The sequence below is a fragment of the Leucopleurus acutus genome, assembly GCF_964270905.1.
Source record: "Leucopleurus acutus genome assembly, chromosome: 6".
Lineage (NCBI taxonomy): Eukaryota > Metazoa > Chordata > Mammalia > Artiodactyla > Delphinidae > Leucopleurus > Leucopleurus acutus.
The window spans coordinates 44997596-45121004 of NC_139149.1; the positions used below are offsets into that span (position 1 = coordinate 44997596).

The 123409-nt window shown below is 38.7% G+C and overlaps 2 protein-coding genes across 3 annotated transcripts; one reads left to right on the forward strand and one right to left on the reverse strand.

Annotated features, from left to right (window-relative positions):
- Positions 1 to 19545: 19545 nt before the first annotated feature.
- Positions 19546 to 56014, forward strand: GALNT5 (polypeptide N-acetylgalactosaminyltransferase 5; the record flags this gene model as incomplete). The annotated part of the gene is made up of 10 exons (XM_082840848.1): positions 19546 to 20996; positions 33611 to 33777; positions 35363 to 35482; positions 40610 to 40745; positions 41353 to 41472; positions 42912 to 43029; positions 44033 to 44356; positions 49291 to 49371; positions 52158 to 52319; positions 55874 to 56014. 10 exons carry the CDS (start codon positions 19546 to 19548, stop codon positions 56012 to 56014), a joined length of 2820 nt encoding a protein of 939 aa, XP_082696974.1.
- Positions 56015 to 64626: 8612 nt separating this feature from the next.
- ERMN (ermin) lies at positions 64627 to 69032 on the reverse strand (the record flags this gene model as incomplete). Of its 2 annotated transcripts, none has more annotated exons than XM_082841093.1 (3): positions 64627 to 65150; positions 68023 to 68115; positions 68768 to 69032. In XM_082841093.1, 3 exons carry the CDS (start codon positions 69006 to 69008, stop codon positions 64627 to 64629), a joined length of 858 nt encoding a protein of 285 aa, XP_082697219.1. The 2 variants fall into 2 exon arrangements, with proteins under 2 accessions (XP_082697219.1, XP_082697218.1); XM_082841092.1 differs by having other exon boundaries at positions 68023 to 68055; positions 68768 to 69008.
- Positions 69033 to 123409: the final 54377 nt, after the last annotated feature.

The following is a 123409-nucleotide window of genomic DNA, read 5'->3' on the forward strand; positions in this document are numbered from 1 at the left end:
AGTATTTTTGCAAGCATTTACTTATTCATTTTCTATTCTTCATTTTGATTTTTTCTTTGACCCATAGGCTACTTGGAAGTATGCTCTTTAAATTCCAAATCTGTGAGGATTTTACGGTTATCATTCTGGCTAATTTCCTAATTAAGAATGTTAAGGGAAAAACACATTAAGATGGGTAGGAGGGGCAGAGATGCAGCCTAGTCAGTATTCACACCCCACACAGGAGACCCACAGGTGGAAGGGATATCACAAACTCAGAGCACTTCTGAAGCAGCAAGGAGTTCTAGTCCCATACTGGACACCCCAGCCCTGGGGTCTGGCACCAGGAAGACGAGGCCTCATAACTGGCTTTGAGAAGCAACAGAGTTTACAACCCAGAGAGCCAGAGGGTTATAGGAAACCAAGACTCCCATCCTAAAGGGCTCACGCAAAAAATCAGTGACTGAGTAGTGGCACAGAGGTAGCAGAATGAAAAAGCACCTGATGCTCTAGCTGACCTCCCGAGACCACCCCAACACGACCCCAGCCTTTACCCAGCTCCAGCCTCAGCCCTCCCAGCAAGACTGCAGTCCTCAGAACACCCCCAAAAAAGGTCCCAGCCCATGATGGGATCAGGCTCTAGCACTCCCACCGAGGCGGTGGCCCCTGGAACACCGCAGGAAAAGCCTTGGTCTGTGCCCACACCAGTTCCAGCCATACCACCAAACCCACCAGGCACGTACAGGCACATAGAGATGCTCCTGCACAAGGCCATGCCTCCAAGACCGGCAGAGGTAACTCTTTTGCCTTGTTCATATACACTAACACAGAAAGTCAAGCAAAATGAGATGACAAAGGAATCGATTCCAAATGAAAGAACAAGATAAAACTCCAGAGAAAAACCCTAATGAAGTGAACATAAGGAATTTACCCAGAAAAGAGTTTAAAACAATAGTCATAAGGATGCTTACCAAACTCAGCAGAACACCAGAGAAACACAAGAACTTCAACTATAAAAAAGAATGAATCCGAGCTGCAGAATACAATAACTGAAATGAAAAATACGCTAGAGGGAATCAACAGCAAATTAGATGATTCAGAAGAACACATAAGTAACCTGGAAGATAGACTAGTGGATATTACCCCTCTATTAGAGAACTTCTGGATAGCTGAATATTTTGCTCTATTAGAGAACTTCTGGATAGCTGAATATATTGGATAGCTTCAATTTTGATATCCCAAGCATTTAGCACCATACCAGGCAGATGGATATTGTGGATGAATAAATGGAAAAAGAGGAAAAGGAAGGAAGTTTCTCCAGATACCTGAGGATCATAAAACATTCTCCTGCTGTAAAATTCTTCTCTTTTTGAGTGGTGGACTAGAGGCTTAAAACTCCGTGCAGTACAACCTCTGGAATATTCTGATAGTAAATAAAGTAGCTAGTTCTATAGTAAAATGAAATAAGAAGCTCTTTTTAAAAAGAAAAGAGAGGGAAAAATGCATATTTCTGCCAGTTATAAACAGATCTCTAAATTAAATTTCCAATAGCAACTAGTTATTATGTCACTGTTTTTTACTTTAAAAAGTTATCATTTTTGAAAGAGGTGGAAGAAGGTAGAGGGAGTTTTTTTGGAAAAAATGAAGTCTGTTATTTAACACAGCTCATTGGATAGCTGGTCATTCATAGTTTCTCACAAGGAGTCCCCAAGACAACACTCTATACTCTTAAACTTTGTGTTCTCAGCCTGAACCATGAAAATGATTTCTGTTAGCCTGACCAAACGTTCCCACTGTAAGCAGTGTAGGCTGAACTCCTCTACAAATACACACACATTCCTGACTATTTGAACAGCATGTCCTCCCTTGAGAAAACAGTCACCTCTATATGGATAAATTGATTAGTCAAGTCCATACTACGCCAACTTTAAAATAGCATGAATATTTTCAACATCCAAAGATAAGGAGTTTTTAATTTAAGTGTTGAGAGGCTCTTCAAAGTGTTGACAACAGCAGAATATGACAAATTATTCTGTATGACCAAGAAGCTCCTCCAGCTAATGATTGACAGGAAATCAAAATGGTGACCCAATATTTCAGGGACCCCAAAGAGGACAAGGGGAGACCAATTTTCTCAGTTTGGAGGGCTTATGATCTTTGGCTGTTATGCTGATAAACTGTCTGTATAAATGTCTGTGTATAACTTGTCTGACTGCAAGGAGGGTCACTGTCTTCAAAAGACTAAAAGTAATCCAGGTAACTTTTAATCAACATGTAAAATTTACTTTTACTAAAAGTGAAAGCATGTAATCAGACAAAATTATCAAAGCACAGATAGTCACAGCACTCTCCCCCCACCCAACTCAACCCCCTGGAACTCAGTGCTGAGACTGGCCTTAAGTCAAGAACAAGAAGATCTCGTTTTATTCTAGTTAATATGGAGAAGGTTATTGTGGTTTGTCAGAGAGAACATTGAGCTGAATAGGGTGTATAAGGAAACAGTGAAAAGCACAGGTTAAGGAAGATAGAGTTAGAGTCAAGCCAAAGGCTTGATAAATATTGTACTTAGACACTGTGCAAAGCTGGAGTATCACACGCCTTCAAGGGCACCATTCTCAAAAAATGAATTAGCGGTGCCTGACAACATCATGCTATGTGTTGCCCCTAACTTTGCCTGGTGAGGATATATGTAATCATGGTCAAGATAGTAAATGCTACATCCGACAGGAAAAAGAGTATGAACAGTGACAAAGTCAAGAGTTCAGTAATTATAGTTGCTGCTGTAGACATATTGGAACATTGGCAGACTGCAGTAAGGATTGCTGATTTGTCCAGTGCAATTGTGACTCATAATTCTTTTAAGTAGAGCACTAAAATTTATAGCAAGCTCTGAAGCTGAAGAGTCAGACCATTAAATTTTAGTAAGGAAATTCCTTGATGTAGCAAAATCTGTGACCTCCTTGGGCTGAGTGATTTAAGAAGAGGCCAAAGACCTTCTTCTCGAAATGTCACTGAGGTCAGCCTGCTATACGCCATTCCACTCATGGAGGCCTAAGTTAGGTTTTAACATTAAAGGATCCTTTGAAAGTAAAGGTATTGTTTTTTCCCCCATTCTTTATTTATTTCAATGGTCTTGTTTCAAAAAAATAAGCAAAAATTTGAAAATGATTTACATCCACAGGAAAACCTTCACACCGGTGATTAGAGCAGCTGTATTTATAATTGCCAAAACTTGGAAGCGACCAAGATGTACTTCAGTAGGTGAGTAGAAAAATCAACTGTTGTACATTCAGACAATGGAATATTTTTCAGCACTAAAAAAAAAAATGAGCTATCAGTCCATGAAAAGAGATGGAAGAACTTTAAATGCTTATTACTAAGTGAAAGAAGCCAATCTGAAAGGATACGTAGTGTACTATTCCAGTTATATGACAGTCTGGAAAAGGCAAAACTATGGAGACACGAAAAAGATCAGTGGTTGCCAGCGGTTGGATGGGAAAAAGGATGAAAAATCAGAGCACAGAAGATTTTTAGGGCAGTGAATATACCCTATATGGTACCACAGTGGTGGATACATATCTTTATACATCTGTCCAAACTCATGAGATATACAACACTAACAGTGAACTGTAATGTAAACTATGGGCTTTGAGCGGTTATGATGTGCCAATGTAGGTTCATCATTTGTAGTAAACATACCACTTGGATGGGAGGTGTTGATAATGGGGGAGGTCATGAATGTGTGGGGGAAGAGCCTATATAGGAAATCTTTGTACCTTCCTCTCAATTTTGCTGTGAACCTAAAACCGCTAAAAATAAGTTTTATTAAAAATGATTTACAAATATACGTAAAATATTGCCAAAGTACATAAATTGGATGTAGGGAAGAGAGGTGAGGCTGTGGCAGTATAAAGGTGAAGACATTAAACACGATAACACTCTTCTTGGGGAAGGCCAAACTATTGAGCCACGATAAGCCATTAATTGGTCAGATGATCGAATTAGGCACTAAGGTATTACAGGACAATTTTGGTTGGGAGTTGTCAGAGGTTGACAGCTGGGAGAAATCCAGCATGTGGGACCCAATCCCTCAAGAACTGTTTTAAATGAGAAATCATAGGGGGAAAGTCTTAAGACATAGGAAGACATCATTAAGGGCTCTTAATTCTGAAATGAATGAAGCAGATGGGAAAAGCAAGCTAGCTAGCAAAGCAGGAACACAGTTCAGCAGGTGGGGAGGCACCAGAATGATTTTGCAGAAAAGGCTGTGGTTCTTGTAACAGATTCCTTTTTTTTTTTTTACCACGTTACATGATTTTATTACAATCTCCTCTTTCCTTCTACCAAAAACATCACTTCTAAGAAGTTTGTGCTCCACATGAGGCCCAAAAATGCTCTGTAGCATCAGTGTGACCACCGTGTGCGGGGTTCCCTGGGGAAGCAGAGCCAGGACAGGGAAAAAAGAACCTGCAAAAGAGAACTTGTGGTAAAAACCCAAGTGGTGCAGGGCCCTCAAGAGTTCAGCTCACTAAGCTACAGGGGCAACTGAGAAATTTCTCCCTGCTACTGCTGGTTGTTCGGTCTTTTCTTACACTTTTTGGTATTCATAAACAATGTCATGATCTGGTCCCTGCTTACCTCTCTAGGCTTATTTCCTGAATTTTTCCTAACCTACTACATATGCCACATGCTCTCAAGTCTCTGTGCCTTTGTACACACTGTTCCTTCAGACTGGAATTACCTAATCCCCTTGACATTCTTGATAGATTACTTATCCTTAAAGTTATTTCTGCTGATATTTCCAAACTAACCAGATTCTTCTGTGGATATCTATTAGCTGCAGCATTTATCATTTATCTGTGTTAAAAATGCTGGGGTTTTGGCCTAAGAAACTTGATTTTAAGGACAGTGTCTTAGAAGTTTCCCAATCCTCACTCCTAGCACATAACACACTACCTATAACATAACATTTGTAGAATGAATAGTTGATAAATTCATCATGTCCTGTTTTATCATTTATTTTTGTTACAGTTTCATCTGGCTTCTACTGATTATACATTAAGATGCATGTATATATACACATATGCACACACCTAAAGCTCATTGGTTGCCCATATCCAAATTACAGTCTAATATGGATTACCTCTTAGAAACTTTAAAGTACATGCTAATTTCATGCACACTAAGGAGTTTTGGGTACATTTCAGTCATGTGGGATAGTATTCTTGTATCTTGTCCTTAATGTCTGTGGCCAACATTGTCTGGGGACTATAGGCTACTGCCTACTTACTATATAGCAAATTATTGGGCCTACTCTCCAATCATTTTTGTTGCTGTTGTTGTTACTGCTGCAGGCACTACTTTATAGTGTCATGATTGAAAACAAATGACAATACTTTAGCAAGACTTATTTATTAAAAATTTCAACAAAAAACATTAACTGCCATTACTTGCTACCTTAGCATTTAATAAGTAACTACTACGTGCCAGACACAGAGCTAGGTATTTTTTACCCTCCTCGTATCCAGTTCTCACAACAGCACTAACAAATGAGCATTAAAACCCACAGCTTGCACATGAGGAAACTGAAGTTCACTGAGGATACTGGGGTGCCTCAGTCACATCACAAGGAATGGTGGAGCTGAGACTCTGTCTGCTCTTTACTATGCCAGCCCGTCTCCCTATAAAGAACTTCTTTTTGTACTCATGGTTCTCTATTCAATGATTTTCTTTACTAAAAAATGAATGATGGGTGAGTATGCATATTTTAATGTAATTAAACCTTTGATACACAAAAGCACAAGCAAACAGAACAGTAAAGACAAAAGAAAGTAGTGCAGATGATACCCAGATTATGGCCGTATAAACCAGTGAACCAGAAGCACTTCAGACAAACCAGCAATACCCCGAGTATCCCAGTCATCCAGCTGTGAATTCGACTGCTCGTTGGCTTTTCTTTCCAGGCTGTGCTTCCTCAGAGGCAGAAAGATACAATTCAGTGAATGAAATTCCTCATAAAATCAAATTCTAGTAACTACCCCTACCCCCAGTGGAGTTGGGGGTTGAGGTATACACGAGAGAAAAGAAATAATTTTAAATTTTGGTTTTATGGACCCTGAATTACTCAAACATTATTATTATTATTTTAGATCCCAATCTTAATCCCAATAGTATTTCTTAAGCACTTAACAGATTTTCCTTTTTTTTTTTTTTTTTTGCGGTACGGTAGGCGGGGCTTTCACTGTTGTGGCCTCTCCCGTTGTGGAGCACAGGCTTCGGACGCGCAGGCTCAGCGGCCATGGCTCACGTGCCCAGCCGCTCTGCGGCATGTGGGATCTTCCCGGACCGGGGCACGAACCCGCGTCCCCTGCATTGGCAGGCGGACTCTCAACCACTGCGCCACCAGGGAAGCCCTAGACTTTACTTTTTAGGGCAGTTTCATTTCTACCAAAAAAAAAAAAAAAAAGAAAAGAAAAAGAAAGAAAAATGAGGGGAAGTACAGAGAGTTCCCATATACTCTCTGCCGCACACGTGCACAGCCTCCTGCACTATCAAGATCTTGCACCAGAGTGGTATGTGATGTTCTCCTATTTTAATAAATTATATCTCCGTCTCCATGGAATTTATTGAGTATGGATTCATCATGTACTAATTCCCTAAAAACTGGTTAAATCATACCGAAATTCTCATATACTCAACATCTAAGGTGAATCCAAATAGCTCATTCCCAGCCTTTTCAGAAAAATCGAAATCGTAGCTGACACTAGCTGAAGGCGTTTTATTTGTGCTTTTCTGAGCACTTGACTTGTATGAAGTTATTTAATCCTTCTAACAAATAGTGAAAAATGGGTGAGTATACATGTTTTAGCAAACTATAAAGTGTCTTCATCTTCTCCATGGAATTTGTGGCACCCAGCACATGCGGTTTCCATGTGTCAGAGGTTGATCAACAAATGCATCCATGAAAGGCAGGAAAAGGTTGAACACTTCTCAATATATATTCATTGAAAAATACACTAGTCATATCATGGGGGAATCATATTGTTCGGTCCATATACTGTCATACATACTTGTGTTTCCTTGCAAATGAGCCAAAGTGGGAAAGGGATGGGACAAAATCATTGTAAACAGACGGGACAAACTAAATTGAAAATATTGTTCATCGTACCAAAGGACACACTACTATAAAGACTCTGACTCTGTCTTCATAATATAAATTAAAAATGAAAATTAATCAAATTAACCTCTGGGACTTATTTCTAAAACAATTTTTATGGCATTACAATGTTTTAACAGATTCCGCTTAATCAAATGGAACTTCTAAAACTGGCTTTTCACAGAATTATCATTAAAGTCCATGATTATAACCTTGGGATTAGTCAAATCTTGAAACACCTTCTGAGTCAGTCTTTCAAAATATAAAATAACTTTCAGGGGCTTCCCTGGTGGTGCAGTGGTTGAGAGTCCGCCTTCCAATGCAGGGGACACGGGTTCGTGCCCTGGTCCGGGAAGATCCCACATGCCGCTGAGTGGCTGGGCCCATGAGCCATGGTCGCTGAGCCTGTGTGTCTGGAGCCTGTGCTTCACAACGGGAGAGGCCACGGCAGTGAGAGGCCCGTGTACTGCAAAAAAATAAATAAATAAATTAAAAAAATAAATAAATAACCTTCAGTATTGGTGCAAGATTAAGAATGGTCTGTTGTATGAATCACAACCTTTTCAAGCATAGGAATTAAAGAAAAAAAATTTCCAAAATTCCATAGTCCCTGCATACTGTAAATGTATTTTTTGTATCCACTTATTGAGCAAATACATAGGGACAAGACCCCTAGAACTTTTCTTTGTGTGTGTGTGTGTTTTCCTTTGCTGTGCAGAAGCTTTTAGGTTTCATTAGGTCCCATTTGTTTATTTTTGTTTTTATTTCCACTTCTCTAGGAGGTGGGTCAAAAAGGATCTGTGATTTATGTCAGAGAGTGTTCTGCCTATGTTTTCCTCTAAGAGCTTTATAGTGTCTGGCCTTACATTTAGGTCTTTAATCCATTTTTAGTTTATTTTTGTATACGGTGTTAGGGATTGTTCTAATTTCATTCTTTTACATGTAGCTGTCCAGTTTTCCCAGCACTACTTATTGAAGAGGCTCTTTTCTCCACTGTATATTCTTGCCTCCTTTATCAAAGATAAGGTGACCATATGTGCGTGGGTTTATCTCTGGGCTTTCTATCCTGTACGATTGATCTATATTTCTATTTTTGTGCCAGTACCATTCTGTCTTGATTACTGTAGCTTTGTAGTACAGTCTGAAGTCAGGGAGCCTGATTCCTCCAGCTCCGTTTTTCTTTCTCAAGATTGCTTTGGCTATTCGGAGTCTTTTGCGTTTCCATACAAATTGTGAAATTTTTTGTTCTAGTTCTCTGAAAAATGCCATTGGTAGCTCGATAGGGATTGCATTCAATCTGTAGATCGCTTTGGGTAGTATAGTCATTTTCACAATGCTGATTCTTCCATTCCAAGAACGTGGTATATCTCTCCATCTGTTTGTGTCATCTTTAATTTCTTTCATCAGTGTCTTATAGTTTTCTGCATACAGGTCTTTTGTCTTCTTAGGTAGAGGAGACAAAAGACCTAGGTATTTGTTCCTCGGTATTTTATTCTTTTTGTTGCAGTAGTAAATGGGAGTGTTTCCTTAATTTCTCTTTCAGATTTCTCATCATTAGTGTATAGGAGTGCAAGAGATTTCTGTACGTTAATTTTGTACCCTGCTACTTTACCAAATTCATTGATTAGCTCTAGTGGTTTTCTGGTAGCATCTTTAGGATTCTCTATGTATAGTATCATGTCATCTGCAAACAGTGACAGTTTTACTTCTTCTTTTCTCATTTGGATTCCTTTTATTTCTTTTTCTTCTCAGATTGCTGTGGCTAAAACTTCCAAAACTATATTGAATAATAGCGGTGAGAGTGGGCAACCTTGTCTTGTTCCTGATCTTAGAGGAAATGGTTTCAGTTTTTCACCATTGCGAATGATGTTGGCTGTGGGTTTGTCATACATGGCCTTTATTATGTTGAAGTAGGTTCCCTCTATGCCTACTTTCTGGAGAGTTTTTATCATAAATGGGTGTTGAATTTTGTCAAAGACTCCTAGAACTTTAAATGAATTTTTATATTTTATTAAATATAACGCTGTATGTGTGTATTAGGGAAATGGTTGGGGACATATTTGCATATGTGCAAGGCGGAGAAAGAAAAGCAGACTGATGTTATCTTGTCAAGGCTCACTTCACATATGTCCATGATGATGTCACAGCAGCTTCACAACTTCAAAGGGTCCATAGGTCACACTTTTGTAAGTATTGGTTCATTATGTTTTAGTTCCCTAAAGCCTGGTGAAAGCATATAGAAACTCTCATACACTCAACATGTACGATGAATCCAAATAGCCGATTCCTACCCATTTCAGAAAAATCAAAATCATAGCTGACACTTGTTGAGTGTGTTTTAGCGTCTGTTCTCTGTTCTTGACTTGTTAATTCATTTGATCTTCACAACAACACTGTGAGGTGGTACTCTTATTACCCCCCATACTGCAGATGAGGAAACAAAAATCCGGAGAGATTAAAGTACCTGTCCAGGATCACAGAGCTAAAGAGGGCAACCTAGGTAGTCTGTCTCCAAAGCCTTCACTTCGTATACCTCAATGGGGCTCTATTGTCATCTGGGATGGCATAATTCTTGATTGGATGGGAGTGTCCCACACAGTGTAGGATATTCTGCATTCTTTCCCTCCTCCCATTCAGTGTCAGTAACAGCCCCCAGGTATTGTGACAATCAAAAGTTGTTCCCAATCCCCAGCTCTTCCAAACATCCACTTGGGAGAGGAATCCTCTATGTTAAAAATACTATAAGCCTTTTCTCCAGGCAATACCACATTTCACTGAAGGTCTACACACACACAGACACACACAGACACTCTAGTATACATACACATATTCACGTAATCACACAGCCAGGATTTTCCCTTCAGAGAAAAAAAAACGTTAACCGAGTTAAACACTTTCTTCTTCATATTACTGTCTCAATGAACATTGCCTTCCCTCCATCTCTTACATCTAGAGGGCGCAGGCAGGATGAAGAAAAGACAAGGAAAAGAGAATAGAAAATGCAAAAATTAAAGGTGAGGAAAAGAAGTAGGGGAAAACAGAAATCAAACAGAAGACAGAAGAAATTGTTATGTCTAGTACTTATTGAGATAGGAGTTAGCTGCTCATAAGTCACTGAATAAAATAAAAGCAGTCAGAAAACCAAAACCGTATATGACTTGACTTCCCTTAAAATGTCTTTATGCATTTTAGAACCACTGAATTTCAGAATGGAGATGGCCCAGCACATAACGATAGTGCAAACCCTCACCATAATGGAAGAATGCCCCCTACAACTTCTGTGACAGATGGCCACGCAGCCTCTGCCACATGTCATTTCCAAGAGTAGGCAGATCATTATCTACTTTTAGAAGGAAGACATGTCTCTTTTGTGTAGTACTAATTGTTAGAAAGTCGTTCTCATTTAAAACAGAAATCTGCTACGCCTCGGCCTCATTTCTACCCTCTGGAACCATATGGAATGGTTAAATCCTTCTTCCACATGACATCTCTCCAAAATTATGAAGCAGTTATTATGTTGTCCTGAGTCTCCTCTAACCCAAAATAAACATATGCAAAACATAGACTATGCCCTCCAAATATCAGTACACCTGGTAGGATGACCAATGTCCTCAAAAGCCCTGTTTCATTTGCTTCTCCATAGTAATCTTTTCCTTGGAGAGCTCAGAATCAGCACATCTGGTGTGTATTTGTTTGGGAGTGCTCTGTGAACTCTGTACATACATATGTGTATAAATATGAATATGTACACACAAGCATAAACCGCACATGGAGTTTGTGTGTTTGCATATAAATATGTAGACACATATGTGTACACACATGTAAAATATACACATTGCTCATCTTTCCTTTTCTCTCAAGTGTTTCTTTTCGCATGGCTCCCATCCAGTCCAAGTTCATGAGGAGAGTTCATCTTATTTCCCGGCTTATTTCATCCCTCTGGAAATAAGGTGGGGACTTTGGGGTTATATTTACTTTCCTTAGTTCAATCATGAGTGGATGCCTGCATGCTCCTGTCTCCTACGTGCCCAGGCTTGAATAGTTAGTTAACCCTCAGCTTCTAAGGGTAAGGAAACCACTTAGAATTGTACATCAGAGGAGCTGAGTAGCTCTGAAGATATTTGATCATGTAAACAAAATTCATATCCTGTGATAACTGTAAGCATGACATTAATCTAAACCCATTTGTCTTTTCCTCTCTTAATTTCATTTCCAATTAAGTATTTCTTCCACCGTTTCTGATTAGTTCATCACTTGTCCATTTTCTACCTTATCTTCAGAAAGCAGGAAAAAAATCCTTCTTTGATATCCAGGAAAATGTCCAAAGGGCCCTGAGTTCAAATCGCTTTCATATGTCACATTGTGATTTGAGTTTCACGGTTCAGTACTTTAGCAGACCTCAAATGCAAGGGTTGTTTCCAGGTTATGATAACGTAATTGGATCTAAAGTCATTGTCATCCTTTCATCCCACAGAAGGTTATTTTGATCTTGCTCCTGGGGGCAGTAATTGAGTTGGAGGTGGTGGTGGAGGGGGGAGATATGAAGCAGCATTTAGCCCTTCTTCAAGGCTTTCATTTCATCCTACTTCTTCACAGCACATGAAAATGCCCTCAAGGGCCCTCCATTGTGCCTACCGTCTGCCCCTCCCACGACTCTTCTTTCTCTACCCCTTCTCTCCTCGCCCTTCTCTCCTCTTTGTTAAAATGGAGGTCACAGAGAAAGCAGAATGGTTCCAGGGTGGGACAGATAAGAAGAAGACGAAGAGGCAGGACATGTTCCGAGGGCATCACTGGTGTGGCACCAGGAATGTGGCAGAGGTGGCCTCAGCGGAGTACGTAGGGCTCCTGGGGGCTCAGGGCTCAAAGCTCTCTGACAATTCCTTGCTCCTGTTCTGAGTTGGCAGCTCTTCCTTCTCTTCGTAGCAACTGATTCCAACCTTTAGCACGTGCCTCGACCGCCTACCCACCCACTCCCAACTCTTCACTGTCTGCCTCGTGCTTATGGAAAATAATCAGAAGCCATCGAGCACAAACTCCCTGAACTTTCTTTCCTTCCATCTCCACTCATCCTTACCTGCCCTGGAACAGGTACAATTTCAAAATGAAACATGCCCCTAGTTGTTTCTAAAATGAATTAAATAATCCACCTGTGTTCTTAAGCTTATTTCCTGTCTCCTCTGGGACGTCACTTTAATCTGATAAGGCTTTATCCACTCTTTATCTTCAATCTTACCTTCCCTATGCCTGAGTCTTCTAAACCCTTCAGGTCTAATCCATCTGCAAGTAACAGGCCGTCTCATCAAGCTACCGAATTATCCCTTTTATTTCCCTGTTTGTAAGAAACTTATACAATAAAAGCAGTTATTTATAAGAGAGATATAATTTATTTATTAAAATATTCATTTATTTATAAGAAAATTTTATTACAAAATTATGTTTTTATGAGAGATATTATAGTATGGTATATGCATTTTTCTCAATGAAGTGATGTCACCCTCAAGGGGGCAAAAATGGATTCTTAGGGGGCAAAAACATTCTAAAATATTGCAATGGTTTCTGGCCCTCCAAAGCTTAACTCTACTTGACAAAGTATTATTTCTCAGTATTTAAATTCTCTCACTTTAGGGAGAGTTTTAATTTAATTTTTCTCTCAGGGAGTAAGATCTGATAATGAGAAAGAGATTGAGAAACACTGATGTATAGGATCCAGCCGGCCTGGGTTTATATCCTGAACCCACCACTGCTTGGCTGGCTGTGTGACCTTTGACAGGCTACTTAACTTCACTGTGCCTCGGTTTTCTTACCTGTAGAATGGAGATCTTAGCACCTAATTCACGAAGTTGATTTTAAGTAAAGATTACTTGAGTTAATATAGGTAATGCTATGAGTGTTAGCCCACTCTTTCAACTAATTGAATCATATATACAATAAATGAGCTACGAAATCTGGAGCCTGCCTACCTCTTCATCTCTTCCCACTCTCCTTCTCACTCATTCTACTCCAGCTACACTCACATTCTTACCCAGCTCCAAAATGCCAGGCTTGTTTCCAATGTCACATCTTGATTTTTCTGTTCTTACCATCTGGAATCTCTTCCCCCAGATTTTCTCATGGCTTACTCCCTTACTCTATTCAAGTTTCTTCTCAGATGTTACCTCTTTAAAGAGGTTTCCCTGATTTATATTCCCACTTTTCTTTCCCTATTTCCTTTCATTCTCTTTCTAGCACACATGACTACCTAAAGTTACACATTTTTGTCTCTTTATTTCGTTATGTATGAACTACAAGACGATGGAACTTCTCTGGTTTAGTCACTGTTGTATTCTTGGTGCCCAGAACATTGGGAAAAGTAGTATTGATTGAGTACTAGGCTCTAAGGATATAGTGGTGAATAAAAGAAATGCAGGGCTTCCCTGGTGGCGCAGTGGTTGAGAGTCCGCCTGCGGATGCAGGGGACATGGGTTCGTGCCCCGGTCCGGGAAGATCCCACGTGCCGTGGAGCAGCTGGGCCCATGAGCCATGGCTGTTGAGCCTGCGCGTCCGGAGCCTGTGCCCCGCAACGGGAGAGGCCACAACCTGCGTACTGCAAAAAAAAAAAAAAAAAAAAAAAAACGAAATGCAGTCTTTGCTTTCCTGGAACCTAAAATCTAGTGACAGTCAGAATTTAAACAAGAAAACGTGCAATTAATGTATAAGTGGTAATCAAAATTACAAAAGTCTGCTCTCCCAGACAGCCTGAAGCAACACAACACAAATCATAAATTCCACATTGCCCTGCTGAGACCCACTGACAGGACTGCAGGTCCTTCTTAGGACCAGAGAGCTAGGGACCTGATTTCTTAGAAAATTGCAGGCTATACTAATGGCTACTCTCATCCTTCTCCAACCTGGAATGGTAAGAGACTGAAACACTAAACTTGTCTTCTTGTCAGGACTTATTTTTCTTCCTTCTTAGGTTAGTTGCTTGTTTCACTCACTTTTCCCATTTTTATATTAATATTTTGCCTCTGCCACTGAACCAATGAACCTCAAAGTGTGGGTCTTGGTCCACCTATATCAGAATCATCTGATATTCTAGTTAAAAATCTAGATTCCCAGATCCTGTATCCAACCTCAGAATTACTGAGGGAAGAACATGAGAATCTATATTTTAACAGTCCCTCCCCTTAAGATTTTTGATGCACAAAAAGTTGAAAACAACTACATTAAACTGTGAGCTTCAGCTTCTTTGTTTTCCCAGAGGCTAGTACACGGTTGGTACTCAAATATTTGCTCAATATGTACATGTTTATGTATTCCACATATATTTCAAACACAACATGTTTAAATCTGAACTTCTCTTTTCTTCCAAACTGTCATTGTTCTTCCTACCTTTTCTTTCTGAATTAGTAAAGCCTTAATCAGAGTCACCCTGAGCTATTTTACCTTTTTCTCCAAATTTATAATTAACCAATACCAATGGCTCTGTTAATTTAGTATTTGAGTTAAAAGTCTCGGGCTCATTGACAACCTGTCCCTTAAGGCATTTTTTTCCTTCTGATAACTAGCTCAGTTCTTTTCCCAAGGTGGATGCTTAGTTAATGTTTTATTTTATTTTTAATTTTCAAATAATTTAAAAATATTTATTTATTTATTTACTTATTTATTTGGCTGTGTCGGTTCTTAGTTGTGGCACGTGGGATCTTCGTTGCAGTGCGTTGGTTTCTCTCTAGTTGCAGTGCGTTGAGTATGAAGGCTCTCCAGTTGTGGTGCATGGGCTCTAGAGTGTGCAGGCTCAGTAGTTGTGGCACACGGGCTTAGTTGCCCTGTGGCATGTGGGATCTTAGTTCCCCAACCAGAGATCGAACCCACATCCCCTACATTGGAAGGCAGATGCTTAACCACTGGACCACCAGGGAAGTCCCTGTTTTATTTTAAATTTATTAAATTTTTCTTAATCAAAATAAAATATTAAAACAATTAAATTGTCCAGGGACCTAAAAAGCACAGATGCTGGCTTGGCTCCACTCTTCACAAAACAGAAATAGAGACACAAATGTAGAGAACAAATGTATGGACACCGAAGGGGGGAGAATTGGGGGTGGGGTGAAATTGGGAGATTGGGATTCACATATACACACTACTGATATTATGTATAAGATAGATAACTAATGAGAACCTACTGCATAGCTCAGGGAAATCTACTCAGTGCTCTGTGGTGACCTAAATGGGAAGGAAATCCAAAAAAGAGGGGGTATATCTATACGTATAGCTGATTCACTTTGCTGCACAGTAGAAATGAAGACAATGTTGTAAAGCAACTATACTCCAGTAAAAATTAATTTTTAAAAAATCAGTGAAACCTGAGGTCTAAGCACAGTGTATTATCTTTCAACGGTAGAGGTCTTGCTTTCTTCAAACTCAGGCTTAATGGATTATGACTTACCACCACTAATATGGGAAAAATTTTCAAGGACAAATGTCGGAGGGAAGATCACAGCAGTCCTCATTCTCTGGGCGTTAGTAAGGCTGTTTCTTAACCAGCTTCTAAATCTTATAAAAAAGGATACATACACCAAAACTGCCAGAAATTGTATTCATCCATCTTCACTGGAAGAACCAGTTAAACTGGAGTAAAATTATCATTTTTATATTTATGGTACCTATGGACTTTATAAAAACTCCAGTCTTTAAATTATGATTTTCAACTTTCTCTCTTTTTGTGTGAATTGTGTTCACAGGACAGTGTTATCTTCTTGCATACGATTTCTCTTTTTCTCAAAAACAAACAAAAAAAGAATTTTGAAGGAAAAAATGATCATATTAAAATACAAAAGCAAAATGATATTTAATATTTACTTGATTTTCCCATTCAAATTTCCTAAGTGAATAATATCCTCATCCCATATTGTCTTTAATTGGAATCTCCAAATTTAAATCTACATTCAAATTCAGTGATGCATCTGTAGATCCTCATTATTCTCTAAAGAATATATGTTTAAATATATTTTCCTTTTATATCTTTTATAATTAAGGGTAAGCAACTGAGTACATATTATAAAAGAAAATAGGTATTAGTTACTCAGAATATACTTACATAGTCAAAAAAAAAAAACAGTCAAATATTCTGCGAGAGTTACTTTAGACACAAAGCCAGGGAACTGGAACCAGTACTTCTAATATTCTGCATTCTGGCTGGGGAAATTGGAGAATAGAAATTTTAAAAAATGTTTATTGAATTTCTACTGATTATCAATGAGCATGATTCAGAGATAGTCACCTTGGAAGCAGAACAAAGGAACACAGATTTCACTCTAACTATATACAAAGCTGTCCTGCTAAACAGTTCATGATTTAATCTAGGAGAATCCAGTGTGAGGCACTCAGTAAATTCTCAATAAATGGTAGCTATTAACATGATAATCCTGACATCAACCATGTAGAGTTTAAGGACAGGTCCTCCTACTAATATACCTCTTTTACAGAAGAAGAAACTAAAAATATATTTTTAATTTTTTACTACACAAGTGTCAAAATGAATTAGAAAAACCCCTCCAAAAGCCTCCCAAGGACCACTTCATAGCCCTAGTTCTTTAGAATGATACCCACTCCAACTAAGTATGTGCAGATTCTTGAGGAATTTGACCAGCTAAGTCTACCATGTGGGATGACAGCCAGAAGTACCTTAAACAGCCAACCCACCTATATATTTAGTTTTCTGCTAGTAATATGGAAACTAAACCAAAAAGCAGCATCGTGTATCTATACGAAAGGTCATCTGTTGAATAATGTGTGTATTGACTGCTATTAAAGGTAAAATTTCTTAATTTCTTTGTTTTCTATTCTTTTTTATCCATACTTTTTCATTGCTCTGAACATCATGGAAACCCAGCTAAGAGGGAAAAAAAGAGGAGAAATACAGAGCTGGTGGGGATCACCAGTAGAGATTGTTACTGATTTTCTGAAGATCCATAGTATTGAGTCTGTAGAGCTGCTTATAACCAACTTTTGTCATCCTTACAGATTCTCATAGACTAACCAGGGAAAAGATGTGGAAAAGGCTGGGAAGAGGCCTTTACAGGTGCTTTTTCACCATGCGTTTGTCACCATTGGATTGTTGTCAAGATCGAATGAGATACTCAATGGAAAGAGCTTAGCAAAGAGTTTGGGGCATATGGGGTACACACAGGCACACACACACATGCCTGAGTTTCCAATCATGCTGGTTCTCAAAAATGTGTGCTTCCCGTAGTACTATACTCTCTCTTCACTTCTATGTTCTTGCTAATTTATCTGCCTTTCACCATCCAACTAATACTTCCCTTCTCTGACCACAGTATGAGCAGAGATAATTATGCTCTTGTTCATCCCTCAAGTCTAAAGATAGCTTCTCCAAAAATCATTCCCAAAGAATCTAGGATATGGTTCTCTCATATTACTTACTGTGTATTGTATATGTGCCTACCTGTCTGTGTCCACCAATAGACTGTGAGATCTCAAAGACAAGAACTATGTCCTTTTTACTCAATATCTTTCAACACCCAACACAGGGCCTGAGCAATGGAACAGACTCAGCAAATATTGGAAGGTTGGACAAATGGAGGGCAGGGGTGCATGGAGGAAACAGCTGAGCCACCAGTGCTGCCATCCATGTGGATATTCCAAACTGGAGTGAGCAGGCATGGAATAAAAAGGAGAATCAGAGATTTAAGAAACATGTTACCATAGCTGCACTTATCTGGGTTCCCTCCCATGGGGTAAAGTACAAACTTAAAGTTAAAATGTTGTGGAAGGCAATGCATAAGTATAAGCTATTCAGCATCTTCCCTTCTTCCCTTCCCAAGTCTTTGGGAGCCTAAGTTTATCTCAAAGCAGGGATGCTATACCCTTCCTAACACTGGAGAAATAAGTGGCATCACTGTCTGCAGATCACTCAGAGCTCCTCGGAGAACAGTGCTCCTGGGCTGTGCTTCTCAAACTTTAGGGACGATGTTTATAGCAGGTGAGGTTAAAATGCAGATTCTTGAAAAAGAATGGATACATGTGTGTGTATAACTGAATCACTTTGCTGTAACACCTGAAACTAACACAACATTGTAAATCAACTGTACTCCAATATAAAATAAGAATTAAATTTATAAAAATGCAGATTCTGATTCAGTTGTTCTGGGAATGTATAGTTATTAGGTTTTACTCTGTCTGGGGGAAAATTTCACAAAAATTGTGCGCAGTGGTCCAAAACCCAAAAAATAATGGGGAGGCATTTTATTCTAGACCGGTGTTTCTCAACTTTGGCTGTACATTAGAAAGACCTGGGAAGCTTCTAAAAACACAATGCAGACCAATGGTCATCTTTGCCCCTTCCCCCCTCCATCAATTAATCAGAATTTGGGAGGATTTCTTCAGTGTGGTTCTACCATCACAAAGCTGTCGGAACCAGTGTCCTACCAGTCTTCCAGTGCCACTCAGAGTCTGGTCCAAGTTCTGGTTCACTCTGCAAGTTGTTGTTACATCTGGGACAAGTATCCAAACCAAGAGTAAGCGTTTAGAAACTTTTACAGCAATATGACAAATTAAGTTTATGTCCACCGAATCTAATAATAAAAATAGAGGGACTCATTTAAAACAAAAAGTTGACTTACAAACAAAGATTTTGATACCCACCGCCCCCGCCCAAGAAGGCTTCTGAATAATCAGACACCCACCTTTGGTATTGAGGTTATGCTCAGCCCCTTCTATAAGCTGTTACCTCTCCAAGTTGAAACATTAAGTTCGCTGATGAATTGCTGGGGCACATCATTTGGAGACCTGGGTACAACAGGGTTAATAAGCAGGAATGGGGTAGGTGGGGTTACAAACCAGGAACACATGCCCTCCAAGTTAGACAGTTTTCTTTAATTGCCCTGAAAACACACACACTCTCACATAACACGGAAGGTGAGAGCTGAATGAAGTTTTCTGGGTAATGGCTTGAAATGTTTTCCTTCTGAGAAGTGGTGTTGAGTTACAGTGTGCAGACGGAGAACTGCGAGGAGAGAAGGCGCAGCCCAGACCCCACCTTTTCTTGGGTTTGTAGGAAGGTGGACATGGGCTCATGGAGATGAGACGAGTGGTCTGTTGACCTGTCTGGCGGCTGGAATCGACCACTCCCAGGGTGACCAAAGGGCAATGTTTATCAGGGCTTAGCCAGGGGCCGGCCAAGCAGGCACGGATGCTCTGCTGTGAAATGCCACGCAGGCAGAGACTGACAAGCGGTAGGAGCTGAGCTCTCCCTTTGGACTGCTGCTTCCTGCTCTGTTCAGGGGAGGGGGCCGCTTTCTGGCAACTTTGCTGCTGCTGCTGCTGCTGCTATTGCTACTACGTCAGCTCCCTCTCCCCTCAAGGTAAGCAGGCTCAGAGGGAGGGCGGGCTGCGAGGGAAGCCTTTGTACCATGAACAAGATCCGAAAGTTTTTCCGAGGAAGTGGGAGAGTCCTGGCATTTATATTTGTAGCTTCTGTCATCTGGCTGCTCTTTGACATGGCAGCTCTCCGCCTCTCATTCAGTGAGATCAACACTCGAGTCCTGAAGGAAGACATCATCCGGAGGGAGAGGATAGGGTTCAGAGTTCAGCCATACCTGGGGAAGAGCCTTGACAGCAGCGTGAAAGAGATGAAGCTCCCCTCGAAGGGACACGGGAACGGCGTATGGGGCAAAGAGAACTTTAGAAAGACGGAAAAGAGTAAGCTCAAGGTTGCGGATGATTTGGACCAAGCCCAGAAGGAAAGAAAAGTGCAGAATGCCCCCGGAAGGGGCAAGGTTGCACCTTTGTGGCGTCCTGCATATCTGTTGACCCCCCCAGTGACTTTTACCAAGCGGAAGACAGAGGGGCGAGACGTCAGACCTGAAGTTTCCTCGCACGTGACACCAAAGCAAAAGACAGCCCAGGGGGCTGAGAAAACCCCGTTCACAGCAGCAAGGGGAGCTCCACGGGACAAAATATCTGTACACACAGGACCTGTTGGTATAAACCAGGAGGGCCTGAAGAGTCTTAGTCTCAGCAGTGAAACATCAAAACAAGCAGCTGAGAGGAACCCAAACGTGACCATCCATCTTAATATTGACAGATCAAAGCAGCAATTCCAGGCAGTAGCAAATGAAAGGACCCACCCGGCCAGCCCACCAGTGCCAAAACCCAGGGAAGCCATAGCCTTAAATAAAACTGAGACTCAGAGCAAAGAACTAAATGCAAATAAACACAAAGCCAATAAGAACCTTCCCTTTTCCAAGTTCATTGCCAATTCAAGTCACTTAAAGAAGCAATCTATTAATGAGACACAGTTGGGAGGCTTGCCAAAGGTTGATGGAGCCAAAGTGGCTGATGGGAAGAAACTCAACTTGTCTGAAAGCCATGTTGTGATTATAACCAAGGAGGAGGGGCTAAAGACAGACACCAAAGAGGTCCCCAATTCCAAAACCAAAACTATATTTCCTACGGTACTGCGCAAAAGCCAAGAGGAACACGTTGCCAGGAAGAGCAGGAAGGCATCTTTCTCTTCTCTTGCTCTCCAGGGAGCAGCAGTGTCTCAAACCAATCAAGCCTTAGCTGGTGGGCTGGGGCCAGCAAGAATCAACTTAACTGCCAAAACCCAGCCTGCACAACTCAACCAAAGTCACAGAAAAGCTCGTTCGCCTGAAGATGGTGGAATGCACCGTGTGTTAAGAATTGATGTGACACTTTCTCCGAGGGACCCCAAAGCTCCAGGTCAGTTTGGACGTCCGGTAGTTGTTCCCCATGGAAAGGAGAAGGAGGTAGAAAGAAGATGGAAAGAAGGAAATTTCAATGTCTACCTCAGTGATTTGATCCCAGTGGACAGAGCCATTGAAGACACAAGACCTTCTGGGTAAGATCCATTTTTCTTCTCTTTCCTCAGCCCCAAGTATTTTGGGTCTTACATAGAGAAGACTTATTTCTAGATAATTCTGTGTGATTTTTGGTCACCTAGAGAATTAGAGCAACAATAATCATTAGGCACAGTTCAAATAGTCTACCATCCACACAGAGAAAAATTCCGATATCAGCATACCCATTGCACTCTCTTTATATATTTATTTCTCTGGGACTTTGGCCCTCATCCCTATTAGCTCATGTTCTGTTCCCTTTTCTGTACTGAAAACCTATCAAAATGATTAGGGGAGCTCAGTTCCTAATAAGGTGTATATGAATGGTAGAGCTTAAAATGTAATTCCGTTAAAACAGTGACAATGAAGTGAATTCTCAATTTCAGAATTTTTTATTATTAGCAAGTTTGTCAGGAGTATATTTGGGAAAGGAGCACAGAGAAGGAGCCTTCTAGGCCTCTCTGGAATCATGTCTTAGCCAGCAGAATTCTGCCTAATCATGAGTCATGATCACCATAAGTGAAGAAGTGACTTACTCCTCAGAATTTAATATCCTCTATAGATGAGAATGGTAGATAGTTCAGGAGTTCAGTGATACAGGAATAATAATTTTGGAAAAAGTCAATCAGCCAATAAGTAGCAAACACCCACAGGACATAGAAGAATATAATATTTTATATTTCTAGAGTTTCACCATTTATGAAGCAACTGCACACATGAATTTCACAAGAGCTCTGCAAAGGAGGCAGCAGATATTATGTGTTCAAATCAACAAGTAAGGGCACTCAGGAATTACTTCAGTCTTCCAAGACAGCACAGCTCTGAAGGTGCCCAGTGAGCCTTCATAAACCAGTTTTTAAAAAATTATATTCCTTTAACTAGAAAGTAGATCACAAATATTTAATCTGATTCAAATATATTCGGTTTCTGGCTCTTTTTGGCCCACTCATAAGTGAGGGTACCTCATAGCCATATGTTCACTACCCATTAATTGATAATGCAACTCCATGTGTGCCTTGATATGCAATTCCTGAGCCGAACAATGTTTGCCGAGAAGGTGGAATTAGGGAATATCAAGATTCAGATTTAGCACATGTGGTCTGTAAAGAATGCCCTCATTTGGCTTCTGTAAAAAAAAAAAAAAGGGAAACAACCCTTCTCTGTGATCTAGGTATTCAGTGTTACTAAGAGGAAGGAAGATATAGATGTGCCTGTATTCATATTGGTGAGAGGGGCCTCTTCATTGGGATGTTAGCCATTTTCAGCTCTTAGCCATTGGCGGATGGCTATTGGCCATGCGCTAATCACCTGCTTAGGCCAAGCACTCTGCCATTCATGTTCCTCACCCTGGTGAAACTCACAACCTTGAGGAGAATACAAATATACCCAAAGTAAAGATGAAGAAACTGAGGCCCTGGGAAGTTATATTGTCTGTGGTCACAGAGCTAGCAATTATAGAGAAATTATTAAAATCCATGCTCAAAATTATGTTGTGCTGTTGATCGCCCATATCTTACTAATTACTACCAAAATGATCCCCAAGATTATGCTGCACCAGCTCTGATCTGAAATCCTGTATATCATATATCACATACATTTATGATATATCACTATATTACTACACATATACACTATGTATGGTACATCCAAATATGCCAGTATAGGGCATATACTCTATATGCCATACTATGTACAGCATATTACTATACATATCCTATATAGTATATACTATATGGCCATATACTATACATGCCAACTTTGAACACAAAGCACCAGAGAATGAAGTAGGAGAGTAGCTTTATTTTAACATCCCTTCTGTGGCCTGGCAGACTGCTACGGAGCTTGGAGAAAAATCAGACACTGCACAGAAGCCCAGGCTGCACTTCCAAACCAGAGAAAGGACAATTGTGTGAAGGCCAAAAGCAAGTAATAATGATGTTAGCGTCCATGTGATTTATTGAAGGCTCAGTAGCTCCCAGTGCTTGTTCGTTTCTGAAATTTGGTCTGTGGAAATTAAATGTTGCTGCCCAGGGAAGTCATGGTCAGGCTTTGTCTTCTGAAGGAGGCTGTCCCAACAGTAGGAGAAAGTGAGTGACACGTGTGCTTGAGAGGATGAGTCAGACAGCATGTGGCCGGGCCCCTCCCTCTTATCACACAACCCACCTTGGCTAAATATAGGTGCTCTTGGCAAGGTGCCTACTTGATGCTCTACTCTTCCGACAGGATGGAGGTGACAGTCTTAAGCCAGCAGGGATCCTGTGTACAGAACCCCTTTTGGGCCATTCTTACAGGAAAGAGAATAAATTATTTTTCTTTTCTTTTACCCAAACACTCTAAGTATGTGCAAATTATGTATTCATATGGATAAAGTTTGGAAGAAAATACAAATGAAAAACATTTGATTCATCAGGTTGGCATGATTTAAAGTTCTCTTACTTTGATTTTATTTTTTTCAGCTTTGCTCAAAAGGTATATGAGATGCTTGTAAGAAAACACACAATAAGATTTTTTGAGATAATAAATTTTAAAAGTCAGCATGGGGGAAATTGTTATAGAATATAATAAGAATGTGTGTGTGTATTTGTGTGTGTGTGTGTGCAAGCACATGTGAGAGAGAGAGGCAAAAAGAAAAAGAGAAAGAAAGAAAGAGAAAGAAAGAAAGAAAAAAGAAAGAAAGAAAGAAAAAGAAAAAGGAAGGAAGGAAGGAAGGAAGGAAGGAAGGAAGAAAGAAAGAAAAAAGAAAGAAAGAAAGAAAGAAAGAAAGAAAGAAAGAAAGAAAGAAAGAAAAAAGAAAGAAAGAAAGAAAGAAAAAGAAAAAGAAAGGAAGGAAGGAAGGAAGGAAGGAAGGAAGAAAGAAAGAAAGAAAGAAAGAAAGAAAGAAAGAAAGAAAGAAAGAAAGAAAGAAAGGGAGAGAGAAAGAATCTATTAGAATGCCGAAGGACTGGCCTTAAAATTAGCTATGGTAGCAACCCACTGGAACCTTTAAATTTTAAGAGTTCTGGGAAATACCTCCCTTACTGCTTCTTTCATTCCCCCAAAATCCATGTTATGGATTGATTAACACAGTATAACTGACGTATCATAACTGGCTATTGAATATACATTGAACCAAAACAAGGATAAAAACCATAGATTTGCTAGTATGTTTGTTTAAATTTAGGTCCCCTCAGTAAAGATAATAAGTAGTTAATAGTTCTTAGGGATGATGATTTAACCGATATGCTAGGATGAGGTTGACATTGAGAAGGAGAAGAGAGAAGCAGCATTCCCAGGACAACTTCACTTGCTCTTGTTCTAAAATCAGACTCTCTTTTCCAAAACTGCTCTTCTCTCCTTTTCTCCTGAGTCCCAAAGAACCATTTCTGAGATGTTGAGATATAGTCCTGGCCTTTTCCAAAAGCACAAAAACTCCTTTCTGTCATTAGTATTATTCTCACTGTCCTTTTCAGTGCCACCCTGATTTCTGACCCTTGCTGTGTGGCTATCGCTTGCTGCATGTGACATGCTCTCTAATGTGGGCCTTCAGCATAAGGATAGTCTTATTATCTTTCTCTACTCATCACGTTTGTTACCATCCACTGATATTTTTCTTAACTGGTCCCATCCCACGGCTTCCCCCCATCCTCACCTTTCACAGTCGTCACCATTTCTCCTAGAACATCTTAACCTGACATTACTCAAAATCTAATTGTATCTTACCTCCATCTAGACCACGATTTGGCTGTGACCTCTAAATTCCAATGACCATTAATGCACTCTCCTGGTTACTGAAACACTCCTTGCTGTGTGCCCTTCACTAACCGTGGCCTTGAGAATCTGTTTCAACTTCTCAGTGAAATTCTAAGCTTAGGAAGGAAACTCTGTCTTTTACTTTATTTTGTATCCATTTAGCACTGAGCACAGTGCTGTGGACTCAAAAGATACAAGTTTACACAATATGGTTTTAAAGATAAGATTCTCTGAAATGATTTTTGAAGACTGATACTATTTTTAAAAAAATAAATGATAGATTACTATTCAAATTAGGCTTGCAAGAAGTCATTTTACAAATTAATAATGACTTCCTAATTTTTCATTTTGAATATATGGAATATGTTGGTGTCTCGTTTAAGGTAAATACATCCTATTCTAACACTATTGTCTATTCATTAATTCATGTTCATTCATTAATTCATATTTTTGTTGTTGTTTGGTTTGTCATTTTAATGTTTTGACTTTCAATGGTTGAAAATCTCCTTATTTATGAGAATGTTTTATGCCAGTAAATAAAATACAATTTCATTTTGCTTAGAATTTTTGCCTATAAAATATGCTTCAGATAAAATACTGTTTTGACGGTTATTTCAAGTTTCCATATTTAACCCTTTCTTTATAAAAAGCTAATCCTTGCAGTGCTTACTATTAATTATTGAAGTTTGTTTTAGCCAGCAATAATCAATACATACACACAGGCTTTGGTAAAACATGGTCCTATCTACTGGAAATGCAGAGCAATTCTACTTAGAGAAGTCTGTCCTGTGGCCTGCAGCTAGAGTGAAGATGTAACTCCAAAAATGAACTTATTTTAAGAGTGCACTTCCTGAATCTGCATTTAGAGAAAAATGACTCAAAGACATGTTTGCTGCCAATATTTAGTTTTTTAGAGGACAGTAAGAATTACAGCATGCTCTTCTAGCACTGCTGTGTCATCACGATGTTAGCCAATTGTTTATTTTAATGCTTTGCTTTTCCTACAGTACTCTGGCAAGCCCCTCAATAAAGCAACTAGAATGGGCCTATTCTCTTAGCCCAGAGCTGGGACTGTCAACCAATGATTTGATTCCTTCCTACACAGCTAAAGAGAGTTTTCTTTTGGCACATACGAAAAGCAAAAGATAGCACCGTGCATTTGCCACAAACCAGTCCAATTTACTGAGGGGAAAGAAAAACCTTTATAGAACCTAAATTTCCACCTCTCCCCTACTCTCCCAATCCTAGTGAGGTCAAAAACCACAACTAATGAATTACTGAAAGTAAACTGACCACATAGCCTTCCAAACTTCATGCTTCTAGATGTGTGTATCAGGCTGAGAGAAAAGAGAAACTTTACTGTTATATGAAGTTCAATGTCCTTAGTTTTACATAAGATTAGTATTTTAATTGGTGAAATGAGATAGCTTTTGTGACTAATAGTGATAGAAAAACATTATCTAAAATTGACTGGAAAAGCTCTGAGACCTTCCTGAGAAACCGAACAAGGGCAGGGGAAAAAATAAATCTCACAAGATGGATTTAAAAGGGTTATTTCCTGCCTTCTCTTCCATGAGTGTACACAAAGCAATGTTGCTTTTGAATTGGGTGTGTGTATGTGTATATGCACATTAGTGTGTTTGTGTGTGTTAGAGCACAGTGTGCTGTTTCACTAAAAAGTTGTATCAGGAAGCTGGAAATATAAAGCAAACTTTGTTTAAAGGGTGCAGGCTAGACCATAACAAGACAAAGGTTAAATGTGGCCAAAAGATGACTATAGAGCTTTTGACATTTTTACTTATCACACTCTCCCCACAACTAGGGGAATGATAAGGGGAGAGATGACCAGAGGATATAAAACACACTTCTGCTACTGATTCGAAGAGAAGAAAACATTCCTAATTAATGTAAAACTGTGAAATGTTAAAGCAAATCCGTGACTTTGTCATCTAAATACCGCCAGAGACCTAGAAATATTTATGCGAGAGAGGAATTAGTGAACGTAGAAATTCGAACCTGTGTACACTTCTTTTTTACACACCTCATCCAGGGCCCAGTTTAACCATCATAAAATTATTTATCAAATTCTTATGGTGATACAGCCCCGAGTACTCTTGTCCCAGAAAATAACTTCCTGTTGGGCTGTCCTGGGTGACCCATTCAGAGAAAAACCTCTCAAGAAGGGAACATTTTTTTGCTCAAGGTTCAGAAAATGGGGGAAAAAGAGCAATGTTTGTTTAGAAGCTCTGTTTTGTTGTTTGCTTTCAGAATAAAGGGAGCTTTTTAGAGTCTCCTCCATGTTTAAAACAAATCTATATTATTCGAAACTAAAACATCTTCTAAACTGGCCCCACTTCTAAAACGTTGCTGTACGGGTATGTGTGAGAAGGGTCAGTGCCGAGAAACTTGAGTACAGTATTTTAAAAGGCCTTTATGACCTGCCTTCTCATTTGTTCCTTAAAATTATTCTTCAAGGCAGGCACTGTTGCTGTCCCAGCTTCACCTGTAGAGAAGCTGAGACTTAGAGAGGAAGCTGAGGTTTCAGATTGCGGCAGGCAATGCAGTTGGTGGCCGTTCATTTCATTCCACGCCTGTTTGCTCACTGCCTGTCACGAGCCGGGCAGCTGGGACCTTCCATTCTCCATGTACGTCATCGTGTTTGATCCTCACAACAGCCATGCCAGATTGATAAAGTGCTACAGATGAGGAAAAAAGCACAGGGAAAGGTAACTTGCCCAGGGACTCACAGCTCATGAATGGTAGGGTTGGGATCCAACCCTCAGTCTTCTGATTTTTCTTCACTCGGCAATGATTCAACTACACCAGGTTGGCTCTCTCCGCACCCCACCTGCTCTGCCCTTACAGTGACCATCCACACCTCTGCCTCTCCTGGGTTTGCCAAGCCTCTCTGAATAAAGGGGATCTGTCCCTTGCTGAGCCTCACCAAAAAGGTTCTCATTTATGTTGCAGGCAGTGATTGTGTGTGTGTGTGTAGATTTTATATGTGTGTGGAGGTTTTTTATTCTAAACAATCCTCACAACAATACTATGAAAGACATACTATCTCTCATATGATTTACAGATGAGAAAAGTGAGGCTCTAAGAGATTAACTGATAGGTCTGCTGTCCCAGCAAGAAAATTTTCTGACTTCTAATTCTAGTGCTCTTTCCATAGGATACAGCTCCTCTTTCTTTTGTTTCCTTATAATCATATGACTTTAGCAGAAAGTAAAACATCTCTCTTCCTTATACTTGGGGTGGGTTGCTGCAGGGAGAGGGATAGGGTCAGAGGTATACGAGGGGAATTAGTTTTGCACGTCAGGTACCTTGTCAGGGAGAAAATTTACAGGAAATCATTTTCTATACAGCACTAAGCAAAGGTGACTCTATAAAATTGCCCAACAACCACAGCTCAGCAGTGGACAAATATCTCTGAGTGCCTGCCTACTCTGCAATCTAACATCTGAGCGTGGGTCCTGCCTTCAAGGCAAACACATGAAAACGTTCTTCGGAAGCAGAGTAAACTACTGGGACAAGGAAGAGAAAGGCTGAGCCTGGCCTGAGAGAGGGCAGAAGTGTTTCATCTGAAACCTGAAGGGGGAGGGAATTAGAGACACGGGAAAGGGGGTAAAAAGAATAACCCATTGAGAAACTGAGGGAAATCTGACATAGGGTTGGGGAGAGCAGGGAGGGTAGAAATGAGACCATAGAAGTAAGCAGAGTCCAGATCACGCAGGACCTTGTTAAGGTGCTTCTAAGGACCAGAGAGAAAATGTCCAAAGATTTAAAGCCCAAAACAACACTTTAATTTACCTTTGCTCTGGCTCTCATGACCCAGAGGGAAGCACTTATGAGGCTAAAATTACATAGAGCCTCACCGAAAATTAATACTAGATGAAGCTTCAGGAGAACTCTAATCCTGTCCCCTGCGTTACAGAGAAGTCTGAGGAAGGAAGTGACTTGTCCAAGGTCACAGACCCCAGGAGAGAGAGAACTACCTGAAAGGTGCCCTAACCTCCACCCAGAACTATCTCTGCCACATCACACCACCTCCTGCTCTTTTTCTTAATTTCATTTATTATTTTTATTTGTTTATTTTTGGCTGCGTTGGGTCTTCATTGCTGCTCGCGGGCTTTCTCTAGTTGTGGCGAGTGGGGGCTGCTCTTCATTGCGGTGCACGGGCTTATTGCTGTGGCTTCTCTAGTTGCGGAGCACGGGCTCTAGGCACGTGGGCTCAGCAGTTGTGGCTCACGGGCTCTAGAGCACAGGCTCAGTAGTTGTGGCACACTGGCTTCGTTGCTCCACGGCATGTGGGGTTTTCCCGGACCAGGGCTCGAACCCTTGTCCCCTGCATTGGCAGGCGGATTCTTAACCACTGCACCACCAGGGAAGCCCCCACCTCCTGCTCTTCTCCCTCCCATCCCTACCTCACTCTGACATCTGCCTGCTCAAAACAGACTATTGTTGAACTGGTGAATATTGATGCTCGTGGCTTATATTTCTAAGCCCGAGTCCAGTGGCTTTGATGGGTAGGCAGTTACCTCAGGAAACACAGCTCCAGCCTTTGGAGTACGGGTGCTGAGTGTGACTGAAAACTTCTAACTTAGTAGTCAGGCAATTCTGACTAAATGTCAGGGCTAGTCTACCCTAGAAAGAACAAAACATAAAAGTAAAACTTTTATATCACTATACCCTCTTATCAGTGAGAGGAAAAGAAGCTCCAATAATTCTAAGGTCTTGCAGAAAAGAATATAATTCTGGACAGAGCTCCTCATCTAGATGCTCTATTCTGTTTCTGATCCTCCCAAAGATATCAGAGCTTGGAGACGAAAGGCCCCTGAAGGCTCACACTGAGGCAGTCGTTGAATTGCAAATAGAAGCTGAGAAAATATTCTCCTCGACCTTCTGTTCAAACCTGTGAACACTGAGACTTGACCCACATAGTCCATTTTGACTGTTTTGGAATAAAAATGAAAAATTCATAGACATGAGGGAATATTATCATTTCCTCAATCGTCTGATTTAAAACCTTCTTTATTCGATAGGCTACATACAAATCAGGTTAGTGGCTGAACCTTCAGCACATACAAGCCAGGAAGGCAAAACGCATCACTTTCTGAGTCTCTTAGTAAATGATGAGCCCTGATAGATTTGGATTAAAGGACGGCCTGGGAAAAGGGCAGTGCGTGCAGTCAAAATGGGTGCAAGTGCTTTTGCATAATCATAGGACCTTGCACGGGTTTTTTACCATGGAACTTACAGAAATATTTTTATCTCCATCATCTCATCAAATCTTTACAGACATTCGGTGATGAAGGCGTTGTAATCTTCATCCTAACAGCGAGGAAACTGAGGTTCTGAAAAGTTACGTGACTTGCCCATAGGCATGCAGCCAATAAGTATCAGAAAGGTCTCGGTATTTAGTCATCTTCCTCAAGTCCAGAGTGTTTCTCTCCCACACAGTAGTGGACCCACTTTGTGCAGGACAGTGGAGCCCCCCATGTTAGAATCCCCCTTTATTTTTAGTACCTGGACAGACTACAGTAATCTCAGTCTAGACTTCCCGCAAACATACAGGTTACAGGTTGGGTTAATTTTAAAGTATAGCACAAGGCCTGTAGACTCTAAATACCTCACTTGTGTGATGACTGGGCATATACAATACAAATATGAATTCTTAACCTCAAAAAAGATTACAAACTCAGAAATTCTTGCATTTAACTTAGACTTGACTTGAGCTGCAACTCCTCCCTCCAATATGGCAGAAAGGTTTCCAATGGGCAAACTGGAGGAAAGGAAATTTGCTTCAGTTGGGTCAATGTAGGATAACTTGAAACAGTTTCACCACCTATGGGAAGTAGATGACAGTCCGTGTGTAAGAATGATGCAAGAGTTAATAAGGCTGAAATTCTTTCCTCTCTGACCCACTGTGCCTTTGAACAAAACAAGCATGCTGGGTTTTCTATACACCTGGAAACATGTTTAACCTGTTTAGTAATGTAGGAAACCAGGTACCTATAAATGATAGAGTAGCCTGGCATCTCATCCACCCAAACCAAGACACACTACGAAACTTTGTATTTGAAACCTCTCACATATCCTTCTGTGCCCCTCTTCCCCATCTTTTAATGCCACCCCCTTTTCCAGGCACCAGTATGATCTGTATAGCATAATCTTCCACAGGGTCATCTTCAATGTGATTCCTCAAATGCATCTAAAATATATATTTGTCCATAACTGGCAGAGGTACTATTTCCTGGGATAGAAATCCACATTGGATCTAGTGGAATCCTTCCTGATCTGCCTATATAGACTCCTGATGGGGAAATTAAGGCATCACAACAGATAATGGAGAGGAAAGGAGGAAAGAAGGAGCAGGTATTTGGTGAAGGGAGGTACCTTCCCCAAACCTCTCAAATCCCTGAGCATTCTTTCAACCTCCAATTTCAGACTGGCTCACATTACCACTTAGAACTTTCTTCTAAAAGAGGCCAAAAAAATCGACTGTTTTATAAGATGAGAAGATTCATCTTCCTTGTTATATAACATGAGTTAGCCTGCTTAGTTAACTCTCCCCAATGTATTTTCATTTGTAACTAGATGTTTCTAAAGTCGACCTAATTTTAATAATAAGCAGCTCTAGGACTTCACAGCTAAGGCCTGCTGATTCAGATGGCTCAGGCAGAATTTGTGCAGCTGACCCTTCCTTTTTATTTTATTTTTTTAACATCTTTATTGGAGTATAATTGCTTTACAATGGTGTGTTAGTTTCTGCTTTATAACAAAGTGAATCAGCTATACATATATATATATATATCCCCATAGCCCCTCTTGCGTCTGCCTCCCACCCTCCCTATCCCACCCCTCTAGGTGGTCACAAAGCACCGAGCTGATCTCCCTGTGCTATGCGGCTGCTTCCCACTAGCTAGCTATTTTACATTTAGTAGAGAGAGTGGCATGGACTTATATATACTTCCTTTTTAGAATTGATTTATTTTTTTCAGGACCAAATGTTGTAAAGAATATTTATGTGTGAAATGTGCATTTCCCATTCATTTACACTATAAAATTAGAGATGAGAGAGTCACAGGAGGTCACTGATGTTTTCTATACTCTTCTTTTCACTCAGGCCAATAAACTCCTCTTAGCTTTACTTCCTCTTTCCCAACTTAGAGCCCAAGATGGAATATTTAACCCTACTTCCCCAGTACCTTCAAAATCCTCTACCACTTTCCTTTTTACCTCATTTTCTCTGATGACCTAGATCTGGATTAAATTATTTGTTCACATTCTCATATACATTCTTTCCAGTGAAGGATGTTACATTTGGTAGTCCATTTGACTTCTTAAGCTTCAGTCTGCTCTATTTGAAGAAGAGTATAATAGTATATATTTCAAGTAGTTGTTATAAAGATTGAATTTAACTATGTACATAATACTATTTTACCAACTGCAAAGTGCCATTCTAATGTGTTTTTTTCTATGGCTTTTACTCTCATCTTTTTCTTATTTTCAGACTAAGCACAGTGTAGTTATGTTGTCTGGCAGAAGTACCTGCTCCCACAAAATGCCACATCTACAGCCAGCCGCTTTTATTCTTGTGGACTTAATATTTCCTCAATAGTTATTTCTGGAGCCAAACTGGACCAGAGCTGGAGTCCCAACTCTGCCATTTACTAACAGTACAATCATGGACTAGACTCCCCATGATTTCAATTATTCTTCTATAAAAAGGGGAAGAGATGCTGTTAGTCTGAGGTTTAAAATGAAATAATGCAGAAGGCTGATAATATTTATTTATGATCATTGTAATTTAATGATCACATTACTAAGAGTGGCTGCATTAGAAATATGGCAAACACTCTTTGTGAGGTTCCCCTGGGTTCCATCCTGTGAAGAGTTACTCAGGTGGGAGATGGGAGAATGTCAGCAGTGAGGCACGATGCACTTCAGGGCATGGAGAAGTCCCAAGACCAATTACAACCCACCTGAATACCAACTCCCACTGTAGCCATTGTCTCACTTCCATGCCAGCAAAATTATTTCAACTGTGGCTACCCTGTAGCAGAGAGGGTCTCGGCAAAGACCCCTTAAATAGATAGAGAAGCTAGCTATTTAAGTGTTTAATTAGTATAGAATACATATCATCTATATCCATACATACATTCACATGCAGTGGGAAAGAATATTTTCTTTGGCATTTGGCTGAAGGCCAACTGGGAAGGCAATCATAAGCTACTTGGTAGCATTAGCTGAATTAACGTTAATTAAGTAACATTAAATAAGAGAATAGGCATGTTCTCTTGTGGTATATAACCTAATTAGGATAGCAATAGCTACCATTTGGTGAATTCCTGTGCCCAGAAACTGTGCTAGTGTGCATTCTCACTAAACTGTAAACCTCTCTTCAGTAAGAACCATTACCTCACTTTACAGATGAGGAAACTGAGGCACAGAGAGATTAAGTAAAGTATCAATAGACAAATCTCTGAGAAATATTGGCTGTGGGCTTCAAAGTAGTGTCTTAACTACCTGCAAAGCCTATATCCTTTCCACTGCAGGGTAATGCCTCCACAGGCCATTCTCATGTCTGGCATGTCTAGGCCTCTTATAACAACAATTGTCATTTGGTATCCTTCCTCTGCTCTATTATTTTGTTTATAACTCTCCCCAACAAAAGCACATGAGAAAATCATCTTATGGATAGATAGATATAAAGATAAAGATATAAATAGATGATGGAAGGATGGATGGATAGATAGATAGATAGATGGATAGATGGTGTGAGTGTGTGTGTATTTACACACAATTGCACTCTGTGACTTTTAAAACCACCTTGTGGATCTTGTTGGCACATCTTTTGTGCTCTGCTTGTGTTATGGCCCAGGTGTGCAGAGCAACTTGTACACAATAACCTCCCAACCACCAGTGTCATCATGTGCTTTGTGGATGAGGTGTGGTCCACTCTCCTGAGGTCTGTTCATAGTGTCCTCAACCGCTCTCCTCCGCACCTCATCAAGGAGATTCTACTGGTGGATGACTTCAGCACCAAAGGTAAGAAAACTACCCCCTGGAAAATCAAACTTTGATATGAGGCAATAGCAGCTTGGATGGAAATTACAAAAATTACAGGATAATTTGATAAAGCATAAACATTTTACAAATGCCAAATCATTTTCTCATGTTGTGCCTTAGAGGCCAAAGTCCAAACGTCTATGGGTAACAGAAATTCAGCTCAACTATCCAGGGCCTTGTTCAACTAGCCACCGCAGACTTCCCTTTAGCTATGAGTTCTCTGCCATGTAGAAGTGATTTTCTAACTACAGCTCCCTGAAGTTCCAGAGACCATAAGATGTTCTCTACAATTGCATAAATAACTTTTTATGGAATCTAACAAGCAAAAACTCCATAATTAACGGGATGCCTTTCCTACTGATAATAGCTAGAGTTATAGTAAACAATGAAATGGAAGGCCTATGTTCTCTTCTTCAAGAGCCAAGCCTATTATATGTTCAGCTAAGTGTTGAGAAGACAAATTGCCAAAGGGACAAGAAAAATGAGGTTCCAACAGAGTTCAAAGGCAGAATCCACCACTGTCTTTACTTTTGTGTTTATTACAGTGAAGAATCTCTCCCTTTGGACTGTCAAAAAAATTGTGTATGTAAATGGTCCCATGACTGCCAGAGGTCCTAGACCACATTACAAATTCCCAAAATGCAACCCACTTCAGAAAATTTTAGAAAGCAGCAAAGAGACAACAATCTTAATAGAGCAGCTTAGCCCTGGTCATGACCCCAAGGACAGGAGCCATTTCCCTCAGCCTCAGAGTACCTACCAGGGTCACACTGAGCTCCAGGAGCAGGGAGATACCTAAGGAAAACTGGTTGAAAATTTTAACAAGTGGCCTCGATAGCATAAACAGAAATAGCATCTAGTTACCAAGCAGGGAATAGTCCCTTTAGGAATGGCCTATTCGGATTTTGTGGGACCTAAAGCTTCTATGGGGTCCTCTTTAAGAAAAAGAATTCACAATTAGTAGAAAAGTGACCAGCAGAAGTATTCCTAGAAGCCATTCCTACCTGGGATATGTCAATAACTTAATTGCACATGGAAGTAACTGCAAGCTACATAAATATACCCCACAAAACCCCCAAAAAGAGCAAGAGAGCAGAGGTGTGATAGAGGGGTGTCATAGTAGGAAGTGACAGTGGTCTTAGCCAATTGCAGTTACAATATATTTCTTTTGCAAGATTTCCAGTTTGCATACAATGCTTAGACTCTCCCCTAGGTCTTAGAAGGGGCCTTAGCAAGGGGAAAAGTTTGTGCAGAAACCTGAGCTTTATTTATTTCAAGGTAAATTTGTACCTGTCCTGACAAGTCCTCAGAAAAGGCGAGCCCTCCTCTCAGTAACTTGGCTACACTGAAAAGACGGATTCGGGTTTTGGGAAAACGGAGAGCTTAGAGTATTGAACCCAGAGAAAAATCCATCCAAGAAAATGACATCATGGTTCAAAGAATAAAGTTTAGTGACTATAGAAAATGTCATAGTTTTGGGAATTTGATATTGAAGAGGCACTTCTGGTATTGTCCAGATCTCATTAATTAAAGTGTTTCCTTGTCTATCCTTTCCCTGATATAGACTACCTGAAAGATAACTTGGATAAATACATGTCTCAGTTTCCAAAAGTTCGGATTCTTCACCTCAAAGAGAGACATGGCTTAATAAGAGCCAGGCTGGCAGGGGCACAGAACGCAACAGGTAAGAAGCTGCTAATTTTTTGTTTTGGTTACATTTTTATTTTAGTTTTTTTCCCAAATATACAGAAAATTTGAAATAATAATACAGTGAACACTCATATATCCATCATTTCATGCCACAAAGTTTTACGTGCTTCATCACACACAGACACATACATACATACACTCTTTTTCTGAACTTTGACATCATGACACCATATCTCTAAGTACCTCAGTAGCCATCTCTGAAGAATAGAGACATTCTCTTACATTAGCACGACTTTCATCATCTAAATATCATCTAATAAATGATCTTTTCAAATTTCCTCATTGCTCCCCCATTTTTTAATAACTGCTTCTCACTTTTGAAATTAGAAATCGAATTCAGTGTCATGCACTGCATTTGGTTGCTTGGTCTTCCTAGTCTCAGTCTAAAATAGACAAGTCCACATACATTGCTTACTTACCCTTGAGTTGTTTTTTTTTTGAAGAGTACAGGCCATTTACTTCGTGCAATTGACCGTGTTCGGAAATGTTCTCACTGTTATCTCACAGGATGTTTTTCATGAATACCATATAGAATTCTATTACATAGGTGATGGGAATTGTGAACTTCTTATCACTTCAAATCAAGAGACACGATGCCAGGTCGTCCCAGTGTTGGTGATAATAATTTTAAGCACTTGGCTAAGATGTTGACAGCTAGAGTTTTCCTCAGAGTAGGAAGTAATTTGTGGGTGATACTTTGATCCATGTGAGTATTCTGTTTCCTCACAACATTTTTTTTTCACTGCTAACATTCTTTCTTATATTTTAAAATTTCTTATGGAAAGGCGTTTTATTTTAAGTTTAACAATGTGTACATGTCAATTCCAAACTCCCAGTCTATCCCTCCCCACCACCCTTCCCCCACTGGTAACTATAAGTTCATTCTCTAAGTCTGCCCTCACAACATTTTATCCAATAATCTAGCAGCCATTGATGATCATTGCTTGAATCAATTATTACACTGAGGACTGCAAAACTGTTTTTCTAAATCTCTCATTCCTTCTTCTTTTAGAGCTGGCATTCAACTTGTAAAGAAGACATCTCTCTTTTTCTTTTTCTCTTTGCCTCTCTCTCCCCTCTCTCTCTTTCTCTTCCTCCTTTCTAACCCCCTGTTATGCCCACTTCACTATGGATTTATGCCTTGAAAAAGTCAATGTGTATATTATCAGCATTAGTATTAGTATTCATATTTGTGTGTGTGTGCTCAAATCATCCCAAATTTGACCACTAGGCACCCCTTTAAGCCTGTGACTTTTTGACCTGACCCCGTCGGTTTTGAGAACTTCAGAATTAATTATCTCTCCCCTGACTTTTGTCTGCTCTTCCAATTGCCCTCTCTTCCCAAACAGTAACATGCCTTCCTTTCCTCACCTCTTTTTAGTGTGTGGGTATTAGTGGGTGAATGGGGGAGAAGGTATATCTTTTCTCTCCATAAGTATTCTAAAAATAGCATCAAACATTTTGGTTCATTTTCACATCCTCTCTGAATGCACTTGTACCCCATAATAATAGTTGACCTTATGTACTAGGTACCATTCTACACTCTTTCTATATTAATTGATTTAATCCTTACAATAACTCTATGAAGTAGATACAATCATTTCCCTCATTTTATAGATGAGAATAAGGAGGCACACTGAAGTTATGACAAGTTCTCCCAGCTAGTAAGTGGTAGAGCCAGGATTTGAACCCAGAAACCTTGGCTTTAGAACCTACACTTGTTTCTACTACATTTTGTTGCTTCTAGACATTTAGCCACCACGCTGCCCCTGTAAGCCATAGCATTGCAGACCTCCACCAGCTTGGATTCAAGCATTGTCTGAAGCCGAATTATCTGCTCACCAGAGTTTCACTGTCTTGCAACTAGACCCCAGATTTGGAACTTTTCTTATCCCATTGGTTTGCTAACAAATTTCTTCTCTCTGTAATGGAAGTTTTAAATTGACAACAAGCACGTCACACCAAAACGGGCATTGTGGTGACAGCTAAGATTCTTAATTATGGACTGCATTTGGAAAAATTTAATGAAATTCTCCATTTGATTTCCTTTGGAAAGTCATTATCCACAAATGATACAAAAATAAAATAGTCAAGAAATAGTCCAAGTGGATAACTTTTGAGCTGAGATCTGTGTGATGAACATTCCCAGGCAAAAGGAACAAGAAATGCAAATGTCTCAATGCAGAAACAAGCTCTGCATATTCAAATTAAAGAAAGAAGTTTATTATGGCCGATGGGTGCTGACCATGGAGGGAGTGGTAAGAGACGCATTGGGGGAGAAAGGCAAAGGCTGTCTTCTGTAAAGTTTTCTGAGTCACTCAAGAAATGCAGGTGATATTCTTGGTATAATGTGAAGTCAATGAAGGACATTAAAAAGGAGAATAAAATTGTCTGACTTGCATCTTAAAAGCTCATTCTGGCCATTTTGTAGAGAATAGACATTAGGGAAGTCAGAGAGGACGTAGGGAGACCAGTTAGGAGGCTACTGTAGTTGTCCAGGTACCAGAAATGTACCAGGGCAGATAGAGGAAGTGGTCAGATTTAGAATTACTGTGGACACAGAGCCTGCAGGACTTGCCATCAGGTAAGATGTGAAGAGAGTGTTAATATGAGGAGTCAAAAAAACCCCTAGGATTGGAATCTGAACAAGTTGGTGGATGGTGGGGCTATGACCAGAGGCACAGGTCTGGGATTGCAACTGAGCTCTGATTTTGTCCATCTCAGTTTGAGATGAAAATTACACATCCATATAGAGAGAGCTGATGAATACAGGACCAAAACTGTGCTGCTTATAAAAACTGTCTCTCTGCCTGCCTGGAGCACAAGGCCTGCTGGTAATGATCTCCAGAACAGCCCAAATTGTTAGACAGTATGAGAGGCCACCTTCAGAAGGGGTGCAATGAACTTGATCAAAGTTATTGCCATTGGCCTTCTCAATAACTTATAGTTACACCATAAAATGATTTCTTTGAATTTAGTAAATGCAAATGTAAAATTGTAAATTTGTTTCTCAGCCATTCATTAACACCCTTGAACACATTAGCTCAGCCTTAGTTTAGTAACTTTCAAACTCTTTGACCGTGACCCATGTTAAGAAGTGCATGACGATTCTAATATCTGCTTTTCTGTTTTATTTATTTTTTTTAGATTCTGGCCAATCTCAATAAATTGTTTTAATGACTCACTAAGGGGGCACAACTCTGAAAAACTTCAGCGAGGTGCATCTTAATTGCTTGTCACTATGCAGCAGAGAGTGACTTCCCAAACTATCACAGAAGGACTTCTCTTCATTTCCATTTTTTGTGGACACCTTTATAAATGACAATAAAAATGAATTACCTAAAAAAAGAAATGGGAAAAAAATAGCTATATACACAATTATATATACATACGCACATATAGATATATACATAATTATATATGTGTGTGTGTGTATATAACACACATGTATATGAAATAGACACTAAATTAACCAATTACTCTGGCAAACTGCTATAAAGTTTCAAAACATTTGTTCTCAATTTCTGTCCCTATCTCCCTATAGATGGCAGTGTCTATGGCCCATACTTTGAGCAGCATTAGTGGAGGGCTGATGTCTGAGTTTGGAAAGAAGCAGAAATGTCTGTTTGATGGGGTTAATAACAGCCTCATCTAAAGATAAATCCAACTGCCCTGAAATGCACCTGAACCCTGTGGAGAGTTTAAGGGAACTCAGGAGGTCCTGTACCAGATTTAGTCAAGGATGTAATTCAGGGACCATTCAAGGATGGCACTGAGTTCTGGCCAGCCTACTGAGTTCTCCCAAACTCTCCCAGGCATTCCCCTGACCTCACAAGTAGAGCATAGGCAGCAGCCTGCGGTGGATTTGAAGAGTCTCTATAATCAGAGATCAGCAAAGATACCAGTGTAGAAATCTTCTCTAGAATGCCTGACCAAACAAAGAGATCAAAGGTAAGACTCTGAATCCAGAATCTGACAGGCCTTGACAGCTACTGCTTCCTAAAGACTTTCCCTTTAGGATTCAGAGAGGAGGGAAGAGAAGCCACAGGCAAGGTTGAGATCAGCTATCCAAGGACATGCAGAAACAGAAGTCGAGTTAGCCACATTTGGTCTCAGAGTAATGTCAGGCTCTCTGAGAGTCTGAAAGAGTCTTCTACAAAATAATAAGGCAAACGTGTAACTCTCTGGCTAACTTTCAGTGTGTGGAGAACAAGTGACATCTAACTTCTGGCCAACTCTCAGGTCTCCTGAAGAGCAACAATCTTTCTGTAAATTTCTACAACTTGTTCCTGCTGCAGGGAAGACACATGATTTCCTCACCATCACTTATAAATCATTCTGTAAAATTAAATGGGCAGCAGGTCCACATTCATCAAGGAACTCTAAGCACAATCTCCATCACTAATTGGTGCTAGCAGCAGTATCCTAAGTTGGTCACCTAAGTATAAGTGGGGGTCTGTGCTCAACAAGGACAGACAATTTTTCAAATGTACAGTTCACTGTGAAGTACATTCACACTGTTGGGCACCCAATCTCCAGCACTCTTTTCATCCCATGAAACTAAAACTCTATACCCATTAAACAACTCCCCATTCCCCCCTCCGTAAGCCTTTTAAAACTACCTCCTAGTCTTACTAGTTCCCCCACTTTAATTCCTTTTCACTCCTATAATGTGGAGCAATTTGTCCTCTTCATCATTCCTAAGGCCAAACTTGGAATCTCAAACTCTTCCTTGTCTTCTGCAAAACAAAGTCCCAGTCCTCTACCCCAGAGTTAATGGGACCCACCCTTCTTAGAAGGGACAAAAACAACTAACTTTAATACTAAATATTCCCTTCAGAGCCTTGGCTCCGCATTCTAAGTGGCTGATCAATTTTTTCCAAACATAAATAATGCTTGCTCCAAGGAACTGCTAAAAACAAAATTTCTTTTATGTAATTATGGAATGAAATTAGAGAGACAGGGAAGAAATTCAGTGAGAAGAAAAGACTACTGCCTTTACAACCACATTTCTGGATCAGTCCCCAGGACCTTTGAACGTGACGTACACACATTCAGTGTATTGCATTTTCAAATAATTGTTCTTTTTCTGGCTCTGTAGGTGACGTGTTGACATTCTTAGATTCTCACGTGGAATGTAACGTTGGTTGGTTGGAACCTCTTCTGGAAAGAGTTTATTTAAGTAGAAAGAAAGTAGCCTGTCCAGTAATTGAAGTCATCAATGATAAGGATATGAGGTAATATTGTCATATTCCACAAGATACTTAAGTGAGTTTTAACCAGCAGCAGAAAGTACTGGTCATACTCCTAATATGTACATTTTTGCAAATCTACATAATACACAATTTATCTGTTTAAATAAATGGAAATACATGGTAGATATCTTGAGATGAAAGCTGATCAATCCAATTATTTGATCATCACAAATTCTTAACCCTTAATGCTAATAAATACTAATACTCATCGTCCAGGTCTTTCCTCTTTCTATTCAGCTGAACCCCCAAATATTTATTTTCCTTAAGATTAGTTTTTCTTTTTGTGGTATCTGTATGTATACATATATATGTACACATACACATATATATTCCTAAGTGGGTTTTTTTTCCTCAAAAATGGCCAGAACATTATTAAAAGAGAAGTGTAAGTTAAAAGTGAGCTATCCAGCCAGTTAGTCACTGATGCAAATTATACTCATACATTTTATTGAAACGTTAAAAAGTTTGTGATGATCTAAAATCATCTGTGTAGGCACTTGTTTCATTCACTTGCACAAGACATGATGTCGGGTTGGTTAAGTGTATGTGTATGATCTCAGGTAGCACTTTGGTTTTTTTCCTGGACTAGTTACATGACAGTGGACAACTTTCAAAGAGGCATCTTTGTGTGGCCAATGAACTTTGGTTGGAGAACAATTCCTCCAGACGTTGTTGCAAAACACAAAATTAAAGAAACTGATATAATAAGGTAAGTGTGTGAAACTTAAGATTAGGAAGGAGTCATATATCTTTTTTATAAAGGCATAGGAAGCAATTCCACAAAACAAGTATATGCTGTCAGTCTATAGAACACCAAGAATTACAGTTCTAGCCAATAAATGACCAAAAGCAAACAATGTTTTCCTGAGAAGTTAGTTTCCCACAACAAAAACTCACCTTTTCAGTGGGCTATTGCACCCTATCCAGCCCTGAACCAGGGAAATTCACAAACACTACTCTTGTTCTCTGGGATTTGCAAACTAAGAAATATAAGCCACTTAAATGTGCTGCATAAATGCTATATAAACACACATAATATTAAAGTCAACATGAGTAAAAATTAAGAGTAAATAATAGTAATAGAGATATCATTCTAGTTCTTTTTGAGTCTAATCCTGTACTTTCTATGGGAAGGGTGCAAAATTCTGTGAATAAATTGAGAAATAGACACAGAAGCTGGATGCGAATTATAATTGGGGCTTTATTGCTGGAGAAACTGGATTGAAGAACACAGCTTAGACCTGAAGCCAAAGTGGTGGGAGCTTCCTAACACTTCCCCCAAAGTCTAGACCTGCAGGATGAGCACTCAGCCAGCCTCAGGCAGAGCAGGGGGAGCCCTTGGTGACCACCATGGGAAGTGATGACTGCCTTGTCTAACTGCTGACTCAAATGTAGTTTCTGTTCCCCATGACCAATAACAGCAGTGAAGGCTCTGGAGTCAGACCCTTTGGGTTTAAATCTGAACTCTACTAGGTACTAGTGGTGACTTTTAAAAAGTTTCTTAACCTCTTTGAGTCTCTGTTTCCTCATTTTTACTTTAAGACTAACAGAAGTATCTACCTCGGATTGTTTTGAGAATTAAATCAGATAATACTATATATAAAGTGCTTTAAAAAGTGTTTGCCACATAACAAGCTGTCAGTATAGTTTGTGTACAGTTGAGGCAGTATAGCGGGGGAGAAATCATAGAGTCAAGCCAGACCACCCAAATTTGAACCCCAGATGTACAGCCTACCAGTCTGTGACCTTAGGAAACTTTGTTACCTTTTCTGGGTTGTAGTTTCTTAGTGTTACATACAGGATTTTTGTGAGGCCTGAGTTAATACATATATAACACTTACAGCAGTGCCTGCCGGGTCTTCCCTAAACAGCACTAAATAACTGTTATTAAAAATAACATCTCTGGAGAATTTGTGTCAGGGCATAAATGACAAGTAAGAATCCTAGTTCCAGGCCCCATCTTTGCTGACCCTAATCAAGTTCTGTCACATAAACCAGGGAATTTGTCACTTAGATGCTATGTGTGACTTCTTTCAAGACCTCCCCATACTTGGTAAATATTCTAAAATGCCTCCTAGTAGGGAACCCACTCTAAAAGTTGAGCTCCCATGACATGCGAGGTTAAAAAACCAACTTTTCTTTTTGTAGATGCCCCGTCATGGCAGGTGGATTATTTTCTATTGATAAAAATTACTTTTTTGAACTGGGAACATACGATCCTGGGCTCGACGTTTGGGGTGGAGAAAATATGGAGCTCTCTTTCAAGGTATCACCAAGTGTTTCTCAAATTCTCTTTACAATTAAGAGTTTATCATTTTTAAACAGTTTCATTTTACTAATACAATCAGTTATGTTACTATCTCTGGGAGGAAATTTCACAGAAATATTAAGGTCTCTGGATTAATGTCTTCATATTCCAGATTGAATTCGGAAGAATCAATAACTCTCATGAAATTTATTGGAGTTCCCTCATATTTCACCACATGGTTTCTGCATCTGAATGTGGGGGAAATAACTGTCTGCCATTCAATGTAAATGCTGTGGGATGCATACTTGACACAAAATTACTCTCATAGGTTTCTCTAATATATTAGAAATAATGGAATTATTTAGTAACGGGCCATCTTGGAGAGCACAAGTGACAGAAGGATAAAAAGAGCCACTAGGGAAGGCCACCAACAGGCGATAGTACAGCATCTTAGGACGTCTCAGATAACTCTGGATATTTATATAACCATTGATTCATACCTGAGAAAGCGGTGGCAGCAGCCACAGTGGAGAGCATCCAAAGCACCTGCTTTCCTATGGAGAGGGGTGTATATAGTAACAGGAGTATTACTTTGAGCTCTTGATCAGGAAGAATTGTCTTCAGTTGTGGCCACAAGTCATACAGATCATTCCAAGATGTGAGAAGGGGACATTGAAAAAGAAAGGAAATATATATTCCTTTCCTTGATCTGACTAAAGCAGGAACTCATGGTACATATTTCATACATTGGGATTCTGTTAGGATTTTTTTAGGAAAAAAACAAGATTTATACAGGATAGGAAAAGAGAAAATATATATTTTAATAACCCTAAAATAGTCCACAGCAATATACAAAATTAAATAAACCTGTTCAGTTTAATTTTCTGTTGAAAAGGATTTCAAAAGTGAAGAGTAGTACTTCAACAGGGGGAAAAAGTTGCAGGGTGGCTTCTTGTCATTAATTGCCCATGATTTGTGGGCAATCACTGGATAATTGGTGTGTGTCATCAAATTGTTCCAGGTGTGGATGTGTGGTGGCGAAATTGAGATCATTCCCTGTTCCCGAGTGGGCCACATATTCCGAAATGACAATCCGTATTCCTTCCCCAAAGACCGGATGAAGACAGTGGAGAGGAACTTGGTGAGGGTGGCTGAGGTCTGGCTTGATGAGTACAAGGAGCTCTTCTATGGCCATGGGGATCACCTCACAGACCAAGGGTTAGATGTCGGAAACCTCACCCAGCAACGGGAACTTCGAAAGAAACTAAAATGCAAAAGCTTCAAGTGGTACTTGGAGAATGTTTTTCCAGACTTGAAGGCTCCCATAGTGAGGGCAAGTGGTGTGGTAAGTTCAAGCAGCAATTTAAAATCTGACTTCGTCAAAAGACAATGCAAAAGCCCTTTTGAAAATGCATGGGGAAGAATGAATTATTACATTATAAGTAAACAGCAAATATGAGTGCAGAGGAGACCAAGCGTGGTTGAGGACTACATACATTGGGTAAACTTGAGGAAGGCTTCCAGGCGGCCATGCTCATTGATTAATTCAGCGAACACGTACCGAGTGTCAAGAAACCAGGCAGTATTTCAGAACTGGATTGTAGGGTGATGAATGAAGTAGACTTGATCCCTTCTCTGTGGAGCTTGAAGTTGGGTAGGATAGAAAGATAATAAATAAGCAAGTAAACTGTAAATAAAAAATATAATAGCTTTTATTTAGGGAACTGGCCACAAGTCAGGAATTATTCTTAGAGTAGTCAACTCTGTGGAGACATTGAAGGCCAGGCCTGAAAGACCAAGCGCTGGCCAAGCTGTAAAGAAGAGAGCCGTGGGCAGAGGATGCCCTTTGTGCAAAAACTCTAAGACGGGTGAAAGTTTGAGGATTTCAAGAACTGGAAAGAAGATGGATGTTGTTATCAGGGTGCGAAGGCGGGAAGGATGGCACCAGATGAAGGTGAAGAGAGAGGAAGGAGATGCATACACAGGTCCTTGTGGGCAGAGTAAGGATTCTCTCTCTCTCTCTCTCTCTCTCTCTCTCTCTCTCTCTCTTCAGAATGTAATTGGAAGTTGCTGAGTAGGGTTAAGCAATGGCATGACGTGATTTAATTAGAATTTTAGAGATTTCAAAGAGGGATTGAAAATAACAGAAATTGTCAGACAATAGCAGGGAAAATTCCAGGGCACAAGGTAACACACCAAAAGGAAAGAAGCCAAACTTGATAGGTTGGATGGAGTACAAAGCTAAGAAAAGTCAAGGAAGGAGAGAAGCTCTAAAAAAAATAAGAGAGAAAACAAACAAAAAGCCATTTCAGGGCTTCCCTGGTGGCGCAGTGGTTGAGAGTCCGCCTGCCGATGCAGGGGACGGGGGTTCGTGCCCCGGTCCGCGAACATCCCACGTGCCGCAGAGCGGCTGGGCCCGTGAGCCATGGCCGCTGAGCCTGCGCGTCCGGAGCCTGTGTTCCACAACGGGAGAGGCCACAACAGTGAGGGGCCCGCGTAATGCAAAAAAAAAAAAAAAAAAAAAAAAAAAAGCCATTTCGAAACCATTCTAGGAGCGAGGCTTAATTTGAAGAAGACAAGATATGAGAACACTTACCATAGACTGGGTTTAGAGATGGTTAGTCAAGCCTTGACCTAGAGGTCTTCTCCTGTAATGCAAATTTTTAATCTTTTTTTAGGTCATATTTTTTCAGTTTTCCCTAGAAAGTGGATTGTACAAACCCAGTTTTTCTCTGCCTAGGAAATCTCCTGATGACAAGGACACTTAGTAAAGCCATTCCCCTTGATGATATAAAGGAGATCCCAGAAAAGTGAGAAAGAGAGGAAACCAGTCTGAGAATTTGTTCTGCTTTTATAAAATTCAACTGACAAATAAGTATATGTAATCTGTTTGTGTATGACATAATTGCCACCTTTGTAGGTCAAAATGCGATAGTCACTACTTCAGATGGTTCAACCTGATATTTTATCTTAGATAACTCATTAGCAAGAATAACCTGGGTTAATACACTGTTCAAATAATATGCTTGTAAAATAAATTTACATTTTTAAGACTCTATTTCCTGAGCAGGATAAAATAAAAAGAAATTATCACCGTAGTAATTTTTTCCTGTCCTAACAACACAGAATCTCAGCAAGAGCATTACTGAACTTTAACCACCAGAGGGAACTAAAAAACTATCTTTTGCTCCTCTTTGAGGCTAGCTTGTATAATAGTTCCCATGAAATTTTTGAAGAGCTCTCCTAATGAAACAGCCTTCCGCTGATGCCTGAGCTTTAATACAACAAAATGTGGAAAATATTTTTTAAATGATTTTAACAAATTCTTTCTATTTTCCTCCCTATTTGCTGCCTTCCTTAGACAAATTTTAATAAAATGACATTTGCTCCCTTCTGAAGCAACCAGTAGGGAGTATTATTACTATTAAAACAAACAAACAAACAAACAAAAAACCTTTCTCCAGGCAATTCAGAGTAAGATTAACTAGACCATTATTTTGGATAGATAATCGTGTAAAGTTCCAAGAAAATAAAATCCACAGCTTTTTTTTACTTGCTCCATATTTTTCCCTTCTTTAAACCTACACACTGAGGAAAGTTTGACTTTTTAAAAATAAGAACAAATCTTTTCTCACTGAACCAAAAATATTTGAAAATAATAAAGTAAAAGAACCTCACCAATAATTCGTATTTATATTGGATAAAACTCAGCAAACAGCTTCTAGCCTAGTGTTTAACAACTCTGAGATAAACCATAGGGAACTCCCACCTCCTAAGTTGGAAATGAAATAATTCAAAATGGATAATTTAAAATTTGTGTACTTCCTAATTTAAAAAAAAAGATTGACATGGTTTACAATAAAAGCATGGATATAATTTTTAAAAAATCAAAAGTTAAAAACCAGTTTTCAAAACTATTCATAATGAGATAAAGAATAACCATTCCTTAGCACTTCATAGACCATTCCTATATGAAGGAAAGCAGTTTCTCCAGTAATTTCCAAAAGAAGGGAAGGGAAACAGATCTTCATATGAAGTGGGAGAGGGGAGGCAAGGGATAGAAAAGTTTTCTCTCTTTCTAAGCCTTTCAGTGCTTAGAAGAAGGGATTGTGAGAAATAAATACAAAGAAATCAATTAAACCAGGCGTTCCCAAACACTGTTCTGAGCAAAGTTATTAGTTGTGCAGTCAGAAATAGGATTCCGTGGTCAAATGTTTGGCAAACTCTCGTACCACATTGCCTTTCAGAGCCGCGAGCTAAACATTAACCTGCACTCAGCACCGAAGGTTCTGAGAAGTTCTGGAGTAAGGCAACCTGTTCAACTGTACTGAAGCCAGAGTTTTCCAAATTCATTTGAAGATAAGATATTTTCTGCATAATCTACAAGTACAGGAGTTTATATTTATTTCTGTTAAGATCCAGAGAGCAATTGGGACAGCATTTCCTTTCTCTCAACTCCAGGAGTATTCTACCTCTGTGCACTTCTATTTATTAACCCTTTCTCTGAAGTTCATGGTGGTGGATTCCTTCTGTAGGTTCTGACTGCTCCCACTTACTAATGATGGGTTGTCTCCTCCCAAACTTGTCATTGTCTAGTCACAATTTAAATTGTGAATAGAGCTTCCTTTGAGGATTTCTGATGGAGATTCTGTTCTTCTAGAAATGTTTTGCTTGCCAGTCACCCCAGAGGTAACAAAACTGGTAGATTTTTATGTTTATTTTTGTGCTTTGAGGGTTCTATCAGTGTTCCTAGCCAATGCTAGTGGTGTAAGTGGGCATCTCAAACCAAAATGAAGGTTGATGTAAGGTTTCAGATTCCCATGGGAGAACCTAGCTTCCCCTTTGTCCCCCTGTGCTAATGGGTAAATTGTTTTTTCCCAGTACACCATTCCACTGAGGGTCTAACTTTTTAGCTTCCCATCATGTGCGGACGACCTCAATTCCAGCTCTGGCTTATCCATGTTCACTATTGGTCCCCTGCTTGCCAGCATTTACAATTTTCCCTCTTGTTTTTACATTTTTTTCTGCAGTTTCTGGACCCTAAAGATGCCCCTTAACTTTCTCACAAGAAAAGTTATGCATGTAAAAGTGAGAACCAACCCACTGAGCACTGCGTTATGAAGTCTGGCAACTCTGTGAGCTACATAGCCTGCGTCCTACGGCGCTCCAGGGTTAGAGCCCTTTGTTAGGCGCCCTGGAACAGAAAGGACACAAATAGAGTCCCTGGCAACAAAGACCTCCCCACTTCCCAGCACAGGGGGCTTCCCTGTGTAGACACTTAGCTCTCCACAGCTCTTCTAGATATCTAAGTCCAAATTGTGCTTTTTTTTCTTTCTTTCTTTCTTTTTTTTTTGCGGTACGCGGGCCTCTCACTGTTGTGGCCTCTCCCGTTGCGGAGCACAGGCTCCGGACGCGCAGGCTCAGCGGCCATGGCTCACGGGCCCAGCCGCTCCACGGCATGTGGGATCTTCCCGGACCGGGGCACGAACCCGTGTCCCCTGCATCGGCAGGCGTACTCCCAACCACTGCACCACCAGGGAAGCCCCCAAATTGTGCTATTAACCCACCATCTCGTTAGACCTGCCCAGAATGTCAAAGGGAGCAAGGAAATCAATATTTTTCCACATTAAATGGTGACTTGTAGAAAGCTGCCTCCATACTGGACCTTAGAAATCCATTAAAAACCTGGGGGCCTGCCAGAAAATGCCTTTAAGCTTTGCTCTGTATTAACTTGCGTGACTTTCCTGTAATGAATTGTAGCTTGCCTGAGTCATTAGGAAGATTCCGACCAGGAGTCAGCTGGAATCTGCTGTTTTTGAAGGACTCAATTTATCTATGATTCAGTGCCTAAGCAGTCGAATAGCTTGGAGGGGTCAGCCAGGGAACAGAGCCCATAACCGCTGGTTTGATTAAATTGCAAGTATGTGCACTGACGTTTAATATATGCATCAGACAAACTTGAGACAAGAAAATAACTACTTTTCATGCCACCTTTTTCTCCTTTCCTATTCAGCATTCCAGGCAAGGGTTAATTAAGAGCCTCTGTTGGCTCTGTGGCTGAATCACAGGCCTAAATTGACAGATTGAAGCTGTACTTTAGCAAGATTACATTATGTCTCGGTTAGAGACAGCAACCAATAAAATTGTATAGTGCTAAGTAATGCTATTAACTTAACTATCTTTTAACCCTATTATAGTTTTATGTTCTGTGTTTTCTGAATGTCTTGTTGTACTTTAAAATATCTTTTCTTAACGCATGTTTTATATTTTGCTTCCTAGCTTATTAATGAGGCCTTGGGTAAATGCATTTCCATCAAAAACACCACAGCCATTCTGGAAGACTGTGATGGGAGCAGCAAGGTATGCTGAGCTGGGTTTTTTCTCTCATGGTAGGTACAGTTGATAGTAGGTGCAGGTGTAGTTGATAGGTGCAGGGTATGACATTCATCATTCACTTGAGAAATTCATTTTCGCCTACAGAAACAATAATTAGTTCCTACATTTCTGTGTAATGATAGGGTTGGTGACAACAGGGTCCACTTCTAAATGTAAAAGACAGTGACTGAGGGAATAAAGGTCAACTGTAGTTGATACTGTAGTCAACCCACCGGGGACACAGTTCTGGTTCCATCACTTGTAAAAAGCGTGTCAACTGCAAATTTCTTAACCCTTAGGTAAATGGCAGTGATAATAGTGCCTATTCCAGAGCTGGTGGGAGGATAGAATTAGAAAACACATGTGAAGCCTGTAAAAGGATATCTAACATTTGCTGCTCCACAAATTTTCACTGTTATAGTAATAAAGACAAAAATGAGAAAAGTAACTCATTACGTATAAAGACAAAATGATAAAGAAAATAAAGATGGTACATATTTTTAAATAATTAATCTAAGGGAGCAATTTTACTCTCTGATTCCACCCCCCCCCCACACACACACACGTTATCCTACATCTTAAGGGAGTAATACAAATTGCGCAATTCATGATCCATGGCGGAAAACTCTAAGCAAAATTTCAACAAACTCAGAGCACAATATTTAGGGGAAGGAGTAGGGCCAGGGAGAACAGAGCAAGGACTCTGCAGGGCTGGAGGTGAGCTCTGAGTGATAGCACCTCCCTCTCCAACATATGTTTCCTAACAACTCATTCTGTGGGGACAGTTATCAGTTTGGGTACCAAATAGGACTCACAGGAACATACATTCCGGAGTTGAACTCACCCCCTAAAATTGCAGGTAAATTCTTTGACAGAGAAATTTTTTGTGATGAGAATCTAGGCTTGCCAAGACTTACTCCTTTGCTTTGACTTAGAGGTATTGCTTGTATTTTCAAGCACATCCCATCTCTACCTCTTAATTCAAAGCTGCTATAATTCAGCTGTGGATTGTAAACTTGAAGCTAATGGAATTCGTTCTTAATTAGGAAAGAGGAGACAGAGGAAAGAGAAAAGTGTCAAAAATCAATTGAAAGAAGTAATTTTCACGTATTAACAATTCAAAGAGGAAATAAAGTAGTAAATTGTAAAACAAAACCATAAGCAGTCCAAATTATATGAGAGTAAAATATTAACTAATGCAATCCTTCAAGACTCATCATTATAGTGACTTTCTGTGTCTGATTAACCAGTATTTTATCTGAAAACCCAAGTTCTCAATAACCACTAAGTCTCTCGAAGGGATGCTAGGAGACAAAAAGTATGAATCATGGAGCCCCTGCTTTTCACAAACGCCCATCTTCCTTTTTGTCTTGTTACTCATTTTTAGCTTCTGCTTCTTTTGGTTGGTTTGAGTAATAAAAAGTAAAGGAACATGGAGGAAGTTAACTTATTTTTAGCAGAATTAATGAGGCTTAATATTAAGCCAGTGACTGTAGCATTCAACCAAAAAAGCTCAAAAGGAATAAAACCCTAGGATTGAACCATCAAGCCCTATCCGTCACCTTACTTAAAATGTCTCTTTAGTTATTAACTTTTCTACCAGTTGAAATGTCCCTTTTCAAGGTAAGAGTTAGCTTCTCCTAGTAGCCACATAAATCCTTGTATTATGACATGTTCGTGCTTCTCAAATTTAATGTGCACTCAGATCACCTGGGGAGTTTGTTACAATGCAGATTCTGATTTAATAAGTCCATAGTGGGGAGTGAGATTCAGCGTTTCTAAGTAGCTCCCAGGAGATGCTAATTTTGGTCCAGGTACTACCCTTTGAATGGAGAGTTCTAATACAATAACATACTTGATAATCTAAGTTAAATCTCAATTATATTACAAATGATTCACTAGATAAAAGTATTTAGATAGATGTTACCAGCAGTCTATTTTCTTAAAATATGTTTACATTGGTGCAAAACAACAAATTTCCCACACACCTAGACATTTAGAGTATATTGACCAGGCAGACAGTACTAGGTTGTAAGAAAACTGGAGAGAAATATTTATAAAAATTAAAAACATCCTTCCATTACCTAAAACAGTATTTATTTTAGACATACAGTTGGCAACTCCCCAAAACTGGACATCTCCAAGAACCGTTCCTGTGAACTGGGGGATGCTGACGCAGTAGCAAACTGGTGATTCCTTATGCTACCAGCAAAGAAAGATTTTTAACCTTTCCTATAATAGAACAAAGCCTCTAGGAGTCGAAATGTCTAGTCTTAAAAAAAAGAAACATAATAATTCCCATCAAAGTAATTTAGGACTGTGACTTGGATCTCCCTGTAGCCCCAATGGCCAGGGGCCTAAATTATGTGGTGGTTTGAATGTTCCAATACTTCAAGCACCAAGGTAGTCTGGCATTCAGAACACCTAAAATGACATCCATTCGCAGATACATACTAATTGTACTAAATACCTTTTATTATTGCAACTAACACTTACTGAGGCCTTACTGTGTGCTCAACACTTGAGAGTCATTACCCCAAGGTTTTGAGATGGACACTATAGCTATCCAACTTAAAAATGATAAAAATGAGATTAGACAGGGTAAATAATATGCCCACATGGTCAGAATTGAAAATGACAACACCAGGATTTGAACACAGAACATCTGACTAGAGTGCCTATATTCTTAAGCATTGCTAACAAAAACGTTTGACAAAGCTGCTACTTGTGTGTGCCATTGGAAGTCACCTTCTTATTCATTTCACCTACAGCTTCAACAATTTAATTACACCTGGTTAAGACTTATTAAACAAGGAGAATGGTGCTTAGCTCCCTTCCCTGATAACGGAGCCCTGAGGCTGCACCCTTGTGATAACAGAAACAAAGGGCTAAAATGGCTGCATAAATCAACATCCGTCTTTCATCCAGAACTGGTAAGAGAATATTTGCACCTGTTGCTTACCACAAATCCAGCTTTCAATTAAATGGGACATAAAACCCTCATTGTCAGCTTTCTCAATCAGAAGCCTTAAATGTGTTTGGGACAATAGAGACAGTGTGAAAGTTCATACAGAGAGATAAACAGATATTTTCTATAAATTGTCGAGTCTTTTTTTATTCTTTTCACAAAATTTATTTCAAATCAGTTATTTTAAATAGAACAGTCACCAGGTTCTTTTGGTTAAATTGCTATTGTCATCTTTGTTTCTAAAAGTCATTTGCTTCAGTCAACTAATAATGCCAGAATAAAGGTATATAGACTAGAATTGGTTCTCACTGGTTACCAGGAAAGTTTACAGGGACAGTATATGGGAAAAGTGAGAAGCAGTGTGCTTCCCACAAGCCCTGCACTTAGTGTGAACCTGGTTCCGCATCCTGCCTCCTTTCCGTGTAGAGAGACTTTCTCATGCCCTCTGGTTCCCAGAGGCCTAGGCTCTGAGCGGGTGCTGGAGCCAACTCCAACCAGCCTGGGGGAGCTGGCTGTGCACAGCTCTTGCCAACTTCACATTCAGCAATGTCACATGGGTAACTTGAAACCAGCCGTGATGCAAGTATTTATACCCATGCTACTGTTGACAAAAAATTAACCAGTCGATCTAAGAAAGAATTGGAAAATTTTATTTGAGCCAAATTTGAGGATTATAACCCGGAAAGAGCATCTCAGAAAGCTCTGAGAACTGTTCTGCCTGTTAGAAGTCAAGACACAGTTTATATAAATTTTTTGAGACACAGGGCTGCACATTAAATAACGAATTATTGACAATTTACACAATCCAGATTTAAGTGCCGTCGTGGTGGGTCATGTGACCCTTCACAAGATCAGGAAGGACTGTTCTCTTTTAAGGAGTTGTTGATGCTGGAAGAATGTTGTTGTTTATGGTTGAGCAGGTATTCCTGCTGATGGCAGATGGCGGAGGTTCGGTCAATGCATAATGCGGAGACACAATGCATAGATGGGGGAGAGGGGAGGCCAAAGGGCAGAGAAGAATTTTTATGTTTAAATTTTTCTTGTCTTGCCATAAATATGAATTTTATTTCACACTACAAATCGGGGATGTTTTACCAGAGGTCCAGTTGTGAATATTTACCAGAACATCTGTGCTCTATCCTATTCACTCTCAAAGTCTTCTGTTTTCCCCAATTATATTTTAATAGGACACAAAGTCATAAGCTTTGGTGTAGGATCTTGGAGTGGCAGGAATAATTTCAAGCCTGCCTTCTCAAATTTTCTGCTATCTCACTAGCAGGTAGCCACCAAATCCACTGAATGCATTGAGTATGCGAGACCATCTTTTTGCTCAGGGATGAACCCCGAAGTAAGCACACATTTTTCTTTGGAGCGCCTCCATTCTTTTTGATGTCACAGCCAGTGACTGTTCTCTTCATGACATTTTTCTTCCTGCTCAGGATCAAAATTAGGACCTAAGCAACACCTCCTCCAATCTTTCTTTCTATAGATCATCCCTGTTATATTTCAGTTCCTTCTGGACAATATTTTTTTCTTTTTAGTGATGATGGTTATTGTCGAGTTATTCAGAAAAATTAGGAATTACCAGTGTGTGAGCTGCTAATTTCACGTTGCATAGTGTTAAAAAAATCTGTAAACACATATTGAATAAATTACATTTTACCTTCTGCTTTCTTAACCCTGTGGCAAAGAGGAGCGATAGAGAGAGGGAGAGAGATAGGTAGATGGATAGATAAATAGATAGATTAGATAGATAGATAGATAGATAGATAGATACGGAGGGAGGGAGGGAGGGAGGGAGGGAGAGAGGGAGAGAGAGAGGAGGAAAGATTGAGATTGCGAATGAGAAAAAGAATACATTTCTCATCTTCAGAAGTGAATCTGTTATCAGAAAAGATATTAGGCTGGTGAGAAAATATTTAGGAGCTGACAGTCCTTAAATTACATAGGGCTTACTTATAAACTGGATTGGGCCCACTGAGAACTTAAGCCTTTATTCGCTGATTTTTGTATAGGCCCAACACTGGTCTCCTTAATGGTAAGCCAATTTGCAAATAAGGTAATTAAATTAAGCTGGCAAAAATTAGAAAGCTGTTCCCCTACCTTGTTTGTGCCTATGACTTTGTAACATGTTACATAGCTGCCTTCTGCCTTGGGTTCCCCTTTTCACGACGCTAGATGTCATGGAGATGAGTATCTTGACAATTATCTTTCTTCTTTTTTCAGTATTTTGGTAGTTTTCATACTAAACCTCCTAGGTCCCCCAAGATGTATAAGTCTTAAAAAACAAAAGAAATGGAGAATAAGACTATGAATAACAGGAACATGTCTCTTCTTTTAGAAAGCATTAGGCATTGAGAGCTTCATGGAAGGCGGAAGGGTGACAGTGAGTTTGACCCCGGACACCAGTGAGCTATTAAAATTATACATTTCTGAATCTGCATTTAAAAGGTGTCCTCTAGGTCACCCCTCCTCAAATGCTGTGAACTGTGGCCACCTAAAAGGAAAAGTCTCACAGGTGGTGTCTAGGATTTGGATATAGAATGCCCCTCCAATACCGGTTTCTACATTGTGTTTTTTGTTGGGGACAAGTTATTTAGTTACCTCTTTACCACCCACGAGCAGAACATTGTAGAAAATCCAGAATGATCTTCTCAATGTTATCTCTTTTACAAAACCTTGAGCATACTCAAGCATCATATTCCCAAAATCCTACAAGGATGACATTGTTTTTGTAAGAGCATCTCTAAAATAAATTATTATGAAGTCACCCCTGTTTGATAAATTTTTAAAGCATTTCAAAACAACATATATATATATATTATATATATATAATTAAATATATATATAATTAGAATGATCTTTGTCACAGTCATGGGTAATTGAGAGGATTGGTAAGTGAAAAAATTATAAACCCATGAGCAAGTTCTAAGTAGGTTATCGACCATTTCTAGGACATTCAATAAATATTAAGCAATAATAGAACCTCTGAAATACCTATGACTTTCTCTAATCACGTCTGGACTTTCTGGACATCAGGTATTATGTACTCTCAGAGATCATGATAGGAAACTCTTAAATAAAATACATCATTTCTAGCACTTTTTATTCCAAATTTGCATTCTAAGTCACAGACTTAAGAAATTAACCAACACACTTTTTATAATGGTGTGTATTTTTTCTTACTACCAGCAGTGAGGCAGCCAGCGATCAAATATAGTAAATGCCATCTGGAATTATTTCCTTTAAATAATATAGTTATCAGCCATATCATCAGAAAATTCATCTTTTGTCTCATGAAGAATTAAGTCTTGTAGCTAGGAGAATGTGAGAACTTAGTTTGAGATAAAGACAAACTTAATACTGCCTAAAACCTGTGTTTATGTTATTAATTTTGTTCAGGAGAATTCCTGAAAAATCAAAAATGTAATTACCTAATTTTTTATTGGTTTTCATTTTCTTACATCACGATTGTCAAGTTCAGTCTGTGGCTCATTCTCAGATCGTGTTTCTCTCCAGGTGAATCACATTGTTTTTGGAAACTATCACCAGTTGTTATGCTTAGAAGGAAATTTCTCTCAGAAGACCCTGAAAGTTGCTGCTTGTGACCCAGTGAAGCCATATCAAAAGTGGAAATTTGAAAAATATTATGAAGACTGAGGAGGAACTGATGTCTTTATCTAGTAAATCTATTAGACACTGTGACTATGACAATGAACTTGGTGACTATTTCTCCATGCTAGTTCAAAATTTTCAAAATTAATAACATTTGAACGGAAGATTTTTTAAAAATCACAATATTTGAGATACCAAAAGTTAACTCAGGGAAACAGTCCAACATTAGATTGGAGTCCTTCTTCAGCACTAGATGGGCTTTTGAATTGCCTGCTTTCCACCCTGTGCTGGAACAAAGCCTTCAAGTTTCCACATGCCATGTAACAGGTAACTGGAAAAGAAGACGGAAGTACTTGGAGAAGCACAATGATACTCATGAAGGCTGAGTTTGATCATAACCAGCTCTTTTGGTCCACAAGTAGGTATAATCAGTGAGAAGCTGATCCTTTATTTGCTATTTTTTCATCAAAAAAAAAAAAAGAAAGAAAGAAAATTACTTGAGTTCCTAGGCTAAAAGACCTCAGAAACACACAGCTTTCACCTTGGTGAAATCCCTCCCCACTACATGCATGGTTACCTAACAGTTTGAAATAGTATTGATACAATACTCCTTGATGGCAGGGTTTTGATCTAGATGATTGTATAATGTTTTTCCCAATCTGAGTCAGTGGAAAAACTTTAAGTGAGGAAGTCACATGCTTATTCGATTCTAGACATGGATGTTGTTTCCATTCATTCTGTGCTTTTAAATTGCACTTTTAAAAAATGGCCATACTAGTAACTTCTAGACTCATGTGGATATTAAAAAAGAAAGAAAAAAATGCAGAGAAATAGAGGCTGGGTCACGGCACACCGCAGTAACCAAAAATACATTTAATCATTGAACCTACTCTGATGTGGGACCAAATAAGAGGAGTTGAAATGAGTAAAGCAGAAGTAGAGCACGGAAAAATATGAAAGTTCTTTTATGTGAAAATACTACTATTCAGCAGCATTCACGGGGATGGAGAATGCTAAAAATGGGCTCTAAAAGATTTCAAGGTAGAAATAAAGTGAGGGAAACATAAAGAAAGGGGAAGAGAATGAGTTTAAAACAGTTAGGAAGAGAGTTAAGAAAAAATTGTCCAAGACTTGTCCAAAAACGGGAGGGGATCCGGCACCTCTATGGGGTGGGGGGTGGGGGGAGAAAAGAATAAAGTCCTAGATGTGGACCTCAAGATAACACTGATAAATTTGGGGAAAATTCCAATATTTCTTTGATCCAAATTGAGCACATAATCTTAGGTATGACAATACTTAGGCATACCGGAAGATATCTTAGAAATCCTAATATCCTTTGCATTCATTTTGGTAAGGAAGATGGCCTGTCCCAAAATCCCAGGCCAGTTAGTGAGAGAATCAGGATTAGAATTTGGATCTCCAGAGACAGGGCCACTAGCCTAACCAAATCTCCTCCACAACATTCTTAAGAAAGATATACATAAATTTTTTTGTTAGGGTTGGGTCTCTGGAGGTCAATCATGCTATATTCCTGTTAATATTAAAATAAACAAACAAACAAACAAACCTGTGCTGTTGAGCTGATGGTAAAACTGGGCACCTTTAGTTCTGATTTCCTGTTTAAATTTTAACTCCCAATTAATTACACAAAAGCAAAACAATAACTAAGAGTTGGAAGGGGAAATAGTTTTACATATTTGTAACATATTTAAGATGTTTTATGTAAATAATTGACATTGCAGATGAGATAAGAAAATGAGTAGAAAATGAGATAATTATTTTCAAAACAGAGCCATGTGAGGGATAAAACACAAGTCAATTGCCAAAGGACTAATTGAGTTGCTGACCAAACTAAATATGCTGGATGCCTCATGCAATGCTTTGTGTAAATGAAAAATGTTGAAAGGTTTTCTGCCAGTCTAAAGAATCTCTTTTTATTCAAAAAGAGTTTCCACCAAAAATGTCAACTCTGTTCACAAAAAGATGAATTATGTTTTCGATACACTTACCTTTGGGTATACCAGCTGAAGAAATTTGAATGTTTTTGCTCAAAAGAACCATCTGTGGTCTGTTCAGTGTATGCTCTTCCTGGCTTTACCTTGACATACTTAATATGTGAAACTATATTTGGATCCATATTGTCAATATAACAAAGAACTGTTTTCATACATCACATATTTGTTCGTGGGTAGAATTTTTTTGTTTTTGTTTTTTGAGGTACGCAGGCCTCTCACTGCTGTGGCCTCTCCCGTTGTGGAGCACAGGCTCCGGACGCGCAGGCCCAGCGGCCATGGCTCACGGGCCCAGCCGCTCCGCGGCATGTGGGATCTTCCCGGACCGGGGCACGAACCCGTGTCCCCCGCATCGGCAGGCGGACTCTCAACCACTGCGCCACCAGGGAAGCCCTGGGTAGAATTTTTAAAACAGCTTTTACCATGTTTTTGCTCAATTACTCTTAGAAGCAAGGAACTAAGCAGTAGTTAGGAATCTTATGGACCTAACTGTAAGAGTATTGACTAGTTGTGAAATCTACTACCAACATTCTTTTAAACATTGCCCTCTAATTTTTGTTTTCAGAAGACCTTCACAAAAGTATAAATGCCTCTAGGTTTTCTGGTACTTCTAAAGATAAGCCCTTGGCTGGGACACATTAGGGTCTTAATTAGCCCAAGTTCCTCAATAGGGGGCTCTGTTCTTGGGGACTTCAGAGTTTTCCCTGGATTACCTTAAGTTATTGCCTTTTCTTTAAAAAATGCCTCTGCATCTTGTTACCTTGAACACAAACATAGTTGATAATATTTTACAGGACTTATTTGATCAAAAACTAATTTACCAAACCGTCTGAGTTCTTCTGAGCCTTCCAGCTTGCACAGTTCTTTTCTCGTTTTCAACAGTTACCTAGAGATTCTACCCTACTCTCTTGAAGGATTACACAGCTGTTGTTGATACAACTGTTTTTTATCACCAGCCTCAAATTTGCTCAATTCTTCTTGCCAACATTTAATCAACTGTCATTCACAAGGGCAAAAACCACCATGTGCTATGATCACAATGTATCATTAGCTTTGAACTCTAATTTGGAAATACTTTCTTATATATTAACACCTTGCCTCTAGAATTGCCTTAGGAACTGTAGAGGAGCAAAGATACTAGTTACGGGGTATAGGAATTCAATTTTTCCAGTCAACCTTCATTTCATGAATGGCTTAGAATGATTTTCAAGGGTCTCTCATGCAAGAGAATGGAGTTGAGGTGCACCAGATAGTACCATCTTGATTTGTTGTAACATCTTTAACTTTCACATTCAAACGCAGAAAAGAAATTCTGTCTCAAAAGAAAGCCCCAAGAACTTGGATAAAAACAAGAAAATTACAAGGAGTAAAGAGAAAAGAAGTGGGACTAAGTACCTTTGAGTACCTACTATGTGCTAGGCACTGTTTGTGCCTCATCTCACTATTGTGCGCAACTCAGTGAGGGGAGTTTCATTCTCCTCATTATGCAGACGAGGATAGCTGAGAGGGATTGTCTAAAGTCGTCCCACTAGTAAGAGTTAAAACCCAGATTCCATTCTATTGGGCTCAAAAAAAAAAAAAAAGGTAAGCCTCTTTCACTAAACCATGCTGCTGTGATTCTTTGATTCTTCTCCTCTTCCTTCTCTTCTTCTTCTCCTCCCCCTCCTTCTTCTCCTCTTTCTATTTCTTCTGTAAGTAGGACAGACAACTCAGGTGGGCTCAGTTAAAATCCCTTGGTATAGAGTCACACCTCTTTGGTCTCTCTCTTGCATGTTGTACAGACAGGAAATAGAGGCTGCGCCCCTCTCTGTTAAACAACTGAAGTGTAGGCTTAAGGATAGTTATCCTCATACACTTCGCAGTGGTCTATCTCCTTGACTTCATGCAGGACATATTCCTTTCCATTTCCTAGAACAAGTATGAGAGGGAGAAGTGGACATAGAGAGATTGCTTCTCTGTGAATGATATTACCAACTCTTTGTTCCCCCAACCATTAATCAAAGCTGACAAATTGCTCAATTTGAACAGAGGTGGAAAGTGAAAAACTGGAGTCCTTTAATTTAAAACAAAAACCAAGTCGTGTAGCTTTCATTCCAATGTGTAGATTGTCACCATAATGCTTTTACAGCAACCTTTGCGTAAGTTTACTCAACAATTGCTACGAGCCAAGATGCCTTGAAATGAGAAAAGGAACACTAACCACAGTTAATGTACAAAAATATCCATTTTTGGCAAATAGCCATTCCATGGTCAGGTTTGAATAAGCCATGTAAAGTATTATCTACTCCTGATGAGGTTTAATGGGTAGAATTTCAGGTGTTGGTGGTGTCCGTGCCTAAAAGAAAGGAAAAAAATACCATCGCACTAAGATTTAATGCCTCTGTTTTCAACCTAATGGGTCAACTAATAGTTATCACTACAGTTAGAGTCTCTTTTCAAGTTTATGTGAATCTTTGCTTTGCAAAAACACAAAAATCTCATTTTCCAGCAAACAGAGCAACTTCTAATATGCTGAGTTTCTAATGACGACAGTAGCCATCAAATAAGTAACAAATAATTTCTTTGAAAACTGAGATTTTCTATTTTGTTATTGACTGATAGGTTTTCCCAGTTCAAGGATATTGGTTATAAATGTCTATACAAAGTCTTTATATTAGCTGTTGAAACTAAAACATATATATATGGCTATGGGCATGTTTCTATATTTTATGCTTTGAATTGAGAGAAAGTAAAACCAAGAGTTTTAACTAACAAAGAAAACTTAAGAACTGTTTTGGGATCTTTTTTAAGTCTCTCTTAAGTGCAGAGCTTCATCTGCATCTGGCCTTCTGGACAAAAGTATCTCACACAGACTTTCACTCTGGGTATTTTTTTTTCCAGACCTGAAAGGAGTCACCAAACTCTAAATTATCAGGATGCTTGTGATTCAGTTTAGGTTTATGCACATGCGTTAATTCTTCTCCTTCAAACGACTGCCCAAATGTTGCTAGTTTTATACGTATTAGCTATAAAAGCTGGGCATAAAAACAAGGGAAGGCAAAGGTTAAATTTGTGAATTTGTTATTGATTACCTAAAAATATTTGTTAGTGGAAAAACTAGATTGAAACTATGGAGTAGAAAGGAATTTGGAATACATTTGAACATTTTTAGGTACCCAGTTTTTCTGCCTCTGACCAACCAAGTTTACTATAAAGAATAAATCAAATATGTAATCTTAAGTTTCTAAGTAAAAATTCAATTACTTTCCAAATTCATAACCAAAACTCATTCAAGTTGGTGGTTAATTACAAAATGCTTTGATTTTGTAGTTTCCCACGTATCCGGGTGATTTCCACTGCTCATTACTACCCGTGTCATTGTGTTTATGTCAATTGTATGTTCTACTTACCTTGTGTTCTTCATGAGCTGTGTACACGTTTTGGTATTCATATTTATTATGTTACTGTCTGATATTTTAATATGGACAAATGTTTGCTGTAACTTTTGACATTACTTTTTATAGCCCTCTTGCTTTTATAGAGAAATGAAAGTTTAGGCTTTAAAAGAAATAATGCCTTTCTCATATGGCCAGACGTATTTCTTCATGATACGCTGGTGTTTCATCTTTTTCCATAATTCTCTATTATTACTTATTTTAAATGTTTTTCCTATCATTTTGAAAAACTCAAATGTCTGTTCTCCATTTGAAAGTGTGCCAAAAGTACTCCACCATGTAAATATGTAGAAACAATTACTATAAAAGTGTCAGCATAGTTCACAGCAATGTATTACCTTAATGACTACAAAGATATATATATTTTTCAAGTTGTTGGAATTAAGATGTATCTAAAACAATAGTTCAGTTCCTGTAAAAATAATAGAAATGTCTCATGAACATTACATATCTATCCATCAGAAATTCTTTTTACAATTTCATATACAAGCATTTTAAGACCTTTTTGAAATAAATAATGCAAATGAATTAAAATGAGGTGTTCTCCTGATTTCTGAAATGGTATTTATTGATGGTCTCAATAGCTGCTAATATGCAAGGGTTCTTTTAAATTTTAAAAGGCAGATTAAAAAAAATAAAATCTAGGCACCAAAAACAAGGACACAAACTTTTATTGAGAGCAAGTCAAACACAGTTCTTTATTTAAACTGTTAATAGGTAGATAGATAGAGTCTGATATATTCTGTGTCTTCAAAGGTAGCATTATATGAAGGGTTAAGTTTTATATTGACAGAGAAATAGAGCTGTTATTACTTCCTGTTCACCCAGCATGTAAGGAAAATAAAAAGTCATGTAAGAAATACCAGCATTCTCACAATAAGTCAATTCTCCCTCCTACCAGGTACCAGAGTCCTTCTTCCATTCCTGAACCTTGAAGCACAAAAGCAGTAAACCCTCATGTGTAGCTACCAATTTGTGTTCTTAATGTGTCCCATATGCTTTTCAAATATGTTAAGTATCCCCCCATGAGATTTGAACCAGACCCTTGTCTTTCTTAGGCTACAAGAATCAAACAGCCATCCATCACCATTATGTACTTACAGTCACTAAGCTCTGTGGCCTTAGTGTAAGATGGTGGAATAGGGCAATGGGCACGAATGCCAAATAGTAGTTTCAGTGCTCTTCTGCAACTACATTGCCTCATTCATGAGCATTAAGCATTTACTCATTGAACATACCCTGAAATAGTCTTGTTGATAAAATCTTTCATTGTTGGTTAATCATCTGGTAAGAGCACAAAACTAAAAGGGCCAGGGTTACTATATTTTGGAGTCCAATTAGAGCTAGTTACTTGGCCACATCAAATGACCACAGACCTCCCACCTCACTCAAGTTCCACAGGAACTGGCTGCCTCTGTTGGAATAATTCAAAATACAGGCTCTGTTGATGGTAGGTTAAGAACATGGTCCTGTTCCATGATGGATAACACAATACTGTGCTTTGAAATTAAGTAGAAAATAGTAGTGTTCACCAGTAATCCAAAAAGAAAATAGCGTGTCCAAGTGAAAAGATTTAGAGGCTCTAAGTAAACAGGTAATTGTCCTAGTGCATCAATCTTCTACCGAAATTTGTCAATAAAAAACTGATTTCCCTGTCTTTATTCTGAAAACTTGCATTGTCGAGAATGAAATGTATAGATTCTATAGATTAAGCGTGACAGACTTTTATATGGTCAGGTTGTGAAGTATCTGTTTGAAAGAATAAAAGGAAAAAATTCAAAATTGAGTCTCATAAACACTAATAGTATATGATACCATGGAAACATATTACATGATAATAAAGAATTAAAGAAAGTGCCTTTAGAATGTGTGGGATTTGTTACACAGAAATAAGCAAAAATCTGAGAAGGGCTAACCCAGGGTTTTTCACAAAATGAAAAATAAATAAACAAAGGGTTGAATAGTACAATGAAGACTGTATTACATTCAGACAATAAGGAATTGTCTTTTTATTTCTAGGGCCAAAAGAAATGTCTTTATCTGTGGTGACAGAAAGCTCAGGATAATATATATAGAAGCATGAAATGAAAAATTATGGAACTATCTAAGAATATAAATATAGACTCTCCCTTTTCATAAATATTCAATACATTATTTGACACATTGGTTTGAGTGAAGCTTCACAAGCACAATTTTAAGCATCCTGATTTGGGCTGAGGTCCAGTAAATTATATATTCCCAACAACCATCAGAGCTTTCTCACTAAAAATACATGCTCACACTCTACTTTGAAAATATTCTAAGATAATTATTTCCATTTTCATAGTAACTAGTACAGTTATGACTAGAGTTGTCTCAGGTTTCTAAGGAAAGAAAATTATTCTGAGATACTCTTAATAGGAGAAAGTGTAGTAATAGAGAGGGGTATTTTCTTAAAATTGTGCTAAAGCTGTCATTTTCATGTTTAATGACATTAACTGTGCTAGACGAGATTTTATTTTCAGTCTCAGAAATAATCTATCTGATATAACTCTAGTCAATTGCCCACCAATCTTCCAGCCCCTCCCTGTGGCAATCTCACAATGGATTTAATTCATCTTGAGAACATAAAGCCAACATTTAGTAAACAGAATTTTCCTGACTGACAATTGCTCAGCCCCTCTAGTGAGAAAATTCAGTGAATGGTAACACCTAGGAAGGCAGCCTATACAGAATTTCACTCTGTACATGCCAAGAAAAACAACTTAAAATCTGAAGATAATAGGAAAGGCAAAGTATTTTGGAAAGTTTATTGCCAGAGTCTATAAAACCACGTTTTAAAGAAAGAGAGATTTGATACCAGACTTTCTATCACCCTCAGGAAGAAAGACACCAAAAGAAATACATTTCATTTCAAATAGTCCTCTTTCATTTGATGACTACATTTCCCAGCATTGCTACTTCTAAAGTCAAACTGTTTAGTGCTTAGCACACAGGCTATATTAGTGAGGATTTAAAAAGCAAATATCCAAGAATGAATCTAAAGCTTTTTGATTTGAGGTTACCAGACTGAGTTTTGCCTAGGGTTATTTCCACATTATTCTGCAGTGAAACAGAGATTAAGCTTCCACTTCTTTATAGGGGATGACTCAAGGCATACAAAGATGCATCTCAGGAAAAGAGAATTAGCTTTTGCTTTAGTGGGCATGAGAACTTCTCAGTTCCAGTTAGTTTATAAATGCATCATAGACTCGAATTCATCAATTCTTTGCTTGGTGTTCCCCTTTCTGATTTTCCGATAGGATATCGTATTGTATCTTGAATAAGCATTTCTGGAAATATCACCCTTCTTCCCGAAGGTTGGCTGCTCATCAGGTGTGACAGGTTGGGAACTGGGGCTGTTCAGTGGGGAGTCCTCACTTGCATCGCCTTCCTCTTTTAACTGAGAACCCTCTTCATTTTTTTTCTTAAGTTCTATCACTCGAACTTCATCTTCATCATCTTTGCAATCATCATCATCATCATTATTAATTTCTTCATCCCAAACCTCTTGCTCCTCATCATGCTTAGAATGTAACACATCAGCTTGGCTTGGTTTCCGAAATCCTAGCCATTCAATTTCCATTGCCTGATGTTGAGTTTTGTTCTTCAGATCCTCATCTTCTCTCTCTCCTAAAGGTTGTTCAGCAATCCTTTCCTTTCGTCTACTTGGTTCTTGGTAACTGCTGCTCAAAGGAATCTTCTCCCACTGATGTCCTGTAGCAAAATCAATTGGCAATTGATACGTGTAGAGATTTCAAAATACCACAGATTCTCCAGATTATATTTCTGGACAATCGTTTTCCACCAAACATTTTATGGGATATTGTTTTATGGGTTATTAATATGTTTTACACAATAAAACAGGCTACACCATCAAATTAGCTTGGAAGACACTACATTAAGCACAATGAAGTAAGCCTCTTCAGAATTTATCCAAGCCTTTAAAATACTAATGGATATTAGCATCCAGCAACCCAACCTCATTTGACCATGGAACATTTTTGGTGTGGACTACTGTATCTAGTGATACTGGTATTCCCTGAGACACACTTTTAAAAATCCTGTCTAGCCTGTCACGAGTGGATATGTGAATATATTAAAAAATATTTGGACCTAGCTCCTACACACGCGCGCACACACACACACACACACACACACACACACACACACACACACACACTCCTCAAGGAAAGTTAGAAAAAAGGCTTTCTTCCAACAGTAAAAATAATGAAATAATGACTGCCAGTGACTGGTCACACTCAGAGTAGCAAATTCAGTGTTTACCACCATGCTTCTCAGAGTTCTCATGTCCTAAAGTACCAGCTATGGAGGAGGAGTACAGATGGCCAAGAGTCATGTGCTGGGCTAATGGACGCATCAAGTCCACGAAAGGACACACTCTATAGCCTAAGATCTGCCACTGATTTCTAGTGAGTCAAGATTTAAAAATCATGTTGAGGTCATATCTACAGAGTGTTAGGTTAGCCTATTATTTTCGACATGTCCTTAACCGACAACTAATTAACTTAAGTTGTTTGGTACCATGCAGTGACTTGTAAGAGGCTCATTTAATTCATTGCAAATTTCACTTTTCAAACACATCCTATCAGCATATCCTCAATAATATTTATTGAGCATGAAAAAAATGAATTAATAATAGGAGAGTAGAGGTTGTTCTCAGAGCTTTCAGCCCTGAAGGACTTCTGTGGGAAGCTTCAGCCTGCAGTGCACATGACTCAGGGTTGCGTTCACTATTCCCTTTCAATACCATAACAGTCTTTATATAAAGCGAGAGGCACTGTTCCTCTTTGCCCTTCTCCTCCACAATTTCCTATTTTCACTGAAAGATGTTGACAAGTCCATTTCCATCAGAGATTTTTCATTCTCTTTTCGTTTTGTTCTCCCAACTATAGGAATCAGATTGTAAACTTACACAAAGAGATAGAAGTGGAGGTGGTTCATCTCTCCTCATTAGCTGTGCACAACTCCTATCAGGCCACTGGCATCCAGTCAGTGTTTTTTACATCATAAATAAATATGTATTCGAATGTTTGCTATAATTTTAAGCTTTGTTTTGTTTTCTTCTTTTCCATAAGAACCAAAGAAACTGATCTTTTTACTCATATTCGTGACTTGGGCATGGAGTTGTCATGCATGAAATTACTTCTTGACTTTAAATTATAATTCTAAGTATTTTAACATCTTCTTATTTTTCAACTCAGGAGTATTCTCTTTGGGACTTTATAGCTGTTTGCCATTGTGAAAATAAAAAACACCAAAATGTGTCCTTCTAACCCTACAGGAGGAACATGTTCCACCAAACACAAAAGGATTCATGCAGGGAAAAACTCACCCTGAGATCATCCACTTTAAAAATCCAGACTGCTTTTATTCTTTATTTGAAGGAAATGAAAGATCATAGAAAACTATTGTCTCCAGTGACTTTCTGATCACAAATTTGAAAGGGGCTCTAGTTGAAAGGTTGAGATCCCTGCCTCTCAGAATTCGCTTGCTCATTGGCAGTAGAAGGGTTAGGGTGAGAGGTTATTTAGTCCATTTCATGCGGTTTAGGTCTTATAAATTATCTGTGATAATGTAAGAGCTTGACAGTGACTGTTGCTTACTACATTCTTCTTTGAGTGACTACACAGTGGACCACCGTATGTAGTCAGCAGACAGTCTGAGAGGTGTCCAGGCAAAGGGGACGAACCCAGGAAACTGCCAACAACCTTATCCTCCTAGGCATCTACTATTTTGTGTGATGTTCTAATATTTCAACCAATAATCTCTTCAATGTTTTACTTGTTAAAGTCCTAACTAAGCTAAATCACTTAGGTCTACCAAGCTGACTTCAATTTTGAGATAAGATGTGTATGGCTGCAAGAGAGGATATGAATGATTAACTGGTAGATTTTTATCTTCCACTTTATTTTGAAATTGTTTGAATGTAGGTGTCTCCTTAGAAGTCTAAAAGATTTTGTGTCTCTTAGACTCTTGAGTTTATTTGAAAAATAATACAGTCATTTAAAAATCAATGTTCTTTTTCTTCTCCCATTTTTCTGAAAGAACACAAGTAAAATTAACTTCATCACCTGGAAGAGTTCTTTGACAAGAATTAGGTAACCATTTTGTGCTTACAGCAGAGGCCTAGAATTTTCCTATAGATAAATAAATTTATAAGATTATTTTAAACAGTATGCCAATGGTAAACTTTTAAGATAAACCCATTTTTGAAATGTTTACATCTTGCAAGGCGCCTGACATAGATTTGAAGACACTTAATCAAAAGGAAAGGTTTATTTAGTAGACTAACTTATTAAGACGCAGATATCATATCATCAGGTCAAAGCGTGCCAATCAGTTTTACCGATCCATGCAGTCTCAGTCTTGAAGAGTGTGTAATGCTTTCCCAGGTGGAACCCACAGATAAATCCAGACTCCCTTATCTGCCTATAGCAGCTTTGAGTTTTTGAAAGCATTACCTGGATTGCTTTTTCAATACCACACTCACGTAACATCCCATGCAAAAACTGTCTTCCACATTCCATCAAACAATTTCTGTGTACAAAATGGAAGTTCCTCTTACCTTCTCTGAATGTCATTTCGTCAACACTCGTTTCTTGGAGAGAAAGATCTGTGATAGCCTTATGAGCAATATAGAGATTCTCTTCTGGTTTTTCTGGGAAGAAAACCCCCCACAAGATTAATATTTTAACATTTAAGTAGTCTAAGATAAATAAATTACCAATGAAGACTCTAACAAGGTCGAGGTCTTTGATTTTTGTGGTCACTAAAAATAACTATTTCATTCTTCCAACTCATTTCTTCACTGATTCCTTTTATGTATAAGCATAACGGTAACCTCTCCTTTAATGTCTATGTAAGTTTATAGTACCACGAATTCAGACACTTGCAGGTAGATTTAGAAAGAAAAGTTGAATTTATGAATTTCTTCTGAGTGAATAATAATGGTGCTGTCCATATAATAATAAATAACAGTAGTTAACATTTAACCAACAGTAATTTTCACAACAACTGTACAAATATCAGAACTATTATTCTGCCTTCTTCTAATGAGAAAACCAAGGCTTCGGGAAGCCAAGAAAGTTGTCTAGGGTCACAGAGCTATCAAATAAATGAGCCTGGATTTGACCCAGGGTAGAGGTTTAGTCCTTATACTCTGCAGCCCCTGTAGGATAAGGGACTGCATTTGGGCATGGGCAAGGGTGGGAGGATGTACAGCTTATTCCTGTCATAACAGTTCACCCAAAGATTCCTGAGTGAGTTTACAAATCAAATCAAGCAAATTATAGAAGAGGAAAATGCTTTACCTTTTAGAATCTTCTCATCCACGGACGAGTGGAGCAGTATGTTCTCTTGTAACTTTTCACTTTTCTCCTGACTTCCTTTCGTGGGTTCATCTTCAAGACTAGATTCTACCCTGCAGTATGGTGGGGTGCCATCCATATCACTTGCTTTTTCCGTGATTTTAGTGATTTTTTGTTGACCGTTTTCAGGGGGTGTATCCCCATTACACTCAACCTGACTGAATGTCACTGGAACGTCTGTCATGATGTACAGTTGAGTCCGACTTGGAGAGAGCTTTGGGGAAGATCCTTGAGAAGTTCTCTTGCCTTCAAATCCAGCTCTTACTCTAAGGACACAAATGATTCCTTAGTGCATAATAACAAGCTTCTTTTCCTGAAGGTGTGCAGATAGAGCATAGCACAAAAGTAATAGAATTTGTCAGATTTGCCACCAACCCATGAGCGAGAATCTGGCCAATCACCACCTTCTTTGTTGCTCAGCAGTCCCACTTGCAGAATTAATGGCAGCCTTTTGATTTACATAAACAAACAATCCGAGGCAATCAGCCTTTTGTGTTGGCATGTACAGGGGGACTTTCAGCTTGTCAATCCCCCTCTGGGAACAGAGATTTTTGTCCCTTTTCATAATGACCCTTTGTCATTTTCCTTGTAACAGGAGCCACAATTGTTCCACAGCTTTAATCCAGAGAGAATGACCACCTTGAGGCATATTAGTTCTGTGTAACCAGCTTAACATTTCCAAACAGATTTTGTTCAAGTACAACCTCAGCTATTTTGTAATGGACAATGGCCTCTTTTCTTATTTATTAAAGAATAAAAACAGCTTATCAAAAACCTGTAAACAGGACAACTTTATTGTAAGTGGCTCTGGCAGTGGATTCCACGGTATGCTTGCGGGAGCCCAGAGAAGTAGATCTAAGAAAATACAAGCATAAATTCTGCCATCTTGCTAATACCAAACATTTTACATTTCAGTGATTTATTTGGTCTATAGCTTCTTATCCTCTAGTTTATTCATGTCTATTGTAGCTCAACCCATCCTGTAAAACCCTAGTATAATTGCCTCCATGAAATCTTCCCTTCCCTCAATCAAAATTATTTTCAATATTCCCTACTGTTGTTTCATGGTGCTGGTAAAATTATAAGGCACCCACACTGTCTGCCTTTGGGGGAAACAGGTGATTATATAAAACATCTGCCACCTACCGTTCCTTCCTTCTTAAAGTAAGACATTAATTCTTTTCTTTGTTGAATCTCATCTAGTGCAAAATGATTCCAGAGCCTTTGCCCATGTTGCTCCCTCAGCTTGGAACGCCCTTCTCTTCCTCAAGGCCAAACCCCTGGCCTAACCAGCTCCTCTGAAATACCATTTCTTTAAAGACACTTTCCCTGACCCACAGGATTAGGATGGGACTCCTGTTACACATTATCTTTCTCCTTCAGAGTGCTCTTCACAGTTGTGATTAAATAAGTAATTACACAGTTATCTGCGTAATGTCTCTCACCAACTAGAATCTAAGCCTTTTCTGGGCAGAGACCATGGTTAACTTACTTACATGTGTCCCCAGCATGTAGCATCTGCCTTGAAATAGGTAGGTACTGAATAGAGAAAAAAAATTACTGTTGAATAAATGAATAAATGTTACTCCCTAGAGAATACATTTAAGATCTTTTCTAAAGGGAAGAAGAATAGAGGTTTGAGAGTAATTGCACATTTATCATCTTTAAACCTGTGTCTAGGGCTGAATGCATTAGGGTCTATATCAGGGACGACAAATACAAGGCACTCTGGTCCCATCCCCTTTCCCCACATACTTGGAGGATATCTCTATGATCCTAGACTTCTCTCCCTTGTCATCACTAACTCTTCTCCTCCCAACACACTGATTATTTGTTTGTTTGTTTCTGCACAGGAGGAAAATTAACTTTCCTTCTACCTTCTTCTGAGTTCTTGTCTGAGATCCCTGTAATAAAAGATAGATTAACAAGAGAAAAGGGAACAGACATTTATTAATATGTTGTTAAAAGGTAAATTGAGGTATATTAAAAATTTTAAGAGATTTTTTTGAGCAAAAATCAATTCTAACTGGGTAATGTTAAACCGGAAGTGGCTAGGAGCACTGTATGGGACAGGAAATGGGGAGACTTTTATAGAGAAAAGGCAGAAGCAAAGTAAGGAAATTATTGATTGACTACAGCTTAAAACCTAGTTGGCTGTTTGTGACTGGTTGTCCTTAGCATTTTGATCTCGGAAGCGTGAGGAATATATACGCTTTTATTTTGGTTTGCTTATGTAGGCCACCAGGCACTAGAGCCACATTAGTCCAATGGCCTCCTTGTCTAATTAATTTAACAAATATGCCTCATGTATACATGGGAGAGACCCAGGGAAACCTAGTAACTCCCTAAGATGGCCTAAGCCACTCCCGTAAATATCATCTCCAGCTAAAGACAAAAGAGAAAGGTGTGTGCTGGGGGTGGAACAGAGGAGGCCAGTTAGAGGTTTCCAGGAAAACCACAGTCAACAAGGGTATGGTGTGTTATGCAGATTTAAGTGGCTGCCTTCTCCATTGACAAGATTCTGTTATGTTTTAGAGTTATCCTTCTCTTCCTGGTACCGAGAGGGAGACACCCTTACAAAGGGAGATCTCCTTTATAAGTGCCAATTTCCCTTACAAAAGATAACTTTCTATTTTCTGAGCTTCTCCAGTGTCTGCAGTTTCTCAAAAATAATTAGCTCAAAATAATCCTTATGCCAAAGAGACATATTTTGGAGTGGCATATCCTAATGCTCTTCTTTTGTTTGTTTTTATTTTTTTTTAACAAACTTTCATATAGGATTTATTATATGTTAGGCACTGTTCAAATGCTTCACAAATAGTAACACATTTGATCTTCAAAACAGCAGTGTAAGGAAGGTGCTATTATTAGCCTCATTTTGCAGAATAGAAAAATTAAACACAGAGAGATTAAGAAACTTGCTGAAGGTCACACAGCTGGTAAACCTACTGTTGAGAGTTTGCAGCTTAGATGAAGCCAAGAGCCATCTGGTCGGGGTGCTAGTGTTTCCTTGGGCCAGAGAACCCACTGGGCTCCAGCCTGATGAATTAACCGCCTCAGCAGCAGAAGTAGCTCTAGCCAGGAAAGGGCAACAGAAGGCCTGAGGTGTCATCAAGGCCTTCCCAAGACAGACACCCCAGCTGCTGAGGACAGGGTTGGGAGGGTCAGGGAGTTTCCTTCCCATCAGAAATAACAGAGCTATTCTCTTAATTCAAAAATCAGAACCTGGAGCTTCAGGGCCAGGTCGATCCACCCCCACTAACTTAGAGTTAGAACAGCCCAGGATCTAGGGCAAGAAGAAAATATAGGGGGAATCAGATGGGAGGATGCAGAGACTAACACCAAAGCTAGGAAAGTATGGGGACATACTAGATTGTGAGATCCAGAAGGGCAGGAAATAGTACTAATTCAACCGAATGCCCAGCAATAACATAAAAATGTAGAAGTGCTCACATTAGCTTTGAAATCCTGTCTCCAACATCTGTCAGTTCCCTTGAGACTGCCAAGTACTTCAGGGACACAGCAAAGTTTTGTTTCTCTCTCATACTCTTAGATTGCTATGACCATATAGCAACTTGCAACTTGTACCTATAGCTTAGTTTTTATGGGGATTAAAATTTGGGGGTGGGGGGAGGATCATCTTTTTTCTAATGCCTTGCTTTGACATTTTTGGGGGGCATTAGAATTATTTCAGATTTAGAAATATAGAAAAATGATCCAGACTTCTATCAGCCTCGGCTAACCAGTGTGTTCACTTCTATAAAAGGCCAGGTAAAATGTTTTGTAACGTGTATAAGTTTTCCTACAAGTAGACGGCAACACAAAAACCATTTAGCGCCAAAATGAGTCTAACAACCAAATAAAACACAGGGTATTTTATCTATTAAAAGGTATGTTGTCACCCATTGACTGTAACAACCTACGATTTGTAAAGTGTGTTTGAATTTGCATTAAGGATCCTCAATTCAAAATACCATTGCATATGGGCTTCCCTGGTGGCGCAGTGGTTGAGAGTCTGCCTGCCAATGCAGGGGACACGGGTTTGTGCCCCGGTCCAGGAAGATCCCACATGCCGCAGAGCGGCTGGGCCCGTGAGCCATGGCCGCTGAGCCTGCGGGTCCAGAGCCTGCACTCCGCAACGGGAGAGGCCACAACAGTGAGAGGCCCACGTACCGCAGGAAAAAAAAAAAAAAAAAAAACATTGCATAATTTTCACTGCATGAAATATGACTTTTTTAAAAGAGAATTTACTGGAGTATTTATGTTTTTTCCCTAGTTATTATTCTAAATGGTAAAAGATATTATATAAATATAACCATTCTGAAATCTATAACAAAATATGATAATGAAAGAATTTTCACATGGGAACTTAAAAAGTATCAAAATTACATTATGCAGATACCCACATTTCACTTGTCAAATGCCAAATGATGAATCTTAAGGCTATATTAGGTCCAGCTAAGGAGCCAGGATAACCTGATTTGGTTCACTTAAGGGACTAACATTCCAAATTGACGGGACAGCCCAGCTAAAGTGAACTGTTACAGAAATACAAAATATTATAACATCATAAAATCAATCAGTAATCATATATTTCACTTCGAAAAACAATAATTGCCTACCACCTTGCATAAATTAGATTAAGTTGATTATCTTATGCCATCTTCGTACCTTGTGTTTATATTTAAGCCTAGCTTGAAGCAATAGCTGTCATTTGGGCAATATAAGGTCTTGAAGCAAAGGATGGTGTCTTCCAGGCAGCCAGTAGTGAAGTCTGTGGGTAACACTTGAGGTTTAAGAATTTAATGTAACAAAATTTAAAAATTCAACTGTTTTTTACTAAAAGCATGCTTTCCAGTCTTGGGGATGGGATTGGTTGGAAGGGGATAGTTAGTTATCTCTCTAAAGACAAAGTCTTTCTTATACCCCAGGAAAGATACATGTCTTTGCAGCCCTAGAATCTGGGGCCTAGCTTCTCAGTGAGTCACTGTTTACCATATTTTTAAAAGTACTGGAAGAAACAGGCTAGGAATTTGGTGAGGATTAGAAGAGAGTGTAGCCCTGAATAAGAAGCCACAATGTAAATCCCTGTGGCCAAGGCAGGCAGGTGGGAGTGAGAGCACGAACCAAGAATTAAGAGGCCCCCCCTCAAATAAAGGGCAAATAAGCATTATCATCAGCGACCCCTATAATGATCAAGAGGTTGGACTCGGTCATCAGATGACCTGGCATGAAATCTTGCTCTGCTGTTTGTTTTTTTGTTGGTTTTTTTTTTGCGGTACACGGGCCTCTCACAGTTGTGGCCTCTCCCGTTGTGGAGCACAGGCTCCGGACACGCAGGCCCAGCGGCCATGGCTCACGGGCCCAGCCGCTCCACAGCATGTGGGATCTTCCCGGACCGGGGCACGAACCCGTGTCCCCTGCATCGGCAGGCGGACTCCCAACCACTGCGCCACCAGGGAAGCCCTTGCTCTGCTGTTTTGTGACCCTGAGCCAGTGTACAAATCAGGCATGTTTGGGTCGCAGATTACAGAAACTCAATTCAAAAAATCTTAAACTCTGGATTTAACAGATCATTTCACTAGAAAGTCCAGAATTGGCTTTGCACTTGTTTGGATCCTAGGATTTAAACAGTGTCACAGGTAACCTTTCTCTCTCCATTCCAAGGAAGGTGACGATTAGGAGGTATTTGGGTGAAACTTTTTCCTAGGTCCCATAAGATTTCCAGCTGAGTGTGATAGGCTGGAAGATGACCACCCCGCAAAGGTGTCCAAGCCCCTAATTCCCATACCCTGTGAATCATTACCTTACAGGGTAAATGGGACTTTGCAGACATGATTAAATTAAGGATTTTGAGATAAGGAGATTATCCTGGATTATCAGATTGAATCCAATGTAATAATCACAAGGGCCCTGAAAAAAAAGAGGTAAGAAGGTGAAATGCGATGTCACAATAGATGTCACAGGAAAGCAAGAGGTTGGAGTCATACAAGGAAGGGATCGTGAGGTAAGAAACATGAATCATCTCTAAAAGCTGAAAAGGGCAAGGAAATGGAATACAAAGCCTCTGAATGGAGTACAGCCCTGCCAGCACCTTGATTTTAGACTTCCAACATCCAGAACTGAAAGAGAATAAATTTGTGCTGCTTTAAGCTATTAAATGTGTGACTATTTGTTACAGCAGTAATAAGAAACTAATACACTGAGTTTCTTGTTTCTCTGCTTTCATTTTCATTGACTGCCTTGGGGCAGAAAATTCAGCTTTTCCAACTATTTGTGGGATATATATTTTTGAATTTTAATCATCTTGGATTGCTTCCTACTGGCCAAGAAGACCTCTCATACTCTCATAATAAGGTTGTATTTTCTTCTCACTCATCTGTCCATCAGTACAGGTTTGACTGAATCTGTAGCAGTTTGCTAAAAACTATAAGAAAATTATAAACTCTCAAACATCCTGATATTTTTCTATCAAGTTTTCTAAAATTCAATCTTTAGTAGGAAATGGTCCTAATCAAGATTTGAGGGGACAGTTTAGAGCAATGATGGTCAGTTTCACAATCAGGAATGAGAGAATTCTCATTTCTTCTCATCACTCCTAGTTATCCAATCCCACATTTTAAGGTCTATAATCTACCTTTCACTCTTGGTGTCCATTTCTTTGATATATAATGTTTCACTGGTTGAAAATGAGAGTCAATTCAAAACAAATTCCACAGAAAGGAGAATTATTCTGGCTTCTGGAAAGTTTCGTTTCTCTCTCTCTCTCTCTCTCTCTCTCTCTCTCTCTCTCTCTCTCTCTCTCTCATTGTTCTACTTTGCTCTATAGTGGCTTGTTTCTCAGGTAAATTCTCCCAAGGTCATAGCAAATACTTCTCCGGCAACCCTAAGTTTACATTATCAAGATAATTATTAATATGAAACAGGGGGCTTCCCTAGTGGCGCAGTGGTTGAGAATCCGCCTGCCAATGCAGGGGACACGGGTTCATGCCCCGGTCCGGGAAGATCCCACATGCCGCGGAGCGGCTGGGCCCGTGAGCCGCAACTACTGAGCCTGCGCGTCTGGAGCCTGTGCTCCACAACAAGAGAGGCTGTGATAGTGAGAGGCCCGCGCACCGCGATGAAGAGTGGCCCCCGCTCGCCACAACTAGAGAAAGCCCTCGCACAGAAACGAAGACCCAACACAGCCAAAAATAAATAAATAAACTAATAAACTCCTAAAAAAAAAAAAAAAATATGAAACAGGAACATTTCTTTCCCATTAATTCCAGCCCAAGTCCCTGGGATGGCCTTCATTGGGCCACTTTGGGGCATGGGTTAACTCCCGAGCCAGTTGTTGTGACTTGGGGGATAGAATCCTCCAGTTGCCAGGCCTGGGACAGGTGTCCACTCCTGAGCAGAAAAATGGGCAAAGACAATGAGAGGGACTATAGGACAAACAAACAAAAACCAGACATTAGCAGATGCCTACCTTTTGAAGAGATTCAGGTCTCCCATCAGTAAAAGATAGATTCTAATATAATATTCCTCCTAGAATTGTAAAAGCTGAATGTGTTAATCCAGGGAAACTGTTTAGCACCGTGTGGCATAATAGATATTCATTCACACTTGTTTCTTTTTTGTTTATTGTTTTATCGTTACTTAGTTATATTATTATTATTATGACTGCTAGCCATGTAGCTTTGGAAAAGTCACTTAACCTACCTGAGCCCATTCCTTCATATTAATAAGAATGGTAACACAGCCCTTGTCGTGTAACAGTAAAAAGCAAGTTAATATGTACAAGGTGCCAGGCACAAGGTTGGCACATAGGAGAGAACCATGAAGAGGAGATATTATTTTTATTGTTATCTGAGAGAGAAGGAACAGGACCACACCTATCTTATCTACATATGCATAGTTTTTTTTTTTTACAAACCAAACGCTGAAATTTGACTTCTGAGATAGGTATCATTAGATCACTGAAAGCTCTTTTTCACTCAGTAGGAGGCAATGCGTGGGCTGCTCCCGAGACTGACACACATACATTGACTTTAGATCTAATGTAGCTTCAGTCCTATCCCTTCCTGTAGTCCCTGGGAAAACTTCAGTCATTGACACACTTTAGAACGATTTGTTGTAGAGGGTCATTGCAAACAATGGTGGCATCTGTTCCATCTAATAACACACACCATGGCTTCATCCTTCCTGTCTTGAATTGGGATTAGTGTGTGAGCACCAGCCTGTGGCCACTACAAATACCCCAGTGCATTGGCTTGGTGGAAACTGATCCTAAAAATGTAAAGAAACTGATCCTAAAAATGTATAAAATAACAGGTGACTATGAAAACCTTGACCCCTAGATCTCTCTTACACATCAATCCTTGCAGTTGAGAATGAATTATGTTTGAGACCCTTGCAGAGCAATCGCACAGGTAAGGAAGGGGAAGCCCCATGGAATGAAATCATTGCACTCTGTTGGCCATAATTTTAAGAGTATACTCTCCTAGATGCACGAAGGAGTGTCCCCGATGAGCTGGGCTCTCGAGAGCTTTTAGCCAGGCAATTATAATAATCCTGTCTTACTTACAGTGGGATTTTTCTTGATGCACTTTAATAGAAAGAATGGTTTCTTTATTCACGGACACTCCATATATGTTAGATAATAAAAGGAATTTGTGAAGATGTTTATAAAACCACAGAAAGAAAGTTTTTAACTGCATACACACTCTTTGGTAGTTTGAAAGCATTTTATCATCCTCCAGGGGAAGCAGAGCTGTATGAAAGTCATATCACTGCGCAGCATCCCTCCTGAACTATTCTGAATGTCACTAGGAGTTTAAGGCAACATATTGTTTTTCAGAGGAGAAAGGCAACAAAATAATTAAACACATTTTTCCTTCAGGAAAAAAAAGAAAAAACAAGTCATCTCTGCTTTTGTACAAAGGTGATGTGATGTGACCATGAACAAATATAATCTCCTCAAAGATGCCTCTGGTAACTTAGCTCAGAAGACTGTTTCAGGGTAAGCAGGAAAAATTCACACACTATCAATGAGTGAAATACATCTGCAGAGAGATTAGAATTTCTTGTAAATCCTTTGTGTTGAATCCAAATGAGGAACACTGGACAGCTGTGCAGATTCTTCTGACGTTTAGATGAGGAGAGCAATGATTTGAAAGCTCTATTTATTGATTAGCTTATTCACCCCCCTGCACCCCGAAACTTGAAGCCAAACAGGAAATGTACTTCAGAAACCATCTGGGGACTTTCCTGGTGGCACAGTGGTTAAGAATCCGCCTGCCAATGCAGGCGACACGGGTTCGAGCCCTGTTCCAGGAAGATTGCACATGCCATGGAGCAACTAAGCCCATGCGCCATAACTACTGCAGCCTGAGCTCCTAGATCCCACGAGCCACAACTACTGAGCCTGTGCTCTAGAGCCCGCGAGCCACAACTAATGAGCCCGTGTGCCACAACTACTGAAGCCCGTGTGCCACAGCTACTGAAGCCCGTGTGCCTAGAGGCCGTGCTCCGCAACAAGAGAAGCCACCGCAATGAGAAGGCCACACACCACAACGAAGAGTAGCCCCCGCTGGCCACAACTAGAGAAAGCCCACGGGCAGCAACAAAGACCAGACAACGAAGACCCAACACAGCCAAAAATAAATAAATAAATAAATTAATTAAAATAAAATAAAATAAAAAGAAGTCATCAGACTCAGAGAAATGTAGAAGAACAGCACACTCGCTCTGTGGGGTCTGCACAGCAAGGTAAATGTAGGTTCTAGGAATTGTTGATGTGGACCATAGTAATAGTCTTCTACCTGGTTGCCCACCTCCAGTCTTCAATTCTCTGTCTCCCAACTCCAAATGATAATATTGCAAATTCCAAGTACATTATGTGCTTCACAGCAAATGTTCATTCACACACAGAGAAACTCAGTTTTTGCCCATTGCTCCACTGCTTGCCATATTCAGTACCAGTTCCTTGTAACACAATACAGCTACTTTCCAGGTTGATCACCCCAAATGGCCCCATTCTTGTTTCTACCCTTGCCACAGAGAAGTATTCTGTGGTACCACACGTGACTCCCGTTTGCATGTCTTGGAGTATTCTTTCCCCCATGTCTGGAACTTTCAGAACTTCAGAACATCTGGAGAATGCCTACCTCATGGAGTTTTTGAGATTAAATTATGTGACAAAATATATGTGGATCACTCGGTACAGTGCTTGATACGTAGTGAGAGCCGAATAATAGCAACAACGCTATTTATTAATATATTGTTGGATACTTGCAGGCTTTGCGTGATTTGTTTTTGTACTTCTACAGGGGCAAGCACACCACCTAGTTCACAGTCTATGTTATATACACAAGATTTGAGTTGGCAGTAGAGGTTTCTGGTATTAGAATGTGACAATAAAATTCATTTGAATGTATCTCGGATCCCTTTCTTGTCCTTCTTTTACAAATCTGCTTTTATCTATTTAAATTAAGTATTAGGGATTCAGGATCTAAGAGTCGGGTTTTCCACGGTGTAGGATTGTGGTATGGCTTTCGAAGACGCCACCTACTGGCAAACAGGCAGAGTTTGTTAGAAAGTGAAATAAAAGCAGCTCTGTGGGGCTTCCCTGGTGGCGCAGTGGTTGGGAGTCCGCCTGTCGGTGCAGTGGACGTGGGTTCGTGCCCCGGTCCGGGAGGGTCCCGCGTGCCGCGAAGCGGCTGGGCCCGTGGGCCGTGGCCGCTGGGCCTGCGCGTCCGGAGCCTGTGCCCCGCAACGGGAGAGGCCACAGCAGTGAGAGGCCCGCGTACCGCAAAAAACAAAACAAAGCAAAACCAAAAAAAGCAGCTGTGTGGTGCCACAGAAGACTGTGCTCAGTGTTCTCAACGTCACCCTCCCGGTTGCTCACTGGACAGAACCTCTCAGTAAACTACACATTGGCTAATACAGTCTTCACGTAGAGAGTTTTAAAAGTCAGCTGACACTGATTTGGAGGTGAATATTCTGGCTCGGATTTCCCAGAGCAGAAAGCCTCCACAGAGGAGGAGCACGTGATCAGACAGAATGTGATGCGCTTGGCGTGTTTAGGAGCCCTAGATTCTGGCCGGGTAGACCCCACCCTATCCCTCAAGGTGCCCCCTCACCAGTAGCTCTTGGGCAAATCCTTTAATCAGAGGCCTCTTATGAGGGTTTAAGGAGATCCTATCCAGAGATCTCAGCGGCTGGTGTCTAATATATGCTCTAGAAACGGACCTGTTGCTGTGATTAAGCAAAAGGGGCTATGCCTGCGTTACTCAGTCATCTTCAACATTCAGTTTGCCTCAGAATATTCTGGGCACGTCCTTTAAAATCTAGGTTTCTAGACTGTACTCCCAGATATTCTAACTTGGTTGAAGTCCAGAAGATGCACTATAAACAAACACCTGGGTGATTCTGGTACACATTCTGATAAGTAATACTACACTTTCTAACCTCCAACACACACCTAAACAAGGAAAAATAAAAGGCAGTAACTCTTGGAGGACAATGTTTTTTTCATTATTCATATTACTTAAGAACTTAAAGACTGTGAATAAATAAATTTCTGGAAAAACAGTAATAATTTAAAAATAAAAGTAGTAATAATAATAACCAACACGCGCTAGCACTTACTGTGTACCAAGATTGGTCAATGAGCTCTGAAAGCAATAGCCCTTTAATCTTCGCAACAATCTTTGAGATAGGTATTCTGGTTGTCACCATTTTACAGAAGAGGAAATCTAGGCACCATCTAGTCATCTATCTAGTAAGGGACAGAGCCAGGAGCCAGCATCTAAACCAAGAAAGTCTGGGTCAGAGCCTATGTTCTTAAACACGATCCACCCTTTATAAAAATATAGCACTATTCACGACCGAACCAAATCACAGGGACTAAACAGCTATTAGTCAAATAAGGGACCAAATTTCCTGTAGAGCTTTTCTATTTAATAGAAATCCCAGGGGAACAGGTAACTAATAGTATAGTCACAGGCCACCTTTTAATGCATTCCACCTTCCCATGTTTGATTTAAAAAATTTTTTTTCTGATAGGTTGGTCTTCACTTCTTATACTTTACAATATCCCAATGTTGAATTCCCATGGTTAATAACATTCTTTAGTCTGGTGTTCATGGATAGACTTGCAACGTTATACTTGTTTGCAGTTTTAATTTTAAAAAATGAGCTGCCTAATAAAACCAATACATCCTCAATAAAAGTCAAGGTTCAGAAAGACTAAAGGGATAGAGAAGTCCTAGCAACCTCTGTGAAAGGCTGGTTTTGAGGGAAAGAGTTAAAAGCCTAAAGGTTATACTTAGTTTTTACTATCTACAGTAAGAAACATAATTTAAAGGGTAACGTCTCCCAGGCTATGTTCTCAAGAGATGCTATGGCTGACAATAAAATTCATGCCTGAGGCTCACTTTTGCAACAAATTTTAAGCAACGACTTGCCACTTCTTCCATCCAAAATCCTGAAGGAGAAGAAAAAAGTGCGTAAGAGAATGACAGGGCTCAGAACTCATAGTCATCCTTAAGGGGAAATTCGTGGAAATGAAACAGTGATTTGTTTCCTTTCTCATTTCTAATCCCTCGCACTCTGTGCACAGGCTTTTGGATAATAAGAATATGTGTATAGGTGGAGCATTCCTGTGTTCACAGTCTTTCACAGTCATTCATTTGATATGAGCGAAGCAAATCATTTCAGGCTGAGTCCAGTGAGGAGCTTTTTAAAGACAATGTTGGCAGCCCAGGATCATAGCCGTCTTGTCACTGACTTGACGTGAACTCAGAGCACCTAAGGGCAAGCCAGGACGTGTGTCTCTGCATCACAGAGAACTAGTGCAATGCCTGCCACCACGGACACACTTCATAAATGTTTAATTAAACGAATAAACAAAGTATCTTACCCAACCCACTCCATTTATAGATGAAAAACTCAAACCTCATAGGAGTGGAAAGTTTCATGAAGCAGAAGTTAAGACATAAAGAGAGGCAAAAGAGCCAGGCATAAAAAAGAGAACATCCTTCTGCCAATTACCTTCCTTTTTCCCAGCTCTACCTCTTCTCTCTGGTTCCTTGTTCACTAAATTAATTGACATTAATATGTAACTAAAATATATGGTTAATGTATTGAATTAAGAAAACTTGAAATATTTAAACAGGCTTCTTAAAAATGAGCTGACCTCAGATAGGTTTGGGTTACTGTGTACATCTCTGTGATACGTACACGCTGCATTTATTTGTCTCTCTTTGGGTTAGTAGCCCTCAGGCGTAAAGAGGTTTATCGTACCAGCAGCTTATGTTTCTAGTTAACTCATGTAGTTTCATGCTCTCATTTTATTTTCAAGGCTAAAGAGGGGAATAAACTTGACATAATGTATATAAGTAACTCACAGAAATAACAGAATTACCACTGAGACTCCTGCCTCTTGGTCATAGAATCAAAGATGCTCAGGGATGAAGGGATCTTTGAGCTGAATCTATGACTCCAACTGTTCAATAGTTGAATCTCTTCCACAACACCCATTCCAGGCACTTGACTATTCTCTTTTCGAATATCGTTAAATAATGGAGAATTCAGCCGTGCTTGAACTGCTCTGAGTTCTGAAAACTTATCCCTGTATGGAGGTGAACTTTCATGCCCTAAAGCTTTCACACATCAGTTGTGCTTGATTGAACCCTCTGGAACCACCCAGAACAAGTCTAGTTTCTCTTCTACCTGACACTCTTCAGATATTTGAAGACAGCTTTCATGCCCACCTCCACCACCCAAGTCTTCTCTTTTCTGGAATAAACTTCTCTGGTTCATCATATAACATTGTATTGAGTAGCTTTACACTATCAAACGTTCTTACCTGAACATACTGTCATATGCTGTGTACAGGGCTGACAGGGGTCAGGTATATACTAACATAGATACACTGTGTATTAAAATAGTTTCCCTATAACTGATAAAAAGTCATGGTTCTAAATCTCTCCCTGAGTGTCCACCACTGCCTTTGCCCATCACCTGGCACCCTCCTGACATCGGCATGACCAATAATCAAGGGTTGTTCCTAGACCAATGTGTTGATTAGTAAATGACTAAATCATATTAGTTGCTAGATGTTCTAAATATGACCTATTCCTAACTACCTTTTTCAAGGTAATGGCCGGAAATTTAAAAAAAAAAAAAAACTTGAAGGAAACTTTTAACATTTACTCAGAGCTTCTTATGTGCCCAGCAATATGACAAGCGTTTTCAAACATTACTCTCATCTAACTGTCATAGAAAGACTGTGAAATAATCATTATTATTCCTGTTCTAGAAAAGAGAACACTAAGATCCTTGGAGGTCACATATCTTACCCAGTGTTTCACAACTATTAAATGTCAGAGCCAGAATTCAGAAACAGATCAATGGTCAAATAAATTTGGCAAATGCTACAGGTTCTTTATCCTCATGGAAAATCCTGATGAACTTGAGCACATTAAAGATTCTAAAAAGTTCTTTAATAAAGAAAGTAGTTTAACCCAATGCATTTGAGGTTTTACTCTTATTTGATACCCATAAGCACTTAGCCGAACCAATGCTTTAATTACTTTGGAAGCTGATCCCCACTGTTGATTCATGACAGTCTAAATGATGACTGAAGCCACAGATCTTTTTCATGGATGTCATTGTTAAAGATCAGCTATCCTTTCCTATCCCTGAAAAATGTGTTTTGAACTCAAGGGCAGAAACTTAAGTCTATCTCTTTTATATTACCTTTGGTTAAATTCATGCTTTTTCCAGCTTGTCAATATCACAACTCTACCATCTTATGTAGTCACTGTTCCTTTTGTTTTCATTCATCCTCACACTGACCACATTCTCTACATCTTCACTTAGACTGGGAATTATAAATGTTAAACATGGAAGAATTGATGACTTTCAGTTTCAGATCTAACATGTAATGAGGTCGGAAGTCATCACCTCCATCCTTATAATTAAAAATCTGGATAAACTAAAAATCACTGACTTTTCTTGGACCTATCAGAGAATTGAGGTTTCAGGGCAAAACATTACCTCCAAATCTGAAGGGTTCATCCAGACAGACACGGTTGATACCTGCTTACTTAGAGCAGAAGGTACTGGAGCCATAAACTGTTAGAAACACTCACACAATAACTTTGACAATTTGCTGTAAGCTGAGGGAGGACTAGTGTGAGAGGAGAAATTCCTGGGGGCCACACTTCTCAGGGGTTCCCTCACATATTTATGGGCTTTATGTCCAGAAACCCAACCAGGTTCTCATGATGAAGATCTGAGAAAGATCTTCTACTGGCTCTGGCAGAAAAAAAGGAAGAATAATAATTGTGAAATATACCCAAGAGTCTTGTTCATAACAAAGGTATAATCTCCCTGGGGAAAGACTTTCCCTGAGCATTAGTCCAGCTGGAGGAGGGCATTCCTCCCTCTCCAGCCCCGTCTAGTCTCCCTGTCTCACCTAAGGGAGAAATTAAAAAGCTATGCTAGTGCAGAAATACTTGTGAAGGTGACAGCTCAGAGACACTGCCCCAAAAAGGACTGAGATTTAATCATAAAATTATTGAATGTTTCTGCTCCCCCTACCTTTCCACCACAGCAATGGGGCTCCAGTATAATAGTGGGTTGCCAATGAAGGAGCTTCAAGACATAGATTCTTTCTGAGGAAAAGTAAACAGGGAAGCCCAAAGGCAAGAGGAGAGACAAAATTAAGGAAGAATTTGAAATCTCTGATGCCTAACACTATAGTGAACACTAAACACAGCTCAACTACTAGCCAGATTAACATAAATCCTCACACTGAAATCCTATTACCTATTTACCTGTCTCACCTTCAACCAAGAATTACTAGGCATGCCAAAAGGAAAAACAAAAAAACACACTCTAAAGAGAAAATCAGTCATCAGAACTCAGATATGCCAGATCAGTCTGGTAATTTATAATATAATAACTATGATTAGTGTGTTAAGAGCTTTACTAAATAAAGTAGGTAACATGTAAGAACAGATAAGTGATGCAAGCAGAGAGATGAAAACTCTAAAAAAGAATCAAAAGAAAATATTCCAAATAAAAAACACTCATTTATGGAGAACTATATGGAGGTAACTTTAAAAAACTAAAAATAGAGCTACCATATGATCCTGCAATCCTATTCCTGGGCATATATCTGGAGAAAACAATAATTCAAAAATTTACATGCACCCCAATGTTCATTACAGCACTATTTACAATAGCCAAGACATGGAAGAAACCTAAATGTCCGCCGACAGATGAACAGATAAAGAAGATGTGGTATATATATACAATGGAATATTACTCAGCCATAAAAAAGAAGGAAATAATGCCATGTGCAGCAAAATGGATGGACCTACAGATTATCATAATAAGTGAAGTAAGCCAGACAGAGAAAGAAAAATGCCATATGATATCATTTATATATAGAATCTAAAAAAAAAAAAGACACAAATGAACTTATATACAAAACAAAAATAGGCCCACAGACATAGAAAACAAACTTATGGTTACCAAAAGGGAAAGAAGGGGGAGGGATAAATTAAGTGTTTGAGATTAACATTTACATACTACTATACATAAAATAGATAACCAACAGGGTCCCACTGTGTAGCATAGGGAGCTATAGTCAATATTTTGTAATGACCTAAAAGGGAAAAGGTTGTCTTTTTCAGATTGAAAAAAACACAGATAAATATATATATATATATATATATACACACACACACACACACACACACACACACATATATATATAAAACTGAATCACTTTGCTGTACACCTGAAATTAACACAAAATTGTAAATCAACTATACTTCAATTAAAAATCAATAGGTCAATAGCGACTTCCAAAAACTGAAATGCAAAGAGAAAAATAATGAGAAAAAAATAAACAGAACATCTAAGACCCATGGGGCAATTTCAAAAGATATGACATATAATTGGAATACCAGGATAAAAAAGAGAGAATGAAACAGAAGAAATATTTGAAGTATAAAGGCCAAGAACTTTACAAAATTAATGTCAGACACCAAACCACATATCCGGGAAGATCAGAGAATACCAAGCAGGTTAAGTAAGAAACACAAAACAAAAAACTAACCATATCATATTCCAACTGCAGAAAACCAAACACAAAAAAGAAAAATCATGAAAGAAGCCAGAAGGAAAAAATCATTTTACCTATAGAGGACCAAGAATAAGAATCACCACAGACTTCTCATCAGAAACCATGCAAGCAAGAAGAGAGTAGAGTGAAATAGAGTGTTAAAAGAAAAAAGTCCACTCACCTAGAATTCTATATCCTGTGAAATTATCCTTCAAAAATGAAAGAGAAATACTTTTCTCAGACAAAAACTGAGGGAATTCATCACCAACAGACCTATCCTTCAAGAAATGTTAAGCGTGGAAGAATCCTGGGAAGCAGCATTTAGAACTTCCTCTTTGGATAACATCATTCTGTTAAGCAGCCTTTGTTCAGACGCATGTGAACCATTTTCCAACAGGATATTTATAATTGCATTAAATCTATTCTTCATCCTTTCTCCAGAAACTTTATGAAGGAATTTCCAATATGCCTGTGGAAGATCAAATACACTCATGCAACAGGCAATATTTCTTGCTAAAAGATGAAATGAAGTTATTCTGTCATGAAGTGATCTTAGTGAACTCTTGCTGGATTTTCTTCTCGGTTTTTCTGAATCCTCTCTTTAATAATTCATTCTGGAACCTTGCCCAATATTAATTTAAATCTCACTAATCTGGAATGTCAGAATATACTCTTTTTTGTTCCTCTTTTTAAAATGTGAATCTAAATTTGCATTATCGTATCTTCAACTTTTCCTTCTAATTTCTTTACACGTCACTGTCCTCATTTGCACCCTGGGAAACTGTACTCCTGATTTGCCACAGCAGGAAACTTGAACACATTTTTAGTAGCAGGATTATCTCTTAGACTATTTTATTCCATCTTTATCTTCCATTCTGCCTAACCAATGTTTATTCTGTACAATTTAATATAGAAGTCAGTCTATCTCAGTATGCTAACACATATATATGGAATCTAAAAATAAATGGTTGTGATGAACCTAGGGGAAGGACAGGAATAAAGACACAGAAGTAGAGAATGGACTTGAAGACAGGGAGGGGGAAGGGTAAGCTGGGACGAAGTGAGAGAGTGGCATGGACATATATACACTACCAAATGTAAAATAGATAGCTAGTGGGAAGCAGCTGCACAGCACAGGGAGATGAGCTCGGTGCTTTGTGACCACCTAGAGGGGTGGGATAGGGAGGGTGGGAGGGAGACGCGAGAGGGAGGGGATATGGGGATATATGTATATGTATAGCTGATTCACTTTGCTATACAGCAGAAACTAACACAACATTGTAATTATACTCCAATAAAGACGTTAAAAAAAAAGAATGTGTCAGTGTAAAATATGAACTACTTGCTTTTTTCTTTAAAAAAAGAATAAAATATTAATATGTTTTTGGGGGAAAAAAAAAAAGAGTTCTACTCTCTGGTGTCAGCAAGCAACTTTATATCCTAATTGTGATATACCCCCTGTCCCTGAGCCTATTCTCTTGATGATCTTATTCTTGTCCTAAATGTAACTAAGATCATTTGATCATCCTTGACTTTCTCATAAGTTACAAACCACTTTGGATCTTAGCCTTTCTAAAGCTGATCTTCAGATCTTTGCTTCCCCCCTCTGCTGTGACTTTAAATTTTTCAGTATCAGGAGCCCTTATTTTTACTTCTCTAAACCTAAGTTCATTGAAGAGTCTAGTACATTTCCTATACTGCCACTCAGGCCAAATCTCTTCCTTCTCCATACATCTATTACACTATATATGAAAGCAGATGAATGAAATTTCCTAACCAACCTAGATCCCTCTTGAAATAAAAAACAAGCAGAGGCTGAATGTCAGTTAATAAAATGTCTACCCTCAGGGTATTGAAATAAGAAAAATCAGTTTCCTATATCTTAATAAATTTTTTTGATAATTTTTATTGTTACTTATTTGAGATATTTAATAATAAAAGAGCTTAGTGAAATAAGTCAGACAGAGACAACAAACACTGTATGACCTTTCTTATATGCAGAGTTTCAAAAAATCAAACTCAGAAACAGACTAGAACGGTGGTTACAAGGGGCTGGGGTATGGAAGAATAGAGGAGATGTTGGTCAAAGGATACAAATTCCAGTTGTAAGATGAGCAAATTCTGGAGATACAGAATAATAATGATAATCACCATACAACATGGTGATTATCATTAATAATATTGTATTATATACCTGAAAGTTGTTAAGAGACTACCTCCTAAATGCTTTTATCACAAAAACAAAATGGTAATTTATGTGATGTGATGTGATGCAGGTGTTAGCTAACACTATGGTGGTAATCATTTTGTAATATATGTGTATCAAATCAACACATTGTATACCTTAAACTTATACAGTGTTATATGTCAATTATATCTCAATAAAGCTGGGGAGAAAAAAGGAATAAAAAGAGCTTGAAATAGTCATTGTATAACGTATAACACAATAATAGTGTGAAACATAATAATATAATACAATGATTGTATAATTGGAAAGTGCTTTGTTTCTCAAAAATCTGGGCTCCTGTCTGTATCTAACACTAAACACGGGGGAGCAGTGGTCTTTTAACCTCCTTAGTCTTTGTTTCCTCATCTCTAAAATTTGGTCTAATAAATGAACAAGCTGTTAATGCCAACCTCATAAAGTTCTTGTAAGGGTAAATGAAATAAAGTATATGATCTTGACCTTGAAAGCCTCAAGGCAGTGAATTCAAAGTATGGGACATGATGTTTTGTTTTGTTTTGTCTTGTTTTGTTTTGTTTTATGGCTGTTGGACATGCATCAATACTAAGTAACATTAAATCACATAGTAAGAAAATGATTTCAATATTTTTAATTATGTAAAGAAGAAAGTCTCTTTTTGGTGCTGGTATGGTTTCACACCTTTCTAGCCCTAGTTAATCTCCTTTTTAAACAAAGAGAATGTAGGTCACAGGCCTCCCTTCAGCAAGCAACAGCATTTATCTAGAATTTAATTACATTATTTTGTTTTAATTGTACTTATTTTTTTAGAACTATACTTACTTTAATTTTTTTTTAATTTTTATTTATTTATTTATGGCTGCATGGGTCTTCGTTTCTGTGCGCAGGCTTCCTCTAGTTGCGGCGAGCGGGGGCTACTCTTCATTGCAGTGCGCAGGCTTCTCATTGCAGTGGCTTCTCTTGTTGGGGAGCACAGGCGCTAGGTGCACGGGCCTCAGCAGTTGCAGCACGCAGGCCCTAGAGCGCAAGCTCAGTAGTTGTGGCGCACGGGCTTAGTTGCTCCGTGGCATGTGGGATCTTCCCGGACCAGGGCTCAAACCTGTGTCCCCTGCATTGGCAGGCGGATTCGTAACCACTGCATCACCAGGGAAGTCCCAATTGTACTTATTTCTATAATTACTTTCTATTTAAACTATATTTGTTTCTGAATTTCCATTTCTTTTTCAAATAAGCAAATTGAAACAAAAAGAAAATTGACTTTAAAAAAAAAGAAAATTGACTTTTTAAATGAGTAAAAACTAGTACAGATGGTTTAAGGTTTGGCATAAATCATGAAGTTAATATAAAAAGGACTGAGGAAATATCCTATACTGAAATGTACTCATTTTACTGTATTATACTGGTATTATCAATGAAATTATATTCTTATTATTTGTTACTAAAAACAAATCATTATTTGAAAAATTGATGTTTGGTACAATTTCCTACACCTGATTCCCAACGCTTCTTACACAGAATTTTAAAAGAATTCATCCATAAAAAATAAAAATGCAACTTGCATTTGATGTCTGACTTTTATCTCCTTTAAGTTAGGGATAATATCCTACCTCCTTTGTTTGTCCTATGGTTAACTCTCAGAGTGCTGAGTGCATAAGTGTTGCTAAGTAAATATTCAAATGTGTTAAACTGACATTTAGGAATATCAAGAAAGTTTATGTTTAAGATATCAGTGCCTCCCCAACTCTTCTCAAAGTATCACTGGATGTTAACTAGCAGGACAATTTCCTCACCTAACTCCCATTCTCAACTATGAAGTTATAGCTAGATAACGTAGAGACCAGTCTGGCTCATAGAATCTTTAGCTGTTTAGCATAATGTCTGCCAGTACCCTTAAGCAGGCTGAGTCTAGGTCAAGGAAGTGTACTTTTCTCCATAGTTTATGTATGCTATAATTATAATTACATGTCATTAAGTGTAATTATATATGTCTTCTCTAATCCTTTCCCAATTCAGTCCCTGTTCCCCATCACCATGACAATGCATATCTTACAAAGAGAGCCTTTATCAACAGTCAAAAGGTGAGACCTTTTGACTTTTCTCTTCACGGATCTCATCCATATCTATATTCTCTGCTTGTGGGTTCCTAACATTTTAATGTCTGAAATAACTAAATCCTTTATAACCAATAGGAAAAAACAAAACGAAACAAACAAACAAAAAAACACAATGTCTCTACATTCTAATCACAAAAATGGTTGTTCAAAGTCTTAAGCCAAAAAGGAATGGAAAACATTTCCAGGAACCTCATCTTGGAAGATATTTCAATATTCATGAGAAGCATTATTTACCATTAAAATATCTGAAAAGGAAAACCAAAGCCTGCAGAGGAAAGCCAGCTAAAGGCAGATTTTAAATTCTCTGCCCTTGAAGCTGGGTTAGTAGAGCTCATACCAATTGCATTTGATTAGGTTCTGCTTTAAGCCTGTGGAATCCTCTCAACTAGTACTATGCTTTTCCTTTCTCACTGTTGTGGCCTCTCCCGTTGCGGAGCACAGGCTCCGGACGCGCAGGCTCAGCGGCCACGGCTCCCGGACCCAGCTGCTCCGCGGCACGTGGGATTCTCCCGGACCGGGTCACGAACCCCTGTCCCCTGCATCGGCAGGTGGACTCTCAACCACTGCGCCACCAGGGAAGCCCTCTGACTCTGACTCTTACTCTTAAGGTCTTTAATCAAAAAAGTGACTTGGCTGACTGCCCAAATAACACAGTTGGCTAAAATCCCAAGCTCTGACATTTGTCTGGCATGCTAGGTTGTTCATCAGAACCTAGATTTCTGAACCTTCTGAACGCTGGGCAGGCTGACTGCTGGCTGATAACAAGCGTCTGCCCAGTCTTCCGCCTGCCCTCAAGAAGGACTCTAGTGTAACTACTTTGTGAAAGACCAAGCTGTATCTTGCCCTTTATATGTGATATTTCCTGTCTTCCTCCCAACAACTCAATGAGAAAGTCTCGCTACGTGCATTATAGGGAGAAGGAAACCTGAGCTTAGAAAGTTGTTACTCAAGGTTATGGAACTTGTGAAGGGCAGGGCAAGTTAAAATCCAGGTCTGTCTGACTACAAAAGCCATTCTCTTTCTATTACACCAGCGAACTCCAAAACAGTGTTATAATGGTAATCTTAAGTGTGTTTTAGAATATTAAAAGAAGTATTTCAATTGACTTGCATCCAATATTAGCTTATCACTTGCCTTAAGAAGCAACTATTTCTCCCATCTGTTCAATCAGAAAATCAAATCTCAACAGATATTTAGTACCCTCTCTGGCAACTTGTGATGGTAAAACAGCTCCTCTGTTCAAATGCTGTTACACTTGCTTCATGTATATGTGACCATAGTCATCCTTTCTGCAGAAAATACAGAAAATAAATGGACTACCACATCTTGCTAATGCTTATAATTAGTCTGTTGTTCAAACTCCTAAGCTTCTGTTTCAATTCTGGTTTTTTATTTACATTCTTGCTTTTTTTCTCTTTTTTTTTTTTTATACCGCTAATAATTTCTACTGTTGCTGTTTTATCAAATTCAGGAAAGTCAGGCCTTCTGCACCTCATTAATAGCATTTCCTGCAGACCAACAGCACTTGTGAATCTAATAAGCCTGAGCAATCTGCAAACAATACTCCTCCCATGTATGTATAACCAAACCTTGGGGAAATAGTCTACGACCCTTTCAGCTTTCTCGAAGAAGACATGCTTTCATCTAGAGAGAAACAAAGCTCGGGACAATTGGCTGCCTGATGAATGCTTCCATATGGAAGTCTGTGATTCCCAAATTTTCTGACTAGTAAAGCATGTTGGCATCTGCTTATTGCATCTGGAGGCAGCCTGGGGCATATGAATTTTATATCCATATATATTTCTTCATGTTCCTAAACAGTGTTTTCACTATATCTTTTGGTTAAAACTCTTCCTGTTTACACTTTCCAAAATATGCCCTGCTTCTACATTTTGGCCACCCCTCCCTGAATTATTCCAATAAAACAATTTTTAGAAGAGACCCCAACAGGATTCCTACACTAAGAATGCTTCTATGAAGTTTTAGAAGCCCTTGGATCGCAGTTTTCTGAAATACAAACAAAATCATAATGAGAAGAAATCCTACTCTTATCATCTAGTGGAACAGCTTATCACCACCACTCTTCAGTTCCATAGAGAACAGACTTCCACATCTCTCTGAAGAGTAAGCAGTGAGTTCTAAGTCATAGGCAGCCCACTATGTCACTCACAGTGGTTTCTATTTTCCCAATTGAGCTCTGACTGAGACAATCACATAAATTAATAAGAAATGAGATTGAGAACATAGTCTATCTTGCTGTGAGCCCCATGCTCTTTCTACAAAGAAATAAATAGCACACTTGTGGAGGTAAGGGAATTTCTACCACCTTGGATACCTATACCACCTATGGCTAACTGAAGTTTAGCTTAGTACTGAGTGGCTTCTTAGAAGCCATCCTAGTCCAGTGCCCTCATTTTACAGAAGAGAAAACTGAAGTCCAGAATTATTGAGACTTGCCAGAATCGCCCAGATAGAATGTGGCAGAGTGATAACATGAACACAAATCTTTTGAGTCACATACAAAAAACTTTTTTTGATTAACCCATTAACTTTCACGTTACTACAAAGGAAGAAAGAATCTGGGGACTAGATACAAGAGAGGAACAAGTTTGGTCTTGCTAAGAAAGGGAGGACAAATCTGAATGATTCTGCCCTTTATGAAGGAAATTAAGAGTGGAACAGGGTGTTAAAGATTAATGCCGTGTCTTCCAAATTGTGCCAACATAATACACACACTCACACATCAGTTATTTATCAAAACCATGTCTATTTGTGGGAATGAAATTATGGGTCTAACACAGCTTCCTTCTTTAGGATTGAGGAAACAAGTCTGCTTTGAAATGGTAAAGGAAACTGTGAGGCTTGAAAAGGTGGGGATGCTGATTTCCCATCTGTGCCTGAGTAGGACCCGGATCACCTGCATCCACTACCTGGCAGGTGAAGGACTGGCAGGTGACATGCGCACATGAATTCTCCAGAGCAGTGCTATCTAGGCTGGGGACTACAGGTTCCCAAAGGAGAGGAAAGAGTGGACTCAGAGTGATTTCAAGAGTTCTGTCAATACACATAATTTCCTTTCATAGAATTTTCTGTGGACTAATATTTTTCTGCCAATATTTTCAGGGGAACCCACATCCCCTGCATCGGCAGGTGGACTCTCAACCACTGCTCCACCAGGGAAGCCCGAGATAAATATTTTTAACCTCTCTTTAACCCAGAACTTCTCAAACTTATAACGTGATGGGAAATGTGTGTGTGTACGTTTGTACTCTCTTACTACCTTTGTGAGCACATGAATGTTCTACAGGAAGTATGTTGCAAGAGACAGAAAAAAGCTATAATAGAGCTAACCAATAGGACTAAATTTAATAGAGAGCAATTTTAATCTGGCATTGGATATTTTTAAAGTCTGATTGTGCAAGAACAAATGCCAGGCCAAAAATGTCATTTAAAATGCCCAGAAGCAGAGCTACCATGAGTCAAAAGATGATGACAAAGCTAAAAGTTAATGAAATCTTAGGCTATGTTAATAGAAGTATACTGCCAATATTAAAGGAGGTTAGGGTGTATGTCTGGCCCTGGATGAAACCTTGAAATAGAATGTTTACAAATTAAAGAAGACATTGAGGGGCTTCCCTAGTAGCGCAGTGGTTGAGAGTCCACCTGCCAATGCAGGGGACGTGGGTTCGTGCTCCGGTCCGGGAAGATCCCACATGCCGCGGAGCGTCTAGGCCCGTGAGCCATGGCCGCTGAGTCTGCACATCCGGAGCCTGTGCTCCGCAACGGGAGAGGCCACAACAGTGAGAGGCCCGCGTACCACAAAAAGCAAACAAACTAAATAAATAAATAAATAAAAGAAGCCACTGACATTAAAGTTGAAAGTTCTGGGAATTATGTCACATGACATTACTGGTTAACTTGAGAATATTTTAACTGATATAGATATTTGGTTGGAGGCTTGGGGTCGCTAAGGAGAGGTAGTTATCTTGCCATAGTTAACAGATTGTCATAAGGATAATGGTGTAGACTTGGTGTTTTTCTAGAATGCTGAACTAGGACTAACAAATTATAGTTATAAGGGATTAAGTTTAGGTGTAACAAAATAAAATGATTCAATAAGGTATCTAAGAAGAAAACAGGCTGATGAAAGATTAGACTTGTTAGATAGTCTCTTAGAAGTTACCAAGGAACAGAGGCATTTTCTGGTTACTTCACTTAATAAAGTTTCACTCCGAAAATTCATTAGTGAAAATGGCAGTCTCAGAAATCTCATAGCTGTGTTTAAAGAAGAAATAGAATATTATGCACTGATGTCCAGAATTCAGACATCTCTAGTTGTCAAAGAACTGTTCTGTTGACCCAACACAGCAGCTCCAGTTATTGGCTGTGCTTGTGACTGAGCTTCTCCTCTTCGCTGCTCCAACTGCTTTGACCTGTCCCACAATTGACTAACTTCTTTCCATCTCATGGCTTCTCCTATTCATGACTTCTTATGCTTCAGGGCAGGAGAACCTGCCGCATGGTTTGTACTCACTAGTTTCTTTCTCTGTTGTTTGGCTTCTGACAGCTCTGTTATCTGATGATTTTCTCCATGACTTACTTTAAAACTTTGTAGGAGATCATCTTATTGTATTGGCCTGTCAACATCCAGTTTAGTGCATCACTATTAGATTTCTCTCATGAGGCTGTCTTTCTTACTACTTTCTCCAGATAGCTGCCTTGGGGAGAGCTATCCAGCATAATCCACTCAGCGGTGACCAGGATGTTGCTGCCACGTGATAGCAAACATTTTGCAACCTATATGAAGGAAATTCTTAAGCGGGGATATGAATGGCAGACACTTTCAATGACCTATCCAATACCACCATCTCTTAGGAATGTTTCAGAAGGAGCTTTCACTCTTTATGAAGGTTAAATAAGATCTCCTCCACAGTCTTTTCCAACAATAATATTCTATTACATTAAAGAATAACTATGAACTTATTTTATCATATTGATAAACTAGATTTTAGGTCTTCTGGAAATATTAGACTTACTGGCATCATATTTACTACAAAGCATTAATTGAACATAATATTACTTCTTCCAGCACAAGCCTCTAATCCAGACCATTAGTTAACAAGTGAGACAAGAGAGAGAAATGAGAATAAGTTATAAGTATACAGACACAGTCTATATTTTACATGTTCCATCCTGCCTTTTACTTGCTGAATTTAAGCAAATCTCTTAATCTCTCTGAGACTCTGTTTCCTCATTTGAAACATGTGGAGACTATCACCTGGCTTTCAGGATGTAGAAATCAAATGATATAATTCTTTATAAATAACAAAAATTTCTATAATACCCTTGATCAATAATCCAGAAATGATTAAAATCACAGGATTTTTGTTTCCCTCCGTATCTCCAGTTATCAAAGTACATTCTTTCAAGCAACTGTAGAGCGCCTGTTTGGCGCTCAGAAGAAAACTGAGCATTTGGAATTTCAGGCACCTTTCTAGATGACAAACTCACGGCTAGCCAATTGTTCTGCCTTGATTTTCACCATTCCCTTCTCCATATTTTTCCCATTTGATTGCCCTTAATGATTCTTATGTATACAACCACTGATTATTCTATATTTCTTATTAGCCTTTGCAAATCACAGGGAGTTACAACTTAGACAATAAATCTTAGGGGAAAAACCCAAGAGTCTGTTATGACACATTTCTTGTTCTCTGGAATAAGCAGGGATAATAATTAAGAATCACATGAAATATCGCTAAAAATAGATTTCCTCTGTTTTTTTGTCATACACACATCTAAACTTTTTTTAATGTTTATTTTAATGCAATACATATTTAGTGTCTGAGAATCATTTCACTGAGTAGCCAGGAAGCTGCAGTAAGTTCTTAGTTACTAAAACGACAAGCAGATGAATTATTTAAATACCCTTATGTGCATAACAATAGCGTGTTTGAGACCAATATTCCTGCTGTGGCTAACTCATAAAGAACTCATAATCTAAATAGGAGGTATCATGCATCTTTTTTTTTCTCAATGCATGAATCTCTTTCGATAGTCATTCCTTCAACATTTATTGAGTATCCCAAGGCTAAGGATACTGCAGTCAACAAGACAGATGAATATACTTCTCTCATAAATTCACAATTCTATTTTAGGAAGGCAGACATTGAACAATGAAATAAATAAATAAATATATAGTTCCACATGGAGATAAGTGTTATAAAAAAAGAAACTGGGTAACAGAATCAGGAAAAGCTACAGAGATGGGGACAAAGAAGAGCTTATTTCTACTATTCTTATGGAAGACCCTGAGAAGAACTGAGTGATGAGAAACCTGTCACTTGAACACTGGGAGGAAGGATGGTTAAAGTAGAGGGAACCACAATGGTAAGCATGACATAAGAGGGAAGGGAGGCCACTGTGGCAGAAGCACGGAAATCAGAATGTGTTTGGAGATGTGGTCAGTGTGACAAATGAGAGCCAGATTCTGCAAGGACGTGGGAACCTTGATGATGAGTTTATATTTAATCTAAGTTCCATGGGAAGGAGCAATTGGAGAGTTTTTAGCAACGGACCAATAGGACCTAATTTACATTTTCAAGAGCTTACTCTGGTTACTTGGCAGATAGGAATGGAAGTAGGGAAGTCATTTAGGATTTTGAAACACTCAGTAATACAGACAAAAAAAGTGATGGCTTGGACTGCCATTGAAGGTGGGTGCAGAGAAGAAATGGTGACTTTGAGAGGTAGTCAGATTCAGGATGTATTTTGGAAGTAAAGCCAATGGGTTTTATGATTGATGTGACATGTGAAATTAAAATGAGGAAATGAGGCAGCAATTTTTGTACTTTATTCTTCAGTCCATTTTATACCAACCTCTGTGTTGCATGGTAGGAGTTCATAGTTGATAATAAAAATAAAGAGTATCTACATAACAGAAGGGGTTTTTTTTGTTTGTTTTTTTGGTGGTACGTGGGCCTCTCACTGCCGTGGCCACTCCCATCACGGAGCACAGGCTCCGGACACGCAGGCCCAGCGGCCACGGCCCACTGGCCCAGCCGCTCCGCGGCACGCGGGATCCTGCCGGACCGGGGCACGAACCCACGCCCCCCGCATCGGCAGGCGGACCCCCAACCACTGCGCCACCAGGGAAGCCCCAGAAGGTTTGAGAATGAGGAAGGGTCTACTAGATATTAGAGAATTGCAGAACAATGCATTGTGAGACCCCCGTAGAAACAAAAGTAAGTAAATGCTGTCTCTAATTCTGTGATCATTGTAGGAAGACCAGGGCTTCTGGATTTGTGGAATTTTCCATGTCCTTCCTTTATTATAACACATTATTCTACTTCTGTCTTTATGTTTCACATTAGACTATAAATGTTTCTCAATGTTTAATGAAGTGCCACAACCCTATTACATAATTTCAATAAAATTTGGCCAGCATAGATATGGACAAAGAAAAGAAAAAGACAAAATGAAAGTGAAAAAAAATATGTAAAGACAAAGAGGATGAAAGAAACAGAGGGGAGGGCTTCCCTGCTGGTGCAGTGGTTAAGAGTCCGCCTGCCGATGCAGGGGACACAGGTTCGCGCCCCGGTCCGGGAAGATCCCACATGCCGCGGAGCGGCTGGGCCCGTGAGCCATGGCCGCTGAGCCTGCGCGTCCGGAGCCTGTGCTCCGCAACAGGAGAGGCCACAACAGTGAGAGGTCCGCGTACCGCAAAAAAAAAAAAAAAAAAAAAAAAAAAAAAGAAACAGAGGGGAAAAGCCTGAAACATGCCTGGAAAATACAAAGCAAATTCATTTCTAAACATCAGCTCCTGTGTGCTTTTGAACTGAGGAAGTTTTGAACTGAGTGAGTTCAAAAGGTGGCCAAGACTGATAACGTGTCTTTGTTAATAGAAAAATTTAAAACAAGTCTACTTGAGGGAGGCATACTTAGAAATCCTCTAATGAATTGCTCAGTGGGGGAAAAAAAAAATCTGAACCTAACCTTTGGTTTAGTAAGTTAGTTTTCTTAGTGAAAGAGAAGTCTAGTGAAACAAATTTGATGAAATGCTGAAAGAAAAACTCTGCAGAGAATTGGGGCTCCAAACTACTGCATTTCAGGCCTCTCTTCTCTATTTTTTTTTTCCATCCTCTTTGTTGGCTACTCTAGAAACCATGTATCAGGCTTCCAGGCAAGGCAAAAGTCTGAATGCTTTGTGACAGGCATTTGAAAAAAATCACATTATGTCTATCCAAACTTTGTATTTGTGGAGGTGAACAGTAAAAACCAAGAGAACAAGTCTGCAATCTGTATTACTATTACAAGGATAATGCCCAGAACCCTTTATACTTAGAGGAAGAATAGCATAGGATCTCAGGCTATGTCCTTGAAGTACAAATATTATTATACAAGGAAAGATCTGCCTTGAACTGCATGGCCCTTGGTATTTTGGTAAACCTAGTTTCATAACCTTACAAATGATGCAAGGAAATTTCAATAAGAATCTCATGAAAGTAGACTTGGGTTGTAGAAAACATTATAAAGCTTTACTTCTGTAAGTCTCGAGGTAATTGCAAGCATCCAGTTTTACCAGCTCATTACATAATGGTCAGCTCCTTTTAGCCAAGGATAAAGAGTAGAAGAACTTTAAAGATTCAAAGCTCTAAACTGTTTTAACTAACTTCTTTTGTGTGTGTGTGATACGCGGGCCTCTCACTGTTGTGGCCTCTCCCGTTGCGGAGCACAGGCTCCGGACGCGCAGGCTCAGTGGCCATGGCTCACGGGCCCAGCCGCTCCGCGGCATGTGGGATCTTCCCGGACCGGGGCACGAACCCGTGTCCCCGGCATTGGCAGGCGGACTCTCAACCACTGTGCCACCAGGGAAGCCCTTAACTAACTTTTATAACAGTTACAGAAGACATTTTGTCAACATGAGTAAATAAAACAAAGTGGTACTTGAGTTAAACTTGGAGTATTTCTATAGAACTTTTCATGGTAAAATGGCCAAGGTGAATTGGATAATGGGGCTGGAGGGAGGGGCACATTATTTTTATATAAAATATAAAAGTAGTGATACAAAAGTAGAGAACAAGTTTTCCTTTTTATTGGTAATCAGCAAGTACAAGTGTGCCCCTCTAGAAACAATATTTTCCATCAATGGAAAAAAAATAACTAGTATATATAGATGGTTAAGGTAAACCTGGGAAAAAATGTCAAAAGGAAGATTATGCATTACAGCTTAATTCACATGTTTAAGCTACTTTATTGGAAAGCCATGTGGTATTGCAAAAAGAGCACAAAGTATCTAGTAAGAAAGACATGTTTGCATTCATGCTCCATCACTCACCAGCCAGGTCGTCTCAGGCTAATTACTTTACCTTTCTGAGCCTCAGTGTCCTTAACTGTAAAATTTAGGTTCAAAAATTAATCTCATGGAGTTGCTCAAAGACATAAATGAGAGATTACCTTGGAAATATTTGACCCATGGTATGTAATACCTAAAACACCTTCACATCTAATTCACAGTGTTATCACTAGCATAGGTGGCAAAACTATATCAATTTGTATTTAAAGGAAAACAGCATCTATTCAAGAAATAAGAAAATTCAATGAGTTCTATAATTCCATTTTTCTTTAAAATACTGCATCCTCCTCTGTAATTACACTGAGACATTTTATTATTGGCAATGGGTTAAGCATCTCTTTACAAAAATACACTTCTTGTTAACTTAGAAGCTCAGGACAAAGGATAATGAGAAACACCTTTTTTACAGGCTTAGGGATAAAGGGAATAAGTGAAAGTAAGAGGCTAACAAGATAGGCAATTTCTTCTCTCTCAAAGGCGTTTTAAGAGAAAGGATCAGAGTATCTGGAGAAGAACACCGAGTGTGGATTTATTTAAGGTGAACTGAGTTGGAACGGAATGGTCTAAGTTATAAGAACTCAAGCAGGATTATCTATAAGTAAAGAGGAATTCTAGAACCAATGGAAGAATTTCCCAACTTTCACCCTTCTAAAAGAGTTGCAGAGATAAATGCCAAAGTGTGGCAGTTTTTAAACCTAATTAACATTTGTCGAATCTTTATTATGGACCAGGCACTGTACTGAGAGCTTACATTAACTATCTCATTTAATCACCCAACAACTTTATGAGGTATAAAATATTTTGATCTCCATTTTAAAGATTAAAAAAATAGGGCAAGATCATATAATTAGTAGACAGAAACACCAACATCTGATTCCAAAGTCCAAGCTCTCAACCCTTTCACTGTACTCTTTAACAGCACCGGTAGATCTCGTAAGCTTCTGCTCAAACATTTCCACTTACCAATAGCAGCCTCCTGGTGTTTAACCATAACTTATGGGATCAAATTCTTCAAAACAAGCAGCCTGATATCGGGCACAGTCTGACAATTTGTGGTCATTTTCTTATGGAGCCTATGAAAATCTCCATATTGGGTTTCTTTTTTTTTTCCAAGTAAACTTATTAAAAGAACTATTCCATTTTCTTTTCCTCTTGCAAGTATCACTAGGTATGAATTTCAGAAAACTCTGATTATCAGATTGATTTACAGGAATTCCCTCCTCTTCTGTAACATCTTGCTTTCAATGAAGATATGAATTATTTATTTTTTATAGCTAGCATTTATTGAGTCTTAGTATGTGCCAGGCTTGGTCCTAAGCTCTATGCATAACATATTCTATTTGATCCTCACAAATCTCTATAGGTAGATGCTGCTATTATCTCCACGTTATGTCTGAGGAAACCGAGGCTCAGAGAAGTTGTGTCTTGTCCAACATTACAAAGCTTGCAAAAAGCAGGGACAGGATTTGATTCCAGAGCTATGCGACTACAAACTCCAACTCTTAGGCATTATAAAACTGGATTAATGTCACTTTTTGTTAGCTATGGGTACCTTGGGTAAGACATAAAACCTTAATGACCCACAATCTCCTCATATGAAAAATGGGAATAATAATATAACTGGCTCTCAGATTATGATCAGTAAATATGAGATAATGTATGTGTAGAGTTTAAAGAGTGCTATAGCATACATAGTAAGCATTAAATAAATACTAACTAAAATTTCAATTCTACCCAACAGTATTTTTGAATAGAAATGATAAACTCTATGCAAATATGCTTGGGTGTATCTCAGGTCCTATGAACACCAAGTTGCAATAATAGCAGGACAGAGAAGCTTCCTGGAAAGACTTCTACCTGATTATGTGCTGTTAAAATGCTACAGTTGGTGATGGTTAATTTTGCTTGGATTTGTCCTTTGGCTCAAACCCCAGTCTCCATGTGAGCTACTGTCCAAGTTCTAAGGAGAGGAGAGGCTATAAGTTAAAGCTCCCACAGTATTTTTGTGACCCAAAATATCTGTAAGACTCCGGTGGATAGAAACAGAAATGCAAGGTGTCACTCTTTATAATCGAAGTAACATGGGGGAAAGAGAGTCTCCTAAAAATGTTTTCTGGGAAGAAGTTCATAGTGTTTAAACCTTTCTCTTGCTTTGCTGTTCGGGTTGGCCTCCTTAGATGGTATCTCATATCAAACCACATCAAAGGACCATCCTGCAGGCTTGTATTGAAAAAGAAGCAGGCCTTGCATTTAGCCCCATTCTTCTAAAATTGTTTACTTTGGAATTTCACGAAAATATGTCAAATTAAAGGTATATCTATTCTATACTTTTCCTTGAAATCTACCAAAGTACCAAAAAATTTTATATGGGGAGGAACATTACATTCATAAGTTCAGAAAAGCGCTACCATACAACCAAACAAACAAACATAATAAAAAAAAATCAAGGGGAATGATCATGCAAAATCTACTGAGTTCAGTAAAATATGGGCCAAAATGAAGGAGGCAGCTATAAACTTAAGCATCTTAAAGTAAGCCAGAGGATAACTCAAAGACTCTTCTGATGGCATTTTATATAATATAAGGAGGATTAAGGGCACGGCTTCTGCAGAAGACTCATGGTAGAGCCCTAAGAATGTCAAAGCCAACATCATGCAAATAGCACAGGAGAAATTACCACTGAGGCTGGGATATTTGACCTCAAACCACCATCTGGAGGTAACCTGAGGAGGAGGAGAATAAAAGGGAAACAAAAACCAGACTTGCAATTAAGTATGAATGTAACTGAGCAGAAGTAAATCCAGAATGATCACTTTCAAGACCATGGTAAGCCAAGATGCTCTACTGAAACCCAATATGACCTCTGACTAGTTCACCTGCTCACCCTGAAGGGAAAAGTGCTACAAGGTCAGAATACTCTGTTGAATTGATGAGGACTTGTGAGGCAACATTCCTGAACTGAAGCTGTCCATGGCTCCAGCTCAGACCAGGGGTGCTTGGTCCATACTGCTCTTAATCAAAGTGCAGGTACACATTAACTTCCTCATTCAGGAACAGGAATAATAAAAATAAAGATTCCAACATGGGAACCTCAAATGAAAGCTACAAAATTTTAAAAAATGAATAAAAGGATAAGACCAAGCAAAAAAATCTAATAGTACCCTAAGAAATAGAAGAAAATTAAGCACTACAACCCTACACTCTTGAAAGTTAAAAGGATTATGAACTCTGAAAAGGTATTCAATGAAGAGCTATAATGACCAAGAACACACCAAGGAAACAAGTCACCCTGGGTAAGAGTCACTGGAAACAATAGATTGTATCATTGAAGTCTTCACATATTGGAACTATCAGATACAGAATATAAAATAGCTATGTACTAGGTATTTTTAAAAATGAAAAATTGATTTTTTTAAATGAGCAAGGGACAAAAGAGTACTAAGTAATGATGAAAATTTGAAAAAAAACCAGGTAGAACATTTATGGAATATAAGCATTGAAATTAAACTTTCAGTGAATGAATTAAATAGGAGATTTGATGCAGATAAAAGAACAATCTGAAGAAATTATCCAGAATTAGTTAAATGTAAAGAAATCAAGAGGGAAACACAGTGAAACTAGGAGAGGCAAAATGCAAAATAGAGGTTAAAACACAGAAGCATAGAATGGAATTATCCAACATACATCTAATTAAATATAAAGAAGGAGAAAAAATAGAGAGAATGAAGGCAAGGTGATATTCAAGCGATATAGCTGAAAAATTCCCAGAACTGATAAAAAATAGGAAGTCCTAGATACGGAAAGCAAAATATATGTCAATCAAGATAAACAAAAGAAATCAACACCTATACATATTGCAGTGAAAAAGGTAGATTATTATATATAAAATGAAGATATAAAAATTATCTACTTAAAAAAACAACCTAGGAAGGACAATAAACTGATAGCAGACTTCTCAAGGGCAAAAAATTAATAAAGTCATAAAATAAAATCTCCAAGGTGTTGAGAAAAATTGTTACATGCCTATAATTAAGAATCCATAAAATATTTATTTCATAAATTATGAAATAAACTTTTTTTTGTATTCAAAAAAGAGTATTCACCACTAGATTTTCACTAAAGGATTTTCTAATGGATTAATATTTGGAAGGAAGAAAATGATCTCAGGACTGTCTGAGAAACAAGAAGGAATAGTAAGAATTAATCACGATAAGGGTCATAAATATTGTCTTTATAAAATAATATTTATTATATTTAATTTGTATAGTTAGAATTCAAATACTGGAAAATAATAGCATGCAAGTGAAAAGAAGGATGATCAGAGTTAATGAATAATATTCTTGCTTTCTTCAAAAGAGAGGTTAACTGTTTTTATTAACTTCAGGCCTTGCTAGGTTATTAAGTGCACAAGGTACAAGTTCAAGGGTGTCCATTAAGAGTATAGAAATAGGAGGTATAATCTCAAACCCAACCCAATAGAGGGAAAAACAAAAACAAAATCCACTCATTTTAAAAAAGAGCATTTTAGGAAGCACAGAAAAAGCAAATCAATAGCACAATATAAAATACTAGGACAAAAAATTCATTTATCAAAATAAATAAAATGAAACTAAATATTCCAACTAAAAATTAGACTTTTTAAGGGCAAGCTTTTAAAAATTGAGCTATATTCTGTTCAAAAGAGACATTTAAAATATAAAGATCTAAGCCCTTTGGAACTCAGGGAAGGTCTAGGAAGCTGAATGAAGCCTATTTCCTACAAATGAGAAATGAGGGACACAGGAAGGATTTGTACTTGAGAGGGCCCCACAGGGTCCTGCTAGGTTTCATGACTGCTTGAGCTAATATGACTAAGCAAAAGCAAACAAATACAAAGGTTAAAATAAAAGTAAAAGAAACTGACCCAGTATGGAGTCAGATTTGTTCTTCCCGATTACACACTGAGTTTCTGTGATGGACCAGGAATTGTAATACACACTAGAGAAACAAGGATATTCCCTGTCCAGAAGGATTTTCCCTTCCAGATTGTAAGGAAATGTATAAACTCCATGAAGCCAGACATTTTTGACTGCTTTTTACTACTGAAATCCACAGATCTGGATTAGCTCCTGGTTCATACTGTGTGGCTGACAGGGTCTTGGTGCTCCAGCTGGGTGTCAGTCCTGTGCTTCTGAGGTGGGAGAGCCTATTTCAGGACATTGGTCCACCAGAAACCTCCTAGCTCCATGTAATATCACACGGCGAAAGCTCTCCCAGAGATCTCCATCTGAACACTAAGACCCAGCTCCATGCAACAACCAGCAGGCTACAGTACTGGACACCATATACCAAACAACTAGCAAGACAGGAACACAATCCCACCCATTAGAAGAGAGGCTGCCTAAAATCATAATAAGGTCACAGGCACCTCAAAACACACCACAGGACGCAGTCCTGCCCACCAGAAAGACAAGATCCAGCCTCATCCACCAGAACACAGGCACCAGTCCCCTCCACCAGGAAGCCTACACAACCCACTGAACCAACATTAGCAACTGGGGCAAACACCAAAAACAATGGGAACTACGAACCTACAGCCTGCGAAAATGAGACCCCACACACAGTAAGTTAAGCAAAATGAGAAGAGAGAGAAACACAAAGCAGATGAAGGAGCAAAGTAAAAACCCAACAGACCAAACAAATGAAGAGGAAATAGGCAGTCTACCTGAAAAAGAATTCAGAGTAATGATAGTAAAGATGATCCAAAATCTGGGAAATAGAATGGAGAAAATACAAGAAACATTTTACAAGGACCTAGAATAATTAAACACCAAACAAACAATGATGAACAACACCAAAAAAGAAATTTAAAATTCTCTAGAAGGAATCAATAGCAGAATAACTAAGGCAGAAGAACGGATAAGTAACCTGGAAGATAAAATACTGGAAATAACTACTGTGGAGCAGAATAAAGAAAAAAGAATGAAAAGAATTGAGGACCGTCTCAGAGACCTCTGAGATAACATTAAACACACCATCATTCAAATTATAGGGGTCCCAGAAGAAGAAGAGAAAAAGAAAGGGACTGAGAAAATATTTGAGAAGATTATAGTTGAAAACTTCTGTAATATGGGAAAGGAAATAGCCAATGAAGTCCAGGAAGCGCAGAGGGTCCCATACAGGATAAATCCAAGGAGAAATATGCCAAGACACATATTAATCAAATTATCAAAAATTAAATACAAAAAATTATTAAAAGCAGCAAGGGAAAAACAACAAATAACATAAAAGGGAATCCCCAAAATGTTAATGGCTGATCTTTCAGCAGAAACTCTGCAAGCCAGAAGGGACTGGCAAGACATATTTAAAGTGATGAAAGGGAAAAACCTACAACCAATATTACTCTACCCAGCAAAGATCTCATTCAGATTCGAGGGAGAAATTAAAAATTGACAGACAAGCAAAAGCTAAGACAATACAGCACCACCAAACCAGCTTTACAACAAATGCTAAAGGAACTTCTCTAGGAAGGAAACATAAGAGAAGGAAAAGACCTACAATAACAAACCCAAAACAATTTAAAAAATGGTAACAGGAACATACATATCGATAATTACCTTAAATGTAAATGGATTAAATGCTCCAACCAAAAGACATAGATAGGCTGAATGGATACAAAAACAAGACCCATATATATGCTGTTTACAAGAGACCCACTTCAGACCTAGGGACACATACAGACTGAAAGTGAGGGGATGGAAAAAGATATTCCATGCAAATGGAAATCAAAAGAAAGCTGGAGTAGCCATTCTCATATCAGACAAAATAGACTTTAAAATAAAGATTATTACAAGAGACGAAGAAGGACACTACATAATGATCAAGGGATTGATCCAAGAAGAAGATATAACAATTGTAAATATTTATGCACCCAACATAGGAGCACCACAATACATAAGGCAAATGCTAACAGCCATAAAAGGGGAAATCGACAGTAACACATTCATAGTAGGGGACTTTAACACCCCACTTTCACCAATGGACAGATCATCCAAAATGAAAATAAATAAGGAAACACAAGCTTTAAATGATACATTAAACAAGATGGACTTAATTGATATTTGTAGGACATTCCATCCAAAAACAACAGAATACACATTTTTCTCAAGTGCCCATGGAACATTCTGCAGGATAGATCATATCTTGGGTCACAAAACAAGCCTTGGTAAATTTAAGAAAATTGAAATTGTATCAAGTATGTTTTCCGACCACAACGCTATGAGAGTAGATATCAATTACAGGAAAAGATCTGTAAAAAAATACAAACACATGGAGGCTAAACAATACACTACTTAATAACGAAGTGATCACTGAAGAAATCAAAGAGGAAATTTAAAAATACCTAGAAACAAATGACAATGGAGACATGACGACCCAAAACATATGGGATGCAGCAAAAACAGTTCTAAGAGGGAAGTTTATAGCAATACAATCCTACCTTAAGAAACAGGAAACATGAATAAACAACCTAACCTTGCACCTAAAGCAATTAGACAAATAAGAAAAAAAAACCCCCAAAGTTAGCAGAAGGAAAGAAATCATAAAAATCAGATCAGAAATAAATGAAAAAGAAATGAAGTAAACAATAGCAAAGATCAATAAAACTAAAAGCTGGTTCTTTGAGAAGATAAATAAAATTGATAAACCATTAGCCAGACTCATCAAGAAAAAAAGGGAGAAGACTCAAATCAATAGAATTAGAAATGAAAAAGAAGAAGTAACAACTGACCCTGCAGAGATAAAAAGGATCATGAGAGATTACTACCAGCAACTCAATGCCAATAAAATGGACAACCTGGAAGAAATGGACAAATTCTTAGAAAAGCACAACCTTCTGAGACTGAATCAGGAAGAAATAGAAAATATAAACAGACCAATCACAAGCACTGAAATTGAACTGTGATTAAAAATCTTCCAACAAACAAAAGTGCAGGACACAATGAGTTCACAGGTGAATTCTATCAAACATTTAGAGTACAGCTAATACCTAACCTTCTCAAACTTTTCCAAAATGTAGCAGAGGGAGGAACACAAACACATTCTATGAGGCCACCATCACCCTGTTGCCAAAACCAGACAAAGATGTAACAAAAAAAGAAAACTATAGGCTAATATCACTGATGAACATAGATGAAAAGATTCTCAACAAAATAGTAGCAAACAGAATCCAGCAACACATTAAAAGGATCACACACCATGACCAAGTGCGGTTTATCCCAGGAATGCAAAGATTCTTCAATATATGCAAATCAGGCAATTGGATAAACTATATTAACAAATTGAAGGATAAAAACCATATGATAATCTCAACAGATGCAGGAAAAGCTTTTGAAAAAATTCAACACCGATTTGTGAAAAAACTCTCCAGAAAGCAGGCATAGAGGGAACTTACTTCAACATAATAAAGGCCATATATGACAAACCCACAGCCATTCTCAATGGTGAAAAACTGAAAACACTTCCACTAAGATCAGGAACAAAACAAGGTTGCCCACTCTCACCGCTATTATTCAACATAGTCTTGGAAGTCCTAGCCACAGCATTCAGAGAAGAAAAAGAAATAAAAGGAATCCAAATCAGAAAAGAAGAAGTAAAGCTGTCACTTTGCAGATGACATGATACTATACATAGAGAATCCTAAAGATGTTACCAGAAAACTACTAGAGTTAATCAATGAATGTGGTAAAGTAGCAGGATACAAAATTAATGCACAGAAATATCTTGCATTCCTATACACTACTGATGAAAAATCTGAAAGAGAAATTAAGGAAACACTCCCATTTACTATTGCAACAAAAAGAATAAAATACCTAGGAATGAACCTACCTAAGGAGACAAAAGACCTGTATGCAGAAAACTATAAGACACTGATGAAAGAAATTAAACATGATACCAACTGATGGAGAGATATACCATGTTCTTGGATTGGAAGAGTGAACATTGTGAAAATGACTATACTACCCAAAGCAATCTACAGATTGAATGCAATCCCTATCCAACTACCACTGGCATTTTTCACAGAACTAGAACAAAAAATTTCACAATTTGTATGGAAACACATAAGACCCCGAATAGCCAAAGCAATCTTGAGAACGAAAAATGGAGCTGAAGGAATCAGTCTCCCTGACTTCAGACTCTACTATAAAGCTACAGTAATCAAGACAATATGGTACTGGCCCAAGAACAGAAATATAGATCAATGGAACAGGATAGAAAGCCCAGAGATAAACCCACACACATATGGTCACCTTATCTTTGATAAAGGAGGCAAGAATATACAGTGGAGAAAAGACAGCCTCTTCAATAAGTAGTGCTGGGAAAAGTAGACAGCTACATGTAAAAGAATGAAATTAGAACAATCCCTAACACCATACACGAAAATAAACTCAAAATGGATTAAAGACCTAAATGTAAGGCCAGACACTATAAAACTCTTAGAGGAAAACATAGGCAGAACACTCTATGACATAAATCACAGCAAGATCCTTTTTGACCCACCTCCTAGAGAAATGGAAATAAAAACAAAAATAAACAAATGGGACCTAATGAAATTTAAAAGCTTTTGCACAGGAAAGGAAACCATAAACAAGATGAAAGACAACCCTCAGAATGGGAGAAAACATTTGCAAATGAAGCAACTGACAGAGGATTAATCTCCAAAATCTATAAGCAGCTCATGCAGCTCAATATCAAAACAACAAACAACCCAATCCAAAGATGAGCAGAAGACCTAAATAGACATTTATTCAAACAAGAAATGCAGATTGCCAACAAACACCTGAAATGATGCTCAACATAACTTATCATTAGAGAAATGCAAATCAAAGCTACAATGAGGAATCACCTCACAGCAGTCAGAATGGCCATCATCAAAACATCTACAAACAATAAATGCTGGAGAGGGTGTGGAGAAAAGGGAACCCTCTTGCACTGTTGGTGGGAATATAAATTGATACAGCCACTATGGAGGATGTAAATTGTAATGTAAATTGATACAGCCATATGGAGAACCAAATGGAGGTTCCTTAGAAAACTAAAAATAGAACTACCATATGACCCAGCAATCCCACTACTGGGCATATACCCTGAGAAAACCATGATTCAAAAAGAGTCATGTACCACAGTGTTCACTGCAACACTATTTACAATAGCCAGGACATGGAAACAACCTAAGTGTCCATTGACAGATGAATGGATAAAGAAGATGTGGCACACGTATACAATGGAATACTACTCAGCCATAAAAAGAAACGGAGTTGAGTTATTTGTAGTGAGGTGGATGGACCTAGAGTCTGTTATACAGAGTGAAGTAAGTCAGAAAGAGAAAAACAAATACCATACACTAACACATATATATATGGAATCTTAAAAAAAAAAAAATGTTCTGAAGAACCTAGAGGGCAGGACAGGAATAAAGACACAGATGTAGAGAATGGACTTGAGGACATGGGGAGGGGGAAGGGTAAGCTGGGATGAAGTGAGAGAGTGGCGTGGAGATATATACACTACTAAATATAAAAGAGATAGCTAGTGGGAAGCAGCCACATAGCACAGGGAGATCAGCTAGGTGTTTTGTGACCACCTAGAGGGGTGGGATAGGGAGGGTGGCAGGGAGACACAAGAGAGAGGATATATGGGGATATATGTGTATGTATAGCTGATTCACTTTGTTATAAAGCAGAAACTAACACACCATTGTAAAGCAATTACACTCCAATAAAGATGTTTAACTAACTAAATAAAGATCCAAACACATGGAAAGCACGGAAAATGATACACCTGGCAAATCAGAACAACAATTAAAAATCCTGAAATATATATATTAATATTAGAAATATGGACTTTAATACAAAGTGTTATAGGGACAAAGACATCTCTACAAAGTGCTGAAAGTAGCCAGTCATCAGAAAGATATAACAATTCTAAATTTTTATACATCTAATAAAATAGCTTCAGAATACATAAAGCAAAATATCATTTAAACATGAGAAACTGACTAATCTAACCCGAAGTGGAAGACTTTCAAACACCTTTCTCATTGTCCATGCACAGAAAGGTGAATTATATATAATTCTACAGTCAGAAATTAGAGAATACACATCTGCTCCAATAAACGTGGAGCAAGAAAAACTTGACCATGTAAAAAGCTAAAGAAAATCTCAGCTCATGTTAAACACAATGCATGATGCAAACCATATTATTTGCATTATAATTAATTAAGAAATAAATAACGAAAAGTTAAATAAAGCATCCCATACATTTGGAAATATAAAACACAATTCTATATATCTCATTTATAAAATAAGTAAGAATGCAAACTTAAAATATTTAGCACCAAACAACAATAAAAAAATACATATATCAAATATTTGTCAAAACCTGTGGGATGCATCCAAGCTAGTCATCAGAAAGAAATCTATAGCCTTCAATTATTACTTTAGAAAATACAAATCCATCATGAGAAATTAGAAATAGAACAGCAGACTAAATTTGAAGAAAGTAGTAGGAAGGAGAAAATCTTAAAAGAGCAAAAGTTAATAAAATCAAAACCAAAAATACAATAAATTCAACAAAGGTAAAAGTTTATTTCTAAAGACTAATAAAATAGACAAGGCTCTGCCAAGATTGAAGAAGGAAAATGAAAAGAGACAAAAAATATTAGGATTTTTAAAAGGTAACATAACCAGAAAGTTAGTGGAGATTAAAAAGAAAATAAAATGATACTATGAAAAATATTATGCTAAAGTCTCTGAAAAGTTACACAAAATGAACAGAGGTCTAGAAATACATAAACTATTAAAATTGTCTCAAGAAGAACCAGAATTATCCTAAAATTAGTACAAAAATCAAATCAAAATTTTAAAGTTTTTCTGCAAAGTAAATAGTAGACCTAGGTGATTTTACAGTTGAGTTCTACCAAGCCTTCAAGAACCAGACCATGCCAACCTTTCAGAAACTCTCTGGGAGAATAGAAAAAGAGCAGACATTCCTCACTTCAACCCTAGAGCTGGTATTACCTTGATAGACCAAAAGGCTACAATGAGGAAAATGGTTCAGTTAAGAGTCAGGACCATAACCAATACTAGAAAGTTTTGGGTAATCTTAAACCTCAAATAGGATAAGGAGGATGGGGTGGGAGTGGAGTGACTGGATATCTGTAACTAACATAGACAAGGAAGAAGAAAATCAGGAAATCATTCGCATAAGCAAGGGACTCATTAAGATAGTTAAAATGCTAATTACAAGAAAACATTTCAAGGTAACATAATTAAATTTTAAAGGACTTTAGATATTAAAAAACTTGATTGTAAATTTTACAGAAATAAGAGGACTCTAATGAAATTTAAAACATCAAGTTGCTGAGCATTATATATGGTATAATTCAGTTTATATAAGTATATTAAACGTTTTTGGCTTTTTAGATATTAAAAAGTACAATTTAATATATAAATTATATATATATATATATATATACATATATTTTAAACCACAATTTAATATATCAATGCCCAGACAAATGCCTATAAGAAAACTCACCAAAGTTTTGACAAAAATACCTCTGAGGAAGTGAAGAGGAGTTAACTGAACATTTTCAATTTGATTTAATAACAGCACAAAAATTGTTTTGTCACTGCCAGGCAACTATGCTCATGAACATTCTCATTTGAGTACTGTCAGTGACCCATGCTTGATTCCTGCTAAGCACGTTCCCTGTTCTGGCACCCCGCGAGGGCATTCTGCTCTTGTAAACCTGACATTTTCAAATTCTTTTTTGTTTCCAAAATAAACCCAAAGGGCAAACATATTTCTGTTGCCTTTCTAAAATGACTGCCATCGCTTCTTGGCCTTTAGGCTGAGATCAAGTGTAGTATCTGTTCTTATCATTTTAAAATGACTGCCAAATTTTTGTCTGTTCCATGCTTAGTGACGCATACACAACATTTTTAAGTTTTTTGTTTTTAAGGCAAAAACATCAATAAATGTCTTCTGGACCATTCTGAATGTGAAATTCTTCCCCTTAAAATAGCAACAATCAAAAACCTCCAATTGCACAAAAGTAAAGCATGTGGATTTACAATCTCGAATTGTAAAATTAGCATAGATACTGCAAACATGATCATGTATTAAAATCCAAAGATTTTGCTAAAAGCAGTGAACGTCAACTCAGTATTTGCCTGGCTATATACCACTTGTAAGTTCAATATATCTTTCTACCCGGAGTTGGTTCATGTGCCAACTCTGATGACAGAAAAAGGGAAGGAACTCATTATTACTGGCCTGCAAATTCTGTGACAGATTTTAAGTCTCTTAAGTATTTAAATACAATCTTTCAAAAGAAAGAAAGAAAAGGAAGCGGAAGCGAGGGAGGGAGGAAGGAAGGAGGGAAGGAAGGAAAGAAGGAGGGATGGAAGGAAACAAAACCTGAAAAACAATTCACTGGAGCTGAGTAGCAGCTGGCTTCCTGGCCATAACCTCCTGAGTGCCCACCTTTCCCTGTTGTCCTGACACTGAGGCTGAGTGTCTGTTACAAAATGATCCGTCTTTCCCTGGCCCACACCACTCATTTATGTATTCTCTCTAATCTCTGTAGTCATAGAGACAGAAAAGTTTGTTCATTCAATACAATTAAAATACAGGATATGTAGGAGAGACAAGGAAAGATAAGGTCAGAGGGTTAGATTAACAGCAAGGAATTCTGGTCTGGGAAAATGGCTGAGGTATACAGCAGTGATATTTGAAGTTGTAACAGAAGATGAGGACCCCAAGGAAAAGAGTATAGAGAGGAGAGAACCTAAGGAATGGCTCCGTTTAAGTGGCTGAAAGAGGAATCAGAAAAGGAATAATCAAGAAGGCAGGAGCAGAGTATTTCATAAAGGAAAGAGTGTGATCACAGATATCAAATGTTACAAAGAGGTTGAGGAAAATAAAGTTTAATTTTAAAAAAAACATAACACTGTTCTTTAGAAGGCTGTCAATGACACTTTTCCAAGATTAGCTGTTAACAGAAGGAAAAAGATACAGCAACAGATGCAAGAAGAAATCAGTCAAGATGCATATATACAGATGTATACATATGCATGTGTGTATATATATATATATATACACACACATATCACATATATATACACATATATTTAAGGCATATAAAATTACGACAAATTTCTCTAAGCCTGGAAGTGGAGACTTCAAGTTATCCTGAAGAATGATTTTATTAATAAGGGAAGAATCACTAGAATGGCTCTTTAATTAGCTAGTTGTAACACAAGTAGCAACCTACCATCCCAGGTGTAAAAATAAAACAGGACCTTTCATCAGCAAACAATGGCTGTCCTTGGTATGTGAAGTTGGACACCATTGGAAGAGAATCAAGAAGCCAGAAAAGAAATACTGGTTCCTCTCTCTAGACTCTAAAATTAGCTACTTAAGACCTCTGATAAACTGAGATTGTCTTTAATGAGGTCCACTAACAGGAAAAGCTCACAAAGAGATTTCACCACAAGGGAAGGATCAGTCTCAACTGGTGGGTTTTGCTCCATATCTGAACCTTGCTAGGCATGCAAAGAGGCGTTACTCCATTTTGAAAATTAGACCACAGCTCCTTCCAATTCAGCCATCCCATTACGAAAGGGGTCTTGAAGACAAAAAATGGAGCACGTGAATGAAAGCTAAAAGAACTGCCATCTTGGGAGCTCACATTCTTTTGGCTGCATTAAATACCAGATGACCTAGACTGGCTTCTTTCCAATACCAAGCTCTTGAAGGCTCAGGAGAAGGAATGGTGTCAGTGCCTTGAACTCTACAGGGCAGGATTTCGGTAACAACATTTTGTGACAGCAGCAGAACAGTAACGGAACCTGGGCCCACTAGTGGCATTTCAAATTCTCCATTTCTCTTTTCAGGAAGTTTGGAAGCACCACCAATTAAGGACCCTCGATTCTCAGGGAATTTAGGAAAGAAGGCAGAACAGGAACCATGAATGAAAATCTCCTCCTGCAAAGCTGAGCAGATTGTGGGCTCATGAAATTAAATATTGAAGAGATGTGATCTTCTTTTTACTTCATGTTGGAAAAGCAGGTCCAACTGGTTAAATTCAGAATAAGGAAAAATAGAAAACATTTATAGGCCTAATGGAAGAAATCCGCAGGTAAGTAAAAAAGATGTGAGGGAAGGGAAAAACATGAATTCGCTTCAGTCAGTACCTTATCTCTGAAACAGGGGCAAAGGGAAAGAGAGACAGAAGTCAATGGGGGAAGGGAATTAAGGAAACTCCTTTCAGAAGACTTCCACTGCAGTGGAGTAAGGGTTAGTGTCACTCACTGAAAATGAGGGGTAATAGAGGCTGGAAAGGGTAAAGATTTCACACAGCCCTGATGGGAAATCAAACAGGAAATTCCTAGGAGGTAGCTTTTTTCTAAAGATACTTTTAATATTTTTTAGATTTCTCATAATTTTTTCTTATACTTCTCTCTTTATCGCTCAATCTAGCCCTTTAACACGACCAGAGCTGGCAGAGAAATTGTAAGCTTCTTGTGTTTCTCAAAGTGTTGTTCCTTGGCTATCTGGATGAGAATCTCTTGGGGAGCTCGTTTACAAGGAAGATTCCTGGACCCCGCCCAGACCTATAGACTCTTTGGGATCTGGTGCCTGGGAATTTGCATCCTAACAAGTTTCTCAGGTGATTCTTACACAGCAAGCCAGCACTGGTCTGAAGATGCTGTTTCAGAACCACTATCTTAGCTCATGTCTAGTCCAGCAAGTCCTACGCATAACTGTTTACCCACATCCTGTTTTTAATCAGTGGCTCCGTCTACAGTTTTAAAACTAAATAAAAGTGTCACACACTGTGGTGAGGAAATGACAACCGTGCCTTCAAGTGCAGCTAGCTAGGATCAGACTCATACCCATGATCATCTTCTATGGTTTCGTTATTATTTTATATTTAAAAATAGTTTAAAAATCCACTTAGTTATTGATGGTCAAGAATGGTAGAATAACTATATTGAAGCAATGTTATAACAGTAAACTGCATTGTTCAGTCAATTAGATTTGAAGATATATCGACCTAGTTACTTAATTCTGAGCATTTGAGGACAAGACAATTACAGAATTTCACTCACCAAACAGTGCAAACACAGTTCCTCTCTGGTTTAGCTGGTTCATTGGTATTTGGAGATTCAGGTAGGAAACGAGTGTGGCAAGAATGGAAGACGCTCTCTTCATTGGCCGTTGGGAAGGAAAGTGGGTACCATTCCACCTGCTCTGCTCTTCAGTCTGAGCACACACTTTCATCAATAATGAATTTGTGACCTGACCAGAAGGCTCTCAAGTTATAATCACCAAATTGGCACAGCTGTGAAGAAAAGGAAAGCTTACTTCAAATCCAAGTGATTTGCTTAGATTAAAAACTTTGTAATTTCCTTTGTCATATGTCTGCTTTAATGTTATAACCAGGTGAAGTTCTTTGCACTCCTCCCCCCGAAGGGTTTGTGAAAAATAATGATCACATTTCTAACTACAGTCTGAGTTAAGTGGCCCTTGTATAAGTTCTTAAATTACGTTACATTTCTTTACCTTAGAATTTATCATGGGGAATTCCCTGGCGGTCCAGTGGTTAGGACTTCGTAGTTCCACTGCAGGGGCCAAGGGTTCGATCCCTGGTTGGGGAGCTAAGATCCCACATGCCGCACGGTGCAGTCAAAAAAAAAAAAAGGGGGGGGCTTCCCTGGTGGCGCAGTGGTTGAGAGTCCGCCTGCCGATGCAGGGGACATGGGTTCGTGCCCCGGTCCGGGAAAATCCCACATGCCGCGGAGCGACTAGGCCTGTGAGCCATGGCCGCTGAGCCTGCGCGTCCGGAGCCTGTGCTCCACAACGGGAGAGGCCACAACAGTGAGAGGCCCGCGTACCGCAAAAAAAAAAAAAAAAAAAAAAAAAAAAAAAAGAATTTAGCATGCTATAATATCAATAAGTGTCTTCTGACAGAACTCTACCTTTTGAGATAAGGGATTTTTAGTTGTTTTGACTTTCTAAGAGTTCCCATTAATTAGAATTAGCTCAAAAATGATTTGTTGACTTGGATGATTGTAGAAACAAGTAAAGATTGAATATACGTATTCTTTTACATACATATCTTCAAATCCTTGTCCCCTTAATAAATATTTTCCTTACCTAGTAACTGCAGAAATATAAGAAAGAAGGAAAAGCGTGCGCGCCACCAATGGTAAGTTAAATTCTCCCCTAGGAAAGTACAAATGTTCATGTATCATTTTTTTGCCTTTAATTTTACAGACTTAAGTCGTTTCCAAAGTTACTTAGGTCAGCTTCTTTTCCTTCCACTTTCTTAAGGAGGTTGTTGCATACATTATTAATACAGTTAGATTGTCTTGTCACATTCTGCATTCTATTCTGGGATCCCCCAAACTCCTAAGTTGGTTTTTATTAATTTGCATACATTGAGTCATTCTTTGTGCTGAAAGTTCTGTGGAAATTGACAAACACATAGTGTCATGTATCCACAGTTACTGGTACAATATCACACAGAGTAGTTTGCCACTCTTGTCTTAGTCAGCTCAGGCTGCCATAACAAAATTCCACAGACCGGATAGCTTATATGATAAAAGTTTGTTTTCTCATTATTCTGGATGCTGGTTCCAGATCCAGTCCAAGATCAAGTTCTGGGAGGGTTCAGTTTTTGGTTAGAGCTGTCTCCTTGGGTTGCAGATGGTTTCTTTGTCCTCAGATAGCTTCCCTACCCCCCAAGGTTCTGCTGGGCAGTCAGCCTCCAGAACTATGAGAAAATAAATATCTGTTGTTTCAGCCACACAATCTGTGGTATTTTATTTCAGTAGCTCACGTAGACTAAGAGAACATTATAAAACTCATGAGTACCAGCAAGCCCTCGCTGCCCTCAAGAGCAACAGCAGGGTCTCAGCCTGAAAGTCCGAGGGTGGGAGTGGCAACAGGTGCCCCCAGAATGGGGCCCTGGCCCAAGAGGAGCTCACCTGATGGTGCAGCCCTGAGGTCACATGGCAGCCATTGGCCAGGGTCGCTCTGTCCCCTCCCCCTCCCCATCCTACTTGAATTTAACCAGGAAAAAATGTGATAGCACATGGGTAGCCTAGGCAGTGGGTAAATACCTCAGAAGTCCTCTTGCAGCAAGTGTCTGTACATGTTGTGGTCATTTTCTATCTTATATGTTCTCGAATGTTTGTATTTCGATAAACCCCTACCTCTTCATACACACACACACACACACACACACACACATACACACAAACTCATGAGTGCTCCATCGATTCAACCTTCTCCACGTATACACACACCCCCCACCACCCGCAAACCCCTGCGAACCACTGATCTCTTTACTATTGCTATAGTATTGTCTCTTCCAGAATGTCATCTAAGTAGAACCATACAGTGTGTAGCCCTTTCAGACTAGCTTCTTTCACTTATCAACGTGCATTTAAGGTTCATCAAGTCTTTTCTTGGCTTAAGAGCTCATTTCTATAATAGTTGAATAACATTCCGTTGTTTGTTTATCCATTAACCTATTAAAGGACATTTTAGTTCCTTCCAATTTTTTTGTGATTGAGAATAAAGTTGCTACAAATATTTGTGTGTGGTTTTTTGTGTAGACGTAAGTTTTCAAATCAATCAGGTAAATACAGGCATACCTGGGAGATATTGAAGGTTCAGTTCCAGACTACCGCAGTAAAGTGAATATCTCAATAAATAGAGTTACATGATTTTTTGGTGTCCCAGTGCATATAAAAGTTATACTTACAATATACTATAGTCTGTTGTGTGCAATAACATCATCTAAAAAAAAACCGCCACCAATTTACACACCTGAATTTAAAAATACTTTATTGCTAAATAATGCTAACCATCATCTGTGTCTTCAGTGAGTTGTAATGTTTTTGCTGGTGGAGCATCTCGCCTTGATGTTGATGGCTGATGACTGATCAGGGTGGTGACTGCTGAAGGTAGAGGTGGCTGTGGAAATTTTTAAAAATAAGACCAGAAAAAGTTTGCCACATCGATTGACTCTTCCTTTCACGAATGATTTCTCTATAGCATGCAATGCTGTTTGATAACATTTTACCCACAGTAGAACTTCTTTTAAAATTGGGGTCAATCCTCTCAAACCCTGTTGCTGCTTTAGCAAATAAGTTTATGAAATATTCTAAATCCTTTGTGATCATTTCAACAGTCTTCACAGCATCATGACCAGGAGTAGCTTCCATCTCAAGAAACTATTTTCGTTGCTCACCCATAAGAAGCAACTCCTCATCAATTAAAATTTTGTCACGAGATTGCAGCAGTTCAGTCACATCTTCAGGCTCCACTTCTACTTCTGGTTTTCTTGCTATTTCCACCACATCTGCAGTTATCTCCTCCACAGAAGTTTTGAGCCCCTCAGAGTCACCCACAGGGGTTGGAATTAACTTCTTCCAAACTCCTGTTAAACTCCTGTTTGGCCTCTTCCCATGAATCACAAATGTTCTTAATGGCATCTAGAATGATGGCTCTTTTCCTGAGTTTACTTTGCCCAGGTCCATTAGAGGAATCACTATTTATGGCAGCTACAGCCTTACAAAATGAATTTCTTAAATGATAAGACTTAGAAGTCAAAATTACTCCTTGATCCATGACGTTGTGTTAGCAGGCATGAAAATAGCATGAATCTCATTGTACATCTCCACCAGGGCTCTTAGGTGACGAGGCACATTGTCAATAAGTAGTAATATTTTGAAAGGAATGTTTTTTTCTGGGCAGTAGGTCTTAACAGTGAGTTTAAAATATTAAGTAAACCATGTTGTAAACAGATGTGCTGTCATGCAAGCTTTGTTGTTCCATTGATAGAGAACAGGCAGAGTAGTTTAACATAATTCTGAAGGGCTCTAGGATTTTCAGAATGGTGAATGAGCTTTGACTTCAACTTAAAGTCAGTAGCTGCATTAACCCCTAACAAGAGAGTCAGCCTGTCCTTTGAAGATTTGAAGCCAGGCATTGACCTCTCATCTCTAGCTATCAAAGTCCTAGATGGCATCTTCTTCCAATAAAAGACTGTTGGTCTACATGGAAAATCTGTTGGTTAGTGTAATCACCTTCATTAATCATCTTAGCTAGACTTTCTGAATAACTCGCTGCAGCTTCTACATCAGCACTTGCTACTTCACCTTGCACTTTGATGTTACAGTGACGGCTTCTTTCCTTAAACCTCATGAACCAACCTCTGTTAGCTTCAAACTTTTCCTCTATAACTTTCTCACCTCAGTCAGCCTCTATAGAATTGAAGAGAGTTGGGGCTTTTCTCCGGATTAGGCTTTGCCTTAAGGGAATGCTGTGGCTGTTTTGATCTTCTATCCAGACCCCTCAAACTTTCTCCATATCAGCAATAAGGCCATTTCACTTTCTTATCCGTGTGTTCCCTGCAGTAGCACTTTTCACTTCCTTCAAGATTTTTTCATTTGCATTCACAACTTGGCTAACTATTTGGCACAAGAGACCTAACTTTTGACCTATCTCAACTTTCAGCATGCCCTACTCACCAAGCTGTATCATTTCTAGCGTTTGATCTAAAGTGAAAGATGTGTGACTGTTCTTTTTGCTTGAACACTTAGAGGCCATTGTAGAGTTATTAACTGGCCTAATTTCAATATTGTGTCTCAGAGAGGGGGAGAGATGGGGGAACACTTGGTTGGCAGAGCAGTCGGAACACACATGACATTTATCAATTAAGTTTGCCTTCTTATATGGGCACAGCTTGTGGTGCCTCAAAACAACTACAATAGGAACATCAAAGATCACTGATCACAGATCACCATAACAAATATAATGATAAAGAAAAAGTTTGAAATATTGCAAGAATTATCAAAATGTGACACAGAGACCCCAATGAGCAAATGCAGTTGGAAAAATGGTGCTGATATTGCTTGCTTAATGTGGCGTTGCCTTCAATTTGTAAAAAAAAAAAAAAAAAAAAAAAAAGATGCTTCAATTTGTTAAAAAAAAATGCAATATCTGTGAAGCATAATAAAATAAAGCACAATTAAACAAGGTATGCCTGTACCTAGAGGTGCAATTGCTAGATCATATGGTAAGGCTATGTTTGGCTTTGTAAAAAACTGTCAAACTGTCTTCCAAAGGGCTGTACTAGTTTGCATTCCCATCACCAATGAAGGAGCATTCCTGTTACTCCACATCCTTGCCAGCAATTTGTATTGTTAGTTATCTGGATCTTAGTCATCCTAATAGCCATCTAGTAGTATCTTGTTACTACTTGGGATTTAATTTGTAAACCCCAAGTGACAAATGATATTGAACTCTTTTAATGCACTTATTTGCCACCTACATATTATCTTCGGAGATGTGTTCACATCTTTTGAACATGCTTTAATTGGGTTGTTTGGATTCTTATTTTTGAATTTTAAAAGCTCTTTTTATATTTTGGATGCAAGTTCTTTTTCAAATATGTGTTTTGCAAATATTTTCTCCCAGTCTATGGTTTTTCTTTTGATTCTCTTAACAGTATCTTTCCCAAAGCAGAAGTTTTTAATTTTAATAAAGTTCAATGTATCAACTTTTTCTTTCACAAATCATCCTTTTGGTGTATCTAAAAAATTTATCATGAAACCCAAGGACATCTAGATGTTTTCCTTTGTTATTGTCCAGAACTTTTATACTTTTATGTTCTACATCTAGGTCTATGATTCATTTTGAGTTAATTTCATGAAATGTGTAAAGTCTTGCATATGGATGTCCAATTGTTCAAGAACCATTTTTGAAAATACTGTCCTTTCTCCATTTAACTGCATTTACTTCTTTGTCAAAGATCAGTGACTATATTTGTGCAGGTCTATTTCTGGGCGCTCAAATCTGTTTCATTGATCTATATGTCTATTCTTTTGCCAAAACCATGCTGTCTTAATTATTGTAGATTTATAGGAAATCTAGAAATTGGGTATTGTGATTCCTCCAACTTTCTTCTCCTCCCCTTCCTTCTTATACTTCTTATTCTTCAGTATTACATTGGCTATTCTAGGTTTTCTACTTTTCCATGTAAATTTTAGAATTAGTTTCTCAATGATTGCAAAATATTGATTGGAATTTCCATGAATCTATAGATTAAGTTAGGAAGAATTAATATCTTAACACTACTGAGTCTTCCAATCCATGAATACAGAATATCTATTTAGATTTTCTTGGATTTCTTTCATCAGAGTTTTAGAGTTTTCCACATATAAATTCTGTACATATTTTGTCAGGTTTATACCTAAGTGGTTCATTTTTTTTTTTTTTGGTACTATTGTAAACGGTATTGATTGTTGAATTTCAAATCCCAGTTGTTCATTTCTGGTATATAGGAAATCAGTTGACTTTTGTATAGTTATTTGTGTCCTGTGACCTTGCTATACTCACTTATTAGTTCTAGAATGTTTGTTGTTGTTGATTTGAGGGGATTTTCCACATTGACAACCATACCATCTGAAAACAAAGTCAGTTTCATGTCTTCCTTCCTAATTTGTATGCTTTTTTATTTCCTTTCCTTGTCTTAGTGAACTAAGTAGGACTTTCAGTACAGTGGTAAATAGAAGTGGTGAGAGGACATCCTTAGTTTGTAACTAATCTTAGAGAAAAGGCATCCAGTTTCTCACATTATGATATTAGCTGTAGCTTTTTTGTAGATATTCTTTATCAAGTTGTGAGACTTATCCTTTATTCCTAAGATATACATTTTTTATATTCTTTCAAACTGTTTTATTTTCTCAAGTTCTAATAATTCTGCTATTTGTGGAATCACCTGATATTTGCTCATGGCTGATCATTGCCTTTTGTGCTCTGTAGTTTTGATTATGAAAGTTTTGTTTTGTTTTTCTGTGGAATTCCTGTCATCTGCTCACAAAGATGCACCCACATAGAAGTGATAAAGTCTAGCATGTCAATCACTGAATTCACTTAAATACATTCAGATTCCCTGAGCAGAATTTGGAAGCAAGTTACTGGTTCACTCTTTAATATTCTTTTAAAATCTTCTATCATTTCATGCACTTGGGGGACAAAGTTGGGTCGTCAATAATAGACCTGGATACAGTTTCCTACTCAGCTTATCGGCTAGTTATACAATCTTGGCCAGTTTCTTTAATTTCAAAAGTCGTTAATCTTAACATTTCTCTCTATAAGAATTAAAAATGGTGACATTCACAATTTCTTTTTGCTCAAAGAAGTTTAGAGAAGACTCAATATCTGAAGTTATCAATCTGTGAACTCCTTGAATAGTGTTGTGAATAGATTCTAAGGTAGCCCCTGATCCCTACCTCCTGATGTTCATGCCTTTGTGTAAGCCCTGCTTTGTGAGTGTGGGTGGTTCCTGTGAATTGTGTCTGACAAACAATATGCCACAATTGATAGGATGTCACTCCTGTGATTATGTTCTATTATATGGCAAAGGTGCCGAGATGTCAGTCTGGTTACGTTGCATTATTTAGGACTCTGTCTTGCTTGCACTATCTCTTTCTCTCTGTTGCTGGGTTTTAATAAGCAAGCTGCAATGAAACCTACGGCCACAAGGAATGCTTCTGACAACAACCTGAGGGATTGTGGTAGGAAATCCTTCCCCAATAAAGCCTGCAGATGAGAACTCAGTCCTGGGTGACACCGTGATTGCTGCTTTGTGAGACACTGAGGAGACCCAGGTAAGCTTTGCTCATACTCCTGACCCACACTTTGAGATAATAAGTATGTT